The following is a 144,179-nucleotide window of genomic DNA, read 5'->3' on the forward strand; positions in this document are numbered from 1 at the left end:
TATGTATAGAATGATTTCACTAAGTTAAGCTAAGCAGATACATAAGGCTGAATGTTTCATAATTAAGATACAAAAATACAATCTCAAAAATAAAGTTATAAAATAATAAGAAGGAAGTCATGCACAGGTGGAGGGAAGACACAGGGCAAGAAATAAGAAATGGATAAATGTTGGTACATAATGTGAAAATGTGAATTTGCACATATAATGTATATGTATCATTAAGTAAAGATTTCATATATGTATTGCAACATTAATAATAAATAAATAATAATAATATCATTTGCTTTAAAAATAAAGCCCACCGTAATTAGAAGGCATCGCATGGTGCAAGAATAATCGATCGGAATGGATTCCGCGGTCATCTAGAGACCAACCCCCTGCAATGCAGGAATATCATCAAATGCATACATGACTGATGTCCATGCAACCTCTGCTTAAAATTATTATTGTTTATTAAATCTGTATACCACCCTTCATCCAAAGATCTCTGGGTGGTTCACAGCATAAAGAATACAAATCAAAAACAGAAAATGCATAACGAGACCAAGAACAAACCAAACCGATAATCCTCCCACCAAGCAAGGAGAGTCCACCATCTCACTTGGAAGTCTGTTCATGCGCCTTTAAAAATAAATGCATTGTGGTAGATAGACATTCAAGAGTGGCCCATTACCCACGCAGAGGTAGAGATTTGCTAGGCTTGCCACACGTCACTAAAAATACTGGCATGTCCTGGCTTTTGGGTGTAAAAATGGGGTTGGGGAAATGTTGCAGAATCGGAAAAATGTCAAGGAAAACCCAGATGTATTACAATGTGGTGGAAAAAGCGGCGGAAACAGCTCCAGAAGCTTAAAACCACTATTTGTAGCTGAGGTTTCTCCCAAAAAGCTCAACAACGCTGGTGGTTTGCTTAAAAAAGGTCAACTCTGCAGGTGTCACAAATTACACTCTTTGAAATATGGCAACCCTACATTTGTGGTTAAGTGTCATGTAAGCTCTCGACGTGGGTGGCGCTGTGGGTTAAACCACTGAGCCTAGGACTTGCCGATCAGAAGGTCGGCAGTTCGAATCCCTGCGACGGGGTGAGCTCCCGTTGCTCAGTCCCTGCTCCTGCCAACCTAGCAGTTTAAAAGCACATCAAAGTGCAAGTAGATAAATAGGTACCACTCCGGCTGGAAGGTAAATGGCATTTCCGTGCGCTGCTCTGGTTCACCAGAAGCGGCTTAGTCATGCTGGCCACATGACTGTATGCAGGCTCCCTTGGCCAATAAAGCGAGATGAGCGTCGCAACTCCAGAGTCGGCCACGACTGGACCTAATGGTCAGGGGTCCCTTTACCTTTACCTAAGCTCTGGATAATCTACACACACACACATACACCCCCCCTCAAAATGTTTTAAATATTTATATTCATCCAGATTGGCTTAGAGAAAGAAAAACTAATGCACTACAACTAAAGTGTCACGCACTCCTCTGATACTAGTTACAGGTAGGTAGCCATGTTGCTCTGTTGTAGTTGAAACAAAATAAATAAAATTCCAGTAGCATGCACACGAAAGCTCATACCAATAGCTAACTTAGTTGGTCTCTAGGTGCTACTGGAAGGAATTTTTTTATTTTTTTTATTTTGTTCCTTCTGATACTAGTAAGCCAGCCTGGGATATTATATGCATGAAATTGGCATTTAAATAAAGCGCACTTATTGAACATTCGTGCCGCGGCTTGCAGCAAACAGGGATGAGTTGGGATCAGGATAAACAGTTAAAAAAATAAAATTCAAGACTCTGTATGTTTACTTCCGCGTTTCTCTGTTTCCCCCCGACACGCTCCCACGTGTATGGGTAAACGGGTGAAAAACGGCGCCCGCTGTCCCTTTAAGAGCGGGAACTGACGCTCCTTCCGCCCCGCCCCTCAGAGAGAGAAAAAAGGCGGAAACCGGAAGCGGCCGTTGCTCGGCCGAATTCGGCGCGGCCACGTCGGAGGAAGGCGGGCCCCTCCCACCGCCCCACCTCCCGCGGCTTCGCTGTCATAGGAGCGGCTCCGGCGAGCGCGTCCCAGGCCTCGCAGCGGCTAGACCGGCGGCGGAGGGGAGATGTCGGACCTCGGGGAGTGGTTCCGGAGCATCCCGCTCATCACCCGCTACTGGTTCGCCGGCGCCATCGCGGTCCCTCTGGTCGGCAAGCTAGGCCTCGTCAGCCCTTTCTACCTCTTCCTGTGGCCCGAGGCCTTCATCAACCGCTTCCAGGTAAGCGAGTGGGCGGACTGCAACTCCCGGCATGCTCGGCGCGAGCCTGGCGCTTCAGAATCACCCGCGGCGCGGCGCTGTGCATGCCGGGAGTTGTAGTTGTTGGGAGACGGCGTGGGGCTCGGCAGCGCTGGTTGTCAATGGATCGCAGGGAGTTGGAAGGGACCCCCAGGGTTCATCTAGCCCAGCCCCATCCCCGCGATGCAGGACAGCTGCCTACCGCCGTCCCTGGGTGGGCTCGAACCAGCGACTTTCTGGTTGACAGCCAGGCGCACTGACCCGTTGTGCCACCCGAGAAGTGTCAGTGCTGTGTCATGGCCACCTGTTGGGGGGGACGGGACACCCCTTGTAAAGGTGCCTTGTTTTGAGCCCAGGAGTTCCTACCTCTTTCCTGAAAGCAAAGCACAGTACCACAGTTTAGTGGGGAATGTTTAGGCCTTTACCATCGTGGGTTCAAAATCCCACAGTAAGTCCTGAAACTCATTCACCGCATCTGGAAGCTTGAACATCATCATCATCGATATCTCAAAATCAAACATTGTTACTTTGTGTGCAGCCACTTTATCCCCCCCTTTTGTGCAGATGAGTGAATGATACAGTACAGTGGTACCTTAGGATGCGAACGGGATCCGTTCCGGAGCCCCGTTTGCATCCTGAATAGAACATAAGATGCGTGTGCGTGGGTCGCGTTTCGCCGCTTTCGCGCATGCACGTGATGTCATTTTGACCGTCTGCGCATGCGCGAGCGGCGAAACCCAGAAGTAACGCGCTCCGTTACTTCCGGATTGCCGCGGAGCGCAACCCGAAAATACTTATCCTGAAGCATAAATATCCCGAGGTATGACTGTATATGAAGCCAAGTGCTTTGTGTCAGCATCTTGGTTTGTTGGGAAACCATTATGCTTAATCATTTTCTGGTTTGGATATAATAAGGAACTATGACGGAAGGCTTTCTGGTTTGTTTGTTAGGTTGTTGTTTTTTCCTTCCAAGATGGTAGGAGTAAAGCAGGCATGTGATGCTTATTCATGTGCGCAGCGCTTGCTCTACAAGTGAGGAGGAGCCTGGGCTAACAAAATGCCTTTACCCTAGTATTGAAATGTCAAGGTAACAGTTCCATTAATAGGGTGAAGAGGCCAGGGCAGAATAGGTTTCCTTCTGGACCTTGCTAGGCCTACAGGACCTTCAGAAAGCAGTAAAGCAGCCATAAATAGAACACCTTCAAGGTTGTGTTCTCTGAAATGCTACATGCATAGCCAGCTAAACATTCTCAGTGTGTTTGTGAGACAAGAATCTGGATTTGTTAGGCACTGAGGAAACATTATAGAACTATCTAGGCTTCTATGAAAGGGACAGGCTTCATTGAACCAGGGAAGAACTTGGTTCTTAAAATTAGCGTTGTAACAGAGCAGCTTTTAAGTTGGTCACTGGAGGAACAGCTGGTTTGGAATATGCAAGGATGAACATGCTGTATCGTGCAAGGGGGACGTTAGAGGACTTCAAAGAGGCCAAAGTAAAGTAGGATAAAATGCATGTGCCAGATATGTTTGGAAACAGAGATCATGAATAGACGTTCATTTGTTAATTATAGAAGCCTCCAAGCCAGAATGGATGAGTTGGAATGCTTGGTTTTAAAAGAGAGAATAGATGTATTGGGCATAGTGGGCAATGGTAGCACACAGTTGTCTCCGCATCTGGACTCTATAGGAAGGACAGAGAAGGGTGTTCTGGAGGTGGTGTCGCTCTGCATGTCAAAGAGGACACAGAGTCCCGTGAGATTGAAATCCCAAAAGGGGCAGACTCCACCACAGAATTGTTAGGTGGTGATATTGGACCCCAAGAATAATTTAGTACTGGGGACCTGCTATCATCCCCCTGATCAAAATGCTCAGGAATATCTTGAGAAGAGAAGGAGCTCAAGGAGGCATCCAAAAGAAGGAATGTCATAGACAGGATAACAACAGGAAAACCCCCAGAAACCCAGAAGACAAAAGTCAGAGATTGATGTGCATTATAATGAGTGAAATAAGTACCAATCGCTGCGCAGTGAAAGCAGCGATCCCTCTTGCTGTTCTGGCTTCTGGGATAGCTGCGCAGCCTTCATTCACTCCATAAGATGCACACACATTTCCCCTTACTTTTTAGGAGGGAAAAAGTGAGTCTTATAGAGCAAAAAATACGGTATTTGATCCCCTATCAACCAGCCAGATGTCAGGCTACCTGGTATCTTCACTGGATGTAACGAGCTGAGATTAGAAGTACCAGCTGTAAGGGAGAGGTCTTACCTGTAATGCCAGCTCGTTACAGTACCTGTACAAAAGACACCTGTCGACAGAAGCAATCAATCCAGCAGATTTCAAAGTAGCCACCATGACCAAAGAGCTGTCCAAGGGGGAACTTGTCAGTGATCTCAAGGCAGCTGGGACCATACTCACCATGAAAACAGTTGGTAACACTCTAAGCCGTGAAGGACTGAGATCTTGCAGAGCCCGCAAGGTCCCCTTGCTCAAGACAGCACATGTACAGGCCCGTCTGCAGTTTGCCAATGCACATCTGAATTACCCAGAGAAGAACTGGGTGAAAGTGTTGTGGTCAGATCAAAATCAAGCTCTTTGGCATCAGCTCAACTCGCTGTGTTTGGAGGAGGAGGAATGCTGCCTATGAACTCAAGAACACCACCCCCACCGTCAAACATGGAGGGGCATACATTATGCTTTGGGGGTGTTTTTCTGTTAAGGGGACAGGACACCTTCACTGCATCAAAGGGACAATGGACAGAACCATGTATCGTCAAATTTTGGGTGAGCATCTCCTTCCTTCAGCCAGGGCATTGAAAATGGGTCAAGGATGGGTATTCCAGCATGACAATGACCCAAAACACACAACCAAGGCAACAAAGGAGTGGCTCAAGAAGAAGCACATTAAGGTCCTGGAGTGGCCTAGCCAGTCTCCAGATCTTAATCCCATCGAAAATCTGTGGAGGGAGCTGAATGTTTGAGTAGCTACACATCAGCCTCAAAATCTTACTGACTTGGAGAGGATCTGCAAAGAGGAGTGGGACAAAATACCTCCTAAGATGTGTGCAAACCTGGTGGCCACCTACAAGTAACGTCTGACTTCTGTAATTGCCAACAAGGGCTTTGCCACCAAGTACTAAGTCATCTTTTGCAAAGGGATCAAATACTTATTTCACTCATTATAATGCACATCAATCTCTTGACTTTTGTCTCCTGGGTTTCTGGGGGGTTTTCTGCTGTTATTCTGTCTCTCACAGCTACAAGAAACCTACCATTAAAATTATGGACTGGTCATTTCTTCGTCCGAGGGCAAACGGGGAAATTTAGCAGGAGATCAAATATTCCCCCCCCCCCCCCACTGTAAGTGGATGACTTCTTTCTGTGTCAGAATTGCAAGCATGGTCAGCCCCTTGTGGCAAGGCTATTTTTTGTGGCGGCTGCTGCTACTCAGAGTTAGCAGGGGTGGAAATGTCATAGGCAGGGAATTCGCTAGAACAGGTGGAATGTGCTCTATTTTTTGTGTAAAGACAGGCGATGCTTGTGCAAATCCTACAATATAGCATTGGGGACGTAGCCACCTACTGCTTGGAGATTTTTGAAATATTAAGTGTTATTTAAATGCCGTTATATATATGAAATAAACCACCCTCATAGAAATACATTACAGTGGTACCTCGGGTTAAAAACTTAATTCGTTCCGGAGGTCTGTACTTAACCTGAAACTGTTCTTAACCTGAAGCACCACTTTAGCTAATGGGGCCTCCTGCTGCTGCTGCGCCACCAGAACATGATTTCTGTTCTCATCCTGAAGCAAAGTTCTTAACCCGAGGTAATATTTCTGGGTTAGCGGAGAAGTGTACTGCCATGCTCTTGGATCAGAACTTTCCAAACTTTTCATCTCGCTGACATACGTTTTCGACGTGCATCATTTTGCGACACAGTAATTCAGTTTTACAAGCAAGCTGGAGGTTTAACTAACCCTTTTCCAGCTCCAGGAGGAGCATGGGGAGCATTCGCACAACACATGTACAAACTGCAGCCGACATACTAACATGTTGCAGCACACAGTTTGGAAAGCTCTTGTCTTAAATGATTGTCACTCTGACTTCACCCCCCTACATTTCTCTCCCATCTGCTAGTCAAGTGAGGCTTACATACCATGCATCATGTGTAGTTGCTAAGCTTATGCCATAACAAATTTGTCAGTAGTTAAGGTGCCACAAGACTCTCGGTTGTTTCGCTGCAATAAACCTCTGAATTCATACTCTCTCTTTAAAATCTTTGAACAGATCTGGAGGCCAATCACAGCAACCTTCTATTTTCCGGTCGGCCCAGGAACGGGGTTTCTTTACCTGGTGAACTTATATTTTTTGTATCAGTATTCATCACGATTAGAAACAGGTAATGTAACATCAAATATATAACATGCTATTTAGTTTTTGCATTCAGTGGCACTAGTTACCTCCATTTTCTTTTATAATCTTCTGGGTCCATCTTGTGGAGATAGATGCTAATTCGGATGCATATAGAAGAACATAAGAAGCTGCCCTATACTGAGTCAAGGCATTGGTCCATCAAGCTCAGTACTGTCTGCACTGACTGGCAGTGGCTGTCCAGGATTTAAAACAGAGGGACTCTCTCTCCTAGCCCTACCTGGAGATACTGGCATTGGGTCTGTGACCCTATGCATGCAAGGCAGGGGCTCTGTCAATGGAGCTGTGAGAATCTCATCTTGCTAAGATGCAGAATTCGCAGGGTTCCATCCAAACTTCCACCAATTCTTTGTGCAGCCCTTAGCGCTGCCTCCTAGCTGTCACCTTCTGGGACAGCTTTCTGAGGGGCGTGAGGCTGCAGGGAGAATTTGTGAAAACAGCCTCTCCCCTGTAGTGGGAGAGGTCCCTGGGCAGAGTACCCATGATAGTGTGGACCCATGGGAGGTTAATGAAAATTCAAGTGTGTGTGTGTGCAATGCTAGTCTTTGGGGCATGCTCAGACACTTGCCCTGTGAGGGTTTTGGGAATGAGAGGAAAATGGAGGCTGGTTATTTTGAATCAAGGTCCTGTTTTGACGCTGCTGTCCTATTCCTGTGTGGTCTGAATTCACTGGTACAGTCAGACCTTGGATTCCGAACGCCCTGGAACTTTGGCTCCTGAACGCCGCAAACCCGGAAGTGAACATTTTTTAGTGTTCTTTTGGAAGCCGAATGTCCAATAGGGCGTCTTGCAGCCAACCGGAAGCCTCGATTTGGTTTTTGAACATTTTGGAAGTCAAATGGATTCCGTTTGACTTCCAAGGTATGACTGTACCTCAAAGATGCACTACAGCGTTGTTTCCTGTATTTTTTGCAGAAAAATAGTGCTAGATACAAAGCTGGTACCCATATTGAATAAAGAGGCTTTCCTCTCCCCAAATGTGGAGATGGTATATTTCGCGTCTATTAAAACAGCCAGTTTCTCCCCCAAGCATTTCTTAACTGGAAGAAAAACCTTCCCTGACTCTTCCTGCAGGCTCCTAAAACGGATCAGCCTCTCATTTCTTCCTCTGAATGAAAGCCGCAGTTGTGTCGTGCAATATAATCATAGCCCTTAAGATCCACCCAGTGTCTCTGGGGGGAACAATGCAAAACAACTGCCAAGGTTTCAGCTCGCTCTAACGCCACTCTCTTGTTTACAGGCGCTTTCGATGGAAGACCCGCCGACTATATGTTCATGCTTCTCTTTAATTGGATCTGCATAGTTGTATCCTTTTTTATTTGCTACAGCAACGTTTTGGCATGTTTGAGCTCTGCAGAGGGGTGGGAGTGGGTTGTGTGGTCCTCATCTGTGTTCAGGCACACATCCGCTGAATAGCCTTAGTAGTCGTAGTAGTATTTATTAAATTTGTATACCGCCCTTCATCTGAGGATCACAGGGCGGTTCATAACGTAAAAATACAAACGAGAACACAAAATATATAATCAAAAGCAGAACCTAAAACCCACCCTCCCACAAACACATAGATCAAAAGGCCATAGATTGTTTAATCAGCCGAAGAGTAATCTTTTTGCCTGGCAGCGCCAAATGAGCCTCCCTTGGGAGAGCATTCCACAAATGGGCAGCCACCACAGAAAAGGCCCATTCTCGTGTAGTGGACCTCTTGCGGAGAGGGCACACGAAGAAGGGCCTCAGGTGATGGTCACAGGGTACGAGTTGGTTCATATGGAGAGAGGCGGTTCTTTAGATATTGTGGTCCTGTTTAAGGCTTTACAGGTCAAAGCCAGCATTTAGTCAAGATAATATCTGTTTCACTCCTTTCTCCCCCTTTTGTACTATGATGTGTTGTTAATAATTATTAATAATAATGTTGTTATTTATACCCTGGCCACTTGGCTGGGTTTCCCTGGCCATTCTGGGCAGTTTCCATCACATATAAAAACATAATAAAACGTCAAGCATTTATAAAAGCTCCTGATACAGGGCTGCCTTCAGATGTCTTCTAAATGTTGTGTAGTTCTTTATCTCCTTGATATCTGGTGGCTTTGTGTTTGTCTGTAATTGTAGGAATAGCTGTAAGAATTGCAGGTTAAAAAAACCTCAGAAAGATGCTGTATAAATAGTTTTATAATATGGCATCACTGGCCCTGTACTAAACCCTGATTGAGTGGCTGAGCCTTAATGAGCTCAGAGTGAAGTCTTGGGCCTGTGCCTATCCGCTTCTTGTGTAGCTAGGGGAAGGACTTCTGCCAAGTTGAGTTTAGCTTTCGAGGAATCTTGGCTTCGCATTCTGTAAAAGAACAGTACTCCTGGCTTAAAATGACTAATGGTTTAACAGTGGCAGCTTCAGATTTGGCAACTGTGTTACACCAGGATACCTCATTTGTACCAGATGCTAAGATGAGATTCTTTGAAAGCAGAACTAAACTTTGCAGAAGTCTTCCTCCTGGTCCTGCCGGAGGAGAGGTGAGAGGGGAAAAGGCACACCCTTGGTTGCACTTGAGTCCATTGAAGCTTGCCTGCAGAACAGTAATGGCAGTGTCTATTATGGCCGGCTAACAAAACCTTTTCTTCTGCACTGTACTGTGTTAAATCTGATTCACTTGCTCTTTCACCAGCAATATTTCCACAGGCTGTTTCAAAGCCATGCTGGGGGTTTCCAGACAGATTCTGTCCAGCTCTTTTAGTCCCTTGAGTTAAATGTGCCTCATCACAAGGTTGCGCTTCTTGTCTTCTGTTTTAGTTTGGTTTTCCTTAGTGAAACAATGAAAGATTACTGGTTTGGCAATGAATATGCAGGTAAGCATGTCTGTTTTCAAAGCGACCTGGCTTCTAAAGTGCCAGGTCTTTCATCTACTTGTACAGAATTTATGTGGGCCAGATTAGATCAGAGTGGATTATGTATACTGTGTATTCAATACTCTCCCATCTAAACCAGTGTGCTGGCAGGGAGAAAAAGGGTCATTTTGTGTTTCTGAACACCTGAAAGAGCACCAAGCAAAACACTCCGCATTCCTGTCCAGCAAGTTTGGTGTGAATTTTCTGCTGATACCCAAGTTGAAAACTGTAGGAGAAATAACCCTGAGAGAAAATGGCTGCATTCAGGTTTTAACAATACCTTGCTGCAACCCTCCATGTCTCTCTGTCTCTCAGAACATTCCCCAACCACACCCTCCCCAAGTCTGTCTGTCTGTCTCTCACACGATTGGCCTTGCTTTGCATTGAAAGGTGCCCTTGAACACTGATGATGTTTCATGTTTGCCTGGAGGACAGAGAAAAGGGTGTGGGTGGGTGTTTTGTCTGCTGTGCAAAGGTAAATTTTACATTAGTCGATACTGTTTTGTGGGTGTGTCTCTTCGGCTCCCCCGCTCCTCTCATGCAGCTGCAAGGAGAGATTGGAAGCTTTCCCTTCTGTTCTTATCTAACTGCAATTTTGCATCGTGTCCACACAGGATGTATTATGCTTGTCTGTGATGTGGCCGAAAGAAGCATGTTTAGGAAGCTGACCGCAGATTAGGCATTGGACGTTGAAAATAGGGGCCAGGGCTTCTGATCTTCTCACAGGCATGCTTTGGAAGGAGAAATTAGACAGGCTTAAGGCTTATTCACGTAACGTAGGGTTGGGAACCTCTGACCACCCAGATGACTACAACCCACATTGTCCCTGATCATTGCCTGTGCTGACTGTGACCGATGGGAGTTGGGGAGTCCAGCAAGATGTGGAAACTGCCAGTTTTCCATCGCTGGTGTAATGATGATAAACCACATCATACCCCTTGAATGCATTCTATGCAGGTGATAAGCAGTCTTACCAATGTCAACAGTGAGTGTGCCGTAGGTGCATTCCTTTTCAGCTGAAGCTGCCATAAAGCCTTTGCCCTTTGTAGGAAGGAGAACTTCCGAGACGCGCCTAGAGCTTCAGGCAGAGTTTCCAACTGCACCCTGTTCTTCTCAAACTCAGAATCCCATATTTGGGCTCTAGGAGCTATAAGACCTTTTGATTTCCAGAAAGAGGGAGAGGTGTGCATTCCTTCTTTTGATTACATCTCCACTGTGAGACTTTGAGGCTGAAACGTTTCCTGGGAGTTTCATAAGAGCACTTATTGGGATCGTATCCGTGAACTCCTCGCCAGCTGCATTGGGCCCAACCTCTCCCTACTCTCTCTGAGGGTTTCCATCTCAGGCCCTTCTAAGCCACTAGTGCCCAGTTCTCCCAAATGCATGCATCATTTTGCACCGCAGAGAAGAATCGTATTTAACTTTGCATCTAAAATAGCCAGTCAGCCCCAATTGTTTAAGGTTTGTGTGTGTGTGTGTGTGTGTGTGTGTGTGTAAGTGTGTAATCTAACTTTCAGGTAATTACGCAACCCTGGTGCTGACACCTCTGTCAAACTGTCCTTGCCAATCGCACAATCACATCTCTCGGTCACATTATCTTTTTAACAAAGATCTTGTTGAAAGTAAATCAACACCATTTTTTCTTGCGATGGAAGTCATTACGTAAGAACCAACACGGATGTTGGTTATTTGGGGATAAAAACCTGCAAGCCCCCTGTTAATGCTCGGTTCTGTCAGCTCAGAAAAAGGAGGGGATAGCTGGACTTAATTTTAAAGTCTATTTTTATTTCTATAATTTGAGCAGAATCCTGTAATCTCGAGGGCTGCAATCCGAGGAAAATACACTTGGTGAGATGGTGGCAAAATCAGTGGGACTTAATTCTAGGAATAAACAAGGCTAGGAACCAAGTGTTTCTCTGTGCACCAGTCCTTCATCACTTGTGATCCACTAAGCTGAAGGCAGCCCACAAGCTACATATTGTGGTTGGACCGATCTTGACAACAGGCCTTTGTATTTGCTATCTGGGACAGGCAGCAAAACCAGATTTCTCACGCCCCGACTTGCTGTCCTGTCTGGGGATAGGCTGTTTTCTGCTTGGCGGATCTCAAATTAGGGACCCTGAGGCAAAGAGGGAAAACGCCTTTCTAAAACATTTTCTCAATGACGATGTGCTGTCAGGTGCGTAGAGACCTCTCTGTGACAAACATCCATGAAAGAGCCACAGCAAGTTTTGGGCTTCTGTGCTCTCTCTCCTGCTTGCTCTGGCACAGCTGTTAGAAGACCAGAAACTTTTTCATCTGTTTTATATGAACCACAGCTTAGTGTGTTGGCTGAACTCTAAGCTATGGATAATTGTAACTATAGTTAGTGATAACAACTCAAGGTTATAACCAGTTCTCAGATTCAAGTGACGTGCCGCAGTTAATCAAAAACAGAAGGTAAAGATTTCAAACTCCCCTGCGCAACCATGTCAGGAGTGGGGAGGAGACACGTGCCAGAGTCTTGTTTCCATAATACTAAATCCAGGTTTGAAGTTATGTGCAAATTCGAGAGAGCACTAAACAGGCCTTTTTATTGTGAGCCTTCTGTAGTTGCTTAGGTCTCCTGTACTGAATCTCAATCTTTCTGTCTCTTCATTCTCTTGCTTCCCTTGTAGCTGCTGATGATTCCCTTGATCATGTCCGTACTTTACGTTTGGGCCCAGCTGAACAGAGACATGATTGTGACATTTTGGTTTGGGACACGGTTTAAGGTAAGGCCAAAGGGCTTTCCCCTTTCCTCAAGCCTTTTGCCCATATCAAAGGAACTTTGCTCACTCATTGGGGAAGGGAGGCAGTTCCCCCCCTGTGACTACTTGTCCCTTCCAGATTCTTAAAGGGATACTGGCATCAGAGGAGCACTTTTGCTGCCACTAAAGGTGTTTCACTTCCAAGCCTTTCTGCAGGGTAGCCTCGGAGTTGATATCATGTGCCTTGGCCACAAGAGACATAGACCCATGTGTGAGATGGCAATGCCTTTATACCACATTGTATGCACTAGAAACACCTTGAGATGCTGCAGCCAGGCAGGGGCCTGTAGCAGAGCTCCTTGACCTTTACCCACCTCCCTGATGCTACTAGCTACCTCATGTCAGATCGCCATGCTTTCTCTTGGCTGCCAGATATGTAGTTGTGGGGGCTATGCTATCATGGAATGTTAGGATTGGAGAAGGAGATTTGTCATCCTTGTCCGGTATGCAATAAGGAGGTGTACAGACAAGGGAAATATTGGCAAAGGCAATGCAGGATGGGAGGGAAAGGCAGAGTCGGGAGAGAGATTTTGTGCCAGCGGAGGCAAGGAATAGAGGAAAAAAGCTGAAGGACATTTAACTGCAATTTGGGTGTCCTGATAGCATGTTGCAAGCCAGGGAGAGGTACTGTACTTCTGAAATGTGAATTACATGTCGCCGACTAGGTAGAGCAAAACCTCCATAGTTGAGGGGGAAAACATCTATATCATGACATGAAATGACCATGGGGCAGAGCTCTGTTTGATCAAACTGGAGTCCACTGGGTCAGCCTAATAGCCCACCTAGTCCAGCAGCTTGCTGTCTCAGGGGCCAGCCAGCCACTGACTTTGCCTTTCTCTGCTCCTCAAATATGCTCCAAAATGGACTCCAACCCTCTGGAGCAGATTTTCAGGGTGTGCAGTGGGCCTCAGAGATGAGCAGAGCAGCGGTATGCTCTGTTGTGCAAGTGGAAGTCTTGCCCGAGTAGAACATCATCATTGGATGCAACCCCTGTACATTAAATGCTCAATAATGTACTTAGCTACCTATATTCTGTCGGGGAAAAGCAGGTGGAGACTAAATTGCGCTCTTCAGTTTCCTTGTTCACAGCAAGTTTGCATGTGCTCTTGTTGTCCTAGGCATGCTATCTACCGTGGGTTATCCTGGGATTCAACTATATCATTGGAGGCTCGTAAGTATTGCCAAATACCCGTTTTGTATTACAGTAAATACAGTCCTTACGGTAACATGTGGCCTACTTCCATACCCCAAAGGATATCTGAAACATCTGGATAATTAAGAGGAATGTGTGTGAATGCAGCAGCCTTTTTTTTTTGCAGTGGCAAGGAGACGCTCTTTCCCTTGCATTGCCCAGCTCTTCCACTGACCCAACCACCAGATCTTCACTGGTGGGTTTCTCAGTGAGCAATTTCCATGGTGAAAGGTCCCAGCCATAGTACCAGCCCTGCTCAAGCTGCAGTTGCTCCTGCATGAGCAGCAGGCTCCTGTGTCCTCCCCTCTCCAAAAGAAAAGGTGAATGCGGGAAGGAAAGGAACTTCCTGTGCCTGTTTGACTCTTCCGTCTGCCTTATTTTTTAGCCTGTCCTTTGAGCATGGTAACTGCTAGGAGTTGTGGCTTTGGGCATGTATGGCACATTTTTTTGCTGCTATACAGGAATATAGCAATATAGGAGTATTTTTGCTGCTATACAGGAGAGTCAGTGTGGTGTAGTGGTTAAGAGCGGTGGACTCGTAATCTGGTGAACCGGGTTCGCTTCTCGCTCCTCCACATGCAGCTGCTGGGTGACCTTGGGCTAGTCACACTTCTCTGAAGTCTCTCAGCCCCACTCACCTCACAGTGTTTGTTGTGGGGGAGGAAGGGAAAGGAGATTGTTAGCTGCTTTGAGACTCCTTAGGGTAGTGATGAAGCGGGATATCAAATCCAAACTCCTCCTCCTCCTAGGGATAGGAGCCCAAAGCTGCCCTTTCCTCCAGCCCCAGCTTAGTCTCCTTGGCTGTATGTTGGGGAAACCAAGGTTCAATGTGTATAGATTGCCTTCAGGAAATGCTTTACTACAGAGTTGATAAACGTTGATCCCATTCTCTTCTCCTGCAGTATCATCAATGAGCTGATTGGCAACCTGGTTGGCCACCTGTACTTTTTCTTAATGTTTAAATATCCAATAGACTTGGGAGGAAGAAATTTCCTATCAACGCCTCAGTTCCTGTAAGTTGTTTTAAAAGGTTTTCTCCTTTTTTAAAAGGAAAATCAGGTTGCTTATTAGGAAATGGAATTATCCTATTTGGAAAAAAAAAAGGTTTATAACAGCGATAACTAGAGAATTTAGGTGACCCAAGCAAGCTTTTCCAGTTTGGTGGGTCTTCCACATTTATCAGAGCATGCATTTCTGACAGCGAAACCAATAAGGGGAGCTTTTCACCTGAAACTTTTAGAAGCCATGAATCGAAGAGGAGGAAGGGGGAAGATGACAACAGACTTGTAAAATGAAGTTTGAAAACAAGTAATTCAACTTAAACTGGCTTACGCATGCTTACTCAAAAACATCTTTCTGAATTAACGTGGGGAGGAGGAAGAAGCAGAGATACATTTCAGACATCGTGATATATCAGCATATACCAATATTTAGCTGTTGATATACCACAATGCTGAAAACCAGATATTGTCCAGTCCTTGATGCAAGCACACATACTCACAATCTCTCAGAAAACATACTGGTTCTATCCCAGTTCAAAGCCAAAGAGTGAGATACACCCACACCGTTTTGAGGAGAGAAATAATTGCTGTATCTCTTAAGAGAGCTGCCTAGCACTTCCTGGAACCCATAGGTGACACATTTGCAGTTGCTGCCAAATGTGACAGATCGTCGGTTTTAAACGGGGGCATTTAACACTTCTTAATGTATTAATTAATGTAAGGGACGCGGGTTAAACCACAGAGCCTAGGACTTGCCGATCAGAAGGTTGGCGGTTCGAATCCCTGAGATGGGGTGATATCCCGTTGCTTGGTCCCTGCTCCTGCCAACCTAGCAGTTCGAAAGCACGTCAGAGTGCAAGTAGATAAATGGGTAACGCTCCGGCGGGAAAGTAAACGGCATTTCTGTGCACTGCTCTGGTTTGCCAGAAGCGGCTCAGTCATGCTGGCCACATGACCCAGAGGTTGTACCCGGAGGCTCCCTTGGCCAATAAAGCGAGATGAGCGCCGCAACCCCAGAGTCGGCCACAACTGGACCTAAAGGTCAGGGGTCCCTTTACCTTTAATGTATTAATATGCAATGCTTTCCCTCCCACTAAGCTAGGAAGGGCAATGCTTTTGAGATCTCCCCGAGTGTTTGATAAAAGAATGTAAACTGACAAAAGAACTTCAGACTCGTTAGGGTGTCTGCCAAAACAGTCCCAATTAGGTTAAAACTGCACTCCAAAGGGCAGGGTGGGATTGAACAGTATCTTAGCCATATGTCATCCAATCATTTTGCTGCTTGGCCAGCTTATAGCTCTTACTGTGTAGATTCTACACGCACAATGCCACAATGCTGGAACCAGTCCCGATTTCAGAAAGACCAGGCATTTCTGAACGGCTCTTTTGCTTGGCCCCCAGGTACCACTGGCTGCCGAACAGGAGAGGAGGAGTCTCTGGATTTGGGGTGCCCCCCGCCAGCATGCGCAGGCCTGCAGAGAACCGCCAGGGCGAAGGGAGACACAACTGGGGCCAGGGTTTCCGGCTGGGCGATCAGTGAACGAACTTCCTGCTTTTTGTCTTCTTCTTTTTTTCCTTTTTGTGTGTGCGGGACATCTTCAACCATTCATGGAAATGGCTCCTACTGAGGAGTGTACTCAAGAACTGGGTTTGCTCGAGGGCAATTGGGTCTGGCCCATTAAGAAATCTTAACTTTTTCTTTTCGTTCCTGGTGGAAGATGACACAACGGAAGGCACAAGATAGATTTTACTCCAGGCTGTTGAATAGTGCTCAACTCAGTGCTGCCATTAAAACAAACAAAAAAAAGAACACACATTTTTAATATTGTCTAGCACAGTGTATTTTCTTTCACCATCCTCTCCTCAGGTGAATTTATGTTGTTGCATCTGAATTTCAGGCCCGTAAGAGCCCTACAGAGTCCAGTAAGAATCTACTCCTTGGGTCAGAGAATTGTCCAGCACAGTAACTGGTAAAAAACAAAGGGTTACTTCAGAGTTTGCTGTAATACTAACTAGCAGGAGCTCTTCAGGTACTGATAACTATGTTGGTATTTATTTAGCAGGAACAGAGCCTAAAATTTCCTGCGTAAGGCATCAGATATCTGTTTTGACTGGAGGAGATGTGAACCTAGGCCACTGAAGCAGAGTGCTAGCTCTCTTTTGGGAAATTTTTGCTGCGGCCATCTAAATGCCTCTGCCTCTTCAGCTGTAGATTGGGTGCGCTTTAATGCCAGTCCTGTGCACACACTCACTTGGTGGGGCTTACCTCCGAGTAAATAACACACATAGGACCGAGACAAAACTCAGTTCTTTGGAATCTGTAAGGTAATCACGCTTGGGTTTGTATCTTGTAAAGGGGAAGGCAAGCTGTGAAAAACAAAGTTGGAGGGTTAGCAAAAATTATTTTGTGTTTTCAAACAAGACTCCCAACCAACCGGTGCTTCAACATTTCTCATCCTGGAAGAAAATTTGGGTACCTGCGAATGTTCAGTAGTAACCTTCATTGCAAGTTAAGCTGCTCGATTATAATACGAGTAATGGGTATCAAATGACTGATGACTGTTTTATGTGGGGTGACACTGGTGATATTTGGATAGAGGGAGGAGAAAGCAGACCTAACCTTGTCCTCCCAATCTTCTGGTTTCTTCTTCCTTCTCCTCTCTCCCCCATCCCCAAGCAAACCACACCAGGTTGTGCTTACCTGTGTTCCCACCTGCAAAATGGGACTGCAAAACATTTCACCCAGCTGCACAAAGTAGGCCCTCTTTCCATAGCACTGCAAACATGGAAAGTGCTGTAGAAGTGATTATGAATGCTTTGGGTTGCAATTGCTACTGATATTTCTCCATGCATCAAAGGTGTAGCCAATGGGGCACCCTAGAGATGTTGTCGGACCCTCACCAGGGCCAACTGCATTTGGAGGGAACTATGTTGTCTAGCCTTGCTCTGCGTATATTTGTATACTCAACTGGGGTGGGGTGGGGTTGGCGAGAGTGCGGTATTTTCACCAGGTTTTGCTTTCCCAGAGGTGTGAACCCACTGCGGCAGTCTTCGTTGAGGAAAACGGAAACCTTGCAATTATGTGTCTTGATAGTGGGAAATTAAGATTAAGAAATCATTTAGAAGTGTCCTCATGGTAATAAACCTTCCAGTGGCTCTTGCTTGATTTAAAAATACATATATTTGTAATAAAAAAAGATGGCATTTCCCCAAGGCCAGAATTTGTCATTAATTCTGGCTTGTAGCATGTGGGAACCCAACGTCCTATAGCATATTGTCATGAATTAATCCTGGTGGTTTTGTGAATTGGCTGTCCCCAAGTGCACGGAGACAGCACAGCTTTGCTTGCTGTTCCTTCACATAATAGGTTCCACTGGCAAAGAGTCAAGCAACTTCTTAACATTGCACTCTAGACTTGCCTCTTCAGCAGTGGGAACAGTTGTACCAAAACCAGAACGCAAGAGTTTCAGCTGTGGATGCAGTTCTTTGCCCAAGGCTGCTTGTTCTCTTTTCATACACTGCCTAAGCTGTGTAAATTTTGAATGTTGCCCCAACCCAGGTTCTAAAAACAGGATCTCATTGTGAACACTTTTAAGGATTGGGATTTTGTCTTCTCTGCATTCTGGGAGAAATTGGTCTCTGTATTGCTTGAGGTATTGTGGTTGGCCTGTACAAAAAACTGAGTTTCTCCCAAAGACCATTCTGTAGAATGGAACACTGGATTACAACCAAAGTGAAATCCATGAACAGACATGACTAATTCTGATGAGTCTACTCTGAGTCAAATCTAATTGGCTACAACCCCATAGCTATACTGATCATAGAGCTAATCAACGCATCCATTTTAAGCCCAAGGTGCAGCCAACTTCATAATGTAGGTGGGAAATCGCAGCTCTGAATATGTTCTTATGTAGGAAGTACTCCATGAAGGGGAAGAGGGAGTAAGAATAGCTTTCCATAGCTTTAATAATTGCTCCTTGGCAAGCTAGCATTCCAAAGCCAGGGATATTTGGGGATCTTTGTGAAGGTGGAAGAATCCACTCATTCAGTTCTCCGCCTCTGTAGGAAATACTACTACTTCTGAATGGTGTAGCTTGGCTCTAACTTAAGAGATCTCTTATACTGTTTTAGCAGATTCATTCCCCCGGTGCTGAATGGCAGCAGCCCTGCTGCAGCTGAAGAGACCTGGCAATCTTGTCTAGCCAACAAGGACCATTATTAAGCCTGCATTGCACAGCTTCTCACTTGAACCCTGGTAGCAGAAAGGGGAAAGCAACACCCCTCATTTGCTGATGCTGAAAGAACCAAGCATGATTTTAAAGGGAACCTGTAGCTTGGGCTCTAAGCCATGAGGATTGCTGTCCTACCAAGCCAAGCTCCTACTTCTGCAGGAAGCTGCTAGGTCATCCTGAACGGAGCAATGATTTCCACCCCTTTTACAAGTAGAAAACACACCAGAGGAGCAGAGAAGGGGGCAGGTTTGGTGTCTGAAATTTCTGTCTGCACCATAATCTTAAAGCAAAAGTCAAATATTCAGGAAGGGCATATGGTACAGCAATTGGACCATGTTGCAGTGCATGTGAGGGGTGGCTTGGTTAGTGAACACCTAAGCCATTGACATGCTCCTTTCCCCCCCTGACCCCATGTTGATTTTTGCAGTGATCTAGTCTCGTGGAAGACCAGTTCTTCTCAAAGCTGGATTTGGCTATCAGAATGTGTCCCTGCATCTCTGCACATGGGGAGCACAGCAGGAAGACTTCTAGCCTGCCTTCTCACTAGCATGTTAGCCATCCACATGCAACTGGTGCATATCCAAGCCTGGTGACCATCCTAGATCAATACCATGTGCCTTTCCTGGATGTTAAAAGCTCACTTTTGGGCACTTCGCACTACTTGGGTTTTTGTTCACCCGAAGCACTTTCCCCTCCCCCCTCTCAAACTGCCACCGGCAGCTTCTGTTATGAAATGAGTACTTCTTTTTGTAGATAATTTCTCTTTTTGTAACCATTTTTTTTTTTGGTTCTTGGCAAAGTTTTAAATTAAAGATGTAAAACTCTAGAAACCTGTCTGACACTGAATTTGTTTCCGCTTTGCATGCCTTTGACCTCACTGTGCAACCACAAGAGAGCTTTGTAGGTGTTCCCCCAGCCATAAATTGAATACCGCTGTTCTCACAAAGCAGTAAAAATTCCTACAGGGCAGTAGATTATTGTTGCCGACATCTCAGGAAGCTCTTCCTATATTGTGTCTTGGTCAACCTTGCAAAATGTCCTATGTAGCCAAGTAGTAATATCGGGTCATTGAAAGATGCATTGTGTAAGGCCATCTATGAGCAATTCCGGCATTGCTCCATCTGTAAAGGTAAAGGGACCCCTGACCATTAGGTCCAGTCATGACCGACTATAGGGTTGCGGCACTCATCTTGTTTTATTGGCCAAGGGAGCTGGCGTACAGCTTCCGGGTCATGTGGCCAGCATAACTAAGCCGCTTCTGGCCAACCAGAGCAGCGCATGGAAACGCCGTTTACCTTCCCGTCAGAGCGGTACCTATTTATCTACTTGCATGTGCTTTCGAACTGCTAGGTTGGCAGGAGCAGGGACCGAACAACGGGAGCTCACCCCGTCGCGGGGATTCAAACCGTTGACCTCCTGATCGGCAAGTCCTAGGCTCTGTGGTTTAACCCACAGCGCCACCCGTGTCCCATCTGTATTCCACCTGTAGGCTGTGAGAAAAACCCTCGTGCCAAGCCTATGGATGAGATGGCATGTGGCAGTCTCCATAGAATTCCTCCCACTAGGACTTCCACAGGTGCAATGCAGCACCCTTTTCTGTGCCTGCTCCTAATCCTGGGCATGTGATAAAGAAGGATATACCTTCGTATAGTAGGCTAGTTTCTTCACATACTCCTCTACCTTCCATTAAGGAAAGCAAGAAGCACCAGTGTTTAAGGAAATATTCTAACCAGGCAGAGACTGTCAAGAGGGTGCAAAGCAGGGCAAGGGGACAATACATGACCCAGAGATAGGGCCAGACAGGAGTGGAAGGCTCCATTTGGCCCTTTTGCCTGAGGTTCCCCATCCACGATGCCAGGCCTCATCACCTGTCCAAGCGCCAGTCCTCACCCTAAATTTCACCCTGCTTGCTGCAGGCTGGGTGATGAAGTTGAGACCTCCCTGCATGCTAGACTGAGGGTGAAAATTGGTCCTTCCTCATTCACCATCCGATTGGAAACTTGGTGTTTGTGCGGTTAAGGGGTGTGTGGGTGTGTTTGTCTATTTTAAGGGTGTGCGCACATCCATTTTTCATCCCTGCCCATTTCCCCCCAAGGCAATGTAAGCCCGAGAGAGGGAGAAAAGGTTCTTCCCTCTGAGTATAGAGAAGGATAGCAGTGGGATTTCAATGTCTCTGAATCCGGCTGGCAAAATAATGGCTGTGAATGACAGTAGGCCTTGCTTCTTCCCGGGTAACTTTCTTTAAGCTGCCACTCAGCATTCAAGAGCAGGCACACTATGCTGTATTTAAAGCTACTTAGCAGCGTGAGGAAGATGTTGCATTTTAAAAAAAGAGAGACAAGAGGAAAAGCTTACCAAAAACATTAAAGCCTTTGTTTTACTGAGTTACAACAAACAAGCAAAAAGTTAGAAAAAAGTGTTTTGTTTTAATTCAAACTCCCTAGCAATTAGATTTGTGCAGTGTATGTTGGGATAGGAAATGGATCCGTCTCTCCAAACCAAAGCAACTTCACCATTTTGACCTGTACCCAATATGACAGTTCGTCCCCTCTCTCAGCAGTTATTTGGAGAACAAAAGTGCATTCTGAGGACCTAGAAACAAAGGAAAGCTGTAGTGGCTGAGGGTTCAAGAAACCACGTTGTGCACTAGAGCACCTAAGGCTGACAAAAATAAGTCTCTGTATTTGCACCAAACAAAGAATTGTGAGCAAGTTCGGTTATTAAGAAGCTTAAGCCCTCCATTGTAAAGTCTTTTTTTTTTTAAAAGGATTGTACTACATGTAGTAGAAAAAGGTGCTTAGAACAAGCAAAGGCGTACTGTCAACAACTCTGGAGCTCCATAATCCAGATGTTTTGGCAAACGGTGAAATGCAGGATGCGTTAAAGAGATCGGCTGTCTCTCCCAGACAAATGTTTTTTGCTGCTTTTCCTGCATGCAGAGGAACAAAAGGGAGCCAATTGCAAATAAAAGGCTCTTGAGAAAGTCACAACGAGCAGCTAGCCCTAGACTGAACAGGTAAAAATGTGTTGAGATGGGTAAACTCTCTCTGCGAAAATAGAAACACATCTTTAGAAACATGTGCGGGAAGCCAAAACGGTTTCCAAGTCATCATGGATGTAGACGCAGCAGTAACTAATTTTCAAGAAAACCGATAAGCCAAATCGCGACCTCGAGATGGCAATGGGAATCCACAGCGTACGCACCAGCCAGGAAAGGCAGTGAGACGTCTCCACGTTGTGAATGGGAAGTTACAATGGGAGGCAAGCAAGTTGCGGGGAATAACCTATGTACAAGGGCCCTTGTTGGAAAAGCCCCCTGGTGGAAGTTTGGCACCGTGAGATCTGCAGTGATGCTCCACAGGACTGTCCTTTCTCCACCGCAACTGTACCCACGTGCCTTGAACCGGGAGGCAAAACCTGTTGGATTTCCCTGCTTCCGAAGATCCTGCTTGCTCCCAGGGTCAGTGACGGCGTACTCCCAAAGAGTGGAAAGATAGGTCTAGAAAGCTGAGTGATATGCCTATGACAGATAAACAAATGAGCGCACAGAATACGGTTATTATTTTGCAAAACGGAACACAGCTTGCACACCAGCAACAACCCTTCTTTGTGCCTTTTGGCTGTGGGGCACTAACTCAGGTGCATGAAATTCAATGGGTCTTCTTACCTGGATTGAAACAAATACACAGCTGTGTGTGTAGGGGAAGGCTTTGGAGTGGCTGGATTCATTTATGCCCATAATTTTATTTATTTTTGCAGGGGAGGGTGTATGCCAGCCCTGGAAGCGACATACTTTATTTCCCCTTGCACCAACACCAGTGGTAAGGATTTAAAAACAAACAAACAAGGGCTGCAGCCCATAAAAAGCTTCCGTAAAAAGAAGTCGCCCCAGCTCATCTTCATTCTCACATACTGGGTCGCTCTGCCTGGCTGCAAACCTACACACACTTACCTGGGAATTAAATCCCTGTTGGACTCAGCGAGGCTTATTTCTGAGCAAGCTTGCAGAGGAGAGTACAGTGGACGCTCGGGTTGCGAACGTGATCCGTGCGGGAGGCACGTTTGCAACCCGCAGTCTGTTGCAATTTGGCACATCTGCAAAGCACAATTTAGCGCTTCTGCGCATATGCGACTGCCGAAACCCAGAAGTAACCCGTTCAAGTACTTCTGGGTTTCAGCACGTCCGTAACCTGAAAAAGCACAACCTGAAGTGTCTGTAACCCGAGGTATGACTGTATTTGTAAGAGACAGCATCTCTTCTCGCTCCCAGTAAGTTACCTGGATGCCAAATGCTTGCCAAAGGATAGGCCTGTGCAACACACCTGGTGTATTGCATGTGATCCGCATCTGTCACCTCTCATTCCCTGCTTTCTGTGCTTGCCTTATTAAACCATACTGTGCCCACCTGGGCACAGAAAACTCCCGATTTTACGAAAGGAAAAAGTAAGGAGAATGCTGAAGCTAACCAAATTAATTTTTCAGATTTCTGTCTGGTACTAAGCAGCCCTTTACAGTTCCTGTGGCAACTGCATTAAGATACCCTACAATCAAAAAGAAATCTTTAGTACCTTACCCCAGCTTACAAACAATACAATACAATATCTTCAATAGCAAACCCGCTGACTTTAAGTGTTACCAATTCTTTGCTGGATGGTATCCCGAAAGCATGATGAGACCATGTTAATAAGCATGTCAGAGTTTGTATGTTTTCCCCACTAGAGGGCCTAAGCTTGCGTTTTCAGCAATGAGGAGTGTTTAAAAAGACACTAAGCCGGGGCAGATAAATGAAATCAAAATACAGAGAGAATTGGGAGACTTCTTGGATTACGATTAATCAGTTAAGGTGGATCTGAAAAGCATGCAGAGGCTGCTGTTTCCTAAGCATATAAAACAGGTCAGTATTTTTCTCGATTCCAATCTACAGCCAAATGCATGCGGTGTTTGAAATTTGCCAGGCGTGTTGATGTCGCGTGTGTGAGCATCACTTCTCCCTAAGTTGGGCAGAAGCTTCCTGGGCTTTGGGAAAGAGGTGCCAGGCCTCCTGCCTCCTTCCCAAAGCAGAACAGGCTTTGGGTAGGTGGTGGAAGGGCTCTTGGACCCCGTTGAAGCATCACACAGAAGCTTCCCAGGCTTTGGGAAGGAGGTGTCAGGCTTTAATATTTTAATACAGTGGTACCCTCTGGTTGCGAACGGGATCCATTCCGGAGGCCCGTTCACAACATGAAAGGAACGCAACCTGCAGCGGTGCGTTTGCACACGTGCGGGTTGCGAACCGCTGCTTCTGCGCATGACGTCATTTTGTGCGTCTGCGTGAGTGGCGAAACCCGGAAGTAACCCTTTCCAGTATTTGCGGGTCACTGCGGGACGCAACCTGAAAAAACATAACATGAAGCAAAAGTAACAAGAGGTATGACTGTACAGTGGTACCTCGGGTTAAGTACTTAATTCGTTCTGGAGGTCTGTACTTAACCTGAAACTGTTCTTAACCTGAAGCACCACTTTATTTAATGGGGCCTCCCACTGCTGCTGCGCCCCTGGAGCACAATTTCTGTTCTCATCCTGAAGCAAAGTTCTTAACCTGAAGCACTATTTCTGGGTTAGCGGAGTCTGTAACCTGAAGTGTATGTAACCTGAGGTACCACTGTACTCTAATTTACCAGGAACATTTTGGGGAGAAGCCTAGTTCCCCTGCCCACTGTCTGCACACCACTGTCTGCAAGTGTGTTGATGTTCCTTCAAAAACTTCAGAGCAGATTTTGGGAACTGCGGGGGACGAGGAGGAGGAAGTCCCGCTGCACAAGTGGAAGTTGCTATAGCTGGATGCAACCCTCGAATTAGAACGCTGAGCCAAGGAGGACCATGGCCAGTGTTAGGTCAACAAACAATCCCCATCATTACCTGTCTTAGGTGTGAGAGGTATCGCCAGGTATACTTTCAGAATCAAAACCTGCTTTGCTTCCCGGCGCTGCTTGACCCCAGCTGTCCATACAGTCTGAAGCATCCTCGTCATCGTCAATGGTGACTTCCACCCAACTCACATTTCCCTTGTTCTCGTTATTGCCTTGACTACCTCGGTTACTGCATTCAGATTTCTCCATGCCCTCTATGTCCTGCTTCTCCGGCTTCTGGTGCTCTTTACTGGGTTGCTGAACCCCCTCGCTACTGCTACTCGCCGCCTCGGTGGCTGCTGGTCCTTTTGCCTCGTCATATCCGTCGACGGCATACTGCTGCTGGTATTGGTCCAGCCATTTTAGCGTCCCAGTTCGTAGGCAGCTCCTGTTCTCTTTGAACCAACGCACTATTTCAGTCCTCGTGAGCCCCGTCTGAGCTGCCAACTCGTCATATTCCTGTGGAGTCGGCCACTGCGTCCTCGCAAACATGGTCTTCAACAGGTGCGCCTGCTCTTGGCTACTTGGTGCAAATGCCGTCGAGCACCTGGACAAAGAGGTCGCTGCCTGGGAGACGTCAAACTGTTCTGTCGGACCGATGGCACCGTTGGAAACCCCTTCCTCCTTATTCTTTACGCTCGGCCCCATCGAGTCCAAGACAGCTTGTTCCATATTATCCCTGAGCTTTCTGCGCTCGGAGAACCAGGCCTCAACCTCTCGACTAGTCATGCAGGCTTCGTTCCGGAGCCTTTCCAACTCGCTTTGGGTTGGAAAAGAACTCTTGATAAAGCTTTCTTCAAGGACCGCCAGCTGTTCTCTGGATTTTCCTTTAAACTTCTGGAAAGTGAAGTCAGGGTATGGAGTATAGTTCCGCGCCTGCCTTGCTGCCACAAGAGCAACCTGGTCCTTGGCTAGCGACTCGCTCGTGATGTGGACAATCCCTCGCTGGCTCCGGTATCGGTGGTCGCTGAACCACTTTTTGATCTCGCTTCGGGAGAGGCCCGTGACTTCTATCAGCCTGTACACTTCCGCGTTATCGGGAAACTGGCTGACAATAAAACTCGCCTTCAGGGCTGCTATTTGCTCCTTGGTCTTCTTGCGGTCATTTGCCAGCAGCGCAGGAGACAAGGGCACTGCGGTCGTGCTCGTCGGAGCAGCGGGGGCGATCTGTTTGGACAAGACCTCTGCGGCGACAACGTGCGGGCGCTTGACTTCCGGGACAGCCTTCTGGGCCTGCATGCTCCGTTTCTGCCCTTGATTGGCCGCCACGGCAAGGGCAATGGGGGAAACATTGGACCCGTTTGAGACTTGCGTCAAAACCAGGCCGGTCTGGCTAAGTATCTGGCAAGGCACAGCCGTCTGGATCATCTGCTGTGGCATTTTTGCAGCGGCAACGTGAGCGGGCAGAACGGCAATCGTCTGGGCCGCTGGTTGGATAGTGCCGTTGAACATCTTCTTCCTTGCCTCCTCCACCTCTTCCGGAGACCAGCTGATGCCGTGCTTCAGACGCTGGGTGGCAAACCAAATCCGGATCTGTTCCTCGGGGTGCTTGGATGCGGCCGTCAACCACGACAACTCCGCCTGCGTCGGGTACGGAAACTTGTTGAAGGAGCTGATCATGGTTGTGTTGGTGTCCAGTGCGGAATTGTATTTGGTACTGTTCAACGGCACAGGGACTTTGGGAACCAGGCTGATGTTTGGCGGGAGCTGCACAGAGGGCATCACATGGGCCAGGATATCGTGGAGGAGCTCTGCTCCGTTAATGCATGTGATAGGCTCTGTGGCCTCCGTAATCAGGTGAGGGATCCCATCCAGGTGGTTCTCTAAAGAAACTTTCCTGCCTTCGACTTTAGGCTTCCCAACGTTAATCACTGGGGTGGTCTTGCTTGTACCGCTAGGCCCGACAGGAACCACCTCGATTTCAGGGGTTTCAACGGCAACTGAGCTGCTCGCCGCCTCAATGGACTGCTCTAGGACGGTCTGGTTGTTGAGCTTGATCAACTTGAGCTTGAAGTTGTTCTCTCCTGGGTGGAGTTTGGCGTTGTGTTCGGATAAGGAATCATACTTTTTGGTTGTGAAGTTGCACTCGGCGCACACGTACAGGGGGTTGAGGATGACGTTGGGGTGCTGGGTGTCTATGTGTTCCGTGAACTCGTTGAGATTCTGTGTGGAGTAGGGGCAGTACTTACATTCGTAGCCTCCGAGGGGTTTCCTGGCCGGGTTGGCAGGGGAGGATTTCCCTTCAATCACCTCACAGTCATTTTCGCAGCTCTCCTTACCGGCCACCAAACCATTACTCGCATCCTGCTCTGGAGTGCCGGTTGCTTCCCTTCCCATACTACAGTCCTTGAGAGCTTCCTCAGACTCAGATGCTCGAACCATACATGGAGTGGTCGATTTCCTTTTGCTAGCCATGGCAGCTGGGCAACTGTCCTTGGCAAGAGCAGCTTCTTCTCCCAGGCAAGGTGCTCTCCAAGATGGCTTATTGTGTGATGTTATCCAGGGTGCGTGTCCTAAAGAATTCTAGCCATGGCCTTCAGCTCTGGCCACCACAGCAATTGTGCTTCATGGCACCTGCAAGACAAGACATGCACTGTTAATAATAAATAATAATAATAATAATAATTTGTTATTTATACCCCGCTCTTCCCAGTTCAGAAAATTGGGCTCAGGGCAGCTAACAACAAATTTAAAACAATTGATGCAACAAAAACCAGCATAAAATACAGTATAAAACAAACCATATTAAATACACGCCCCCCATGACTGCTTTTAGTGTCGTGGAATTCTACTCTATATTGATCCAGAGTAGATTCCAACGTATAGTTAGCAGAGTAAAAACTTAAACCATGTTGCAGGATTCCCAAAAAATAGACCAGAGGCAATTAATATTTCATCCAGCAAAGCTTTACTGCTACTTGAAGGCAAATGAGCATAATGGTCACAAACCCAATACATTCAGGATTGGCACGGTCCATAATAAATCCAGTTGTAGCAGACTTAACTTAAACTTACCATAACTTATAGTAAGTCTAAACCTTAACAGTAAGCATAATATATACAGAACACCATAGAGATAGAGAAAGTGAAACCCAGACTCCTTCTAGGCCTTCTTTTATAGACAACATGACTGTGACAGACTGTGTACTCAGCTTCTCTGAAGGAATAACCCAAACATCATGAACCTTCTGCTTGTTTCTTTCACACAGTGAAGCTTCCAGAAACTTCCAGAACCCTCTTGAATTAATTAGAATAGGAAAGATCTCTACACATCAGATCAAGAGTTTGGATTTGATATCCCGCCTTTCACTCCCTTTAAGGAGTCTCAAAGCGGCTAACATTCTCCTTTCCCTTCCTTCCCCACAACAAACACTCTGTGAGGTGAGTGGGGCTGAGAGACTTCAGAGAAGTGTGACTGGCCCAAGGTCACCCAGCAGCTGCATGTGGAGGAGCGGCGACGCAAAGATCAATACTTTCTGCACCAATAAATGCAAACTGACATTTAGTTCCTATGCAAGTGCATATAAATTTAATAAACTGGATTAACTCGATTATTTGCCAGCTAAAATTTTGTTGGAATGGATGTCAGTAACCTTAAGAAATATACTCTAGTTTGGATACAATCTAGAAATGGTGATTTGTTCAAAACTCTTTCCCAAGGAAAGCTGGCCCCGAATCCCGTGTCATTAAAAACTTTTATTACTGAGGATCAACCATTCATTGCTTAAACATTGGCTATTTACTGGAAACATTTCTCATTTTAGGACACAAAAATGCAAGTGAAGTGCCCACTAAACATTATGTCAGCACAAGTATTTCAACTTGCACATGAGAATCTTTGCTCTCTCTTCTTCCCATGCATACCCCTGGGTCCTGCCCAAATCTTCTCCAATCTACAATCCCAAGCATGGTAAGAAAGGAATAAATTACCTCCTTGCATGTTAAAATGAAGTTAAGCAAACCTACTTTGCACCTGTTACCATTCTTAAAATTATTTTTCTTACAAAATTCCTACCATTATGTGTTAAATTGTGGGTGAACATATCAGACGACATAGCGATTCTTCAAACAGCTCTTGCTTATTCACAGGCCAGAACAGAACTGAACTGTTTATATAGAGCTCAACTACAACGCAACAGTAACAACTTTCTGTAACTATCCAATCACTGAACGTCACTTTCAATCCCTTATTTGCATATGTGGACCTGAGTGTAAACTATCTACAGTATCCCCCTGCTGGCCCAGGGTGAGAACTTCAGTACATAACAGGTTGCTAGCATATTCAAATCTAATTAATGAAAAAGGGGGCATTTCCCTTCTCTTGGCTCAGACTGTGTTAAATAAGCTTATTTAGTTAAATGTATTTTATGCTAGTTAAGTAAATAGACTTAAAGTGGTTTTGAATGCTGCTCTTCTGGATCATAGATCCTGCCAAACTGGCTTACAGTAAAAGGACTGCAATAGAACAACAAAAACAAGAGTTAAAACTCTATACATAATTTAGCCGATTAACTAGACAAGTCAAGCAGATAAGAAAACCATATAAAAGCACCAACAGAGCCATTGCCCTCATTTCTGGCACAGAATGCCAGCCACTCTAGCTTATCTCAGCCAAGCACAATTGGAAAGGAAAATTATTTCAGGCTTGTCTTAAAGGAAGCAAGGAGTCAAACACAGCTTTGGGGGGAAAGGAATTCTACTCTTTGCCCCTACTGAAAATGTCTGCCTGGACATATTATATCTCATATTATAATCATCAATCTGACAAACTTTCACAAGTGCCACATTGTGTTTGTTCTGTACCTTCAAGTAATCATTGACCCTTCCGTGTGGCAGCAACTAAACTGCCTGTTTTTGCTGCACAATAAAACCATTTTGTGTTTTTATATTATGTTGGAAGCTGCACAGAGTGACTGGGTCAACCCAGTTGAATGTGTGGTGTATAATGAATAAACTATTATTATTATTATTATTATTATTATTATTATTATTATTATTATTATTACCCAGACAGGTATTTTAAATATGTCATATTATAGTACGTATTTTTAAATCTGCTGATTTTATTTCCAAAATGAAGCAGGGTGACTTGTTTGGGTTTCAATTCTTTCTGTTAGTAGGCTAAGTCGTTTTAAACATCTGGTTTTGTTGGTACTTTTAATGTATATTTTATATCAAACGCTAAGATGTTTTGTTGTTTTGTTTTTTCATGGTAAATCTTTATTAGTTTTAAAATACAAATGTACAATGAAGGTAAGTATAGAAAAGTTAAATACTGAAAAAGAAACCATAAGACATAAAAGTAAAAAAAAAAATTGATAAAGGAAAGGAAAAATAAAAAAATAAAAGATTTATACAAAATCAATAAAAATTTCTGCATAAAACTTCCAATCGTTCTCATTATACTGTTTCTATTGTCATGGTTTTGTCGCACAGCTTTACTCTATATCCTATTTCATTCATTCCACTAAAGTATTTGTTTCATTCCTTTTTGTTTCATTCAAGTTAAGGGACGTGGGTGGCGCTGTGGGTTAAACCACAGAGCCTAGGACTTGCTGATCAGAAGGTCGGCAGTTCGAATCCCTGCAACGGGGTGAGCTCCTGTTGCTCGGTCCCTGCTCCTGCCAATCTAACAGTTCAAAAGCACGTCAAAGTGCAAGTAGATAAATAGGTACCGCTCCAGCGGGAAGGTAAATGGCATTTCCGTGCGCTGCTCTGGTTCACCAGAAGCGGCTTAGTCATGTTGGCCACATGACCCGGAAGCTGTACGCCAGCTCCTTTGGCCAATAAAGCGAGAAGAGCGCCGCAACCCCAGAGTCGGTCACGACTGGACCTAATGGTCAGGGGTCCTTTACCTTTTTATCATTCAAGTTCTGCTAAGATGGTATTATTAATACAATATAATCTTATATATTCCTTAAACATTTTCCATTCTCCACAAGTTTTCTGATTTAAAGCTTCCCTGACTAAGATGTTTTGATGGTTAACTGGTATACAAAGCCTGTTAAATAAATATAAACGAGTAAAACCAACATTTCCCATACTCTGGCCACCCATCCTCCTCCCAATTTGTAACTGAGGGATGTGTGAGCAGCAGTCAATCAATGTACCACCATTTTGACACTTTCTGATAAAACCATATTCTTAGCTTAATGCATTGGATCTAAACGGTGATTTGCTTCTTGTGGTATTCCTTACTTTCATTTATCATAGGGATCTAAAAAATATATATATTTTCTTAGGAGGCCACCAAAACAAATCAAACAGTATCTGCCTGGCTGAGCTTCACTTTTATAGTGAGCTGTCTCCAAGGACAGTCCATTAAGAGTTTAGCACAGTTGGAAGGTGATTTTATTTATTTCAATTGTGCTAGGTGGTTAATGGTTTTAACAACACAGCACGATCAGCTACTACTTTGAAGTGAGCCGTCAAAAACCAATTCAGCAAAGATGATGATCAGATGATGTTTTAAGTCGTTTTCCTCAACGTACTAATCAGCGAGACAGAAATTGCTGCTTAAGAGAGAACAAGTCCTCGAGGAAAACTCCCCAACTCCCAGGAAGAATTCTTTAAGGACGGTCCAGTGATTTCTTTACTTGTTTTTTCAGTTTTGTGGAAATGTATTGAGAACTGTAATTGGTCAAAAAGTTTTGCACAGAAGCAGTTTTGGATTAATTAACTTTGCATATTAAAGAAACAAGATGTTTGCTACCTCCCTGGAGGAGCCTGGAGAGCTCAAAATAATTGGGCCACCTACGGAGTTCTCTCTCTTGTGCTGAGGGCTCCTGAGGAAATCCCCAAAAGGCTTTCTGCTGATGAGCGAAGCAATTCCCTGGAACTGCGTTCGGAAGACTCTTGTGGAAATGCATAAAAAGGAAAAGGGACCCCTGACCATTAGGTCCAGTCATGACCGACTCTGGGGTTGCGGCACTCATCTCGCTTTATTGGCTGAGGGTGCCAGTGTACAGCTTCTGGGTCATGTGGCCAGCATGACTAAGCTGCTTTTGGCAAACCAGAGCAGCGTACGGAAACACCGTTTACCTTCCTGCCGGAGGGGTACCTATTTATCTACTTGCACTCTGACGTGTTTTTGAACTGCTAGGTTGGCAGGAGCAGGGACCCAGCAATGGGAGCTCACCCCATCGCGGGGATTCGAACCGCCGACCTTCTGATCGGCAAGTCTTAGGCTCTGTGGTTTAACCCACAGCGCTACCCGCGTCCCACTGTGGAAACGCATAAAGCTGTAGATATCCCAGGATCCGTTTCCACGACCGAATCCCCAAGGGTGCTGGCTTCAGGAACCCGTTGGCGGGCCAACTCTGCGCTACAAAGATGTCTGTAAATGTCACATGAAGCCTGGCAACCTCAGCCCTGCTGTGTGGGAATCCCTTGCAGATGATCACAGTGCCTGGAAACAGACATTCGTGATGGAGAACCCTGACCACTGGCCATGCCACCTACAGCTGATGGGAGCCGAGCCCAGCAACATCTTGGAGGCTGCCTCTTCATACATTGAGACACAAATACTTTTCTCTACAGCTGCCAAGGAACTTGCCTTAGTAGCGCTGCAGAACAAAGGGATTTCCCTCTTTGCATCCTTTCAGGCCTGGCTGAACTCCTGCTGGCAAGAGGAAGGGATAAATAGCGCACAAGGTCTATGGCCTCCAGAGATGTCCATTTCAAAGCATCACTAATCTGTCAGTGGATGTACAACCAAACTAGTGCTTCTGACCTCACCACCACAAACATCTGCCTGCAAGGCCTACAGAAGTCCCAGTGCCTAGAACATCAAGGTGTCAAGCTTTGGGATACTGCAGTTCACATCTTATCAGGGCAAACGTTTATCAAGATGGTAAAAATATGGCTCTTGTGAGCTGCCCTGAAGGTGCCAGTCAGTGCTGGTGGCAAGGATAAAGGGGCCGTATGCCAAATCTCCAGAAAACCACCTTACAGCTCGGGAGTGGCTGCCACATTTAATCCCAGAGTTCTTTGCAGGGGTGCCAGCGGATATCAGAATATCAGCGTTATCTCTCTCTCTCTTTGAGCTGGAAGCATCCTGTCAAGGCATCAAAGCCTGAGAAGGGCAGCTTCATCGGGAGAAAAAGAGCCTTTGCCACAGGAGAGGGCTGCACTTCCCAGGTTTCAAAGGGGCAAAGAAGGATGCCAGCTTATTAGCATGAGGCACCACACACCGCCTGCTGCTTGGCTTAACGATTTGTGAAAAAAAGACAAATGGAGGATCTGAGCTCCACCTGACTTTGAGAAGCAGGGCTTTTGTTTTTGGAGGGCATTAACAAGAGCCTGGAGATGAAGCCACCCCATTTGAAATAAGTAGAACCTGAAGATGATGATGAAGGGGAAGAAGACTAAGAAGAGGAGGAAGATGAAGAGTGAAGTTATAAAGCTGCTGTAAAGATTTTGTACCCAAAAGTCAATGATTTAGCTAAGAATGTGAAGTCGAGTGCAGCTCACTGTTAGCTTCAGTAGAAAAACTACAGAATTGTGTATAGGTAATGTGATTGTAGGGAGACAGGCCTTAGGTTGCCCACCCGTGGATTAAACGTTCAACAGAACTCTCACCCAACCTCTCACATCAAAGACGGTGCTTCCCAAAGGAGCTGGTTCAGACATTCAGTGCCGAGTCATCAGCTGATGAGTCACCAACCTTTGAAAATCATATCCAGCCGTACTTCAAAAAGGAATCCAAGGTGGCTTTCTGAGTCACCAAGTGAAGAGCCATCAAGTGATCACGACGACTCACGATGCCTATATTACCTGCCGTATCTGAATTCCACTTGGCAGGAGACGACAAGTGGGAGAGGGCTGGATATCTGGTTACCCACATAGTTACCCACTATGGGAAACAGGACATTGGATTAGACAGGTCTTTGGTTCAGTCCAGTAGGGCTTTTCTGAAATGGCAAGAAAAGCCACAGCACTCTCGGTTTCCTCCGTTGCCATTTCCCACTCTGCTCCCACTATTTCACTACTTAACTTCCTTTACAGCGTTACACAGCAAGGGGCAGGGACCTTGGGGCTCTGTAGACATTGCTGAACTACAGCTCCCATCATTCCTGACCACTAGCCATGCTGGTTGGGGCTGATGGAACCTGGCGTCCAACAGCATTTAGAGGATCACCCCTGCTTTAGGATGAGCCAGTCCTCAGGTTGTTGCTCACAGCTCTTCAGCTACTCAAGAGTGACTGCCCCATTCAAATCCATCCCCTATGTAAGGCAATGGCCATGTGCACACTATGCATCTAAAGCATTCTCCCCTCCAAATAATCACAGTTTACCCTTCACAAAGCTCCATTTCCCAGCACCCTTAACAAACTACAGTTCCCCGGAATTTTATTTTTGGGGAGGAGGGGAAATGTGCTTGAAATATATGGTGTGTATGCAGCCGATGTTGACTCCTTAAAGCAGGGGTCAGCAAACTTTTTCAGCAGGGGGCCGGTCCACTGCCCCTCAGACCTTGTGGGGGGCCGGACTATATTTTGAAAAATAATAATGAATAAATTCCTATTCCCCACAAATAACCCAGAGATGCATATTTAAATAAAAGCACACATTCTACACATGTAAAAACACGCTGATTCCCAGACCGTCTGTGGGCCGGATTTAGAAGGTGATTGGGTTGGATCCGGCCCCTGGGCCTTAGTTTGCCTAGGTAAAGGTAAAGGGACCCCTGACCATTAGGTCCAGTCGTGACCGATACTGGGGTTGCGGCGCTCATCTCGCTTTATTGGCCGAGGGAGCCGGCATACAACTTCCGGGTCATGTGGCCAGCATGACTAAGCCGCTTCTGGCGAACCAGAGCAGTGCATGGAAATGCCGTTTACCTTCCTGCCAGAGCAGTACCTATTTATCTACTTGCACTTTTGACGTGCTTTCAAACTGCTAGGTTGGCAGAAACAGGGACCGAGCAACGGGAGCTCACCCCGTTGCGGGAATTCGAACCGCCGACCTTCTGATCGGCAAGTCCTAGGCTCTGTGGTTTAACCCACAGCGCCACCCGCGTCCCTTTAGTTTAGTCTCTTTAGTTTGCCTACCCATGCCTTAAAGCTGCACATACTTTGGGTTGTGGCGCAAACAGAGAGGGGCAGATATACCACCCACATTGTTGTAATGAAATATGACAGATATTCTAACCAGAAGTTGATTATCAAGTTTCCAGCTCCTTGTCACTGTAGATTAGTCGTAAGAAAAACTGGTACACTATTTCCTGAGTTCACTACAAACTTAGTGACACAGTTGTACAATGCATTACACACACAAAAACAACATTAAACTTGTACACTAAGCTCACGAAGAAAGAACAGAGTTCATTGATTCGACTTGCCTTTTTTTTAAAGCTCTTGTCATTAAAGAGCAATAAATTATTTTGGTGCCCAATTCCCTGAACCTTTGCATTCAGATATAATGTCGTTTAGAGCACTTAATGAAAAGAGACAAAATAACTGTAAGACTAAAAGCATTAAAAAAAAACGACTAAAAATTTCATTCACTTAATGTATCATCTTTAAGAGAGTCTGTAATAACACTTCAACATTTGTCAGCTGTTTACAAAGCAGTAAGAATCTCATTTCTCCCTGTGCTACACCCACATTATTTCAGATGTACATCTGAACATCTTTGTTCCTTGTTGTATGTCCCAGTATATGTCTGAATTGCCAGAAAGCTTTCATGTAAGCACGTTTTTCTCCCTGGCATCCAGCAGAATGAAAAAGCAAGTGTTAGATTTCAGAACACTTCCTTAAATCATACCCGTTGGAACAGCTTCAGTCCTTAGACAAAGGGGCTTAATGCAGACCCTAATCTCAGAGGTAGGGAATGTTTTTCAGCACTAAGGGCCACATTCGCTTCTGGGCCACATTTTGAGGGCCATATACCAGTGGTGGCTGGGGCCGTGGCAAAATTAAGACCCAGTAAGACCTGAATGAAAAGGGGTGTTAAGTTGTGGGTGGACATATCAGACGACACAGCGATTCTTCAAACAGCTCTTGTTTATTCACAGGCCAGAACAGAACTGAACTGAAGGGTTCAGCCAGCCTGCTTATACAGAGCTCCACTAGAACGCAACAGTAACCATTTTCTGTAACTATCCAATCACTGAACGTCACTTTCAATTCCTTATTTGCATATGTGGACCTGAGTGAAAACTATCTACAGTATCCCCCTGCTGGCCCAGGGTGAGAACTTCAGTACATAACACGGGGCCTGAATGAACAGGCAAATTCAACTGAAATTCTGAAGGCCTGACTATGATGTTAGAATCTCAGGTATATAAGCTAGGTGCCGAACGGCTCCTTCAACCAAGGTTACAGTCGCCAAAACAAAATATCTAGTTGCCATTTTGGGGCAAGACGGCTCTAAAGTCTTATTTTTCAAATGATGGGCTGACTGTGGTTGATTCTCAGTTAAACATCTGGCCAGTTCAGATGACAACCTTGAGCTCGGTTAAGAACTTTGAGAACTTAAAGAAGGAAAGTCACTTGGCCCAGGGACAGTCGTCACAGATACTGGCCTATTCCAACCTCTTTTTCCTTAATGGTTACAGCTCCGGCTCAGGCTGCACAGAAAAAAGCATTTTGGTTCCAGAAATTCATTCTGATTCTGCAGATAAAATATAGCTGACAGAATTCTACAGGATGGTGCATTCGTGTGTGAAAACAGTCCAAATGCAACGCTCCCTGTTTAGGGAAGCTTTTAATGTTTAATAGACTATTGTATTTTAATTTTCTGTTGGAAACTGCCCAGAGTGGCAGTTTATACCCAGCCAGATGGGCAGGGTATAAATAATAATAATAATAATAATAATAATAATAATAATAATAATAATAATAATAATAATAATTATTATTATTATTATTATTATTATTATTATTATTATTATTTCAAGCACCATCCTGGCAGCCAGACAGCTTTACTTGGATCACATGTAGGGTCACACTTGAAGGAGTGTCTCCACCCCCATCATTCTGCCCAGACACTAAGGTCCAGCGCCGAGGGCCTTCTGGCAGTTCCCTCACTGCGAGAAGCAAAGCTACAGGGAACCGGGCAGAGGGCCTTCTCGGTAGTGGCGCCCGCCCTGTGGAATGCCCTCCCACCACATGTCAAAGAGAAAAACAATGCAACCTGGAGAAATATGAGAAACCAGAAGTAGAACACTATATTGCTACAGATCTACTTACAGTAGTACCTCGGGTTACAGACACTTCAGCTTACAGATGCTGCTAACCCAGAAATAGTACCTCGGGTTAAGAACTTTACCTCAGGATGAGAACAGAAATCGTGCTCTGGTGGTGCAGCGGCAGCAGGAGGCCCCATTAGCTAAAGTGGTGCTTCAGGTTAAGAACAGTTTCAGGTTAAGAACGGACCTCCAGAAGAAATTAAGTTCTTAACCCGAGGTACCACTGTACCAGACTTTTAGAAGACATCTGAAGGCAGCCCTGTTTAGGGAAGCTTTTAATGTTTAACAGACTATTGTATTTTAATATTTTGTTGAAAGCCACCCTGAGTGGCTGGGGAAACCCAGCCAGATGGGTGGGGTATAACAACAACAACAACAACAACAACAACAACAACAACATTGCACCTGGTGCTCAGCTAATTTCGAACATTGCCCATGTATACTCATATGGGCTGTCACATGAAGATGAAGCAAACTTGTTTTCTCCTGCTATGGATTCAAGTTACAAGAAAGGAGATTCCGATTAAACTTTCTGAGAGTCAGAGCTGTTTGACGGTGGAGGTTGTGAACCCCTTTAGAGGTTGTGGACTCTCCTTCTTTGGAGATTCTTAACCAGAGGTTGGATGGCCACCTGTCATGGATGCTTTAGTTGAGATTCCTGCATTGCAGGGGTGATGGACTAGGTGACCCAACTCTATGATCATGAAGCACTTTACAGCAAATAGATAGCAGCAGTGACCCATAACTTCAATTTCAAAGCCCCCATTTGGGCCTCGAAAGAACTTCTAAGTCATATAAATAAGGTCAATATCCAACCAAGAACAATCTCAGACCATAACCCGGTATGGGCATGGCTGAAAGGAGATGAGAAGAAAATGGTGACTAAATGAAAGTCTGTTAAATGATGAAACTGTCCTGCAAAAAGTGGAGTTAACACTAAGAAGAGGAGTTTGGATTTGATATCCCGCCTTTCACTCCCTTTAAGGAGTCTCAAAGCGGCTAACATTCTCCTTTCCCTTCCTCCCCCACAACAAAGGCACTGTGAGGTGAGTGGGGCTGAGAGACTTCAGAGAAGTGTGACTGGCCCAAGGTCACCCAGCAGCTGCAGGTGGAGGAGCGGAGACGCGAACCCGGTTCCCCAGATTAGGAGTCTACCGCTCTTAACCACTACACCACACTGGCTCTCACTAAAAGAATTCTTTGAACTTAACCTGAACCAAGGGATTGACATTAAAACCGCATGGGATGCGAGTAAAGCTGTTATAAGAGGGTTCTTTATACAACAAAATGCATACCCAAAGAAAATCTGAGAGAAGAAAAAAAATGGAGATATGGGAAGAAATGGGAAGAAATGAAAAAAGAATTATTTAATAATCTGGATAGCGAACTAAATAAACAGAACATAAAAATGTTACAGACACAATTCTCGATGATTATAAATCAAGAGATTGAATGGAAAATCAAGTGGTTAAAACACAGGAGCTTCGAGTTTGCAAACAAGCCGGCAAACTGCTAGCCTAGCAACTTAAGAGGAAAGAAAACGAAAGAATCATAAACAAACTTAAATTTCAATGCTGTACAGAAGTCACCATCTCCACCCAAGCAGGTGTAAAAATTGTGCTAAAAATAAAAATCGCATCATTGAGTTCAAAGCCTCTGCATGGTACAATGTAATGTTCTAAATCCCTTTTTAAAAAATCACCTTATTTCTGACCGGCACTATTGGGGTAGGGGAAAGGGTGAGATGGAGGTCACATAAAATATAATTGGAAAGACCTCTCCTGTTGCTAGTTTTACATATTAAAAGTTACATCTTGGCCTCATGTTAGCGATTTTGAATCATTAATCACTTTGGTAAAAGTTGCTTTATAGGACAGGCTGGCTTTCACATTCTGAAACATTAACAATACAAGACTTGTGGCAGCTGCTGTTTTTTTTACCTCGCACCATAAAATTGCACCTAACATGGACTCCCTGAGGTGAGCTGAATTGTGCCACTAAACCACTCAACTTCCTGGGCGCAAACAGCATGAGAGAGGCAGCATGGAATAGTGGTTAGTGTTGCAGTAGGACCTGGGAGATCAGGGTTCAAATCCCCACTCTCAGCCTGCCCTACCTCACAGGGTTGTTGTGAGAATGAAATGGGGAGGTGGAAATTTGTGTACTCCACCTTGCCTTCCTTGGAGGAAAAGTGGGATATAAATCATGAGCAAATAAACTGTTACGGAAGGGGGGGGGCATGTCTTCTTCACTACAATATATTTGCTCAATTTCTCTAGGATTCCATCACCCCTCCCCTGTCCTCCCTAATTCCTCAAGTAAGGTGTCAAGACCCTAATCCTGTCAAATCACTCTGCCAAACCTTTCCTCCGGGCAATGCCAGGTGACAGACTAGGCATACACTCAGGAAGCGCTTATCTGCGCATATCTCCAGCTCTGCATATTCCCCCCTCCCTCCTCCTTATGTTAATCCGGTGTAGCTCTGCATATTCCCCCCTCCCTCCTCCTTATGTTAATCCGGTGTAACCCAACCTCTCCTTAATGTATTCATGATGTGTAACCCAACCTTTCCTTAATGCATTCATGATGTAACTGGGATGTATTTTGCACTGTATTCTGGGACATGGAGGGAGTTTCAAAAGTTCATGTCACCCCTTTCTCGCTGTTCAATCTCATCTTGAACCTGTTGCGCAATAAACCTTGGATCTCCGCATTTTGCTCCTATCCGGCTGAGCTCATTTTCCTCCGCAGGGACCCGCGGGCTGGGTGGCAGTGTAGCCCCGCACCCAGATTTTAACCGTAACAAAACAAACAGTTTGAAATCCAACAAGATAAACCGCTAGCTCTCAAAAACCAACGGCCGAGAGAGTCTGCAACGCAACTCAAGCACAATGATTCTGTTGACATTTTCACTCCAACAGCCCCCCTGTTCCAGACAAGATGGGATACATTTTTAATTCCCCCATGTTGAAAATACAGCGGAGGGTGGACTGTGAAGGGGTGTAGCCTGGTGTGAAAATATAAACAAAAGGATTTCCCCCCTGCATTTCAAGATCTTCCTCAATGCAGCATACTAGGAATTCTGGGTTTTTTTTTAAATGACAAGCCTGCATTGGGCCAGCTAAATAGAGTTTTGGAAGGGAAAACCACAGGGGATATGCCTGCAAAAAAACAACTACTCACTTTTGCAGAGTGTGCTGAAAGGGCATCTCTCTTTGAAGAGAATGAGAAATTAATGATCTGCCAAAGAGCCCTGGTGGGAATGATAAAATCCGAAAGTAAAGCGCCAGAGAGTTGGCACTAATGAAGAAAAAGATGCCTGCAAGCCTGACCGAATATGCTCAGGTTTTGCCTCAGAACGAGCACCTGTCTGTTCTGCTCCAAGGTTTTTTCCTTATCTCAGTGGTTCTTCAACTTTTTTTCTCTGGGCCACAGTTTCAGAATAAAAAATTTGCTCATGCCACACCAAATCGTTTTATTCATATGAAATAGATGGGGGAACAAAAAGAAACAACTCCCACATCAGGGTGGATTTGATTTAAATCACGATTTAAATCACTAGTAAGACTTGATTGAAATCAATTTTTTTTACAGAAAGACTCATTCTTGCTGGTATAATCTTAATATTTACAAGCAGGTGAAGGTTTCATTTTTGGAATAATAAATTTTCAGAGTAGTTTTTACAGTTATATCAAAAATTACTGATTTGGTTATACTATTAGAAATACACACAAATAATTATGAAATTGTTGTGAGGTTGAAGAAGTTAACTGTTTTTATTGGGCAACTTTTTTGCTGTACTTTGTTGGAAGGAGAAAAACAATGTTTTCCTTAATAACAATTTAAACAATTTATTTAAGTATCCATGTTTGTTAACTTGATGTGGCTAAACACTTTTTTTAACGGAAACAAAAACATTATAGCATATATATCCATGTTTGTTAACTAATGTGGTTAAACATTTTTAAAAATAAAACAAAAATCCTTAAGACTGAATTTTAGCACACATGAAGAACTTAAAACAAATCTTTATTTACTGATGAACAGTCTTTGGACTAGAATGCACCGTATTTTTCGCTCTATAAGACGCACCAGACCACAAGATGCACCTAGTTTTTGGAGAAGGAAAACAAGAAAAAAAATATTCTGAATCTCAGAAGCCAGAACAGCAAGAGGGATTGCTGTGCAGTGAAAGCAGCAATCCCTCTTGCTGTTCTGGCTTCTGTGATAGCTGCGCAGCCTGCATTCGCTCCATAAGACGCACACACATTTCCCCTTACTTTTTAGGAAGGAAAAAGTAAGTCTTATAGAGCAAAAAATACGGTAATTTAAATAGAAAACGATCTTTAGAAAGATTTTCCTCCAAAGGCATTCTATTTTAAAAATCTGATTAAAAAAAAGAAAATCCTTAAAAAAAATATTGATTTTTATCCGCCCAGTCCCAGATGCTGCCTTATCCCAAGTCAAACCATTGGCTCATCTAACACAGTTTTTTTAAAAATGGAAAGAGCTCTCCAGGATTTCAGACTGAGGTTTCTTCAAGCCCTACCTGAAGATGCTGACATTCGAATCTGGGACCTTCTGCATGCAGGGCAGAGGCTTTAGCCCTGAGCAACAACCCTTCCCTGACTCCTCCAACCCAAACACAGCATCATTCATGGGCAGCTCTTTGATAGCAATACCTTGAGGACCACCGCAAGACATGAAAACTCGCCTAAAAGACCTGTGATTTTGGCCCCATCACAGGAAACTGAGAAAAGGATGGTGGAGGCGAACAGGAGGACACAGTGGATTTTAAACCAAAGAAAGGTGAATGAGGAGGACATGCTTTCCTCTAGGCCCAAAGAGAGGAATCGTAAAGGCTTCTCGCAAAAGGAATCTTGCTGCCCCCTTGGCTCCTCAAGGTTGTTAAAAAGAAACGTTGAAATGAAGGTGTCTAATAATAGTGCCTCTGATCGTCGTTTCCAAAAGGCACAGCCCCCAAGCAGGAGGGAAGTGAAGGACGATGAGGTACGTGAAGAAAAAGAAGAAGAGACTATCTTTTAACTTGGCCTCCTGCTTTAGCTGCTAACCTCAGAGCAGCTCAAAGAGGGCTGCTCTCTGAAGACGCGCCGCAGCAGGTCAATCTTTCTCAGTGGGCAAGCCGGATGAAAATTAATGGCTTGTAATTGGGGCTTGCTAAAAAGAAGAAGGTAAAGGTGGGGAGAATTTGGGGATGAAAGACTCTTGGATCTGTATGCACCGCAGCGGCAAGCGCTTGAAAAAAATAAAATAGAGAGGAACAAAGAGCTGTTATTTAAACAGAAGGGAGAGAGAGCGAAACCTTGCCCCCTTTTCCTTTTCAGAAAAAAAGATTGATGCAATTTCTGCACTTTTATCTACAGACTTTCATCAGACCTCAGTATTGTTGCAGACCAGAAGATACTTTTCCAATTTTCCTAATAAAATTATCCTAGCAGGGACCTTCAGTCTGTCTCCATCGCGTGACACCTGTATTTCTCTTCCTGCAAGGCCTACCCTCGGGTGTCCACGTGTCTTAATTTAAAGGAGACCGTTTTCAGTTTGCAAGGGTTGAAGACAAATGAGAATGAACTGTGGAACTGGCCACAGTTTAGGATGTGCAAATCTGTGCGCTCTTTTTTTACCGATACAAAACATTTCCTCCTTCATGTAAATGGCAGTCTCAGGCCTACTGACCAAATCCTTGAGACACTGTATTTAGTATAAAACCTAACCAGGCGGCCATGGGAAGCACAAATTTTGGCTGGCTACCGAGGCCAGCAAAAAATCCATATACAGTGGTACCACAGGTTACATACGCTTCAGGTTACATACGCTTCAGGTTACAGACTACGCTAACCCAGAAATAGTACCTCGGGTTAAGAACTTTGCTTCAGGATGAGAACAGAAATCGCGCAGCAGCGGAGCAACAGCAGCGGGAGGCCCCATTAGCTAAAGTGGTGCTTCAGGTTAAGAACAGTTTCAGGTTAAGAACGGACCTCCGGAACGAGTTAAGTACGTAACCAGAGGTACCACTGTACCCCAATTGCAGGTTATGGGGGAAAAAAGATTTGTCAAAGACTCCCTGGCTGGACTCTGGTAGAACTAATATGGTGATGTCATTGAGATGCGACCACATTGTACCAACGAACATATGACTAGCCTCAATAATTCCTACCCCTAAATGGAGCTTTATGATTACAGTGGTACCTCAGGTTACATACGCTTCAGGTTACATACGCTTCAGCTTACAGACTCCGCTAACCCAGAAATAGTGCTTCAGGTTAAGAACTTTGCTTCAGGATGAGAACAGAAATTGCGCGGCAGCAGGAGGCCCCATTAGCTAAAGTGGTGCTTCAGGTTAAGAACAGTTTCAGGTTAAGAACGGACCTCCAGAACGAATTAAGTACTTAACCTGAGGTACCACTGTATCTGTTCTCACAGCAATGTCAAAAGCTTCATTTGTTATAAGTTGCCATGAAGGCAGAAGTGCCAACGAGTCATTCAAGAGTCAGCAGATTCTCAATATGCCCCATTCATCTTGAGGAGAAGACTCTGGTGATGGTGGGTCTTTGGGAGCGAGTCATTAGAGTCAGAAAACCCTTTTCTGGATGTATCCAGCTATGCTTTACTCACAGTAAAGCCACTGAAATTAATGGATCTTAGGTAGTCATGCTCATTAATTTCAATGAGTCTACTCTGAGGACGACGAGTGTTAGATGCAACCCTATGATCTATAAAGTTTTGGAGTCTGCTGTTGGAAACAGAACCTAGGGCCAAATGGACCTTGATTTAATGTGGCAAAACTGTTCTTATGATTCAGCACAGCTTGATGCCCGATTACCCTTAAGACAAGAGATGAAGATCTTGTAGCCTTCCTGGTGTTGGTGGGTTGTATTTCCTGACCACTGGCCACGCTGGCTGGGTTTGGGAACCGACAGTCAAACTACATCTTGAAGGTCACAAGTTCTCCATCTCTGCTTTGTAACAGAACCATCATGGTCTCATACAACATAAACAGACATCCTTTAGACTTTACTTGGATGTCAGCCAAATCACAAAAGCTTCCGACTGTGTTTTCATTTGTTTTATGGCAAGAAGAAGGGAGCCTTTCTCAGTCTGAGAGCTGCATTCCCTTTCCTCTTGGCACAATAACAACATCATCGCACGTGCAGGTTTTGCAAACAGACCTGGAAGAGATTTCAGGGATCCAACCCCTCGCATTGCATTGCAATGCACAAATTGTTCAGTCTGTTAAGTGGTCTGATCAGGGATGAGAAATTCTTGGTGCTATAAAAGATTGCTGTACTGTAATTTTACTGGAGGTTAGGACCATGTAGGGACACAGGTGGTGCTGTGGGTTAAACCACAGAGCCTAGGACTTGCTGATCAGAAGGTTGGTGGTTCGAATGTCCGCGATGGGGTGAGCTCCCGTTGCTCGGCCCCTGCTCCTGCCAACCTAGCAGTTCGAAAGCACATCAAAGTGCAAGTAGATAAATAGGTACTACTCCGGCGGGAAGGTAAACGGCGTTTCCGTGCACTGCTCTTGTTCGCCAGAAGCGGCTTAGTCATGCTGGCCACATGACCCGGAAGCTGTACGCCGGCTCCCTCGGCCAATAAAGCGAGATGAGCGCCGCAACCCCAGAGTTGGTCACGATTGGACCTAATGGTCAGGGGTCCCTTTACCTTTAGGACCATGTATGCCAACTTAGGCTCTTGGAAGACAGGAGATAAATAAATAATTGACTAATTTAAAAGATGCCCCTGGGCAGCAGACTTTTAAAGACCTTCAAAACTATTTCAATACAAGAAATTACAAAAAGCCTGAATACCCTTCTAGCTTATAAACTACGCTACCCAATCCTCTGCATGTTTTCTGACAAACAAGTGTCACTGGGATCAGTAGCACGTGCTCCCAAAATAAGAGTGTTCAAGATTGCAACTGTAATTTAGTTCCGTTTACAAGCTTCCTTTTGCAGCTACAATATATATAAAAAAATCAATTTCTTTCCACTTTCACAACATGTTATCGCTTGGGCATTCGTATCAGATTCAAAATTAATTTCACTACATGTATCTCAGCTGAACTAGAAACAATAACTAATAAAAGAGATTTACAAATGCACACACTGCTGTGATGCCTTCTAGTAAGGGCATCATCAAGGCAAGACTTGGCAAGGGAACAATATCAAGGCCTTGCATAGGAAGATGAGCAGGAGCGCCCCCCCCAAAAAAAACCAAGATCATGGGCCTCTGAAGAGATTTTTCCAGCAAGGGGGGGGGGGGATTAAAACACAGCAATGGGTGGCTGCAGCACACAAGCTAGTTTATCTCTCACACATAATTTTGCCTGTGCCTTTTGCATCATATTTCAGGTTCTACAAAAGATAGAAACTTAGGTCTTATTTTTAAAATGAAAACTGGGAATCTGGGGGTTATGGTTCATCCTAGGCAAGAGACTTATCCCCTACTGCTGCGAATACCCATGGCTACCATTTTGAAGTTAACTTGAGTAATATACGTTGCCATCTAAAAAGGAACGGAAACGCAATACTATTAATTCCATAGTCTTCCAATGCAGATGTCTGAGCATCCTGGAGAAATATGAGAAACCAGAACATTATATTGCTACTGATCTACTTACAGTGGTACCTCAGGTTACAGACGTTTTAGGTTACAGACTCCGCTAACCCAGAAATAGTACCTCGGGTTAAGAACTTTGCTTCAGGATGAGAACAGAAGGGACATTCTACCATATGTGGTGGGAGTGTAAGAAAGTCAAAAGCTTTTGGGAAATGATATATAATGAATTGAATAACATGTTGAAATATACATTTGTTAAGAAACCAGAAGCATTTTTACTAGAAATTATAGGTAATGAGATAAATAAGAAAGAAAAGAAGCTATTTTTATATGCAGTGACAGCAGCAAGAATATTGATAGCCCATAAATGGAAACAAGAGGAGCTACCTACGAAAGAAGAATGGAGAATGAAAATGATGGACTATGCAGAACTCGATAGACTGACCGGAAGGATCCGAAATCAACAAGATCAGAGATTTACAGAAGATTGGAAGAAATTTACAGAGTATATGCAAAAGTTAAGTGATAATCAGCTAATGTTTGTAAGTTTTAATGAAGCTCTGTGAAAAGAAATGTTATAATATTATTAAAAATAAGGTTAAGTATATAATAACAATATAAGTACAGTGTTAGAAATGTGGAAGAAGTAAAGTTATGAAGGAATCTCAGACAGATTGAGGGAAGTCAAAAAAGAGAAATGGGATGTAATTAAGATGTATGAATTGTATAATTTTGTATTGGATTCCAACTCCCATAAGCCTCAGCCAGTATAGCCAACAGCCAGGGATGATAGGAATTACAGTCCAGCAACATTGGGGAGGGGGCACGTGTCTCCCCACCCTTGCGCTGAACCCATGAAACAATGAAACCTTTGAAAGACACGCATGAAGGAAATGTTCCAGGAAAAAGTGTCCCCTCTTGCTACGGCAGCGACAGTTAGTGAGGCAGAATGAAATCACCAAATTAGGCCACGGTCTGAACTGGCGGAGTTGAAGTGCGGCTTATATGACAGGGCGAGAGTTTCTCTCCTTCCAGTTCAGTCTCTGTGAAAATCACCACCACCACCACCCGCTTCCCAGGAGATCAGAAGTGCACTGAACCTCATTTCTGGAACTGGGTCACATCCAGGTCCTGCAGGATATCTCCAGGCTTAAACAGCCCCAAGAAACATGGAGGATGACAGTCTCCTTGGCTAGGCACAGAGATGCACAGTCCAAAGTCAGAACGTGTGCAGAGAATGCTAGGTCTAATAGCTATCATACAAAGGTCCACAACAGACTCCAGGGCACATATAGGAGGGGGGGGGAACAGTAAAGAAAGTAACCCCCCAGTTTTCCCAATAGGTTATTTTTTTAGTTTTTTATTTGCAAATCCAACAAGGTAAGGAAAAAATAAAACAAAAACACCCAATAATAAATAAATAAAACAAAAACACCCAATAATAAATAATTTAAATAATAATTATTATTATTATTTGGATATTATTATTATAACTATGGTTATTCATATTATTTGGATTTTATATATATATATATATATATATATATATATATATATATATATATATAATCCAAATAATATGAATAACCATAGTTATAATAATAATATCCAAATAATAATAATATCTGAATAATACGAATAACCATAGACCACCACCAGTGCACATTGTGGATACAGTAACAATCAGTACACAAATCTTAAAAGTAAACATAAGCCCCCTAGATTCCACATGAGATGGATGCTTATATGAAATATGTTGCCAGGGTTGTCAGGTGCTCGACTGTTGTATAACAGACGGTAGGTATTTATTTTTCCAGGCTCAAAATTGAAGTCTCTTATTCACCATAAGGGCTCACAAACCCCACTTTTGTTGTCTGTCTGATAGTTCCCATCCCACAGGGATATAGTTTAAAAGCACACGAGCTCCTGCAAATATCAAGAAGTTTTTCAGTACAAAATTGATGTAAATAACCACAAAAGAAATGTATCACTGGACAAACCCGCATCTTATACCTCAAAGGCGCATTCCTCAGCATTACACCTTCCAACATTTATCTGCATTAGACAAAGCGTTCCTATACAAACGCCGTAAAGTCCAATGTACTAGAAATATCAATTTGTGCTGTATCAATCTCAATTTCAGGTCCCAGGAAACCATTCTGTATGGATTCTAAAGCAATTTCCCATTGCTTATCTTCCAATTCCCTTTTCCATGCTTCTCTAAGTTCCGGAACGTCTACCTTATACCAAAATCCATTAAGAGTTCATAAACAGTGGTTATAGGTTTGGTTTTCTGTAAGTAGTCAATAATTCCCTCTAACAGTTTAGGAAATGCCAAAGTACTCAAAGCAGATGGGCCATAAATAGATACCAGCAGATGTTGTAATTGAAAATATTGCCACTCTCGCACTCATTGATAATTGACACGTAAGCTGTAAAACAAGAAATGATAAACACCCTGCATCTGAGTCTATCAGCTGGTCTAATATATGTATCCCACATGCCACCCATTCCTTTCACAAAAAAAGACTGCCTGCCTATCTTCAGAACTAGATTACCACATAAAGTTTATTTAGCGTGAGCGTGTGGATCATATTGTAGTTGACAGGCCAACATACGCCATCTCCCTCCCTCTCTCTCAAAGGTGCTACAGGTCCTTTTCCCATATTTAGACACTATTATTAGCCATCCAAGAGCAAGCACGAAATAAACCATCTCACTCAAGCTGAGGCACTGATAGGAGGAGAAACTTGTCAATCATTTGTACACGCTGACACACCTTAAGATGAATACTAATATCTGAAAAATTAAAACCACCTTCAGATACTGGTGGTTGCATTATCTTAAAGTATGGTCTTGAATTAACTTCTCAAATAACCAATTCCTTTTTTTGGAGGGGGGAAATATATTTGGGGAATAGATAACAAAATACCACTAAGTACATATATTACCTGTGGCAATATTAATCTGTAGTATGTTAACCTTACCCCAAATGCTAAATTTAAGTAATGTGCATTGTTCTAAATTGCTAGAAACCTCCTTTATCAACTTGTTCAAGTTCAGGTTAATCCTTTGAGAAATATCTCTTGGAATCAAAGCACCTAAGTTTGTTAAGGCCTCTGGGCACCAACAAAACCACCATTTGTATACAAATAATCTACTGCCCACTGGCATTATTACCCATTTTGACCAATTAATTGTATACCACAAAATTCTACCCAAACTATTATTTTTTTTATTAACTCTGGTACAAATGCCTCGGGTCTACTAAGCACCAATAGTAAATCATCCACATACAAGGCTTGTTTAAATTCTACTTGCTCGTGAACAAAACCACTAATTCACCTATTCTGTCACACTGTGCATGCCAGTGGTTCAAAACATAAATCAAATACCAATGCAGACAGAGGGCAGCTTTGTCTTGAAACTCTCCAAACCAACTGTCTGGAAGAAGTCTTTGTCCTTGTGATTTAGGAGAGAGGTTTAGATTTGCAAATTCTTGAGGAAATCCACATTTTTCCAAAGGAGTAATCACAAAATGCCAACATGCTTTCCCAAATGTTTTTTCCCCAGCACGAAAATAAACAAATCCATTCCATGACAGTTTAAGGCCACCAAATTGGTTACCAGGCTTTGATGGCCAGCTCCCTGCCTATGCCGAATGAAATCCACTTGATCTGAACATCCTACTGCATGAAGTGTCTTAGCCAAAAATCGCTGTTCATATTTTGACATCTAAATTTTAGACGACTATAATTAATACTATTAAGATTCTTTTAATCCTGTTGCTGTGATTTGTCGTAATTACACCGTGTAGTTTCTAAAATGTTGTTAGTTAATGTGAGCAACACATTTCGGAACTACAAGACTTCCTCTCTGTGGATAGGGGCTCTGCAGTACATTTCATTGACTCCAGGTATGCGTTAATTATTTTCATGTATTCATTCAATTTACATCTCGTCCTATCTCCTGAAGGAGCCTAACTAACTGCAGTGGTTCTCAACCTGTGGGTCCCCAGATGTTGATGGACTACAACTCCCATCATCCCTGAGCTCTGGCCCTGCTAGCTAGCGGTGATGGGAGTTGTAATTCAACAACATCTAGGGACCCACAGGTTGAGAAAGGCTGAACTAGAGCCTATGCCGCCATTATTATCAGATTCCCTGCTCTCAATGGAGGAGGGAACTCCTGGGAGCCAGGAGAGAACTCAAGAATTCTCCTAAGAATCATGTGGCCACAAAGAACAGTGGCATATTCCTGCATTGCAGGGGGTTGGAATAGATCAGTGGTGGCGAACCTATGGCACACGTGCCAGAGGGGGCACTCAGAGCTCTCTCTGTGGGCATGCAAGCCATCGCCCCAACACAGAGTTCGTAGGGGCTGCAGCTGAAACGTGAATGTTCCATGTATATATATATATATATATATGCTTTCGTAGATTTTCACGGGTACAGGAATGCAGGTTTTGGTGTCCTCGGGTGTCTTCCCGTGTAAAAGTTGGGGTGTCTAGGCGACGTTTCGACGAGGTCTCACTCGTCATCTTCAGGCTGGTGCTTTCGGCTTCTTGTTACTGGAACAGAGCAGGATCTCAGTGTTTGAGTTCCTATAAATACTGTTGAGGGGGTGTGGTGTATAGCCTCCAATGTTCTGGGCAGAGAGGAAGTTCCCAGGCTAGTGTGCCTTTTCTTCTTTTGTTCCTTAATTACTTGAGGGATATCTTGAGTGATTTCTTGAGTGATATCCTGAGTACCACTTAGGTGGGTCATTAGGTGTGGATTAGTTGCTAAAGTCTTTGTGTCTTGACCTCTTGAACTTTGTGAAGAGTTTTTCTGAGAAGATGGCTGTACTGCACTTAGTTGTGCTCTGGCTTGGCTTCGTGTATAGGGGCGAGCTGTGGTTTTGTGGCCTGTGTCAGCCAGATCTGTGTAGGGATTGCAGGGGGGTGCAGCATCCGGAGGTGCCACCATGGTTTGGCTACTGGATGGTGTCTGTAATTTATCTGTGGAGAGGGTCTGGGTTTGGGTCTGGTGTGGTTGATTGGTGATAGCGTTCTGTGTGCCTCTGGATCTGGTGTCAGTTTTTGTGGGGAGGGCTAATTTCCAGATGTCTGGCAAGCGGGATGTGTCGTCACGCTTGTTCATGTTGTGAGGGTGTTTCTCTATCTCGATGGCTTCCATGATTATTCTCTTGTGGTGATGTTCCATGTTAAAGAGCAATTTGGAATCTGCAAAATTAATTTCGTGTCCTGTTTCTTTCATGTGTTGGAAAAGAGAGGAAGTTTTTTCTTCTTTTTTTGACGGCATTCTTGTGTTCTGCGATACGTGCATTTATTCGTCTGTTTGTTTGTCCAATGTACGTGGCTGGGCAGACTTTGCAGGGTATTTCATAGACCCCTTGGTTTTCCAACTGGATTTTATCCTTGGGGTTTCTGAGGATATTGGCTATTTTTTGGTTGGTGCAAAAGGCTGTTTTGATATTGTGTTTATGGAGGATTTTGCTAATTTTATCTGTAGTGCCCTTGATATAAGGAAGGAGGGCCATGCCATTGTTTTCTTCTGTGTCTTGGTTTTTGGGGGGTGTTTCTTTTTGGATTAGCTTCGTAACCCTGTTTTGCTGGTATCCATTGGCAATTAACACATTTGAGAGATTCTGTAACTCAGTTGTCAAGTGGTCTTTGTCAGCCAGGCGTTTGGTTCTGGAGATGAGAGTCTTGGCTACGGAGTTTATTTGTGCAGGGTGGTGGTGTGATTGTGCATGTAAGTAGCGGTTGGTGTGTGTTTTTTTCCGGTAGATAGTGTGTCCTAGGGAGCCATCAGGTTTTTTGTAGATTAGGACGTCAAGGAAGGGAAGTTGGTTGTTGGCTTCTATTTCCATAGTGAATTGTATTTTGGGGTGTAGGCTGTTGAGATGTGTGAGGAAGCTATCCAGTTTTTCCTTCCCGTGTGGCCAAATTACAAAGGTGTCGTCAACATATCTGAGCCAAAGTTTGGGTTTGTGTTCTGACTTGTCTAAAGCATTGGTTTCAAAGTGTTCCATGTACAGGTTTGCGATGACCGGTGAGAGGGGTGATCCCATAGGTGCTCCTTCTATCTGTTTGTATCTTTGTCCATTGTGGATGAAGTACGTGTTGGTTAGGCAGTGGTTGGTCAGGTCCAAGATGTATTCGGGGGGATTGTATTTGTTTTGAATGGCTGTCAAGGCTTCATTAATGGGCACTTGTGTGAAGAGAGATACAACATCGAAGCTCACATGTTCTTTAACATGGAACATCACCACAAGAGAATAATCATGGAAGCCATCAAGATAGAGAAACACCCTCACAACATGAACAAGCGTGACGACACATCCCGCTTGCCAGACATCTGGAAATTAGCCCTCCCCACAAAAACTGACACCAGATCCAGAGGCACACAGAACGCTATCACCAATCAACCACACCAGACCCAAACCCAGACCCTCTCCACAGATAAATTACAGACACCATCCAGTAGCCAAACCATGGTGGCACCTCCGGATGCTGCACCCCCCTGCAATCCCTACACAGATCTGGCTGACACAGGCCACAAAACCACAGCTCGCCCCTATACACGAAGCCAAGCCAGAGCACAACTAAGTGCAGTACAGCCATCTTCTCAGAAAAACTCTTCACAAAGTTCAAGAGGTCAGGACACAAAGACTTTAGCAACTAATCCACACCTAATGACCCACCTAAGTGGTACTCAGGATATCACTCAAGAAATCACTCAAGATATCCCTCAAGTAATTAAGGAACAAAAGAAGAAAAGGCACACTAGCCTGGGAACTTCCTCTCTGCCCAGAACATTGGAGGCTATACACCACACCCCCTCAACAGTATTTATAGGAACTCAAACACTGAGATCCTGCTCTGTTCCAGTAACAAGAAGCCGAAAGCACCAGCCTGAAGATGACGAGTGAGACCTCGTCGAAACGTCGCCTAGACACCCCAACTTTTACACGGGAAGACACCCGAGGACACCAAAACCTGCATATATATATATATATATATGCTTTTTAACATATCATTTTCAACAGTAATTATACATACTTTTACATCTTACTCAATTTTTCGAATTCCATCAATCCTGTCTGAAAATTTCCCAATCTAATCTCTTAGTATGCATTTCTTATTTTCCCTATTACATTTCAAACGCATAACCAATATCTCTACCTTTTTCCTACTTTGTAACACTTCGTATATTTCTCCTTACAAAACTTCTTGTAGTCCCACTAGCGTAATCTGTTGATTACAGTTGCTCTTCAAATAATTCATATACAGTGGTACCTCGGGATGCGAACGGGATCTGTTCCAGAGCCCCGTTCGCATCCTGAACAGAACGTAAGATGCCAAAGCGCGTTGTGTTTCGCCGCTTCCACGCATGACATAATTTTGACCATCTGCGCATGCGCGAGTGGCGAAACCCGGAAGTAATGCACTCTGTGCTGACCTTTAAAGCCCTAAATGGCCTTGGTCCAGTATACCTGAAGGAGCATCTCCACCCCCTTCGTTCTGCCCGGACACTGAGGTCCAGCACCGAGGGGCTTCTAGTGGTTCCCTTGCTGCGAGAAGCCAAGTTACAGGGAACCAGGCAGAGGGCCTTCTCGGTAGTGGCACCCACTCTGTGACATCACCAGATGTCAAAGAGAAAAACAACTACCAGACTTTTAGAAGACATCTGAAGGGAGCCCTGTTTAGGGAAGCTTTTAATGTTTAATAGCTTTATATTCTGTTGGGAGCCACCCAGAGTGGCTGGGGAAGCCCAGCCAGATGGGCGGGGTATAAATAATAAATTATTATTATTATTATTATTATTATTATTATTATTATTATTATTATTATTATTATTATTATTATTATAACAGGCCTACCTGCCTGTTCCAGTACTTGCCTGCCCAACTATTTGGACCTGAGTATCAAGCACCTTGGGTCCAAACAAGCTTAGGCTTTAGCGGTTTGCTCCCCACCCCCTGCCCCCAAAGCAACAACTGCAGAGTCCATCGCAAGCTGGACTTCCCCCAGCCAAAGCTCGTTGCTCTTCACCTCCGTTACTCAGCGACCGCAACAAAAGTCACGACTCTCAGAGGAGAGGAAAAGGAGCCGGCGGCCTTTGAGCCCATTGTCTGAGACACAATGTTCCGAAGCAAAAGTTCCTGCATAAAATATGAAAGCTGAGTGAATTATTCAGGCTCCGCGAATATCTGCAAGAACTAGCCCAAAGTCCTCTTTCTGTTGTTTTTATGTCTCCTGCAAAAGATTTGTTTCCCTAAATATCACACCTGCCGATTGAGGCTCTCCCCCTTGCCCTCCACTGCCTCTGTTTCCAACTGCACAGCAACCCACACTTTATGTTCAAGCAGAAAAATCTATGCGGCAAACGAAGAAAATCAAGCCTGAAATAAACCCAGCTCTGAGTTTAGAAAACAGGAAGTGGCAGGATGGGAATTTCAGCTGTTCTCAGTAAATACTATCAGAGAATTCATGCATTAGGTTTTTTGGGGTTTTTTAAAGTAACTACCGTCGACTGAGGAGTACTTGTGTTTTCCTTTAAATTGCATTTGGTCTCTGGCTACGGGACAGGCATACATTTTCAGACAGCTAATGAATTGCAGCGTCCGTCAGGGGAGCAGAGGGTTTGATGCCAAAAAATTTGGCTCCCGAACCTCTCTTTGCCACTAGCGCTTATGCAGCAGCAACACAGCGCCTATGCACAGCCTTGCCAGAGGCAGGGCTTCCGTTAAATATTAAGAGGCTGTTTGTTAAAATAGCATTGCCATGGCAACCAGGGAAAGCTCAAATAGCGCCAGGTGGCTGTGCTGGAACTGCTGACTCATGACAGCGTGTTAAAACTGCCAATCAACTCCTATCTGGATGATCTTGTTCCCTCTCTCGGACTTTCTGCATCCAAAGGAAGGGAGCTGGGAATGCAGGTAGTTGCTGAGAAAGCAACAGAAATGCAGGGAATCTATGAACGTCTGGGTGTGATGCACTGCAAACACCCATCAGCCCCGAACCAGACAGCCAATGGTCCAGGGTGATGGGAGATCACATCCCAGATGGCTCTCCCATCCCAGCTGTAATGCAAGACTCTTGGGGTTACTCCAGCAATAGGGGGGCAGGGTTTCTCCTCTCCCACAGCTCCCCAATCCCCTACACAACAGTCTTCCCCAACCTGGTGCCCTCCAGATGCTGCTGGAATTCAGGGGGCCACTAGGGGGCGCATTGGAAGATGGCCGACAATACCATCTCTCCGACCCACACGGGGTAATTAAGAGGCTGTTATGGGAGTAGGCAACCTCCCTTGTTGCCCCAAGGAAATGGGGAACACTGCCCTTGCCTGCTGTGCCCATAAATCACCCCCTAATTTGAAAGAAGGGGGTGAGGGCCCTAGGCAGAATGCCCCCGTGTGGACCTTGGCTCTCCTGGACGCTGTCTCTGATCGCGCACTAGTTGCAGCAATTTGGAATAATTAATTACAAAAGAAGCAAATGCACATATTTCAAGTGAAGAAGGGGAGTGAAGTCTGCTAATTTAAGTGACCTCTGCGAAAGAAGATGACGGGCTGGAGAAACAGGAATATTTTACGATGAAGATACACCAAAGGCTGGGTATGTTTGACAACGGGACTGAATGGGGGGGGGACCTTTTTTACTTTCCTTCTATGTGATTTACAAGAACCCCTCCTCATTAGAATCGTCGGTTGAACTGACCCAAGCAGGATGATTAAGGTCTGTGTGGAGATAAACTTTAACCAAAAGTATGCTTTATGGAGACCGAGAAGCAATAAGAGCTTTTGGGAATGGCAAGGCAATTAATTCGGAGTCGCCATCTTGCTAAAGGATTTATAGCCGGGATGAAGAACGGATTTGTTTTCAGACTGCATTCCTGGTGAATCTCCTCAGAGGTTTTGAGAAAGGAGGCAGATTGGTGAAGATTAATGACGCTAAGACTGTTTTGATGTATGGAAGTGATGTTATATGGAAAACGTCTGGATATGGCTACTGCATAAAAAAAATAATATCCACGCAGGATTACAAACTGTTTTAACCAGCTTGCGGAGACTATCAGAGGTCACAAAGAGAAAGGAAAAATATATGAAAATAACAACAAGATGTGGAAAAATAATAAGAAAGGACTGGATAGTACTGTAAACACCATAAGGTTAGATTTGTGGACATTAAAACAGCAGTAAGAAGCAAGAAGTTGATTGGATCCCTTCGGAACTTGAAATATGGGTACCCCCAACAAAAATTTAAAATTTGGCTGTGTAATTTGGAATTTATGTAATTTGGTTTGATTTGATGTGATTGGTTGGTTAATAAAAAATTATTCCTAACAAATGCCGCTGGAATTGCAAGACTTATCAGCTGCATGGCCAATGGTCATTTATGATCTAGGCTCCCATCACGCTCAAAACGGTATCCTTGGCAACAGTTATGGCTTCACCAAAGAATCCTGGGAACTGTAGTTTGTTAAGGGTGCTGAGAGTCGTTAGGAGGAGCCTAGTCTCCTCACAGAGCTACAAATCAACCCCTCTTCTCAAGGAACTCTGGGAATTGTAGTTTTCAGAGGGGGCACAGGGTTCCTCCGACAACCCTCACCCAGCTTTGCAGAGAAAGACGTATAAGCACTTGTGTACTGTTTCTGAATTTCAGATATCCTGCTGCTGATTTCCCCCTCATTTTTCAAGAGGCCTTTGCTATTACATGTGCATTATGTTTAATAGTTGCATCCAATTTAAGTGGGTAATAACATGTTACGAGACTCTATTTCACGGGGTTGTAAAATTTACTGCTGGGATGATACTGTGCATAATTTGTCATTGCTGCTTCGTATTTAGTTATTAGGTTCGATATATATATTATGCACTATTGTGTATTATTTATTGGGCTGTACGGTTCAGATTATTGAATTGTATTTGTATAACTGTTTTAATTTGCATCCTGTGGATGTTATGTTATGTACTGACATATCAAGTTTATTATGTTGTAAACGCAGAACCTAGAATTGGTGGTCTTTTGACAAAGTTCGTGATTTAAAGGTTAAAATAAATGATGAGAGTGTTAGCCACACTCCAGATATTGTGAGAAGATATTGTTTACTTTTAGATGGCATATGATGTCCTGGTTGCTATGCTCTAATTACCGCATAATTGTGCTGTTGGTAGTGTTTTGGGCAACGTTAAAATGTCATTTTATATTAGTTGCCTTAAGATTTTTGCATGTTTCTAAATTGTTGTGAGTTGCCTGGAGACCACTCGGTGTTAGGCAACTCACCAACAGAATAAACAATAACGTTGCATTTAAAACATCAATGTATCGCCCTTCACCAAAACTGGTTCCAAGGCAATTTGCAGAATTAATATATCAAATCCATAAAAACAATACGGCAACATCAGCCGTCTAGAGAGCTAAAGCTCCCTTAATCCTGGGCTAAAGCGCCCAGGTACGAACCCCAACTTAACAAAAGGAATTCTACCTCTTGTTGCCTAAAAAAGTAATCTCTACTTCTTATACCCTTAATGAGATTATAACTCTCTATTATGACAGTTGAGCCCCTTATTTATGATAGTCAAAACATTTTCAGCGCAAGGTAATTATGCTTTGCAATTAAAATCCACATCAGGCCTATGAAATCAAAGAAGCGGTATGTTGTAAGTCTTTTGAAAAAACAACAACAAATAAATATATGCCAGTGAGTCAGCTAGTCAGTGGCAGAATGAGAATTTAGTGTTCACAGTATTCAGCTGTGCTGTCTGGGGAGGAGAAAAGTTGTAGTTCGAAACAGCTGGATGACAGGCACCCAGTTGGGGAAAAACCGAGCTATGGCTCCTTGTTGCTGTATTTGGGTGCTTCAACTCATGGAGCTATGACAACCGCAAACGCCTGCCCTGATGCAATGCAATGGTGTTTGGTTCAGGGAACAAAAACCTTTAATAAACCTGGTTTGGGGCTGAAGAACACTTTTTTCTAAAAAAAGATTTTTTAAAAAGAGTCTTCTCAAAGTTCACTCCAATTGACTTGTCAGTTATTATTCAAGCAATAATCAGAATTGCAGAGGCAAAAGCAACTCTCGGTGGAGCGATAACAAAATAGAGACAGACTGCCCAGCATTTTGTTTTAGACTGCAGAAACAGAATTGGGATTTGCAAAGGGTTTGAAAAGACTGAACCCTGTTAACTTTACCTTGACTGATGTGGAAACTCAGTCCTTGTGGAGAGAAGTGAGGCCTTCTGGATACAAAGGTTAAAAAGCCCATCCCAATCAACGAAAAGTTGGGACTCCCTCCCTAGAGAAGCTAGACTGGCTCCCTCCTTGCTGTCCCTTCGACTACAGTCGTACCTTGGAAGTTGAATGGAATCTGTTCCGGAAGTCCATTCAACTTTCAAAACCAAAGCACAGCTTCTGATTGGCTGCAGGAAGCTCCTGCAGCCAATCGGAAGCCGTGCTGGACGTTCGGCTTCCAAAAATCAGAACACTCACTTCCGGATTTTGATTGTTCGGGAGCTGATTTATTTGGGAGCCAAGGTGTTTGAGATCCAAGGTACGACTGTATCTTGCTCCATCAGGCTTTTGGGAACTGACTGCTCTTAATGAAAAGGCTGGTGCCATGCTGTTTGGATTGTAATTACATGTATGTTTTTAATAGACATTTAATATTTATATAGTTTTGGTTTTATTGATTTTTTAATTTTATAGATAGTTTTAGTTTCAGTTTTATTAAAGCAGAGACATCACCTTGCCAACAAAGGTCCATATAGTTAAAGCTATGGTTTTCCCAGTAGTGATGTATGGAAATGAGAGGTGGACCATAAAGAAGGCTGATCGCCGAAGAATTGATGCTTTTGAATTCTGGTGCTGGAGGCGACCCTTGAGAGTCCCATGGACTGCACGAAGATCAAACCTATCCATTCTGAAGGAAATCAGCCCTGAGTGCTCACTGGAAGGACAGATCCCGAAGCGGAGGCTCCAATACTTTGGCCACCTCATGAGAAGAGAAGACTCCTTGGAAAAGACCCTGATTTTGGGAAAGATGGAGGGCACAAGGAGAAGGGGATGAGATGGTTGGTTGGTGTTCAAACATGAGTCTGACCAAACTGCGGGAGGCAGCGGAAGACAGGAGTGCCTGGCGTACTGTGGTCCATGGGGTCACAAAGAGTCGGACACGACTAAACAATGAAGTTTTATTGATGTTTAATGGTTTCTTAATTATTGTGTTGTTGTCCCCCCCCCAATGTTTTTAGTTGTTCCTGTTTTATCTGTAAGCCACCTGAGTTTCTGCCCGGGGGGGGGGCAGAATACAAATAAAGAATAATTTATCTCCCCAAATTAGACTGGGTGTGTGGTGGGGGAACCTGGAAGTGGATGAAGCTAATTGTTTATATAGAAGGAACAAATCAATCCTGGGTTGAGCATGTGTCGAGGCACCTCGACCCATAATTCTATGTCTGCCCTTCTGAGCCTATATTTGGCATCTGGCTCCGATTGATAGCTGCCAAAGTTTGCCTTTACTAAGCAAACAGCAGACTTTGGCAGGTCACTGGCATGCATCAACAGTGTGGCAGTGGCTGCCAGTCACTCATCTCCCCAGCTGTAGCACTACTTGGTTCTGTGGTGGGAAGACTATAGCTCTGTGGCAGATTTCCCAAGATGCAATGCCTAACATTGACACTGGTGGGTGTTGCATCTTGGGGACTTTTCAGCTACCCACAAAGGAGCAGCTCTGTATCCAGAAGGAGCACTGCAGCCTGGATAAATGCATCAAGGTAGAAGAGGTGGTAAGCGACTGGTGGCAGAAAACAGGAGGATCCATGTCATGTGAGGTACCTGATGGTGCCAAGGGAGGCCAGGGTTTGGTGGCAGAGGCAGCAGGAGCAGCAGGCCTCTCCAAGGCCCAACATCCCTGCCAACTCCAGATGCTGGCCCTGAACAAAGAAGGCCATGCAAACCTGGTACCTGCACCTAGGAGAAGCCACCCAACATTATCCAGAGCTGCACATAGCAGAGGAAGAACAGGAAGAATGTTGCTCAATGGCCAATGCCTTGAGTGATCTGATTCACAAATAAAGCAGGTACCCAGTAGTAGTTGTTGGGAAACTGTGTACGTGCAGCTACTCACACAGAGTCAATCAAGGTTTGGCAGACAGCCAGAAGGCAATCTGAAGGAGTAACTCTGCCTGGTGATAACAAAGGCATAGAGACAGCTCCCTGACTGGTCAAGCTCTCTCAAGGGAGTGATAATTAATGGCCTACTAACTGGTAGTTCATTGGTTCAGTGTGTCAGTGTAGGAGTTGTGAGTCGTGTCAGAGAGAGCTAGCTAAAGATCCGTGTTCTGTTCCTGTAAATAGTCCACTGTATATAATGAACACCTAACTACAAGTTCCTGGTTCCTGCTTCGTCTATCCTGTCTGCAGCCAAGTCACCAGTTGCTTCCGTGGATTCTGCGTGTACTCTGCTAGATCTGGCTAAGGTCCTGCAACTAGTCAGAAAGTTGCGAAACACCAACTAGGCTCTGCCAATAGTAGTGACTGTTTTGTCAGGGAAGCATCTCTGCAGTCAATCATCTTCTCACTGAGAAAACCCAGGGGTCTCTGGAATGCAGTTTGAAAAACAACTCCGGTGCATTAAATATCACAATAAAATAATCAGCATGGGGGGAAGGAATGCATGCCACAGGCACCCCTCTGTACACACCACCTTGCAATACATCAGCATGATTTTTCATCTGATGGCAGTTCACATTAGAACTATAATACATGATCCAATTTCCTTATCGATTTATGTATCAACGAAAGGCCTGGGTTGCCAAAGTGGATGTGAATGATTGGTCCATCCGTTTCGGAGCAGAAGCAACCCCACCTCTCCAGCACCAATGAAAGTAAAAAATGGCACCTGTTGCAAGGAGGTTGGCAACAAGAACGCCTTTGAGATGCTACCTTGCCGTACCTCCTGTTGTTATGAAAGGAAAGGGAAATGTTAGAAGGAAGGGAAATGATAAAAGTGAAACAGAATAGGGAAACCTACAAACACACTGCGTCCATTTTAAACACTGAAACAATTACGGTAGAACTCTTCTTGAGGAAGGCTGTTTTTCCTCCAGAAACATGCCCCCAATGAGAAACTGGGGAGCAGCATGGGAGAAATACTCATTATCCGTGATGGCACAGACACTATCCAATTGGTGCCCATGACAGATCCACAAGCAGAAATATTATTATTATTATTATTATTATTATTATTATTATTATTATTATACCCCACCCATCTGGCTACGTTTCCCCAGCCAGTCTGGGCGGCTTCCAGCACATATATAAACATAATAAAATGTGAAACATTAAAAACTTCCCGATACAGGGCTGCCTTCAGATGTCTTCTAAAAGTTGTGTACCTTGGTTCACAAATGCCTTGGTACTTGTATGTTTTGGCTCCCGAACGCCAAAAACCCGCAAGTGTTTCGGTTTTCAAATGTTCTTTGGAAGCCAAACATCCGACGCGGCTTCCAATTGAGTACAGGAAACTCCTGCAGCCAATCGGAAGCTGCACCTTGGTTTTCGAACGGTTCCAGTAGTTGAACGGACTCCCGGAACAGATTAAGTTCGACAACCAATGTACCACTGTAGTTCTTTATACGACACCTGATGGGAAGGCATTCCACAGGGAGGGTGCCACTGCCAAGAAGGCCCTCTGCCTGGTTCCCTGTAGATTCACTTCTCGCAGTGAGGGAATGATGGGGGTGGAGACACTCCTTCAGGTACACAGGGCTGAGGCTATTTAGGGCTTTAAAAGTCAGCACCAACACTTTGAATTGTGCTCGGGATGGTACAGGGAGCCAATGCAAATCTGCAAGGCTGATGCCAAGTCTAGAATGTGCTGTGGTATACCTTGTTATTTTTCACATGCTCCTCCTGCAGCGCTGGACCTCAGTGGTTGGGCTGAGGGATGGGGGCGGAGGTAGAGGCATGAGGGGGGGCCCTAGGGGGTTAATATGGGGGAGTGGCAGTGGGGTTCAGGAGAGGAGTGAGCAGGGGCATAGCCCCAAGTTAATCACATTCACATATTTGTGAAAAGAGAGACAAAAACGGGTAAGCCATTGCAACAGTGAGAAAGTGACTCTTGGGAAAAGCATGGGTGGGGAAATTGTGGGTCTTCAACTCCCACATCAAGGGACACGGGTGGCGCTGTGGGTTAAACCACAGAGCCTAGGACTTGCCAATCAGAAGGTTGGCGGTTCAAATCCCCGTGACGGGTTGAGCTCCCGTTGCTCGGTCCCTGCTCCTGCCAACCTAGCAGTTTGAAAGCACAAAGCGCAAGTAGATAAATAGGTACCGCTTCAGCGGGAAGGTAAACGGCGTTTCCGTGCGCTGCTCTGGTTTGCCAAAAGTGGCTTAGTCATGCTGGCCACATGACCCGGAAGCTGTACACCGGCTCCCTCAGCCAATAAAGCAAGATGAGCGTCGTAACTCCAGAGTTGGCCACGACTGGACCTAACGGTCAGGGGTCCCTTTACCTTTAACTCCCACATCATGCAGCCCAACATCAAGAGGGCCACAGACCCAGGTTCCTGGTACAAAGCAAGCTATGGTTGGATATAAACAACTATAATGAATTAAGATGTGTTAACGAGGCTGCTGCTGCTGTTGCTACTAAAGGCAATATGAATTTCCAAAGTAAAATTAATCAAAAATTGAAGCTGGCAGCTTTGAGGATGGGGAGGCGAGGAAAGAGAGAGGGCGGGCGGGGGGAGATTTTAGGGAAAAGAAGCAATCTAATTAATTCGCCACAGCAAGCAAAGAAGTAATGAACTAGCTCTCAAGTGCTTTTCCAATCTACAGTTCCTTTAGCTGAAAGAGATGTGCTTGCATATTTCTGCCAACAGCAGAGCACCGAGAGAATTTAAATGCCGGCCAGGAATCTAATTAAGAGCTGTCTTTCCCCTTTAAAAACAAGATTTGCAGTTTGGGGAGAAGTTGCTTGCTGGAAGAGGGGTGAGGGGCAACTGTAGCCCACCCTAGTCTCCCATCCCCTCCTGAAAAACTGTCGGAAAACACATGAAGCTGCCTGAAGCTAGACTATCGGTTCATCAAGGCCAGCAATGTCTACTTTGAGAAGCAGCACCTTTTCAGGGTTTTAAGCAGATGTCTTGCTTTTTCCGTGTGCTGCGCTGGTGCCGGCTTGCCAGAGCAGCTTCGTCACGCTGGCCACGTGACCCGGAAGTGTCTCCAGACGGCGCTGGCCCCCGGCCTCTAGAGTGAGATGGGCGCACAACCTTAGAGTGGGACACGACTGGCCTGTACGGGCAGGGGTACCTTTACCTTTACTTGCTTTCTGAGGGTTTTGAACTGGAGATATTATTTACTGAAGCAGGATCTTCTGCATGCAAAATAACTCAAACACCAAGCTAAACTGCAGCCCAGAAGAAGCAGTAATGCTCCAACACTCCTGAATTGCCACCTTTTTCAAAGCTGCATCTTAGGGAAAAACCTCACCCTTCAAACATCCTGGTTGTCAGGGAGCAATTATATCTGCTTCCCCTCTCTGTTCCTTTATTATCAGTGTTAGAAACTGGGACAGAAAAAGTAGGAGCCAAATAGCTTCTGTGACCTGGGTTGTGGGTACCAAAAAAGACTGTCTAGTCGTCACTGAGGTGTGTGTGTCGACAACACTTTTTATTTCTTATTTTGATAAGCATGAACTAATACGCAATTCACGTAAGTGACATGTTCTTAATATCACACTCTTAGCAGAAATTGTTAATACGTGTTTAATTGGGCGCTTACAATAAAAACTATTGGTACCATACTTCAGTTTTCCAAACACTATACTCTTTATTGTTAAACTCCTTAACGTATTGTCTATCCTTAACATATACTTCGAGGCTTCAAAGCACATACCGTATTTTTTCCTCTATAAGACTCACTTTTTCCCTCCTAAAAAGTAAGGGGAAATGTGTGTGCGTCTTATGGAGCGAATGCAGGCTGCGCAGCTATCTCAGAAGCCAGAACAGCAAGAGGGATTGCTGCTTTCACTGCACAGCGATCCCTCTTGCTGTTCCGGCTTCTGAGATTCAGAATATTTTTTTTCTTGTTTTCCTCCTCCAAAAACTAGGTGCATCTTGTGGTCTGGTGCGTCTTATAGAGCGAAAAATACGGTACATTTCAGTAATTCTTGCGTGTCAGCCAGGCGCAAAAATAAATTAAAATAAAATAAAAAGTGGCACCCAGGCTTTTTGAGGTGCTCGCAAACGGAGAATCCTGGCGCCCTGCTAATTTCAAACCATGATTATTACGCATGCCTATGGCATCGCCATGATCTGCCCGACACAGCCCTGCTCACTTCAAGAGGCTTCTTTGAACTCTTGAACAAAAATTCACTCCCCTTTTCCTTTAACTTGGGCAGGGGGAAGTGAGTAGTTACTTCCTGGATGGAGAAACCTGGATGGCTTCTCCACCAAATAATAATAATATATTTTATTTATTTATTTATACCCAGCCCTCCCCAGGCTCAGGGCGGCTAACAACAGGTATAAAAACAAGATTAAAATACAACTTAAAAACAAGATTAAAATACAACATTAAAATGCAGCCTCATTTCAGTAGAAACTCAAATCAAAAACTTTTGGGGGATGAAAATGTCAAATCTTCACCAAGGCCAACTATCCAGACTGGTCCTACATGGGCCAGAAAAAAGCCAGGGAAGTCCCCAAAGAGGAGTTCCATCACAGAAGGAGAAAGGAAAGAGGGGGAGGGGATCAAGTTGATTCCAGGCCAAAGGCCAGGCCCTGCGGAAAGAAATCAGATCCTGCAGGGCCCTGGTCTCATGAGACAGAGCGTTCCACCAGGCCGGAGCCAGAGTTGAAAAGACCCTGGCTCTGGTTGAGGCTAATCTGACTTTCTTAGGACCTGGGACCTCTAAGGTGTTGCTATGGGTGTTGTTAAGGTCCTCCATGGGGCATACTGGGAGAGGCGGTCCTGTAGGTACGAGAAATCTGAGGCTATTTCTTTTTCACCATGCCAAAGCAATCAAACGCAGTCAGACTTTAGCTCAAACACCAGTTTATTGGCCTTCCAAGCAAGTCTACAAAAGTGGCCAGTGATCATTGTAAAGGTAAAGGGACCCCTGACCATTAGGTCCAGTCGTGACCGACTCTGGGGTTGCAGCGCTCATCTCGCTTTATTGGCCGAGGGAGCCGGCGTACAGCTTCCGGGTCATGTGGCCAGCATGACTAAGCCGCTTCTGGCAAACCAGAGCAGCGCATGGAAACGCCGTTTACCTTCCCGCCGGAGTGGTACCTATTTATCTACTTGCACTTTGACGTGCTTTCGAACTGCTAGGTTGGCAGGAGCAAGGACCGAGCAACGGGAGCTCACCCCATCGCGGGGATTCGAACCGCCGACCTTCCGATTAGTAAGTCCTAGGCTCTGTGGTTTAACCCACAGCGCCACCTGTGTCCCTAGTGACCAAGTTCTCTCCAAGTGACAAGACAGGGAAGCTCTACAGAAGTCTGGCTTTTTCACCTATTAAATTGCACTTGAATAGCCTTGGTATATATGGGCAGTGACCATTGTACCTGCCCATATATACCAAGGGTATTCAAGTACAATTTAATAGGTGAAAAAGCCAGACTTCTGTAGAGCTTCCCTGTCTTGTCACCTAGACTAGAGAGAACTTCTGTTTGCCACAGATTACCATGTAAGTGGCTATTTAAGTCTGCATTAAATGCTGAACAACAATTTCTCCAGCACTCCCTAGGCTGCAGCTAAGTGGCAGAAGATAGAAGTTTCCAGATTCAGTTCCTGGCACCTTCAATTAAAGTGATAGTGGGTAACAGGTGGTAGGAAAGACCCTCCCTCTGAGACATAGAAGAGCCACTGTCAATCAGAGGAGACTGGACTGGACTGGACAGGCCAACGGACAGACTCAGAACGTGTTCACAGAATGCCATCATATCTCTCTTTTCCCTACTGGCTGCAGATGACCTAAATTGCATTTCGCCTTGGCTGTCTGCTGTTAATTGATTTCTTGGAGCTTTGTGGTTTTTGCAGAAAGGGCTCCTGAAAAGCGAGGGCTGGGTAAAATAACTTGGGACAAAGGAAAGAGGCTAACCGATTGCTAACTAGGCATGAATAAAGCAGCAGTAAACCTATCTAGGCCAGAGCTCTGTTTACAAAGTATCACACAGTAAAAGGATACTGTAGACCTTGATAAAACGCACACACTGTGACAATGCCTGCAGCCTAATGAGAGCTTCCTCTGCTTAAGAAATGTGCAACAGACTTGACTTGGAAGGAAGTCCAGTCAATCTCAAAAGTTATTTGCTTCCAATTAAGTAACCTTTTCTCTGTTACAGTGGTGCCCCGCAAGACGAACGCCTCGCAAGACGAAAAACCCGCTAGACGAAAGGGTTTTCCGTTTTGGAGGCGCTTCGCAAAACGAATTCCCCTATGGGGTTGCTTCGCAAGACGAAAAAAATCTTGCATCCCCCCCGCGGGTTTTTTTCGCTTTTTTCGCCCTTTTCTTAAGCCGCTAAGCCGCTTATCAGCTGTTCCGCTGATAAGCCGCTTAACAGCTGATCGCTGGAAGCCGTTTGACAGCTGTAGCACTAATCCGCTAAGCTGTCAATGGGCTTGCTTCGCAAGACGAAAAAACCGCTATACGAAGAGCCTCACGGAACGGATTAATTTCGTCTTGCGAGGCACCACTGTACTTGGGAGGAAGCCCCAGTGAACTCAGTAAAACTTTCAGGCTTAGGACTGGTCTGTAGAGGCATTAGCCCTGCATTTTGAAACCACAGAATATTTAGGCTAAACACAGTTTAGTGTGTTGTTCCCACTCTAAACTGTGGTTAGTTTTAACTACAATTGGTTAAAATAAACCAGGTACAGAAACCAGTTTGAAGCTGCCCCACTTCCATTGACTTCAGTTAAAATTATCCATAATTTGTCAGGTTCGGATGATCAAAAACAGAAACAAATGCTTTTGAGCAACGCCTCTCAGCCACACTATAGGAAGGTGTGGGTGGCATGAGTCTAAGGCTCCCCTACACTAACTGTCATCACAGTAAACTATGGTTTAGCGTAACACCCAAGTCAGGCTAACTGTTTAGCTGAATAACAGCCAATCTTCTAAAAGATTGGGATAAAACTGGTCCCCAATGGTATTGCTTAAGACTGAAGGTCAGGAATGCATATTTGAATGTTTCCCCATGTTACAAAGACAGCCTACTAGGACAGCCCAATTTTATACTTCCAGTTATAAACAAAAACAAGAGTTTTATAAGTTACATTATAGCTGTTCTCAAAAACAAGCCAACAGGAATAACAATTATGACCCCAATTACAACATAAATAAACATATAATATTCCAGTCTTTTGCACTGGGGGAAAATCAATTCAGAGCAAACAGTAATTGAAGTCTGTAACTGGAAACATTCCAAAAAAGGGGAGACTAAATTGGTTAGAAAAGTATCATGTCACATAAAGAAAGTTCTGAGCCTAACCTCTGTAATATTGTTTTCTACATGTCGTGTTTCATATAAATATGTATGTATAACAGACAGAGCTGATTTTTGTCAACTCGCTCTGTCTTGTGAGGTGAGACCCTGTTTATCCTTACCAATTTCCACTTTTCCAACACCTTGTCCTGCCATTTCACATCTCTGAATAAAACCACCACCCAGAATGACACAAAATATTCCAACTGGACCAAATGCCAGGGAGCAACTAGGGCAAGCGCTAATTAAATCACCTCAATCCTTGAAAACAGATGGGAAAGGTGCAAACCTTCATGGCCTACATATCACCAGTTCTAGGCAGTGTTAATTTCTATGTCAACAAGGACACGGTTATATATTGATAGCTCAGAAGCTGGGGGCGGAATCAGAGAGACAACTCTGGAACAGTATACAAAAAACTGCTTTACAAAGTTAGGCAAATCACTGATTGCAGCTCCCCCCTGCCCTTGTCAGCATCGCCCTTGAGCCAGTGCCACCAAATGGACTCATCCACTTCAGCCCCGACTGGGCTAGGCGAGCTGGGTAGCACTTCCAGAGACCACCTTCTGCCCAGGAACAGGTCAAAGTGCTGTGGACTCACAGCTTAGAGTTGTGAGCACCGGATTCACTCCAACAAGAAGACAGTCGTCGCACAGCAGAGTACAGCAGAGCATAAACGACTCGGAGAGCAGCTCTGTAGAATATCTTCTTTATTCTATCTACAACTATAATACACAACTATATACAGAGCTATACGAGGTCTAAGCAAAATGAATGCTGAACTGCACTGAGTGCCTGCAGCTGCTCTTAGCAGCAACCATGATCTCTAACACTCAGTCTCTCTTTCTCCGACACACTGACTGACTGACTGATGTTAGGCTGGAGCGGAATAAGTAGAGAGCAGAACACCGCCCCTCCTCTCTGGAAAATCACCAGACTCATCAGCAGATTCTTGGATATGGGAGGGGTGAAATCTCCTCAGCCCTCACACATTTATAAGTTTCTTTGTTTTTAAACCTTCTTGGTATATGGACCCAAGTCAGACACACAACAAATTGCCTGGTATGGAGAGCCCTTGTTTAGGGTTCCAGCAACCCAGCTAAGACGCTCTGTTCCAAGAGTAGCCAATGTGGTTGCCTCCAGATGTTTTGGTCTATAACCTCCATCAGATGGAAGCTGCAGTCCACATCTGGAGAGTTTTCCAGCTCTATTCCACCTCCCTCCTGGTTTTCCGGGGTTGTCCTTCCCACATCTCTCCATAGCACTGTCTATACTATAAGAGGCCACAAGACTTTTGCCGCGACCTATAGCTTTATTTGAAAGCTGCCTTGAGTTTGATTTTGATCACAGAAAGGCAGGGCATAAACGTTGAAACATATCCATTTACAGAAATAATATTTGGTCAAACTTATTCATGTTGTTTCCTCATTTCATCACTTTAGCTTTGGGTACAGAATCTGTTGCCTTCTAGATGTTCTGGGGAGCTCCTACTTCGATCAGGTCCAACCAGCATGGCCAATAGTCAGGGATGATGGGAGTTGTAGTCCATCAATATATGGAAGGCCACAGATTCACCACCCCTACTTTAGCTACATAGAATGACACGGAGAAAGAACAAGGGGAAGCAAAGTGTGAAGCCACTTGCTATTATATACGGACGCTTCTTCACTTATTTCTACAGTGGTACCTTGGTTCTCAAACTTAATCCGTTCCAGAAGTCCGTTCCAAAACCAAAGCGTTCCAAAACCAAGGTGCGCTTTCCCATAGAAAGTAACGCAAAACGGATTAATCTGTTCCAGACTTTCAAAAACAACGCCTAAAACAGCCATTTAACATGAATTTTACAACCTAACGAGACCATCGACCCACAAAGCGAAAGTGATAAACAATGTACTGCAGTCACACAATAAATCCATCAGCAGCTGAACTGGGATCCACGCAGTCACAAAAACAAAAAGAGCCACAAAAACAAAAAAAGCAAAATAAATAGCAAAAACAGACAGACCTCAGCATAACACTCAAAACGGAAGTGTGGCACTCAAAACGAAGCACGTTTGACTTCCGAAAAAAGTTCGCAAACTGGAACACTTACTTCCGGGTTTGCAGTGTTTGGGTTCTAAGTTGTTTGAGGACCAAGGCGTTTGAGAAACAAGGTACCACTGTAATTCTCCCCCCCCCCCAGCGTTTGATGTGAGTAAATGCTTCTTGAAGCACTTCAGGCAAAGTTCACTTTTTAATTTTTTAAAGAATTGCTTGGAACAGTAAAAGCGTATTGTAATCCCTGATTTTACACAGCTGTTGGCAGAAATTAAAATGGGGGAGGGAATGGTTTCTTCTCTACTTTTATACAGAATGGCAGAAAACTTGAGTACTATGTTGGAAAGCTATTTCTGGTCAGGAAATGGAAAATTCCAGAATATGATAGCAATTTCCAGAATGACTGAAAAAACCTCAATTCTATTAAATATAAGCTATAATTGCCGAACCCTCTTAGACATGTTCCAGTCCTGCTGGAACCAGAGGGGTTTAAGACAACCCAAAGTGGGTGGTGTCCTCTTCTTTTATGGCTATGGGCTTTTTAAAGGGTCAAGAAAACCCTCTGGCTTCTGACACCTCACTCTCGCATCAGCTATGGCTTCCATGCTTCATAAATCTCAGTTCCTCTGTTCCCATTTTTTAAAATTATTGTTGTTGTTCTTATTGCCAGAGCAACAATGAATTTAAGCACACTGTATTAAAAATAGCTCAGTAATAGGAAACTTGGAACTTAGGACTATATAGAAGCATTTGAAGCTGTGCTACACGGACAGAAACCAGACAATGATGCTGATGATCAGATTTCCTGTATCTTTGCTTTTCTCTATAGCCTAGCTATCTTGTTTGTGTATGTGGGGTGGTCCCACTTGGGACCACAACTTATTTTGCTGTCCTTTCCTTTCAGCCATTTCCCCCCTAGAAAATTGCTCCCTCTCCTTTCTATTTTGTCCTGTTAAAGGTAAAGAGACCCCTGACCGTTAGGTCCAGTCGCGGACGACTCTGGGGTTGCGGCGCTCATCTCACTTTATTGGCCGAGGGAGCCGGCGTACAGCTTCTGGGTCATGTGGCCAGCATGACTAAGCTGCTTCTGGCGAACCAGAGCAGCGCACGGAAATGCCATTTACCTTCCCGCCGGAGTGGTACCTATTTATCTACTTGCACTTGATGTGCTTTAGAACTGCTAGGTTGGCAGGAGCAGGGACCGAACAACGGGAGCTCACGCCGTCGCGGGGATTCGAACCGCCGACCTTCCGATCGGCAAGTCCTAGGCTCTGTGGTTTAACCCACAGAACCATCCACATCCCACATTCCCTGTTAGGGAACGAATATAGGTACCCACATGTTTCTCTTAATGGAAAAAATGACAACTTTGGAGCGTGTAGTGAGAAACCGCAAGCGTAGGATTAACTACTCCAGTGCTGATGTGATTCCGGGACCTCTTCTGACCACCCCTTGGCATTTAAAGAAACTAAGCATGGATCCCCACTGTCTTGTGAACCACTGGTCCTCTCGCTCAGCTCTGTCAACTTCGACAAGCAATGCACCTCCATAGACTCAGGCGGAGATGGTTCTGAGCTCTCTACTTGAGATTCCCTTTCACACAAGATGACAGAAACTGAACTTGGGGCGTGCAAAGCATATGCCCTGCTCGGGACCCAATGCGTACCTGCCCACAAAATCTCTACAGTGGTATCTTGGTTCTCAAATTTAATCTGTTCCGGAAGTCCGTTCCAAAACCAAAACGTTCCAAAACCAAGGCACGCTTTCCCATAGAAAGTAATGCAAAATGGATTAATCCGTTCCAGACTTTTCCAAACAACCCCCAAAACAGCAATTTAACATGGATTTTCTTATCTAACGTGACCATTGATCCAATAAGCAATGTACTGCAGCTAAACAATCAATCAGTAGCTGAACTGGGTTCCACACAGTCACACACACACACAAAAAGAGCCACAAAAATGCAAAATAAATAGCAAAACCAGACAGACCTCAGCGTAACACTCAAAACGGAAGTGTGGCACTCAAATCGGAAGCGTAAGCCTCAAAACGGAGCATGTTCAACTTCCGAAAAAAGTTCACAAACTGGAACACTTACTTCTGGGTTTGCAGTGTTTGGGCTCCAAGTTGTTTGAGAACCAGGTTGTTTGAGAACCAAGGTCCCACTGTACTACAGATCTGCACAATTCGTGCTCCATCAAGGCGTAAAAATCACAAGAGCAGCTGTGCTGGATCAAACCAAAAGCCCATCTTGTCCAGCACTCTAGGGTCACAGTGGCCAACCAGATGACCACAAGAAGCCTCCAAGCATGATCCTGAACACAGTAACACTCACTCTACCTGAGATTGCCAGCAGCTGGCATTTACAGGCTTTCTGCCTCTGACGCTGAAGGTAGAAGACTGTGTTTAGTAGACATAAATGGGACAGTGCTAAAGCTCCTAGGTTTGTTGCCTGTTAGGAATGGCAGAAGTGTGCTGGGGTCTAAATCAATCACCTGCCATGTATGGCTGGCATACAGCACAGTGGGTCAATAGCTGCAGAGTCCTGCTTTACTGAGGCTTTGACCCTAGACACCTAAGTTAGCCTTTTAATAAACATGCCCAGGATTGAGCTGTGAATACCAAATCCAGCAAAGTTCCCGATTCGGCTTTCCGGATGTAAGAAAAGACCTGCTGGATCAGGCCAAAGGTCCAGCATCTTGATCTCACCTTCCCCAACAAGAAGCCTGTGGGAAGCTTGCAAGCTGGACCTGGATGCAGTTTTCAACTGGGCAAAGTGGATTTGCTAGCTGCAAACTGTACAGAGCTGTTCACGTAGAAAAGACAGGTCCTGTGCAACTCAAAAGCTAGCTTGATTGCATTTAATCCAAATGCTCCCCCTCATTTTCCCCATCACACATTTTTATTCTCCTTTTTTTGTTGCGGGGCTGGAAACTGCCCCCATCTAGCTACAAGGGTTAATTAACATAGCAAAACTGGGGTGATTGATTGTATTAGCACCAATTACCACTACTGTGCATGGTCACAGAGTTTATTTTACACAAATTTAAGCTTTAACTGAATCGTCACAGACCATATTTTTTTGCAGGTCACTCATCACTATTTAGTAGGGACGCGGGTGGTGCTGCGGGTTAAACCACAGAGCCTAGGACTTGCTGATCAGAAGATCGGTGGTTCGAATCCCCGCGACGGGGTGAGCTCCCATTGCTCGGTCCATGCTCCTGCCAACCTAGCAGTTCGAAAGCACATCAAAGTGCAAGTAGATAAATAGGTACCACTGGAGTGGGTAGGTAAACAGCGTTTCCATGCGCTGTATGCCGGCTCCCTTGGCCAATAAAGTGAGATGAGCGCTGCAACCCCAGAGTCCGCCACGACTGGACCTCATGGTCAGGGGTCCCTTTACCTTACCACAGTGGCGTAGCGTGGGTTGTCAGCACCCGGGGCAAGGCAAGTAATTTGTGCCCCCTAACCCGTGGATTTGCGCCCCCTAATCATAACCCCCAGATGTTGCGCCCAGTGCGGCCGGCCTCCCCTGCACCCCCCACGCTACGCCACTGCCTTACCATCACTATTTTACTCCACTGTTTACATCCCTCCCTTTATGCCCATACATATATCAATCAACTGAGGACAACACATACATTTGGAGTCTAGGCCATGAAAGCTGTTTGACAGTGGAACGATCTCCCTCGAAAGGCTGTCGACTCTCCTAACTTTGAGGTTTTTAAGCAGAGGCTGGATGGCCATCTGCCACGGATGCTTTATTTGAGATTCCTGCATTGCAGCGGGTTGGACTAGATGACCCTTGGGGTCCCTTCCAACTCTACAATTCTATGATTCTATGAGAGCACATGCCGTAATAACTGTAGATTCCTTTAGGGTGCAAAAAGATTGTTTGCTGTTGTTCCAATAGGCTCACACCTGCTCTGAAAGCTGCCTGCTTCTTATTGCTCTTAACTGACAAGTGCATTAGGATCAGCACAATTTAGGGTTCAAAACCTTTAGCTGCCAAAAGTGCCCTTTGAAAGGAAAGAGAAGACAACCAACTAATATGCCCAGCTTGGCACTGAATTCCTCCAGCAGGCAAACAAAAGGCCATCGGGAAACAAGTCTAGGGCTCCGAACCCGTCTCACATGGCTTTGAAGTCAATCAACCAGGTGGAACTTCTCAGCAAATCAAAACTTCACTTCCTCAAAAACCAAGCCTCTCCCACAGCACTTTATCTCAGGGGTTGGGGCAGCCTTTGTTGTTGTCTTTGCTCTCTGGCTCTCCCCAGTGAGACAGGAAAGGAGCAAGTCCAATTCAAATCCTATGAAAATAAAAACTGATGGGGGGAGGGGAAGGGTTTTTTTTGGTGGGGGAAAGGACAGACCTGGAAGTCTCTCCAAAGGAAATGTGGAATGATGACCAGAACACCTTAACATTTCCCAGGATTGTGGAGATCTTTGGAACAGGATCAAATCAGAAGTAAAACCAACAACGGTTAGGAGTAACCTTTTTTTCCATTTCGGGTTTTGTTTCGGTTTTTCAACAGGGCGTTGGAATACACCAGGCGTTTGGCAAGATTTATATTTTTCATTTCTTAGCAAAAAAAAAAAAAGAGGTGATGCGCCAAGAAGATGATCGCCCCTCCCCACCCGCTATCAGAAGATGGGGTAGTGGTGGGAAAATTTGGGGGTGGGGAGGAGAGTTAGCCCGATGCGTTATGCTATGCAAGCGTGGCTTCTACAGAGCCATTATTTCCTATTAATATGGGGGGGGAAATACAACGTCTCCTGTCAATTTACAGATTTTTTCCGGGGTTTCAGCGGGGACAGAGAAAGAGACTGCAGCCCAAACGCGTCATGGTGCCTGCATGAAAGACAAATCTGGTGTGTGCGTGGAATTGCAGCCCAAATCTGTGCTTGTTCGGAGCCTGGAGGGGCTACCCCTCCCCATTCCCACCCCCTCCCCACCTTAAAACTCTGACCCCGTCTTCCAGGAGGCGCGCGGGGAACACGAGGGCAAAGGCGTCCGCCCCCCCCCCGCTCCACCAACGTCGCAGTTATGGGGGAAAGGAGGGGGCGGGGGTGTCCCTCAATCTCCAAGCCTGGATTTCCAAGATCGCCTTCCTCGCCTCTACGTAACGCCTTCTCGAAAGCGGACGCCATATTTTGTGTGGCTGATGTCGACATAGGGAAACGTAGACATATTTTTAATGCATTTCTTTTTTTTTAAGAAAAAAACACCCTTCGCCTTCTCTCCTTTTTGCTCCCCCCCCCACGCCCGGCATGCAGCCCCCTCCTCCCTTAAAACAACAACAACAACAACTTGAGATCGGCTTGAAGAGAGGGCGAAGGGCCTCCTTTCCAATACTCGTGTATGTTTTCCCCTTTAATCCGATCTTTTGCCACCTTCCTCGCAATCTTTCCTCTCTTCAACGCCCCTCCCTCCCTGCCTTCCTCCCCTCCCCACCCGCTCTCAAGTCCTCTTAACAAACGGGAGCTTTTTTTTTCCCTCCCCCGGAGGAAGAAGCAAAAGTTAGGTCCGAGTGGCTTGCCCGATCGGTCGGGTTTACAGGGCAAAAGCAAAGAGCATCTTTAAGTCCATGTGGCAAAAAGATTTAGCAGCGGGGTGGCTTTTTTTTTTTTTGGTTTTTTTTTTTTGCAAAGAACCGCACTTCCTTGTTCCTTCTTAAAAACAAACAAACCAAAAGCCTAATAATAATAATAGGGGCGGAGGAAGGGAGGGCGAACGTTGTTTTTCTTTTGCATTCTTTCTTCCTTCCCCTTCCTTACCTGCGATCAAAGCTTTGGAACGCCGAGACACGAACTTTCCCCGGGAATGGAACTCTCGGTGCGCGTTCTAGAACGCGGGGGAGACAGTCCGGGACTCTCGGTTTTAACACTCGGCCCACCGCGCACCCCCCCACCCCACCCCCGCCGCGAAAAAAAAAGCCACCACCACCACACTCACGCGCACACACAAACACTCACGCACACACCAAAAAAAACCCCACAACCCAGTAGCAATTTGGGGGAAAAAAATAAATTAAATTAAAAAAAAAACCCTCTCCGATCGGTGGTGGTGATCTACGCCAAAACCCACATGATCTCTTACGTCAGCTTGCGTATTTGCATACGATACAACCCGCGGCTCTTCTAGCAGGGTCCCTCGATTTTGGACAAAGTTTTCATTCTCTTTCTTGTTTTTTTCCCCCAACGTGAAAAACCTGCAGCTACTTTCTCTACCCGCCTTCCAAAGGTCCTGCCACGCTTTAAAAGCATGCCTTCACCTTCTGTTAATTAATCAAATCATATCTTCATTCTGTTCACATGCGGGATGTTTTTGGTTTTTTTTGTCTCCGCGTTCTTTGTTACGTGCATTTTGCTCTTAACTTTAATACAGTGTTAAAAAAAAGGCGTTTAAATTTGCTGGCGGGGGAGGGGCGGTCGGAAGAGAAGGTTGCCTCTAATAATATCAAGGATGCATTATATTTATATATATAAAATCAATGCTGCAGTCTTTCTTTGGTTATTAGTGCATGGTCCGAGGCTGCACTAAGCGCTTACTCGGGAGCAACTTCCATTCTGGGGTCGAGCTGCAGCCTCACGCGCGATGCTTGGGGAGCAACCCCACTCGAGCTCCGTGGGACTCCACGTGCATGCTGAACTCGGGAGAAAGTCCTCGCTTCGTTCCATGGGTTTTGCTCCCTCGTAAGCGAGCGTGGGGCTGGAGCCTTCGGACCTCGATCTTGTGCACGTTTGCAGAAAGGAACCAGACTGCTTATGTAGAAATACAGTATGTGGAACACACTTGTTCGCTTAAATGACCTCAATGTAGCTGTGCGCTTTATCTCCTCCGAAAAGTCTCTCCGTCCTCCCCTGCTGTTTTGCCAAAGTACAGCAACCGCGCAAGTTGTCATAAAGGACCCGGACCACTTTCTCATCCGCGCCCCCTAACTTTTCATTGCAACACCGGCGCAAAATGTTTCTGAATTACGCACGCGCGCACAGGTCCCCAAACCCGGACGCTGGGTCCCTAGAGAAATCAGAGGGTGCAGAACTTCCTATGGAAGAAACCATTGCTCCTTTTCCACCCCCCCCCCCAGTAAAAATCAATCGGAGCCTTCGATCCTATAATCAGAAGTCCGGGGCATTCAGGGGCACAGCCCAGAAGTTTAGCTGAAATCAACAGAATTTGGGGCTGGTTATACGGTTGGATATCTCGCTCATTGCTATCCCTGGCGCCGGTTATGCTGTCGGATATTCCTTTTAAATGGGGGGGGGGGTGGAGAGGAGGAGGAGTCTTTCTTACGCTCTGGAAGACTCCGAAACAGCTGCACCCTGTCCTATAATGTGAACCCAGTTAAATTTAAGCCCTGGCCATTATGGTTAAGACCCTCTGCCCTGTGATTAATGGACACATTAACGCGCGCGCCCCACCGCACCAAATAATTAAATAAAAAATCAAAATCCCTTTGCAAAGGCTCTGGTGGGTGAGATGTGGATTATTTTGGGGGGGATGCACTGAGATGGCAAAACCTGAGAGTCCAAGAAAAGCGTAAAAGCTGCTTGCGCGCACAGCCTCAGGCCATGTAACGGGGCGGCGCGTAATTGTGTGTGCCGTCACTTGTTCCCTCCCCTCTGATCTAATTTTAATTGTTAAAAAAATAATAATCCCAAATCATTGGAAGAAATAGGCAGAGAGTAAGCCCCAGCCCCAACCCAGTTGCTGTTCCACGTTCATTGTTTCATTGCCATGCTTCAAAGGGAAATGTGCGGGGAGAGGGAGACTAGGCGCATCTGACTGGCGTCCCCCGTCTATCTTCTGCAAAAGGGGAAAGTTCGAAGCGCGGCTGGGGACTTCGACAAACTCTTGATCGCGGCCACGCGGGAGCTGCGAGAAGAAGCCGTCCTGAATGGATCTGATGGTTGAGGAAAGAGCAAACGCTGGGCTGAGCCTCTCTCCCGCGTTGCTCCTTTAGGTGGCGTTTTGTTAGCTTTCCCTTACCTCCTTTTCATTTGCTTGGAAGGAAAGAATGGGGAAAAGCTCCCGACTGCCTTGGGGAAAGGAGGAAATCGCTCCGGAGGAAAGTCAAATCCATGCGGTGACTCTTAACAATCGCTGGCTGCTCATGTCTTGAAGTGCAGCAAAAGTAGATTGACAGATCCGCCTGATTTACATCCCTGTAAAACAGCGGCCATTTTATATTAATAGAGTAATATACTTTATGTGGTGCCAGACCATTTATCCATCAGGGGCAGTTGTTGTTCTCCTCCTCCTCCTCTCCTTGTGTCTCCACTCCCCCCGCCAAAAAAACCCCACCCAGGCTCCTATAACAGCTGCCCAAGAAGCCAGCTGGTGTTGTTTATCCCAGAATAGAAAGTGATGGGAGACACTTCTTCACCTGCTGCATTTCTGCCTGTCCTGCACAGCTTTTACACTGTTCTATGCATTACGTTCTAGGGACGCGGGTGGCGCTGTGGGTTAAACCACAGAGCCTAGGACTTGCCGATCAGAAGGTTGGCGGTTCAAATCCCTGCAATGGGGTGAGCTCCCATTGCTCAGTCCCTGCTCCTGCCAACCTAGCAGTTCGAAAGCACGTCAAAGTGCAAGTAGATAAATAGGTACCGCTCCGGCGGGAAGGTAAACAGTGTTTCTGTGCGCTGCTCTGGTTTGCCAGAAGCGGCTTAGTCATGCTGGCCACATGACCCGGAAGCTGTACGCCGGCTCCCTTGGCCAATAAAGTGAGATGAGCGCCGCAACCCCAGAGTCGGTCACGACTGGACCTAATGGTCAGGGGTCCCTTTACCTTTACCTTATTTGCTGGGGTAATTCCACCTGCAATTTGGCATAGGAATCTGTCTCGTTTAAAAATGCAAGGATATTAACAGCTGAGATCACAGAATTGTAGAGTTGGAAGGGACACCGAGGATCATTGTAGTCCATGGGTAGGCAAACAAAGGCCTGGGGGCAGGATCCAGCCCAATCGCCTTCTCAATCCAGCCCACAGACGGTCCGGGAATCAGTGTGTTTTTACATGAGTAGAATGTGTGCTTTTATTTAAAATGCATCTCTGGGTTATTTGTGGGGCATAGGAATTTGTTCATTTTTTTTCTTTCCAAAATATAGTCCAGCCCTCCACAAGGTCTGAGGGACACTGGACCGGCCCCCAGCTGAAAAAGTTTGCTGACCCCTGAATTCTACTCCAACCCCCTGCAATGTAGGAATATGGAACTGTCCCATATGGGATGAAACCATTGACCTTGGTGCTATCAGCACCTTGCTCTAACCGAGTAAACTAGACCATTCTCATAATATTTTCTCACGATTTTGGAAAGGTTTTTTTTTTTAAATGTAGAACTAACTCATTTACTGCCTTGCTTGTCCTAGAGAGCAAGGTTCAGTCTACTAGACAAGCAGTTGGGTTTTTACTGGTAACAAGTAGTGTTTTTAAGTTCCTTGGCTGGCTGGCTTTTCGGAGATTCTCTAGAGAATCTGAAAAACGGCCCACCTATCAGAGTTGTTGTGAGGGTGTGTTAAATATTTTGCAGATTTAAAAAGTGAGTAGGTTGCAACAGGTCTATTGTTGATGTTTAGTTGTTTAGTCGTGTCTGACTCTTCGTGACCCCCATGGACCAGAGCACGCCAGGCACTCCTGTCTTCCACTGCCTTCCGCAGTTTGGTCAGACTCATGTTTGTAGCTTCGAGAACACTGTGCATCCATCTCGTCCTCTGTCGTCCCCTTCTCCTTGTGCCCTCCATCTTTCCCATCATCAGGGTCTTTTCCAGGGAGTCTTCTCATGAGGTGGCCAAAGTATTGGAGCCTCAGCTTCAGGATCTGTCCTTCCAGTGAGCACTCAGGGCTGATTTCCTTCAGAATGGATGCATTTGATTTTCTTGCAGTCCATGGGACTCTCAAGAGTCTCCTCCAGCACCATAATTCAAAAGCATCCATTCTTCGGCGATCAGCCTTCTTTATGGTCCAGCTCTCACTTCCATATATCACTACTGGACTCCATGGACAGGCATATAACAGGTCTATTACTGATCTGCATAAAATGTTACCTTTGCGTGCATATGGCCAGGTTTGTGCTGCAAAATGCCCACCTTTTTAATTGGCGATGAATGAACTTGGTGATTATTGCGCTTGGCTCTCATTCTCCCTTCCTCAATAATGCTTTAATTATATTTCAACTGTGCAGAGCGTGGTGCTTTCACTGTTTCAAATTGCTGCTATGGGCACATGCCCTTTTGACTTTAAACAAGAAGAATACCTTTCAGCCGAGTTTATTTCACACTTGCTTACGTTCATTGAGCTTTAAAATCACCCTGCTTACTGTTTTGCATTTAATTTTTCCTAAATACCAGGCTCCATGTTGTTATGGCCTCTGAGAAACACAGCAACAGTTTAACATTGGGTAAAAAGTAATTATATAGGGCACCCCTCGGCAGAGGATAATTAATAGCTTTGTTGCTCCATCTTTGTAAATCACAGGAGGACTGGAGTTTAGGCTTGGAATCCAACAACACACTTTACAGTGATACCTCGGGTTAAGAACTTAATTCATTCTGGAGGTCCGTTCTTAACCTGAAACTGTTCTTATCCTGAGGGTACCACTTTAGCTACTGGGGCCTCCCGCTGCCGCCGCGTGATTTCTGTTCTCATCCTGAAGCAACGTTCTTAACCCGAGGTACTATTTCTGGGTTAGCGGAGTCTGTAACCTGAAGCGTCTGTAACTCGAGGTACCACAGTATACTTATAAGATTGGTTTGTGAGACGGTGTAGTCTGTTTTCTCATGTGCCTTCCTCCCCAACCATAACAATACAATCTGTAGAATCTGTAGAATAGGGATGCGGGTGGCGCTGTGGGTTAAACCACAGAGCCTAGGACTTGCTGATCAGAAGGTCAGTGGTTCGAATCCCCGACTGGGGTTGCGGCGCTCATCTTGCTTTATTGGCTGAGGGAGCTGGCGTACAGCTTCCGGGTCATGTGGCCAGCATGAGTAAACCGCTTCTGGCGAACCAGAGCAGCGCATGGAAACACCGTTTACCTTCCCGCCGGAGTGGTACCTATTTACTTGCACTTTGACGTGTTTTCGAACTGCTAGGTTGGCAGGAGCTGGGACCGAGCAACGGGAGCTCACCCTGTTGCGGGGATTCAAACTGCCGACCTTCTGATCGGCAAGTCCTGGGCTCTGTGGTTTAACACAGTTAAATCAGCTGCGTGGCCAAGTTCCCCATGGGAAATAAAAAAGGAATTGATTGTGCTGCAGAAAGCAGGCCTGAAATCACCACCCTTCAGCTGACAGCCAATAACTTCAAGGTTACTAACTCACCAATCCCGGTGTGGTGCTTTGAAGTCCCAAAGATCATATTCCTAACCCACTTGTTAAATTTGGCCCATGAGGATGAGTAGGGGAGATAAGGATCTGGTCCTTCGTAATCCCTTTAACTGCAGATTCTAAGGGCAGAAGATAGGACCATTTTGCCAGCCTTGCAGCTCAGCAATGTTGCATGAAAAGTAGAATACAAATATTAAATCAAATGTGGCTCTCAAGTGTCAAATCAATGGAATCCTGCAATGGAAACCTGCAAAAGGGGCTGGCTGGCTGGCAAACACCCTGTACAGAAGAATTCCATACTGCAACATTTTGTTGCAGGTTTCACTTGTTTGTTCATAAACTCAATTTGTACATAATTCTTCCACCAAAGAGCTCAAGTATAGCTGGCGAACTGGAACCCTGTGCAACAGCAAAGGCTCTATCAGTTTTTGAGCCCCCTTGCCATAATAATAATAATAATAATAATAAAGTCAGCACTTAAAAACTAAATAAGGCGCTGAAAAAAAAGAAAAGAGTAAGATGTGCTTTGTTTTTTTGATTTAACAAACGAATTTCTACCCCTTTTCTGTGCAAATGCACTAATTATTGAGGGAAAAATCTCACTTTCATGCAATGTCACAGTTGGTATTAAGGATATGACAAAATCTATATCATTTAACCAAAAGAAAGAAAAAGAGATTGTCTGTTAACAAGTCACACCTCTTATCTGCTTTAATTTGCAGCGTTAAGCTTAGGAAGTATGTCATGTTTTAATCTGATGCACATAAAAGCAAGTTGTGAAGCTTATTAAGCACCAAAAAATTAACAGGTGTCTGAATCCGAGGTCCCATTGGAGCCTGAGGCTGCCCCGGCCAGATTGCCCACCTGACCCCCACTCTGATTGGCACTGCAAAAGCATTCTACATAGCAACACTTTTTTGTGGATTAAATTTGTCTGTTAAAAAAATTTGATATAATCCTTCCTTTGAGGAGTTCATGGTGGCAAGGAAAGGGGTTCTCTTGTTGCATTTGAGCCTCACAACCATCTCTTGAGACAACATCTGTCCTGCGAGCATGCAGTTTAACAGAGGTGTGGATGTTTGAACATGGTTAACCCGTATCTGAAGCCTATATTATAATGTTGCTATAAAAAGGTAAAGGTAAAGGGCCCCTGGATGGTTAAGTCCAGTCAAAGGTGACTATGGAGTTGTGGTGTTCATCTTGCTTTCAGGCCAAGGGAGCTGGTGTTTGTCCACGGACAGCTTTCCAGGTCATGTGGCCAACATGACTAAACTGCTTCTGGTTCAAGGGACACTGTGATGGGAGCCAGAGCCCATGGAAACACCATTTACCTTCCCGCCGCAACTGTACCTATTTATCTACTTGCACTGGCGTGCTTTCAAACTGCTAGGTTGGCAGGAGCAGGGACAGAGCAATAAGGATTCAAACTGCTGATTGGCAAGCCCAAGAGGCTCAGTGGTTTAGACCACAGCACCACCTACATCCCTGCTTTCAAATACCAGTTGCTGGAAACCACAGATGGTCAGGGTGTTGTGCTCAAATCCTGCTTCTTGCAGGCTTCTCCAATGCATCTTGCTGACCTCTGTAAGAACAACCACCACCACCACCACCACCATCCCACAACACTTTATTTGAGGGACTTAAAAAATTTTCAGAGTGGGCAGAAGACAATATTTGCTACAATAACATCGACTTTCTTTTCTTTCTCTCTTCTTTCCACCCATCAAATACTTCTCATGATGTGGAGACCTGTGTGACTCAAAAGCTTGCCCGCAGCATTCCAAACCCTAGTTCGTCCAAATAAAGATGCTATTCCACCAATTTGGTGTGTGTGTTTGCATTGTGTATTCTTCTTGTACTCTAGAGCAGTGTTTCCCAACCTTGGGCCTCCAGCTGTTTTTGAACTACAATTCCCATCATCCCTGATCACTGGTCTTGCTAGCTAAGGATGATGGGAGTTGTAGTCCAAAAACAGCTGGAGGCCCAAGGTTGGGAAACACTGCTCTAGAGGCAGTACCCAACCAAGAACCAAATTACTGTATTTCAAGTATTTGGAGTCCAAATGCATGATCACATTTAATGGATTTGTTCAATAAAAAAACATCAGCTGCAGGGAGAGAAAACGAGACCAGGACTCTAGCACATGGGCCGGGCCAGGAGGATTAACCCTTTATGTCTTCAGTGTTTTAGTCCTCAGTTGATGAAATTCACCCCAGAAAGCTGTTATTTGTCCCAGGACAGAAGTGGTTCCAAGTTGCATGTGTAATGGATGTTGGAGGAGGTGAGTTGTCCTTGCATGGACCGCACAATGCCCATTGACCCTGCTGTTCTCCACGAGGGGCTTACCAGCAACGATGCACCGTAGAGAGCTAAAACTATTGACTCCAGGTTGCTGTTTGCTGCTTGAGGATTGTTCGGCTGGGATTTGTTCAAGCAGAGCAGGCTTGGGGAGGCGAGAGAGAAAGAGGTCTCCGGCAAAAATGCTCTGGATTTTTATGGACCATTAAGCACTTTGCAAGGGCTGCCTCATTAAAATGACAAAGGTGGTGAGCCTGCAGTTAACTGTATCCCATATGGGAAAGCCAGTTCATGAATAGCACACACATGCACATACATACATACATACCCCAAAGACCAATAGTCCGTTTTTGATCCAAGCGCAAAAATAAAATAAAAATCCTGAATAAGACTCCAAGCATTAGCATGTTTCAGGGGCATCCTTTTACAGCAGGAGTATACAAAATGGTATACATTTTGTTTTTTTTTAAAGTAATTTGTAAAAAGTTTCCATTCTTCTTTAAAGCCACAGGTGTCCTTGTCTCGCAGTTTGTATGACAATTTTGCCAGTTCCTCATAATCCATCAATTTCCCTTGCCACGGTTCTTTAAATGTATAGTATGGCTCTGCCCCAACCTTCCCACAAAGAAATCAGATAAACACATTGCCTGGAGACACCATAAGTCACAAGATACACCCACACACCCACAAACCCATAGCTTTAAAGCAGACTTAAATTACAAGGCTTCCCCCAAATAATATCGCCAACTCTAGTTTGTTAAGCGTCCTGGGATTTGTAGGTCTCTGAGTTCCCAGTTTGTGGGAAGCAACCCACTTTGAATGTATGGTTTGCATGCAGCCTTAATTTACCGTAACTGTTTGTAATTCGTTGTGAGCTCCCTGTTGAGGAACAAGCTGTTCCTGCTTTGCTGACATGGTATATAGCATCTTGGGGGAGCAGGATCCTGCCTTTAACATATAATTCAGTCCAACACTATTGCTAGAGATATAACGTGCACCATTCTGTTTCATTACCCATAACAAGAAACCCAATGCAACAATAATTTTACCCCTAATAATAAAGAAATAAATCCCCATATGAAACAAAGTCTAAATGCATGCAGCTGCATTTACTCAAAACCACTCTTGGCTATTCATGATATTTATTGTTAAAATTGCTTTGAGATGTTTCATGAGAAGCAACTCGTAAACGAAATGAATATCCTTCTCTCTCTGGCCCATTCAACTTTATTTATTTCCTGCTTCTCCTCCAAGGAACAAAAACGTGTTTTTTTCCCACCCATCGCCCCACCATTCTATCCTCTGTTGTTGTTGTTTAGTTGTTTAGTCGTGTCCGACTCTTTGTGACCCCATGGACCAGAGCACACCAGGCACTCATGTTTGTAGCTTCAAGAACATTGTCCAGCCATCGCGTTATCCTCTGTCGTCCCCTTCTCCTTGTGCCCTCCATCTTTCCCAGCATCAGGGTCTTTTCCAGGGAGTCTTCTCTTCTCATGAGGTGGCCAAAGTATTGGAGCCTCAGCTTCACGATCTGTCCTTCCAGTGAGCACTCAGGGCTGATTTCCTTCAGAATGGATAGGTTTGATCTTCTTGCAGTCCATGGGACTCTCAAGAGTCTCCTCCAGCACCATAATTCAAAAGCATCTGGACAGAAAAGGTTCACTCAGGCAACCCAGCCAGGTGTTTGCACTGGCTTACGCACGAGCAACCCCTAGAACCATTACACCCACCCTTTTGTCTTCATCTGGGTTTGTTATTTCTGGAATGGCTACCTGTCTGACACTCAGGTATCAAGATGCCAGGAATGATCACTCAGGCTGAGGGGCTGCTGAGTAGCTGGGCTCACATGTCTATATGAATTTCTGAAGTTTTCCCGGTGAGCCAGTACATAGATACATTTATCAGTGAATTGTTACATTTGGTATTCTGCAGCAGAGGCCCTTTGAATAGATAGGAAGAAACTGTGATGAAGTGTTTTGTGGGGACAAATCACAAAAGTCACAAAAGTGATTGTGCTGATTTTGGTAGTGGGCTGCATGTACATGATATCTACTGGGGGGCAACCCCCCCAACCCATACATAAATTCCTGCAACAACCTTCAGCGGATGCATGATGATGTGTGTTGCACTATTATGGAATAGGGTGAGACTATGATCTAATATAGGATCCCTATTGAAGGAATGACGAAAATATGCACACAAACGAACAAGAATGATGGTCAAATAATGAACTATGGAAAGGAATACTTACTAGGCTTCTGATCTGAGGTGGGGTGCGAATGAGGCAACTTACATTTTCTCTTTGTAAGGATTTTTGGAGTGGGTGGGGGGAGCAGACTCCCCTGACACTAAAACCCCCAGATTTGCTTTTAATTTTGCTTCTTGTTTCTAACAGCAAAATGTATGTTTCTTGATTACCTGTTATCTGGGCTTGATTGAGTTTTCCTGCTGAAGCAGTCCTCGCTCAAAGGCCAAATGCAGAAGAGTTCATTAGCAAAGGATAAGCTTATTATTTCCCCCAATTAATGAAAAGTTGCCATAATTGATTCTAAGAGTGCGTGGGGATTTTAAATTTGATACCGTTTGTCGAAATGAGCCACTGTTTGGGCAATCGAGAGGTTTGGATGGGAGAGATATGTGTTCCTTCCTCTTGGATTAAATTAATATTTACAGAGCAATCTTGTGAAGCAGACAGATGCTACAAGAGAGTAGGACATGGAGGGATGGAGAATGTCTCCCCATCACTTTTCTGCAGAATGCATTCTGTTTCTGTTCCTCATGGGAGCAGTAAAGAGCAGTCAGGGACACATGGACCACTGGAAATAGCACTCAGTTACCCCTTCGCCGGGAAGTGGGTGGCACTGTGGGTTAAAACACTGAGCCTAGGACTTGCTGATCAGAAGGTCGTGGTTCGAATCCCTGCGGCGGGGTGAGCTCCCGTTGCTTGGTCCCAGCTCCTGCCAACCTAGCAGTTCGAAAGCACCTCAAAGTGCAAGTAGATAAATAGGTACCGCTCTGGCAGGAAGGTAAACGGCGTTTCCATGTGCTGCTTTGGTTTGACAGAAGCAGCTTACTTATGCTGGCCACATGACCCAGAAGCTGTACGCTGGCTCCCTTGGCCAATAAAGCAAGATGAGCATCGCAACACCAGAGTCGGCCACGACGGAACCTAATGGTCAGGGGTCCCTTTACCTTTACCTTACCCCTTCGCCTTCTGAGATTCACCAGGTATTGCCCCCTTACTTTCAATATTAGATTTGCAATCATAAGGACTGGAAACTTCTTCTTCTTTTTTTTTAAAAAATGAAAGCTGAGCCTCTTTAGAGGCCAAATTCTGCAGGCAAGGCATCTTCTCCCTGTTTCCTCATGTTCCTGTGGAATTATGGCATCCATGCAGGTGACTGATATCTCTTCTTCCTAGTTTCCAGTACAACTGAAGCTCAGAGCTGCAAATTCTCGTTCTTCTCTGGCAGCGTTCAATGCTCAGTGGGGCTTGCACCAAAAATTCACAGGAATGGTTTCCATTCTTGAGTATACTACATTGGAAGAGACAGCTATTTCCATAGCAACCACATATGGGAGGTCACATGGTGACTCTTCAGGGTCTCTCCTCCCCAAAAGCAATGGTGTTGATGCTGAACCAATTAATTAATTATATATTGAACTTATTTTCTCCTGTATTTAGTCTGCTGTTTTTGCTGGTTGAGGAATACTGGGGGTTGGGCAGTATGCAATGGGTGACATTCAGCTTCTGGGACATGTTCAAAGACTTGTTAACATAGGGCTGCCATCGAAAATGGTGTCTGGGAGGGATTTTCAAAAACCCGTTAAAATGTCTGTAGTCGCAGACTTAACAGGCACCTCATATCATATGTGGTGGACCTGTAAAAGGGTTAAAGAGTATTGGGAAATAATTCATAATGAATTGGAAAAAAAAAAATTTAAAAGTACTTTAACAAAAAAACCCCCAGAGTCCTTTTCATTCAGGATAATTCAGATGGAAATTCCCTGGTGTCAAAAAATGTGATTTATGTATGCTTTTACTGTGGCCCGTGTTTTGTTAGCTCAAAAAATGGAAAACAGGTGAGGTTCCAATTAAAGAAGAATGGCAACTTAAACCGATGGAATATGCACAGCTTGCGGACCTGACATATAGAATAAGAGAACAACAAGAAGAACAAGAAGTTCTTTACACTGGAACATTTATTGATTATGTGCATGGAATGTTTATGGAATATGTTTATTGATTATATGGGGGGAAATTGTGTACACTTGAAAACGTTGGCAGCATTAAGATAAATTCAACCGTGTAAATAAGTTTTGATGGATGTAATAATGGAATACTGAATTGTTTAGTTTATGTAAAATATGCAGGGATTTATGTTATGCAAAATGAACTATGGAAAGAGAAGAAGGGAAGCCATTGATACTTTAAGGTTGTTTAAATGAATATTCTAAAATGTAAAACAGGAAATTTAATAAAAATTATAGAAGAAAAGAAGAACCTCTGTTGGAGACACTGGGCTATACTGGGCTAGATGGACAAAGGCTAGATACACATCAGAGACTTGAAATATAGAGAGATGGTCCTGCAGCATTTCAAGTCACATTCCTACGTCACTACCCATCAGGGAAGTGGTGGGGATGTCTTCACTAATGCACACTACCTGATTTGTTTCCCCATGCTGAACTCCAATAAGGCTTTCATCTGCACATGTGCAGTGGCTGTCTGAAATGTACACACCTCACCTGAACCCCGGTTGGCACTTTCAAAACAAATGCCTCAAATCAGGATATTTCAATCCTTCCATCTAGGTGCAGGCTGTATATATGTGCAAGAAGTTAAAATACTAGAACAGATTAAAAAGTCTTTACTGGCCGAGGGAGCTGGCGTACAGCTTCTGGGTCATGTGGCCAGGATGACCAAACCGCTTCTGGCGAACCAGAGCAGCTCACAGAAACATCGTTTACCTTCCCGCCGGGGGGGGGGGTACCTATTTATCTACTTGCACTTTTGTGCTTTCGAACTGCTAGGTTGGCAGGAGCAGGGACTGAGCAATGGGAGCTCACCCCGTTGCGGGGATTCAAAGCTCCGATCTTCTGATCGGCAAGTCCTAGGCTCTGTGGTTTAACCCACAGCACCATCTGCGTCCCCATATTGATTGTAGCAGCTGCCAAAAAGAATACAATGAAGGCATGTGCTTGAACTCAATAGGCGAGGAGTTCCACAAATGCAGAAGGGTTTTCACAAATACTGAAGGGGTATTATGTGACGCCTGTAGTAGTGTGAATTCTGCCCTTTGAAGCGGTCAAGTAGGCACATTTAGCATAAGGTGATCTTGTAGGTAAACTGGTCCCAAGTTATTAAGGACTTTGTGTACCTTGAACCTGGCCTAATAGCAGATGGGCAACTGGTGCCGTTCTTTGAGCACAGGTGTTACATGCTGACAATTCGTTGCATTTTTAAAATATAAAAATTCTCCCAACAGCAAAAAAGTCAAGTTTGTGCAGGTGATTGTGAGGACACGTATTATGAATGGCATGGATTATAAAGTTCCTAAGCTTTTCTCTTTCTCTCCCCTAGATGGCACCAAACTCATTTAAAAAACAAGGACACAAAAAGCCTTCTACGCTCTGTAGCCTCCATTCATTTCCTTCTTTGCTTCTGCTCACTGATAGTTCTATTACCCACCCCAATTTATTCACCAGGAAAGCCCCCCAACCCCCCTTCGTTTCCACTATGACTGTGTTCGAATTTTATATCCCAGTAAGGATGGCATAGGGACGCTGGTGGTGCTGTAGTCTAAACCATTGAGCCACTTGCGCTTGCCGATTGTAAGGTTGGCGGTTTGAATCCCCACTACAGGGTGAGCTCCCGTTGCTCGGTCCCTGCTCCTGCCAACCTAGCAGTTCGAAAGGACATCAAAGTACAAGTAGATAAATAGGCACCACTCTGGTGGGAAGGTAAACGCCAATCCGTGCGCTGCTCTGGTTTCAATGTTCTGTTGTGCCAGAAGCGGCTTAGTCATGCTGGCCACATGACCCGGAAAAACTGTCTGTGGACAAACGCCGGCTCCCTCGGCCAGTAAAGCGAGATGAGCGCTGTGGCGATCACACAGGGTCCCCCGATATTTCACCGACTATTGATCCCTGTGCCACCACTTTATTTCTCGCTGCCACCACCGAGGCCCTACCTGGTAAAATACTGAGTCCAGTCAGGGTTAAATTGGAACATAAACTTCTGTTTATTTATTGCGGTTTAACAAGCGTGTGGTTTCATAAATGGTATCAGTCAATTATAATCATGGGGTGTCTATCCAGACCTATAACTTCCGCTACCTGCTCTCACTCACTAAACCACCTCTCAGATATTTATTTGTATTGCTAGCTCCTAACTGTTCCTGACTCAGCCTATTTCGCTATACTAACTCAACCTACCCACAGACTCTATCCCAATCCACTCCCACTCCCACCAACCACCCAACTCCCAACGAACTCCTCCCTTCACCCCTCCCAGAGCTGGTTTTATAGTCCCTCTGACTCCACCCCCTGGGTTCTGATTGGGTAACCTGTTTAACTATTTCACCTCCAGCACTCTCTCATATGTTAACGTCACAAGTGCCGCAATCCCAGTCTGCGACTGGACTTAACAGTCAGGGGTCCTTTACCTTTTAAGGATGGCATAGCTGTACCCCCACCTCTGTGGGTCTCCTGTGCTTTTAACATTAGAATAAATCCAACAGGTGAACTCCCCCAGGTGAACACTTGGATAAATTCAATGGGCACACATAACCCTGCATGAATTTTAGAGTGCAGATCTAGGACCTGAGAGACCTGGGTTCTGATCCCTACATAGACTGAAGCTCGCTCAGTGGCTTTGGGGCAGTCACTGCCTCTCAGCCTCACCTGCTTTGCAGGGCTGTTGTGAGGAGGAGAGGAGAACCATGTAAATGACCTTGTAAGCAGAGTTGTAAGCGGAGTTCTGACACTCAGCATAAGATATATTGGGTGGTAGTCAATGTTAGACATATTCAGAGTAGAGCAGAGGATTGGAAATAATGGGTACAGCTCCAAATGGAACTGTCCATGGTGCTGCCTTCAGCTCAAACTTTGCCTTGCTGGGAATGGAACATTGCCTTGCAAACGGAACTTTGCCTGGCTTGGCTTGCTAGGACCTGAGTGCCTGCCTTGAATGCCACACACATACCTCATCTGAGTTAGAACCTCATCTGACTGTTATAAGAAAAAACCCCTGCTCCTTTTCCCTTATGGGGTATCCAAGAGCCCATATACAGTCCTTCAGTGGGTTACCTATCAGTACGAGACAATAACAGGGGCCAACCAGAGTATATTGAGGAGCAAAGCAGCTAGTAAGCCTGATCTTTATTAAACTGTTGCAACAGGATCCCCACTCACCACATGCAGGAGGGAGGAGAATAATGGTGTGCAAGCCATTATACTGTATAGACTCTTGAAACTGCCCACCCTGTAGCCCAAGACCACCCTCCAAAATATCATGCATACATCACAGTAGGAGGCGGTCTACAGCAGAAATCCTGTCTGCCAGAATACCTGACAATGGTCACTGATTGCATTACCTGGGCAGCCTGGGCATTCTTTTGTGATGGTTAATACTTTAGTCCCCGAATCCAGGTCACAGGCTCACCCTGTTCAAACACAAATACGCCCTTAAAGACAGGATTTGCAAGCAAAAAGACAATGGGAAGGCTTTCCCCATTTGCCTCCCTTACTGCAGAGGAATATTTGAGGTCAATGGGTGAGTCAAAATGGCTTCAGGATTGCTCTCCCATACCATCTCAGACACATGGTTTATACACTTATGTATGGGATGTGGGTGGCATTCTGGGTTAAACCACAGAGCCTAGGACTTGCCCATCAGAAGGTCGGCGGTTTGAATCCCCGCGACGGGGTGAGCTCTCGTTCAGTCCCTGCTCCTGCCAACCTAGCATTTCAAAAGCACCTCAAGGTGCAAGTAGATAAATAGGTACCACTCCAGTGGGAAGGAAAACGGTGTTTCCATGCACTGCTCTGGTTCGCCAGAAGCAGCTTAGTCATGCTGGCCACATGACCCGGAAGCTGTATGCTGGCTCCATCAGCCAAAAAAGCGAGATGAGCGCTGCAACCCCAGAGTTGGCCACGACTGGACCTAATGGTCAGGGGTCCCCTTACCTTTACGTGTTTGCCTTGTACATTTATGAACATTTAATTTATATATTTGAGACCTTAGAATTCTTATAACATGACCGAGACCATCACTCAGGAGAGAACAGCTGCAAGGGATCTGGTGTGTGTTCCAGGTTCCACTCTGGATCCCCTGGACCCAAATGCTTCAGGGGGAGGTTAGTAAAGGCTGGCAAACCATCTTCCAGGGATCTCCACACTGAGGAATCTCAGGACTCCCTGGAACACAGTCTGAAAGCCAGAGATGTAGTTGAAACAAATCTCGGAGTCACTCACATCGGGAAAGCTAAAGCAGCAGCTGATTTGACCAGTGCACTGTGGGCTTTTTCTTGGGGCTTGACCTACTGCAGCTGAGCAGATTGCAGATCACAAACGTTTCATTCATAAGTGCAGAAAAGGCTCCCGGCCGCCATTGTCATTGTCAGCGGCCCATGCTGAGCAACGCTTTAAGCGCCTTTCTCGGAATGACTTAGCAATTGTCTCATGGCCAGATGACTCATTCCCTCCCTGCAGTTTCTCTTTTAAAGTGTCTCAAGAGAATGGTTCAGACAATGCCATGTGAATCTCTAGGAAAGTCCCCCAGTTCATATGCAAGGGAGCCAGGAAGTTAGGCATCAAAGGAAAACAGCCAGGGAAACATGCAAGGCAGACATGCTGCTGTTCTAGCGGAGGAAAAGCTTTCCTAGGAAAAGAGGGAGAAATTTTGAGGTTTATCGTGGAACTGCACAATCTACTTACGTGTGCAGCTAACAGAATGAATTTCAATAGGGACAAATGTCAGGTTCTGCACGTAGGCTGGAAGAACCAGATGCACAAATATAGAATGGGGGTCACTTGGCTTACTAGCAGTGCATGTGCAAAGGATCTAGGGGTCTTGGTGGACCACAAGCTGAACATGAGTCAACAGCGTGATGCAGCAGCAAAAAGAGCTACTGCTATTCTAGGTTGCACCAACAGAAGTACAGTGTGCAGATCAAGGAAAGTAATAGTACTACTCTGTTCAGCCTTAGTCAGACCACACTTGGAATACTGTGTCCAGTTCTGGGAATGTCCAATTCCAAGCTGGAATGTGTGCACAGGAGGGCAACTAATATGATAAAAGGTCTGGGAAGCAAGCCTGATGAGGAATGGTTGAAGGAGCTGGGTATGTTTAGCCTGGAAAAGAGAAGACTGAGAGGAGATCTCAATGTTGTTGTTTAGTCGTTTAGTCATGTCCAACTCTTTGTGACCCCATGGACCAGAGCACGCCAGGCACTCCTGTCTTCCACGGCCTCCCGCAGTTTGGTCAAACTCATGTTTGTAGCTTCGAGAACACTGTCCAACCATCTCGTCCTCTGTCATCCCCTTCTCCTTGTGCCCTCCATCTTTCCCAACATCAGGGTCTTTTCCAGGGAGTCTTCTCTTCTCATAAGGTGGCCAAAGTATTGGAGCCTCAGCTTCAGGATCTGTCCTTCCAGTGAGCACTCAGGGCTGATTTCCTTCAGAATGGATAGGTTTGATCTTCTTGCAGTCCGTGGGACTCTCAAGAGTCTCTTCCATCACCATAATTCAAAAGCAACAATTTTTCAACGATCTGCCTTCTTTATGGTCCAGCTCTCACTTCCATACATCACTACTGGGAAAACCGTAGCTTTAGCCACCTTCAAATATATCAAGGGGTATCGTATGGAAGAGGGAACAAGTTTGTTCTCTCCTGCTCTGGAAGGTAAGACCCAAACCAATGGCTTCATGTTACAAGAAAGGAAATTCTACCAGCTAAACACCAGGAAGAGCTTTCTGACTGTATGAGCTGCTTAACAGGGGAACGGACTCCTTCGGGAGGTTGTGGACTCTCCTTCCTTGGAGGATTTAAAGCAGAGGTTGGATGGCCATCTGTCATGGATGCTTTAGCTGAGATTCCTGCATTGCAGGGGGTTGGACTAGATGACCCGTGGGGTCCCTTCCAAGTCTACAATTCTGAGTCTAAGACCTAGTCACACAGGGTGGCAGGCAATGCTAGTTAATGGATGCAACTAACTTAGGTTTGTTAATTTCAGTGGACCTGCTCTGAGTCACTACTACTACTACTACTATTTATTGAATTTATATACCACCCTATACCCGGAGGTCTCAGGGTGGTTCACAGAAGAAAATCAACATATAAAACCGCAAAATATATAATCAAAATGAAAACAACCACCCAATAACTCACCCCCCTTGTAATGAAGCTCCAGTAAATCTCTCATCATACGTAGCACCTGAGCTACAATAAAGGTAAAGGTAAAGGGACCCCTGACCATTAGGTCCAGTCGTGGCGACTCTGGGATTGCGGCGCTCATCTCGCTTTATTGGCCGAGGGAGCCAGTGTACAGCTTCCAGGTCATGTTGCCAGCATGACTAAGCCGCTTCTGGCGAACCAGAGCAGCGCACGGAAACGCCGTTTACCTTCCCGCTGGAGCGGTACCTATTTATCTACTTGCACTTTGACGTGCTTTTGAACTGCTAGGTTGGCAGGAGATGGGACCGAGCAACAGGAGCTCACCCCATCGCAGGGATTTGAACCGCCGACCTTCTGATGGGCAAGTCCTAGGCTCTGTGGTTTAACCCACAGCACCACCCGCGTCCCATGAGCTATAATACTGATGTTTACATTTTGTTGGGTGGCTTCATAGGGAAGCAAAATTGGTTGGTGAAATCAACCTGAGGCATTTTACTCCCTCTGCCTACAAAGGAAAAGAAAAAAGGGGGTTGGAAAATACACAGTCAGGTTGGGTCTAGAGAGAGTTTATAGAAGACACAACTGCAACACATGAAAAAAGACTCTACAGGACAAAGTGTACCTGCAGCCTTCTGTAATATATGGTCAAGTTAACATCTTCCTTTATTTTGACGTTAGCAATTTTCACACTCTGTCTTCACTTCAGTGCTTTGATGACCTTTACTGTTATTATTGAGATCTAAACTATGATTTTAGGTTGGGTAAAAGTGGGGTGGGAGGTTCAGCTTGTCCATTTCTTTTCACTATGTAACAATATTTAATAAATATATATATATTTATTTTTTAAAAAAGAGAACAGCAAAAGACACAGCTGAGAATGTGCTGACAATTTCTCCTAGACATCACCTTCAGGAGCTATTTCTGCCAGCCATGTCCTTCTTCCTTAGCTGGAATTGATAAGGGTCATTGTGAAGTGGGTGAGTTAAGCTGCTCTTCTGACTGATCCCAGGAATTACTATTTATCAGCCACTGAAGGGGGGGGGATACAATCTATTGCCTAGTGTTACCAGTAAGTGAGGGCAGTAAAAGAAAGGCAAACTGCCTTCCTATACACTTTTCTCTCCATAGTCCTTCTAGGAACAGCATGTTCTAAGACCTGGGTTCAAATTCCCCTTCAGCTCTGGACTGATTTGGGGCTCACAGCCTTAGTAATAATTCATTTGTAAAAAGAGAACATTTCAAAATATGCCTTTATATCATTAGTGAGATGGGGAAGCAGTGAACTCTAAGCAAACATGCTAAGCCAAAGTGTGGGGAACCGGCTTTAGCAATGGCAATGCACTGTTTTAGATGCCATGTGGTTTTTAAAATTGCATTTGAATTGCTTCTTTTATTGCCCATTTTGTTATATTACAATCTGAATACAGAGAATTATTTTCATGGCGATGAAATGCAAAAAGTACAGTGTGTGATGAGATAAGCAAAGTGTCGTTGGCAAGGCTGGTAATTGGTGATAAAGTGCAACCATCACAGCTTTGCTGTCCTAATTAACACCTACAGCAGGACAGGATAGCAATGCTAGCAACTCACTTGTAGCAATGTTTAACAAGGCAAAACTTAAGGCAAGAATCAGGACAGATATTTATTAGGGGAAAATAGGGACTATTCCTGGCAAATAAGAGGCAGTAGGAACATGTATGATTGTTTTATGTTTGTTTAAAAAAACAACTTTTATTGTCATTTTGTTATGAGAGAAGACGCACAAGTTACATAGCGAATTTTCACAATTAAGGAAATGTAATCATGGAGAACCGCTGCCAGCCCGTGTAGGCAATATTGAGTTATACAGACTGATAGTACAAGACAGCTTTCTATGTTTCTATGCAGAGGAGGGTGGGAAATATCTGGTTGTGCTCAGGGTTGAATTGTTATGACTACTCTCCACCAAAGTGTAATCTGAGTGCAAATTTGAGCCAAGAAATTGACTGATGTTCAGCTCAAATTGATAAAGCCGTTGCAATTGTCTCTTTTTGCATCGTGGATGAATGAAGTTTAAGCAGTCAAAAATGTTAATGGGAAACACATCACATGGAGCATTCGCTTTGACTACAAACGCCCGGGCCTTAAGCCAAACAAAATACTCTTTGGGATTTTCTCAGCTTTCTCAGCGAGATAGATAGATATATATATCCCTCATATATATATATATATATATATATATATATATATATATATATATATATATATCCCTCCTAGAATGCTAGTCTGGGGGCATAATTCTGCTTCTCAGTGGGAGGGGGAAGAGTTTAAATGAAATATTATATTTGGATCACCTTTAAGTGACAGCCAAGTTAAGTACATAGGCTACAGAAGTGCTTTTCAAACTGTGTTTCACCAAACTCTGGGATTCCTCAATGGGATGATCGGTCAAGGCAGATAAACATCCCTGAAAGAAAGATTGCTCACTAGAACCAGACTTCTACAATGTGCTGCCACAGAGGGACTTGCTCTGTGCACTCTCGTGGCATGTGGAGAGGGTCTGAGCACTGCCCAGCATGAGGGTAGGACTAGAACGAAAGGGCAGATATGAGAAGGCAGATATTGGCAAAATCTCAGGAGACGCTTAATAAGGACATAAGAAGACCACAATTCTGGAAGGATGTTGACAAGCTGGAACATTTGCAGAGGAGGGCAACCAAGATGTTCAAGGGTCTAGAAGCCAAGCCTTACGGGGACGGTTGAAGGAGCTGGGTAGGTTTAGCCTGGAAAAGAGGAGACTCAGAGGAGATATGATGTTGTTGTTGTTGTTTAGTTGTTTAGTCATGTCTGACTCTTCATGACCCCATGGACTAGAGCACGCCAGGCCCTCCTATCTTCCACTACCTCCCGCAGCTTGGTCAAATTCATGCTGGTAGCTTCAAGAACCATCTCGTCCTCTGTCCCCTTCTCCTTGTGCCCTCCATCTTTCCCAACATCAAGGTCTTTCCCAGGGAGTCTTCTCTCCTCATGAGGTGGCCAAAGTATTGGAGCCTCAGCTTCAGGATCTGTCCTTCCAGTGAGCACTCAGGGCTGATTTCCTTCAGAATGGATAGGTTTGATCTTCTTGCAGTCCATGGGACTCTCAAGAGTCTCCTCCAGCACCATAATTCAAAAGCAACAATTCTTCGGCGATCAGCCTTCTTTATGGTCCAGCTCTCACTTCCATACATCACTACTGGGAAAACCATAGCTTTTACTATACGGACCTTTGTTGGCAAGGTGATTTCTCTGCTTTTTAAGATGCTGTCTAGGTTTGTCATTGCTTTTCTCCCAAGAAGCAGGCGTCTTTTAATTTCGTGGCTGCTGTCACCAGGAGATATGATAACCATCTTCAAATATTTCAAGGGATGTCACATAGAAGAGGGAACAAGCTTGTTTTCTCCTGCTCCAAAGGATAGTATCCTAACCAGTGGCTTCAATTTACAAGAAAGGAGATGGGGGCCACCTAAATTATATAATTTGGAATTTGAATGATTGGTGTTAGTAATTGTACTATAATTTGGCATTGTTACAATGAGGTTATTTTTGGAATGTAATTGAAAACTACTCAAAAATTATTATCAAAGGTGCTTCGCAGCCAAAGGAATGAACATGGCTCATAGTTAAGTATTTATTGCCAGAGATAACAATGTCATTTCTACAGCTCTGGATATTTACAGACACCAATCTAACTGCTAGGCAGCTATTCCCAGGTTTGTTCTCTATGTATCTTCCCCCCTACAGGCCACATGCATGCAGCTGGAGACTGCGCCTGCGTGGAAACTTCCTTTGCTCATCCCTTTTCAATCCTCTACTGGTTCTGGGAGACAGTGGGGAAGCACCTGGCCCTTCATTTGCCTGACCTGCCTCTTCCTCCTCTTCCTCCGTCCCTTCCTGTGCTCCACCCTCCAGCTGTGAAGCTCCCCCTGCCTCTGAGTCTTGTCTCCTGGCTGGCCCAGGTCCCCACAAATCACCGCCCCATTATTCCAAGTCAGACTCCAGCCCCCTTCCCCAGTGCACACTTGTCAGAGTCCTGCCAGACCCCGACATCTGGAGATAGCAAGAGGCTGAAATAAACAAGGAGATATCTGCATTTGGAGATTCAACATTCAGCCTAGATGAATGGTGCTCTCCAGATATTGGAAGCTCTGAGGGCCTTCTGAGGTTCCCTCACTGCGAGAAGTGAGGTTACAGGGAACTAGGCAGAGGGCCTTCTTGGTAGTGGCGCCCTCCTTGTGAAATGCCCTCCCACCAGATGTCAAGGAAATAAACAACTATCTCGCTTTTAGAAGACACCTGAAAGCGTCCCTGTTTAGGGAAGTTTTTAATGTTTGAAGCTTATTGTGTTTTTAATATTCTGTTGGAAGACGCCCAGAGTGGCTGGGGAAACCCAGAGAAATGGGCAGGATATAAGTAATAATATTATTATTATTATTTTGTGAAGACAGCTCAGCCAGCATGGGCAATGGTTGGGAATTATGGGAGCTGAAGTTCAAATAATCTTCCTTCCTTCCTTCCTTCCTTCCTTCCTTCCTTCCTTCCTTCCTTCCTTCCTCTTCCTCTTCCTCTTCCTCTTTCTCTTTCTCTTTCTCTTTCTCTCTTTCTCTCCCTTCTTTTTCAGCCTATCATGGAAATAAACTGAAGCAGCAGAGGGAGCTCTCATCTCAAAAACCAAAATCACAGAAGTTTGGGATGCAGTTTTTATTTATTTATTTAAAGAACAAGGGCCATTTCCACAAGTGAGGCTGAAAATGAATGTACTGTAGTGGCTGACAAAAGGTTGCATTGCACGTGTGGTGGACTTGAGGGGAAAAGAGCTCGCTGAGGCTTTTAGTTGAGGCTGCATTCAGAATTGGTTTTATTGGTTATTGGTGACTGGTTTTATTGGCTATTGAATTGGTTTTACTGGTTATAATGCTAGCACTTCTGTCTCAGTTTCTACCCATTGCACCATGGAACTGTGGCACTGCATTTTTAAAGGGTGGGGGGGAAAGAACTGTAATTTCATTCCTAATTTCATCACGTGAAATTACAACACAAAACTTCTGCTATTTTAGAGATGGAACAACTAAAGAGTAAGGAAGTTACAGCACATTTGTTGGCAGCTGCCAGGACAGCAAAGGTTGGAACCTGGAAATGTTTACAATTATCAAACATAGAAAATCAGCACAAAAATTAAAATTGGCAAGGCGGCCAAAAAAACCACAATAATTTTGATGCAGTTTGGTACAGCTTAATTAATTATACAAATAATACAACACACGGAAGAGAAGTGTCTGCAGTTTATACTACAGTTTGGCATTTATAGACAGCCCATCTCTATTTTCCATTTCTCTTTTCTTCTTTTGATGTATATTTGTTGTATCTTGAAAAATAAAAGTAGGGGGTTGATTTTAAGTGTACAAATGTACTTAAGTTATTAGTGAAATTCACAGTTATTTCTCTGGCCCAACCTGTCTATCCTAACATTTTGGACTGATAAAACATGTTATTTTTTATCATACCTTCTTGAGATCCAGTTTCAAAATTTTTGCATTTTGTTCACAGATAACAAAATGATTTGCAATTGCCTTTGAAATAATAAATAAATAATATTAAAAACCTCCATTGATTTTCCAAATAAATGGGGTTGCAAATAGATCCCCTTTGTCCCCAGAAACAATAAACGAAGAAATGAGCGCTTAGACTGGCACTAGAGTTTCAGAAGTGGCTTTTAAGTCCTGTGAGTGTCCACAGAAAGTGCAGAAATTATCAGGAAAGAAATGGCTGGCTCAGCTGGTTAGAGTGTAGTGCTGATAATGCCAAGGTCACAGGTTTGTTCCCCGGAAGGGACAGCTGTATATTCCTGCATTGCAGGGGTTTGGACTAGAATCAGCGGTTCTCAACCTGTGGGTCCCCAGATGTTGTTGGACTACAACTCCCATCATCCCTGAGCTCTGGCCTTGCTAGCTAGGGGTGATGGGAGTTCAATAACATTTGGGGACCCACAGGTTGAGAAAGGCTGGACGAGATGATCCTCAGGGTGCTTCCAACTCTACGATTCTATGAAATATCAGGAAAAGACACACAAAAATGTGGTCTGAATGCAGAGTGAGCAGCAGCTACACAACTGAGGCAAAGGTAAAAGGTAAAGGGACATGGGTGGCGCTATGATCTAAGCCACTGAGCTTCTTGGGCTTGCTGATTGTAAGGTTAGCGGTTCGAATCCCCGCGACGGGGTGAGCTCCCGTTGCTTTGTCCCAGCTCCTGCCGACCTAGCAGTTCAAAAGCACACCAGTGCGAGTAGATAAATAGGTACCTCTGTGGCGGGAAGGTAAACGGTGTTTCCATGCGCTCTGGCTTCCATCACGGTGTTCCGTTGCACCAGAAGTAGTTCAGTCATGCTGGCACATGACCTGGAAATCATCATCATCATCAAACCTTTATTGGCATCACATAGAAACATTCAGAATACATTCAGAATAAATAGGCCAGTGCGATCTCCTCACCATTTCAACAGTGCAGTCATTTGCCAAAGGGAAGAAGAGGCGAGCAATCTATTTCATCTCTGTGGGTCTCCAGCAAGGGCAGGATCCTGTAGCATACTTTGGCAACAAGAAATCAAATAGAGGAACTTAGCTACTGTCTTGATGAGCTCCTGGTCTCTCCCCTGTAATAAGAAACGTATGACCTCTGTCTCTGGTTTCCATGTTGGAATACATAGATGGTCTAGAAATTGTTGTCTGAGATCATACCTGGAAAGCTGTCTGTGGACAAACCCTGGCTCCCTCGGCCTGAAAGCGAGATGAGCATTGTACCCCATAGTCGCCTTTGACTGGACTTAACCGTCCAGGGGTCCTTTAACTTTTTACCTACACAACTGAGGATTGGGAAATTAGGACTTCTTGTATTTGCTCCTTATATGAATGTCCTTGGCACACACAGAGCCTTTTGAGAGCCAGTGTGGTGCAGTGGTTAAGAGCAGTAGTCTCCTAATCTGGGGAATTGGGTTCGCGTCTCCGCTCCTCCACATGCAGCTGCTGGGTGACCTTGGACCAGTCACACTTCTTTGAAGTCTCTCAGCCCCACTCACCTCACAGAGTGTTTGTTGTGGGGGAGGAAGGGAAAGAAGAAGGTTAGCCGCTTTGAGGCTCCTTAAAGGGAGTGAAAGGTGGGATATCAAATCCAAACTACTACTACTACTACTACTACTACTACTACTACTACTACTACTACTACTACTATTCTTCTTCTTCTTCTTCTTCTTCTTCTTCTTCTTCTTCTTCTTCTTCTTCTTCTTCTTCTTCTTCCCTGTGATGGCCTGGGAATCCGATTCAGAAGCTGAACCGGAGGAATCCCAGCCTGCACAGGAGTCCCTGCCTCCAGGGCCATTTGAACTGGGGCAGGGCCTTGATTTTGAAGCGCCTGCACCTGTGCCGGATCCTCAGGAGCAGGCACCAGGTGAATCCACTCTGGCTCCGGAGGTGGTTGAGGACTCAGTGCCTACAGGTGAGTCTCCCCCTGGGTCCAATAACCCATCAGCCTCTCCTGAACTGCAGAGGCGAAGGGCAGAGAGGCGAAGGGAACTGGTTTCTCCCAGGAGGAGTGCTCGCCTTAAGGCCAGGAGAGGCGGGTCTCCTGGGGGCCGGGACCGCCCCTGGCCTCAGAGAAGATAAAGGCCAGTCAGCCCGGTCCCAGGTTGCGGGAGCAACGTCGTTGAAGAGCCGTTTCGGCCAGCATCCAGTCCTGTTCCCCCAGAGTTCCTTGTCCTTGCCCGGCTTCTCGCTGTGGACCCCACTTCGCCCGAGGAGGACTGTCTGCCGACCCTAACTCAGGTCCTGGACCTCGCCCCACGGTAACCTCCCCCCTGGACCAGCACAAACCCAAAGCAATGGAGAAATAAGCAATTGAGACTGGGAGGGTTCTCCAACCTATTTATCAGCGAACCTATTTATTTCTTGCGACCAGAGCCAGGAGGATACAGTGAAGCAACTGTTTTCACCCATCCAAATGATTGATGGTAATTGGGAACAAAGTTAAGTGCCCCCCTGTCTCCAAATTCTTAATTTAAAGAAAACTCCCCTCAGGTTCTTCAAAAAAAAATATATATATCCCGTGTTCTGCTGACTTTCCTGTGCAGAGATGGCTGAGGATACTCCACATTGGGCCTGTGATTCAAGCTTTCAAACATCTGTTCCTGCTTTGGAATGCTTGAGCACAGCTGACCGGCTTGCCAGAAAATATTAACCATAATCCAAAACACTAGATCAGACTGAAAGAAAAGTTGTCTTTCCTTTCCTTCATTATAAATCTATAGAGCGGCAAACTGGGACACGGGGCTAGTAGTTTGCCAGTAGGGGGTTGTCTTAGCCTTCCACATTTGGTGTTTATTAGGAGAGGCGTTTGGAGGACGCGCCTGTAAATCTTGCTTTTATTTTATAGGGCAAGTTTATGTGCTGCAGAAGAGGGAGGCAAGCCCATCACTTAGCCTGCTTCTATCGAAAGCCGCTGAGAGCCAGTTTGGTACAGTGGTTAGAGTGTCAGACTAGGACCTGGGAGACCAGGGGTTCCAATCCCCAGTCAGCCAGGAAGCTCCCTGGGTGACCTTGGGTCAGTCACTATCCCCCAGCGATAACCTAACCAACAACAAAGGGTTGTTGTGGGGATTAAATGAGGAGAGGGTGGACCAGGTGCATCGCCTTGAGCTCCTTTGGAGAAGAAGATGGGATAGAAATGCAATTTTTAAAATAATAATAAAAAAATGGAATACTGATTCGGACACCCATGGGAAGAACAGGGTGAGGGATGGAAACTTAGGGGGTTCCTGGTGGTAACGTTAGTCAAGACATGGTTAGATATAAAATTCTATTAGTGAACTTCAGTTACCTGGAATTGCCCAGTTTCCAGAATGAATTACCGTATTTTTATGTGTATAAGACTAGGTTTCCCCCCTTAAAAATAATGTCAAAAATTAGGGGGCATCTTATACACAAATACATCTTCTTTCATTTTCTTAAATCTGAGTCCCCTAAAACAGGGGGTGTCTTATACATGGGGGTGTCTTATAGATGGAAAAATATGGTAAGTAGTGGGGAGCACTAAAAAGCCTCTAAATCACTATTTTTTCCTGCTCTCCAGCTCCCTCCCTCCCTCTCCAAGCAACTCTGTCCTCAAGTAAAGTTAAATCTCTGGCGCTGACTGGAGGCTGGACCATGTGCAGAAATGTGGCGCTACCCCGCAAACCAGCTGTTAGGCGGGGAGGCTGAGCAGCCTAAACGTCCCACTGCACCTCTAGTCTCTTCTCTGCCCTCGCTGATGTCAGATTTCAGGGAATCCGATCTCCCTCCCTCATGGCTGGCAGCCAGAAATGGGAAAACAAATTCTTAGCATGGTATTTTATTCAATATTCACAGAGAGATATGGATGATACTGCCTCTCAGATAATGGCATTGCTCTGAGTAAAGTCTCACACCCTCCGTCCAGTGGCAATGCTGCATGCTCTGCTACTGGGAGTGGAGAGCAGGCGGGGGCATGGCTGGCGCCCTGGGGGTGTGGCACACATGCCGGGGGCATGGCATGCTGCCCGTAGGGGTGTGGCATGTTCTGGGGTTGTGACGTGCCACCTGTGGGGGCGTGGCATCTGGCTCAGGGGGGTGCGCGGGGGGGGGGCAGCCACAATGGCACCCTACCAGAATAATGGTGCCGGGGTGGTTTGGTCCCTCCGCACTCCTGTTCCTCCGTCTCTCGACTGTCTCGCCAGGGTGGTGCATGCTCTAGTTATCTCCCGCTTGGACTACTGCAATGCGCTCTATGTGGGGCTACCTTTGAAGGTGACCTGGAAAATACAACTAATCCAGAATGCGGCAGCTAGACTGGTGATGAGGGCGGCCGCCAAGATCACATAACACTGGTCTTGAAAGACCTACATTGGCTCCCAGTACATTTCCAAGCACAATTCAAAGTGTTGGTGCTGACCTTTAAAGCCCTAAATGACCTCAGTCCAGTATATCTGAAGGAGCGTCTTCATCCCCATCGTTTTACCCGGATGCTGAGGTCCAGCGCCATGGGCCTTCTGGCAGTTCCCTGATTGCGAGAAGCAAAGCTACAGGGAACAAGGCAAAGGGCCTTCTCGGTAGCGGCACCCACCCTGTGGAATGCCTTCCCATCAGATGTCAAAGAGATAAACAACTATCTGACATTTAGAAGACATCTGAAGGCTTCAGGGAAGTTTTTAATGTGTGACCTTTTAATGTATTTTTAATCTTTGTTGGAAGCCGCCCAGAGTGGCTGAGGAAACCCAGCCAGATGGGCAGGGTACAAAGAATAAATTATTATTATTATTATCATCTCTTATCATACGTCATCCCTGCACCATCTGAACTGTGCTTACTGCCTCTGAGCCTTCTGTTCTACTACTCTCAATGCTCGCTGGGACCTGGGTGTGTGTGTCTGGCATGCTTTCCAAAGACACTGGGTCTGTTGGCTGTCTCTCCCCTGCTGCTGCTTCTTCGTCTTCCTGTTGTTACTCTCCCAATATCTCCCAGCTTCTCCCCTCCGCAGCCTCTGAGCAATGGCCTTCTGCAAACGACTGTTCTAAATCTATACTGTCCTCCTGTTCTCAGGAAGGTTCAGGAAGGGGGGGGCAGTCTCCACCATTTCTCCTCAGTCCAGTCCCTGACATCTGAAGTCTTCCAGGAAAGGGTCTCCTCGTGAGCCATGAGGACTCTGAAGCTCTCTCCTGCCATTTCCGGGTATAATTATTTATTTCCCAGTGCCGTGCGTAAACATGGCCCTGTGCGAGTTGAACGCTCATAAACAGGGCTGTGTGTGCCAGACCCTCTGTGGCAGAGCACCAATGGAAGCAGGTAGAATTGTGGCAAAGGAATATTGACATTTGAAGACTGTTCTAAGTCCAGGAGGACCATCTGAAGATAGGCATCACTTGGTAACCGTTTAGCAAATGAACCCTGATAAGTCCCTCTAGGCTGGACCACCACCAGAAGACCCCAAGGTGTCATTTCTTATATATTGGTTTTGACTGCACGACTGTTCCATCTGTTCTGTGAAGCCTTTTATTATTTTTTTGAAGAGAATGGCAAATAAATCACGGTAGCCAAGAATTTCCTAGACATTTATTCCCACTTCGGATGTCTCCATTTTATGGAGGCATTTCCCCGCGTGCCTCCCAGTCAGAAAGATTTAGTTGCAACGCAGCCGTCAGGTCCAAACACATCACGGTCTTTCTTCTAAACGCATCCTTGACTGTGATGAAGAGCCGTGTGAAAAGTCATATTCCATATCATGGCATATTTTCTTATAATTTGCATAGGATTTTTACACTTTGGGTTGCATCTAACTAAGGCTGCAGTCACACTGCAGTTTGTTTCAGTTCATTGATGTTTCCCTTAACTGTTATTTCCTACATTACGTTTGAGGCTTCACATGACATACTGTAAATGCCTCTTCTGGAAATCTAGCAAAATAAAAACAAAAGTTTAGCACTGATTTTTATGTTAATTGCTTCCAGAAATATTGATTTGCAACCCCATTAACCCAGAAAATTGTGAGAGTAATATGACAAAAATTGGGGTGGTAAGACATTCTACCATTTTTTGTGGGTCAGCCATAGGGGAACAGAAGCATGAATGTGTGGAAAGAGTGGGCGATTGGCGACATTGTCCAATGATGTATGTTACCATTCAATTATGAAACAGGAACATGTTAGAGGAATATTAGAAAACACGACGGAAGGTGCTATCATGATAATCAGGAAAACTTAACACAATATTTGCATGTCTGAATGAACACAAAGTTCTACTCAGAGTAGACCCGTTGAAATTAATAGATCTAAGTTAGCCACATCCATCAATGGATCTACTCTGAGTATAAGTAACAGTGGACACCACTCCCTAATTCTAAATGTGTTTGATTTCCTTACATGGAAATTCATTGGAATTCTCAGAGTCCCCTGAAATGAAGGACTGATTGTTAAACCTCTCTGGGAATTGTAGCTCTGTGAGGGGGAATAGGGGGTCTCTTAACAACTCTCAGCACCCTTAACAACAGGGCCAGCGCATCCTGTTTTGCCACCCAAGGCAAAATGGGAAAGTCCCATTGCTCTCCACTGCAACCTCCCTTAGCTGAGTTGTGTGGTGGCACCCATGAATGGTGACGGTAGAGATATTGCAAGATCTTAAAGGTAAAGGTAAAGGGACCCCTGACCATTAGTTCCAGTTGCGACCTACTCTGGGGTTGCGGCACTCATCTCACTTTACTGGCCGAGGGAGCCGGCATACAGCTTCTGGGTCATGTGGCCAGCATGACTAAACTGCTTCTGGAGAACCAGAGCAGCGCACGGAAACGCGGTACCTATTTATCTACTTGCATTGTGACGTGCTTTTGACCTGCTAGGTTGGCAGGAGCAGGAACTGAGCAATGGGAGCTCACCCCATTGCGGGGTTTGAACCACCGATCTTCTGATCGGTAAGTCCTAGGCTCTGTGGTTTAATCCACAGCGCCACCCGCATCCCTTTTGCAAGATCTTACAGAGCACATAAAATCTCATGAGATTTTGGTGATGGTTCACAAAAAATGGATGCCACTGCCAGTACCACTTCTCCAGCGATAGCAGAGGTAGTGTGGTGGGCAGGGGGTCCATGAGGTTGCCACCTCTTCGGCTTATGCCCAAGGCTGCTGCCTCAGCCTGCCTCATGGGTGGGCCCAGAACCATCTTTCCTATTGGGCTTACTGGTGCATTGCGCCAGGGCGCTGGCCTCTCAGGGACGCCCCAGCGAGTGGGGGAGCTGTGTGGCTTTGCTGGTGGCCTCCCCTTTCCCTACACACACGCCAGCTGTGCCCTGTCAACCATATGGCTGGCGGGCATGCAGCTTCCTTCCCAAGTCTCTGTGGGAGGAGAGTGATTCCAGCAGAGGCTTGGGGAACGGTTGACAACTCTGGGAAACGGGGGGGCGCTGGAGGGATCTTTGTACAACGGCGCCTGATATGCTTAAGGTGGCCCTGGGTGGGCCAGCCATGCTTAACAAACTACAGTCCCCATAATTCTTTAGGGGGAAAGCCATGACTGTTTAATTGGGATCATACTGCTTTAAAAGCATAGGGCAGATGGGGACAGACATGAACTTGCCACGGCTGTTCCTAGTCCTTGCTATGCACGAGGAAATATATGGTGCTAAGGAGACTAGGGATGGGTGGAGCTGTCGTCTAAACCGCAGAGCCTAGGGCTTTGCGATTGGAAGGTCAGCGGTACGAATCCCCGCGACGGGGTGAGCTCCTATTGCTCGGTCCCAGCTCCTGCCAACCTAGCAGTTCGAAAGCATGTCAAAGTGCAAGTAGATAAATAGGTACCACTCTGGCAGGAAGGTAAACGGCATTTCCGTGTGCTGCTCTGGTTTGCCAGAAGCGGCTTAGTCATGCTGGCCACATGACCCGGAAGCTGTACGCCGGCTCCCTCGGCCAATAAAGGGAGATGAGCTCTGCAACCCCAGAGTTGGCCACGACTGGACCTAATGATCAGGGGTCCCTTTACCGTTACCTAAGGAGCTGTTAAATTTACAAATTTATTCTGATCAGGGGCAGGGCATTTCTTTCTTTTTTCAAAACAAAAATCTAGGGAGAGGGTGAGAAGGGAGCCTAATTAGCCCCCTAGAAATGGCCCGTGGACTGTTGAGAGTAAGAAGTGAAGCACACCGTTCTCAGGTTTTGCCCCCATCCTTTTACGTCCTCAGACTTCTGAAGGCAAAATCTGGCTGCAAATAAGAGCGACCAAATCAGAACCACGTTTGTGTACATTTAAAAAAACCTAAAAAATCACTCAAGCTGGGAGTTCACCAGCCGAGGTCCTCGCGGGAAGAATAACACAGGTCTTTTCAGTCATCTGGATGGCTTCCGTCTCGAACGGGTGCCCTTCCTTCCTTTCTTTCTTTCTTTCTTTCTTTCTTTCTTTCTTTCTTTCTTTCTTTCTTTCTTTCTTTCTTTCTTTCTTTCTTTCTTTCTTTCTTTCTTTGCAGTTCTGTTCTACAGAAATGTAACGTGTGTTCTTGGAACACATAAACCCTCCTTGACAAATGCAGGACGAGTTCGTGACGACTCCCTCTCTCCTTGGGTGCCACCAAGGAGCCAGGAAAAGAATGGGGGACAGCGGAGACATTTGAAAGGCCTCCTAGCCACGGAACACCCCAAATCAACTGTCATAGCCTATTTAGAAAATACTAAAGCACGTCTGAAGAATCATGCAGAGAGGTAAAGCCACAATGGATCCCCATGGGGGGGATTCGTCAGAAGCTACAAGCCCGAAAACAGATGTGTTTGGAGAGAGAAGAGGGATCCCCTCCTTTAGCAATTGCCTTTTGTGACTTAGCTGCCATCGCTGCTTGTTGGACTAACAGGCGCTCTCAGGAGTGGAGAACCTTTTTCTCACCTGAGGGCTACATTCATTCATGGGTGGGGACAGAGGCAGATTTAGGGGAGCACAACTGTTTCAATTACACCGGCTGCAGAGCCCTGGGAGGCGTCACAACGGTTATGTTAAATGGAAGGCAAGAGGTGAGGGGGGCAGATTTCGGCACTGCTGGAATTTGAGACTCCAAGATCTGCCCCTGGAAGAGCAACGGAGGAGACATTTGGTAAAGTAGGTTCACACACCTTTCAGGCATTGATGGTCTCCGTTTAAGGACATATTCCTGCCAGGCAAAAGCACATAAGGAGGGTGTGAAGCAGGGCTGGTGAGGGGTATGGCCTTGAAGAGGGAGAAAGGCTGAGGAGGGGTGTGGCCTAGGGTAGGGTTGCCATATGTCTGGAATTTCCCCAGGTTTCAAGCGTCCAGGGGGATTTTGAAAAATCGCCGAAATGCCTGGGTTTATGGCAACACAACCAGGAAGTGTGTGCTTGAGTAACCCTAGCCTAGAGAGAGTCCCAGGGACCAGCTCAAAAGGACTAGAGCAGGGGTCGGCAAACTACAGTCTCTGGGCTGGATCAGGCCCACCCGGGTCCTAAATCCAACCCACACCGCAAAGCTGAAACCCGCCGCAAAGCTGAGACTCCCAGCGATGGCAACGGGAGGAAGAGGCCAAGCAGCGGCGGCTCTGCCAATGAAACGCCGCACCTGGTTCACCTCAGCGGCGTGTGATTGGCAGAGCCGCCGCCGCCCGGCCTCCTCCTGCCGCTGCTGCCCTGGTGCTCCTGTGGGCCAGAGAGCGGAGTGGATGAGCTCGCTTTGCCTACTCGCTTCACGAAAAGCAGCAGCAGTGGTGGTGCTGGCAGCCCCTGGGAAGGTAAGCACAGCGCCTTCTCTCTCTCTCTCAATAAACACATCTTTATTGGTTTAAAATACAATCTTACAATAAAGGTAAGTACAGTGGTACCTCGGGTTAAGCACTTAATTCGTTCCTGAGGTCCGTTCTTAATCTGAAACTGTTCTTAACCTGAGGTACCACTTTAGCTAATGGGGCCTCCTGCTGCCACCGTGCCGCCAGAGCACGATTTCTGTTCTCATCCTTAAGCAAAGTTCTTAACCCAAGGTACTATTTCTAGGTTAGCGGAGTCTGTAACCTGAAGCGTATGTAACCTGAAGCTAATGTAACCCGAGGTACCACTGTAAAACAAAGTTAAGCACAGAAAAGGGAAAAAAGAAAAAAGATAAGAGAAAAAAAGAATTCTCTACATCAAAAAGTACAAATAGTTTAAAAGTAACAAGAAAAAAACAACAATTAAAAGTACCAGATATTTATACAACATCATGTCTTATCCAGTAAAGTCTTCTGTGAAAAGCTTCCAATCGTTCTCATTATACGTTTTCTATTGTCTTGATTTTATCACACAGTTTGTTTTATATCTTTTCCCATATATTCCTCTAAGATGTTTATTCCATTTATTTACTATACACAAATATCATTCAATTCTGCTAGGAAATAAGCGCCTTCTTTCTCTAGGGCTTTCTCTTGACGAAGCCCGTTTTGTGCCACTGCCGCCAGCCCTTCGGTGAATGAGGCAGGCGGCAAACCGAGAAGGTGGCTGGGGCTACTTGCCCCCCTCACAGTGTGCATAGGAATTTGTTGGTTTTTTAAAAAATAGTCCAGCCCTCCACAAGGTCTGAGGGACAGTGGACTGGCCCTCTGTGGAAAACATTTGCTGACCCCTGAACTAGAGGACCACATTTGGCTGCCAGCAAAGGAACATCATGATATACAAGACTTGTACAACCTCAGATGCAAATAGGGAAATATTCTACATCAGTGTTCCAGCCCTGCCTCTTCCTCAGAGGCTGGGGCTCAGAGGTTGGGACACAGTTGCAGTGCAGCGGCCAAACAAAACAAGCTGGATCCAAGCAACTGGAGCAACCGCTCTTCAGCACCCCTTGCGGACAGGCCCTGCTCCCTTCGCTCCCTGACACACGGCTTTCTTTATGGGAGACTGACCAACTGAGGAGCCGAAAAATGGTGAAAAAAAACTTCCCTAGCGGCGTTCAAGTGGCCCAGGTCTTGTTTTCATAAAAACAGGAAGTGGCGCCATATTGAGGGGCGGCGGCGGAAGGGAGCGGGAGGCATAGATCTAAGAAACGCATTAGAGGGACACACGGGTCTGAACTTCCAGTAACACGTTGAACCACCTAGGGGCATTCAAGTAACCCAGGTCTTGTTTTCATAAAAACAGGAAGTGGCGCCATATTGAGGGGCGGAGGCGGAATGGAGTGGGAGGCATAGATCTAAGAAATGCGTTAGAGGGACACACGGGTCTGAACTTCCAGTAACACGTTGAACCACTGTACTAAAGGCAAGGTCCCTTGGGGATTTGGGATTAGGCATGAAATAGTGAGAAGCCGTGAAGGCTTAAGGGTTTTTCTTTGACGATCCCGGTGTTTTGGGGGCAGCTGGAGGGTATGCAGCTTGCGATCTACAAAGCTAAAGACAGTGCACCAGACATGTACAATGAGCCCCCAGGGAGTCAGAGACCACCCTTTTACTACAGGGGAACGAACCTGCAATATGGATGCACAGGAGGCATTCTACAACCGTGATTCTCTAAACAGCCCCTTGGCATACTCCCTTGCATAACCTACTCCCATGCTTCATTCGCTCCAGCCCTTTTACGTGGGGAGCAAGGAATCCGCCCCCAGCCCCAGTTAGCTGTGCTGCAGTCTCTTTTCCTGGATGAAGCCTTTCAATTTCCTGCAGGCAGAGTAACGGCAGGTGCAACACCCCGCTCCGCCCCCCCCGGACTTCTCTTGCACACTTCCATATGGACATCTGGTAGGCAAGTAAAAGACCAAAGGAGTCATAACTACTCAATGCCGCTTTGTTACCAAGTCAGTTGTAATGTTCTATTATTATAACGTGGCTTTTGCTTTCACGGGCAGCAGGCACTGAACTCTTGCCAGATTTCCCCAAGAGCGGATGCCCTTGTAGTAGCGGCCGGATTCTGCATGGTTGTTTGCTGTGAGCCTTGGCTGGTGAAAGATGTCCTAAGCATTGCCCAATTTCCTTGTTTATATCCATGTAAACTCAGTAAGCCACATCTATTTTTTTCTGTTTGTTCCTGAATTCTGCTTTCTCCTTTCCTCATGAGACCTGCTGTTTACTCTCTGCAGTGCCCTTTGTTCCAAAGCGGTGTATTATTATTTTTAATTATTAAATTAGGATTAGATCTGAAATCTGAACTATTTAGGTGCCTCAGATTTAGCAAAGTTCATCTTAGTTTGCACAGTAGCTGACGGCTTGCAGAGAGATCGAGCACCTTGTAGGCCTATTAGATATGAAGGTCCTGGGGCTCAGCTTGCTAAATAAAAGTGGAAGCAACCTTTGCATGAGAGCCGAGGTATTGCACCTCATTTTTTGGCCTGATCTCAGAAGGGCTGAACACCTACATCTGTCATGGGCCAGGAGTCAGCTTGGCTGGCTGGACAGCAGCCCAAATGAGGAGAAGGCAGAGGGACCTTCTCCACCATCAGGCTGCTGTACTTTGCTGTGCAAATCAGAACCCTGCATAATCAGAGTTCTAAATCACATGGTCAAAACAAAAAAATTTTCTTCCAGTAGCACCTTAAAGACCAACTAAGTTAGTTCTTGGTATGAGCTTTCGTGCGCATGCACACTTCTTTCGTGTGCATGCACACTTCTTCTGTAACTAAATCACATGGTGAGTCTTCACTGGAACAGCCAGATCTCCACTGCAGACATTTGCCCTGATGTGATGGAGAGGGTGGGGGCAATGACCAAGACCTCAATCCCACCCCTTCATGAACTTCACATACAATCACTCAAGGACAGGGATGGGCAACCTTCGGAATCCTTCAGCCTTCCAGGTGTTGCTGGACTCCAACTCCTATCATCCCCAGACAGCAAGACCAAAGCTCAGGGATGCTGGGAGCTGTAGGAGCATCTTAAGGAGTGTCTCCACCCCCATCGTTCTCTGAGGTCCATCGTTCACTGAGGTCCAGCTCCGAGGGCCTTCTTGGTAGTGGCGCCCGCCTGTGGAATGCCCTCCCTTTAGATGTCAATGAAATAAACAACTACCTGACTTTTAGAAGACATCTGAAGGCAGCCCTGTATCGGGAAGTTTTAAATGTCTAATGTTTTACAATTTTTGTGTGCTGTAAGCTGCCCAGAGTGGCTGGGGAAACCAGCCAGATGGGCGGGGTATAAATAATTGATGATGATGATGATATCCAGCAAAATCTGGAGGGCGACTGGCTCCCCATCCTTGCTCAAGTAGAATCTACTTAAAGCCTAGGAGATTTATTCCGTCTGTTCTGTCAATAAATGATTGAGATAATACCACGAGTCTACAATTATGTAAAAAGCCTAACAAATGGTATTACAGTGGTACCTCGGGTTACATACGCTTCAGGTTACATATGCTTCAGGTTACAGACTCCACTAACCCAGAAATAGTACCTCGGGTTAAGAACTTTGCTTCAGGATGAGAACAGAAATCATGCTCTGGCGGCACGGCGGCAGCAGGAGGCCCCATTAGCTAAAGTGGTGCTTCAGGTTAAGAACAGTTTCCGGTTAAGAACTGACCTCTGGAACGAATTAAGTACTTAACCCGAGGTACCACTGTAGAGTGGAAGGACAAAGACAAAGACCCCCCTCAAATGCCTGGCTACTGTGTGAACCAAGTGACGGATGAGCTGGGCCTTTGGTTTGATCAAGTAGACAGGCCCTTCTTCTGTCCTAGGAATATGACCAGACAAAATTATATTCTGCATTCTTCCATCCCTCGTCCCCCCCAGACTCTACTTCATTGGTTGATGTTGCAAAGGGGTGTGGTCAGGAAACACTGAGCACCATGACTTCACATCACTTGTTTCTTTTGGTAAACGCCAATGAGGAGATGCTTTGGGGAGATGTGCTGCTTGACATAATGTCCCCTCCATAATTTCTCATTAGGATCATTCATGGGCTCCTTAGCATAATAATAATAATAATAATAATAATAATAATAATAATAATAATAATAATAATTAGCAGCCGTTGCTTGGCTTGGTAATGGGGCTCACTGTTCCCCACTCCCACCAACTTCCTGTGCCTTGTTAAGAGGTTGTCTGAAGGGCAATAAAATTGGAAGCATGGAAATTAAAAGTCAAATTCATATCAAGCGGCATTTATAAATCTGGCCTCCCCTTCCTCCTGTCCCAAAATATCCTATAAATAGAGCTCGCTTGCTGCATATATATCTCGTTGTGGGGGGGGGGGGAGGAATACAATTGGAGGCGATTTTACAGTAAGAGTTCCTCTTGATGTCGGGAGTGAGCCCCGGAGGTCAAAAGGCAGCTTTGCAAATTGACTGTTTCTAAAAGTGGTTCTCAAATGCCTCATTGTTGCTGTTTGAAGTGTGATTGCCCATGTGCGGTTGAAAAAAAAAAGGGAAGGCAAGAAAGGCACAATAACTGTGGATAATAAGAGGACAAGAAAGAAGCGTTTGTGAGTTTTCCTTGTGTGGAAACGTCCCCTTCCGAAAACCTTAACAGCTAATCTTTTTAGCCGGGGAAGCAATAGGCAGAACTGTAGCCTTAAATCAAGACCTGGGGGAGTTGATGACTAACAGATTTTGTGGGTCTCTCTCTCTCTCCCTTCCCCAACGCTCCCCCCTCCTTATTCAGAGGGGATACGTAAAGTTTTCAATTTGGTACCAGCTGTTCCTTTGAACAATGCCATACTTATGATTCAGATCATGGAAGCAGTGATTCTGATTATTTCCCTCCGTACTCTTACCGAAGGAACCATTAGGTGGGCTTGAAAGATAGGAGAGCCTCAAAAGCACTTGTGAATCAGTTTCCTGGTCTAACTGCGGCCACATGTGACTTTTATTGAAAACACATGCGACTTTGATAAAAGATTGCATTTGAAAGAAGGGGCTGGAGGAGGGCTACGGACAACGAGGCACTGTTCTCATCAAACGCTGCGCTCCACACTTGCGCATGTTTCATGTTAATGGGCTCGGGGCAGTTTTGAAGCAGCCTTTTCGCTCAGTGACTTGGGCTGGCTGAAGGATGCTGCAGACACCACAGTCTTGCTACACAGGGAAGAGCTTTCGTGTAGGACCGCTTTGGAGGGGGAGAGACTTTTTCAGACCCGGGGCCACATTTCCTTCTGGGAAAGCTTCTCGGGGCCGCATTCTAGAGGTGGGTTTCCCCGCTTTGTGCAGAAGGTTAGTCTGTACACACACTTGAAGAAGTAAACACATGTTCTCAGCATCAGCTCAGTATACAGGATGCATGGTTTAAAGGTTCATAAGCAGAGTTCTAGGATACATGGCTTGCTGACATTCATTTGTCTTGGGAGTCACTAAGAGTGCACCTCCAGGGGTGAAGTGAAACCACTGCATTAGCAGCACCAAAGTGACCTTCCTGGGACACAAGTCTGGGCAGTGTGTATGGAGGCCCTAGGTTGCTCAGATGAAGGTCCACCCCCCCCCCAATTTGGGTGTTAGAATTCCTGCTCCATGACTGCAGTCATGGGATTTTTGTCTATCACATGACAGTGTATGTTTTGACTCCACAGAGTGGGAAGTGACAAAGACAGGATGTTTGTGTCACTGTGTTCCGTGAAGTGGGACTGTTGTCCTTTGTTCTTTATCTCTTTGCTGTCTGATGCTAGAGGGAGAGGGAGCCATGTTGCAGTGCTCCGTGTGTGTTTATATGTAAATAAAGCAGATTAGCCAAAATGCTGAGTTGCTGAGGTCTGTCACGCATGAGGCGCAAACTCTGTGGATCCCTAAGTGTGCTGGTGTCGGTTGGCATCGGTTGCTGTGTTGTTCGGGCAGCAGAATGCCTTTGAAGCTCCTGAATGATTGACTAGGAGGAAGAGAACATGCCAGTCAGGCATGTGTCTCTGCCAGGGTCCTACTTGAGTGTAGGCTGACATTGGGCTCATTGATGTAGTCCAAAGGAAGGCAGAGCGATATGTTGGGCACCAGCTTGGCTGCATGAGTTGCCAAAAGGAGGTGTACAAGGCACCACCCAACCATCTTGGGGACTTCACTCTGGATTTGTGTTGGGTTTACCCCTTAGCCTTTGCTTCTCCTGAAGATATCCCACAAGGCAGCAGAAGTTTAGGATCAGTTTTCCTGCTCCTAGATGGGCTGCCTTTCCAGGCTGACACGTTCCATGTGTCTCTTCCTTCCCTCTACAGAATGTGCAGAAACCACCTTCTTGATCATTGGACCCACTATTGGTCTTGTCTGCTCAATCCGCCGGAGCATGCAGTGGAAGTCCCTGACTAAGCAAAGATTTGCGACCCACTGGTTTAGCTGACTAGTCGAAGCTATTCCCTGGGTGTAGCTGCTGACAGATTCTGGGAGCCACAGGTGAGGGCTGAGTGCAGGGAGAGGACCATAGGTACTAGGTAAAATGTAAAGGTAAAGGGACCCCTGGATGGTTAAGTCCAGTCAAAGGCGACTATGGGGTTGCGGTGCTCATCTTGCTTTCGGGCCGAGGGAGCCGGCGTTTGTCAATAGACAGTTTTCCGGGTCATGTGGGAACTAAGTTCTCCCAGGAGGAGTGCTTGCCTTAAGGCCAGGAGAGGTGGGTCACCTGTGGGCTGGGACCGCCCCTGGCCCCAGAGGAGATAAAGGCCAGTCAGCCCAGGCCCAGGTTGCGGGAGCAACGTCGTTGGAAACCTGTTTCTGCCAGCACCCAGACCTGTTCTTCCGGAGTTCCCGACCACGCCCAGCTTCTTGCTTTGGACCCCGCTTTGCCCTTGGTGGACAGTCTCCAGACCCTCGGCCCAGGACTGGACTCTCACCATGCCTCATGGTACCCCCCGGGTCCAGCCATACCCCATACATGGATAGGCATAAGCAAATATGTTGTCCTAACACCCGACATGCCCTTCCCGCTCCATTTTTAAAGAGCAGGACAGAGTCTACCATTTGTACTCTTCCCATCCTATGCAAGAAGACTTATGAACTTGCAAACAAGAGCTTCTATGGGGAAGGGGAGGCTACTGGGTTTGTTTGCACCCATGCAGATGATGGAGCACCCTTGGCAATGGGAGCCCACCCCACCAGTTCTCACTTGCCCTCAAATTCAGCTAGCTCCACTGATTGAGCTTTCCATGGTAGCTGATCCCATGGCCATTCTCTGGAGGTGGACCGACTCAGCCAACTCCTCCCTTGCCAAGACATTCAGCAATGGTGGGTTGGAACCCTCTTCCCTGTCACTGCCAGAACTCTCCCCAATTCCAGTCATGGGGTCCTCCTCCTGTTCTGACAGACCCTGCCACCCCAAACCCAGCTGGTGCCATAGGACCAATGTTCCCTCCATCTATCCGTCTGTCCATCCGTTCATCCACCCACTGCAATTTATAAAACTTACACTGGCAGCTTGTGGAAGACGGTACTTGCAACCCATTCACTACCAAAGCGGCCTATCTCTGGTGCCTTTTATTCATTGTGTAAAGGCTTCCCCACCATCTGGACCACCTATGAGGAAATGTTTTCTTTCAGGCGGCAAGATTAAGGAACAGGGATTTACACCTCAGCCCCAGAGGTAATTACCAGATGGCAAATGGCTTGTTTTCACTTAATGATTCAGAGCAACTGACTCAGGAATATAGACACGAAGGCTGGATCTAGTTTCCAGGCAACTTTCCCCCTTTTCAAACAGTCCCATCCATCCTTCCTCTAGAACACTAGGGCTGAAGGCCACAATTCCCACGTTAGAAGTTTTAGTGCTGCTGAACAATGCCCTTGTATGAAAGTCCTTGTGTGATTTTTCCTGATCTTTCCACCAGAACATTTTCTTCTTAAGAACATAAGAAGAGACTGCTGGATCAGGCCAATGAAGCATCTAATCCAGCACCCTTTTCTCACAGCGGCCAACCAGATGCTTGTGGAAAACCAGCAAGCAGGATTTGAGCACAAGGGCCCCTCTTCCCTTCTGCGATTTCCAGCAACTGGTATTCAGAACCACTGCTATCTCCAGTTGTGGAGGCAAAGCATTGTCATCATGGCTAGTAGCCAATGGCAACCCTCTCCTCCATGAATTTCTTTAATCCTGCTTTATAGCCATCCATAAACATCTATCATGCCACCTCTTTCTTGCCTTTTCTCTGAACTAAAAAGTTCCAAATGCCTCTGCCTTTCTTCATTGGGGAGTCACTCCATCTCCTTGGTCATTTTGGCTGTCCTTTTCTATACCTTTTCCAACTCTACAATATGATTTTTAAAGCAAGAGCCAGTGTGGTGCAGTGGTTAAGAGCGGTGGACTCGTAATCTGGTGAACTGGGTTCGCTTCCCTGCTCCTCCACATGCAGCTGCTGGGTGACCTTGGGCAAGTCACACTTCTCTGAAGTCTCTCAGCCCCACTCACCTCACAGAGTGTTTGTTGTGGGGGAGGAAGGGAAAGGGGAATGTTAGCCGCTTTGAGACTCCTTAGGGTAGTGATAAAGCAGGATATCAAATCCAAACTCATCTTCTTCTTCTTCTTAAAACTGTGTATAGTATTTCAAATGCCGTCACAACGTAGATTTGTACAATGGAAATTTGATTGGCAGTTTTATTTTCAATTCCTTCCCTCCCCCGCTTTTTTTTGGAAAAATGTCTATCACACCCTTCGATCCAGGAAGATGCCAATCAAACTTTTAGGTTTTTTTTTGGGTTTTTTGTTGTTGTTGTTTTTGGAATTTTATTTACAACATAACATAACCCCCCACCCCAATAAACAAATCCACCCTCATTAAACGTGAACATAACATACAGTGAGCATAACATACAACAATACAAACAACCAAATAAAAGACTTCCTTTATCCTGTATCTGGCCTCCTTATTTACTACTTATAAACTGTTTTCTTTATGAATAATTATTAAGATTTTTCTAATTATAACTTAAATATCAACAAAGTCTCCTGCAGACATTAATCGAAACAAGTCCAGGTATATATTTTAAGGCACTGTTTTGTGAAGTATTCCCTGCATTTCCCCCATGCTTTTTGAGACTCTTGTCTAGTGTGATCTCTAATTACCTCTTTTAATCTAGCCAATTTGATATACTCTAACAGTTTGTCTTCCAATTCCTTTTTTGTTGGCACAGCTTCTTTTTTCCAGTTTTTAGCAATTAGGATCCTTGCTGCTCCTGTGGCCAATCAAACTGTTGATACAGATTGGTGTTGACTTCCCGTATTTTTCGCCCTATAGGACGCACTTTTTCCCCTCCAAAAATGAAGGGGAAATGTGTGTGCGTCCTATGGGGCGAATGCAGGCTTTCGCTGAAGCCTGGAGAGCGAGAGGTGTCGGTGCGCACCGACTCCTCTCGCTCTCCATGCTCCAGGAAGCGATCCGCAAGCCTTGCACGCCCGGGGGGAGTTCCCTGAAGCAGAGCGCCCCTCACGCCAGGCAGACATCGGCCAGCCCCACAAGCTCGGGGGACAGCGGGGAGGCGCAGCACCGCCATCCCACTGTTCCCCGACCTGGTTTGGGGGGGAAATAAAGGGGGAAAAATTTCCTTTATTTCTCCCCCAAAAAAGTAGGTGCGTCCTATGGGACGGAGCGTCCTATGGGACGAAAAATACGGTATCTGTCGGTCCTAAAGTTACAGAGTTGGTGGCTTAAAATTGTGACTTTTTAAAGGGCGTAAAGGTAAAGGGACCCCTGACCATTAGGTCCAGTTGTGACTGACTCTGGGGTTGTGGTGCTCATCTCGCTTTATTGGCCGAGGGAGCCGGCGTACAGCTTCCGGGTCATGTGGCCAGCATGGCGAACCAGAGCAGCGCACAGAAATGCCGTTTACCTTCCCGCCAGAGCGGTACCTATTTATCTACTTGCACTTTGACGTGCTTTCGAAATGCTAGGTGGGCAGGACCTGGGACCAAGCAACGGGAGCTCACCCCGTCGCGGGGATTCAAACTGCCGGCTTTCTGATCAGCAAGTCCTAGGCTCTGTGGTTTATCCCACAGCGCCACCCGCGTCCCTTTAAAGGGTGTAGGTGGGACTTAAAATGTGACATCATAGAATCATACAGTTGGAATGTACACTGAGGGTCCAATGCAGGGATCTCACCTAAAGCGTCCAATGGAAATGAAAAGGGAATTCAGTAAACATGTTTCCCATGTTTTATGGGGGAGCATTCCGTCCCCTCCTTTTTACACTCCTGGCCATTTGCTACAAAAGAGTATATATATATATATATATATATATATATGCAGGTTTTGGTGTCCTCGGGTGTCTTCCCGTGTAAAAGTTGGGGTGTCTAGGCGACGTTTCGACGAGGTCTCACTCGTCATCTTCAGGCTGGTGCTTTCGGCTTCTTGTTACTGGAACAGAGCAGGATCTCAGTGTTTGAGTTCCTATAAATACTGTTGAGGGGGTGTGGTGTATAGCCTCCAATGTTCTGGGCAGAGAGGAAGTTCCCAGGCTAGTGTGCCTTTTCTTCTTTTGTTCCTTAATTACTTGAGGGATATCTTGAGTGATTTCTTGAGTGATATCCTGAGTACCACTTAGGTGGGTCATTAGGTGTGGATTAGTTGCTAAAGAAACACCCCCCAAAAACCAAAACACAGAAGAAAACAATGGCATGGCCCTCCTTCCTTATATCAAGGGCACTACAGATAAAATTAGCAAAATCCTCCATAAACACAATATCAAAACAGCCTTTTGCACCAACCAAAAAATAGCCAATATCCTCAGAAACCCCAAGGATAAAATCCAGTTGGAAAACCAAGGGGTCTATGAAATACCCTGCAAAGTCTGCCCAGCCACGTACATTGGACAAACAAACAGACGAATAAATGCACGTATCGCAGAACACAAGAATGCCGTCAAAAAAGAAGAAAAAACTTCCTCTCTTTTCCAACACATGAAAGAAACAGGACACGAAATTAATTTTGCAGATTCCAAATTGCTCTTTAACATGGAACATCACCACAAGAGAATAATCATGGAAGCCATCGAGATAGAAAAACACCCTCACAACATGAACAAGCGTGACGACACATCCCGCTTGCCAGACATCTGGAAATTAGCCCTCCCCACAAAAACTGACACCAGATCCAGAGGCACACAGAACGCCATCACCAATCAACCACACCAGACCCAAACCCAGACCCTCTCCACAGATAAATTACAGACACCATCCAGTAGCCAAACCATGGTGGCACCTCCGGATGCTGCACCCCCCTGCAATCCCTACACAGATCTGGCTGACACAGGCCACAAAACCACAGCTCGCCCCTATACACGAAGCCAAGCCAGAGCACAACTAAGTGCAGTACAGCCATCTTCTCAGAAAAACTCTTCACAAAGTTCAAGAGGTCAAGACACAAAGACTTTAGCAACTAATCCACACCTAATGACCCACCTAAGTGGTACTCAGGATATCACTCAAGAAATCACTCAAGATATCCCTCAAGTAATTAAGGAACAAAAGAAGAAAAGGCACACTAGCCTGGGAACTTCCTCTCTGCCCAGAACATTGGAGGCTATACACCACACCCCCTCAACAGTATTTATAGGAACTCAAACACTGAGATCCTGCTCTGTTCCAGTAACAAGAAGCCGAAAGCACCAGCCTGAAGATGACGAGTGAGACCTCGTCGAAACGTCGCCTAGACACCCCAACTTTTACACGGGAAGACACCCGAGGACACCAAAACCTGCATTCCTGTACCCGTGAAAATCTACGAAAGCATATATATATATATATATATATATATATATATATATATATATATATATGCCTTCCCACAGCCTCAATTGACATAGGCCATCCATATTGCTGTAGGAGAAAATGCTGAGTTTTCTTGGTATACAAACTAGCCTGTCCCTTTGGGAGCTGAAAGAGGATATGGAGTCACATTACACACAAGATGGGTTTCAGAGAATGAGCTGCCCTGTGTTTGTCATGTGGTTTGCAGGCAATATTTATTTTCCTTAAAAAATAGAACAGAATCTTACGCACATATATCCCCTTTTCAAAGAGATCAGCGAGTCTGAACCAACAGACGGGGAATATGATATTAACCTAAAGACTTGTTAAATTGCACTGCGGTTAGAAATTTGTTTTCCAGATCCTTTCCTCCCCTTTATCATAATTGACAAAGCAGATTTAATCCATTGAGATGCACATTTTTTTATTTGGTTAAGAGACCCTCTTCTCTGCCACATACTGGTGACGCCTTATAGTTTCCATCCAGACTGCTTAGGAAAAAGCAAACAGCAGAGCATGAGACTCTTCATCTCAAGGTTGTGGGTTTGAGCCCCATATTGGACAAAAGTTTCCTGCATTGCAGGGGGTTAGACTAGATGACCCTCAGGGTCCCTTCCAACTCTACAATACTATGATTCTATGTTTCGATCGTAGTGGGTATATGAGTATATACTAGGGGGACACACCAACCATAAAATTTGGTTTGGACCCCAATTTAGTGCAATAATAATAATAATAATAATAATAATAATAATAATAATAATAATAATTTATTATTTGTACCCTGCCCATCTGGCTGGGTTTCCCCAGCCACTCTGGGCGGCTTCCAAGAAAGATGAAAGATACACTAAAATATCACGTATTAAAAACTTCCCTGAACAGGGCTGCCTTCAGATGTCTTCTGAATGTCAGGTAGATGTTTATCGCTTTGACATCTGATGGGAGGGCGTTCCACAGGGCGGGCGCCACTACCGAGAAGGCCCTCTGCCTGGTTCCCTGTAACTTGGCCTCTCGTAGTGAGGGAACTGCCAGAAGGCCCTCAGGCTGGACCTCTGTGTCCGGGCAGAACGATGGGGGAGGAGACGCTCCTTCAGATATACTGGACCGAGGCCGTTTAGGGCTTTAAAGGTCAGCACCAATACTTTGAATTGTGCTCGGAAACGTACTGGGAGCCAATGTAGGTCTTTCAAGACCGGTGTTATATGGTCTCGGCGGCCGCTCCCAGTCACCAGTCTAGCTGCCGCATTCTGGATTAGTTGTAGTTTCCGGGTCACCTTCAAAGGTAGCCCCACGTAGAGCGCATTGCAGTAGTCCAAGCGGGAGATAACCAGAGCATGTACCACTCTGGCGAGACAGTCTGCAGGCAGATTGGATGAGTTCAGAGGCTGCCTGATTCTCTTGCAGGGTCAGAATCCAGTTTGTACTGTAATGTTCAATGCAAATTTACAGGTCAAGCGTAGGTGGAGGTACAGCTTAACCACTCCATCAGCCAGCCAATTCCTCTTTTCGCCTGCAGACACCTGGGTTACAACACCCTTAGCTGGGAGTAAGTGGGTAAAAGTCCGCCCCCTTCTTTGATCGCTTTGATCTGTCCAGAACATTCCAGAATGCTCCTGCACCGAGAAGCAATTGGCTCACAGTTAGTTCCCATGGAAACACATCACCTGTAGTTTCCCTCACAAAAGGAAGTGACCTGGCAACTGTGCCGTGAAATCACTACTAAAGAATACACTTGCCATCCTCCTGTTCCCATGAACCCAGCCATGTCCAAAGTCACAACACCATTTGGACTTTGAAAGTTTCTCCAATGTTCAGCCTTTGGAGGCACACATACACTGAAAATACATCACAGCAGATAGAATGTTATGGGGTTAGATGGGTCTGAGATGGATTAAATAATTGAAGCTGTATTTTTGGTTTTGGAATGAAGGACATTCCCATCAGATAGCTGCCAACTGCCTGTTTTTGAAGAGACGACTAATGCATCAAATATGCTGATTTCAAAAAAGGGAGCAAGATTAAGTCTGACATTTTCCCTGTCATGAGAACGATGCTCTCTAGCAAAAAAAAATAAAAATGAAATCCACAGCAATGATTTCCCCAAGGCTCAAAGTTCTTTCTTAGCTCCCAACCATGCCCCCTTCATAATTTTTGGTCCATATCCAGTGAATATGGGATGCATCAAGCCTGCTAAGAATTTGAATTAGACATTGTATTTGCTACTTACTTTCCTCTTCTCATCATTTGGGTGCTATTATTACTGCTTGATCTTAACTCAAGCACTGTTGGTTTGTATCCAACAAAGTTGCTACAGAACAGAGCTTCCCTACTGCTTGCCCTCTTCTCACAATCTGTTCTGGAGACTCACCCTACTTCCCAGAGTTGATTTTGGGGGGCATAGGGGCACACAGAGAGAGGAGTGATGGGGGAAAGTTCTGTTGCTCAAGTATTGAAGAAGTCTGTTGGTTGTGCTGGATACAATTCTGTGTGTTCCCAAAGAGGATGAATATCCTGAAATGGAGGGAGAAATGGAGACAACTAGGGATGTACCAGGGACGCGGGTGGTGCTGTGGGTTAAACCACAGAGCCTAGAACTTGCTGATCAGAAGGTCGGCGGTTCGAATCCCCGCGACAGGGTGAGCTCCCGTTGCTTGGTCCCTGCTCCTGCCAACCTAGCAGTTTGAAAGCACGTCAAAGTGCAAGTAGATAAATAGGGACCGCTCCCGCCGGAAGGTAAACGGTTTCCGTGTGCTGCTCTGGTTCGCCAGAAGTGGCTTAGTCATGCTGGACACATGGCCCTGAAGCTGTACGCCGGCTCCCTTGGCCTATAGAGTGAGATGAGCTCGCAACTCCAGAATCTGTCACGACTGGACCTAATGGTCAGGTTTCCCTTTACCTAGGGATGTATGAACACGTTGCTTTCTAGTCTGTATCAGTTTACCTGGGTTCATTCATAAGTCCATTCCATTATGTTTCCACATTCAAAACCCATATTTAATCTCAATATACATAGTTCTAAGCATGTTTTATCATGAGATACATATTTTTCTAATGCATTTTGGTAGGGTTTGTTGTTGCTGGCAGCTGAGAACAGTATTGCAACATTGAAAGAAGTAAGAAATTTGAAGGATAATTTTGTCCCAATCAGCACATTTTTCCAGAAGAGGTGGATCCGGTCACTTCACACTGGGATTCACAGAAAACAGATTCTTCAAGCATCCTTAATGCAGACTCCCTAGGTAAGGAACCTGCAATGAGCCTTGTGAGGGCACAGATTCCTCAAAGTGGCTCCTCCTGTCATTGTACCAGCCAGCTTCAGAGGACTGACCGGGTCTTGCTCCTGCCTCCAGCTTCACCCCAACAAAATGACTTCTTCACTGGCAAGATCACAAGGTTCATTGTTTAACTTTGCAGTGGTTGCCAGCATGCCACCCATGGGTGCCAATGTGCCATGATCTCTTGTGGTTGCTAGCAAAAGTTCTCAGAAATCACAGAGCCTAGGACTTGCTGATCAGAAGGTCGGCGGGTTGAATCCCCACGACAGGATGAGCTCCCGTTGCTCGGTCCCTGCTCTTGCCAACCTAGCAGTTCGAAAGCACGTCAAAGTACAAGTAGATAAATAGGTACTGCTCTGGCGGGAAGGTAAACAGCGTTTCCATGTGCTGCTCTGGTTCACCAGAAGCGGCTTAGTCATGCTGGCCACATGACCCGGAAGCTGTACGCCGGCTCTCTCAGCCAATAAAGTGAGAGCAACCCCAGAGTCGGCCACGACTGGACCTAATGGTTAGGGGTCCCTTTACCTTTACCTTTACCTATCGACTATATGGTCCTGTCTCCAATTCTGCTCTTTTAGAAGGGGTGGCCATTTTGTGCCATGCCACACCGCCACTGCAGCCATTTTGCGAGTGAAAATTATAAACAGTTGATGACCCCTGGTTTATTCAGGTGGATCACTGTTGATTACTCAGAGGAAGATGTGAGGAAGCAAGGAGGTTTTTGTGGTGTAGGTGCATTGGAGTTGGTACAATTGCCCTACACCAAGCCTTGCTGCTCCCCCTCCTGAAAAACAACAGTGACCCACCTGCTATCATAGTGGCTACACCCCAACCAGCCACTCCTGGCCAGGAGTGTTTCAGCAGTTGCTTCCAACACCAAGGCCACTGTTACTCAAGTTGTGGGCACCTCTTTGATATCCCCAACACTCTTGCCCTCAGTGTGAGTAAACACAGCCTGGGATTAGCAGTTTTCAGTGGGAAAACAACTTGTGGGAGTAGTTCAAAGAAGCTATTTAAATTCCCAGGTGTAAAAAAAAAAGGTTATTTATGTATGCCACTACTGTGGCCCGTGTTTTGTTAGCCCAAAAAGGGAAAACAAGCAAGGTCTCAAACAAAGAAGAATGGCAACCTAACTTGGCAGAATATGTGCACCGAAGAACATAGGTTTAGAGAAGATTGGAAAACGTTTATTGAATATATGGAAAATACAGCTGAAAATGCTGGCTGCATTAAGATAAATTCAACAGTGTAAAAAAGTTTTGATGGATGTAATAATGGAATATTGAATGGTACAATTTTTGTAAAATATGCAGGGGTTTATGATATGCAAAATGAACCATGGTAAGCGAGGAAGGGAAGTCATTGATATCTCAAGGATGTAAAAACGAGTACTTTAAATTGTAAAACAGAAATGTGTGTATGTGTGTGTGTGTGAATTTGGTTTGAGAGTAGATTGTACCTGTTGTGATCACACATATTCAGATGCTTATAGTGTAAGAAAATGATATTTTATTATAGGAAGCACAAGACTTCTAATTCAAACCTAACCAAGCGACATGGAGAAGAGAAAGGCAGCCATGCTTGCTCCTTTGTTCTCAGAGGATGGGTCCAGGGTGACCTCACATCTTGAGGTCCGAGAGGAAAGCGTGAGCAGAAGGAGGAAGTTGTAAACAGGATGCAACCTAAGACCTATCAGTCTAAACATCAAAGCGATAGGGAGGTCAGCAAAGAGGTCAAAGGTACAGGGATTGTCTGAGAATCTGGAGGTCCCTTAGCCTAGTAACCTCATGCAAAACCCTCTTCGCCAAGCTGAGTTGCACCCAAACATTCAATTGAAGCTCCTCTCCCCTCTGTACTGGTCCTCTTCTTTGAACCGAAGCATTAGTGACTGGGGAAATTATTAGCAACCAGGAGTAATAGTGGAACACCATGCAATGTTCAGTTAGGCCTTTAGCATCTTCTGAGAAAGTGTTGCAAGACTGGTCAGTTTGGGACAATGCTATAAGGCTGAAGGCTAAGTAGTTAGTGGGCTGGAGTTTTACGACCGTTTCATTTTTGGTGCTTTTAAGTGGGATCTTTACAAGGTATTTTATATGAATTTCAACTTGATTTTTTGTTAAAGCCCTGGGCCCTTAGTGTTTGTGTGTGTGCATGTGGGCAAAAATAAATACAGTTGGATTCCAAGTATGTGAAAACGACCAGGGGCCTTTCAGGGCCAGAGATGATAACTTGTTTGGCAGGAAGCACACTGTTGAGTTTATTGCTTTCTATCTGTCCAAGAGGGGTGATGACTGCTTTATCCTTACAACGTGTTCACTCAAATAATTAAGAAAAGGAACGCACTGTTCCCAGAGTACTTCAGACTGAGAAGCACGCCCATAGAAGATGGCATGTTGCTGCACTCCTTCTTGCAGTAGTCCAGTACAACTCGCATGCGGAAAGTGATTCTTGAAACATCTTTCTTGAGGGAATCGTACATGCCCTCAAAGATGCATATTGCAGGGAATCGTCCTGTCCAGTAAGACGTGCATAGCAATCCTGCTCTGGTATATTTTGAGAAAGGCATATGAGCAACAGCAAAACTGCTGCACAGCGGTAAATTAATCAACGCAGAGTCTTCTTCATACACAGAATAAAACTTTACTGAGGAAAACAAACTTGTTCAGAAACAGCATAGTTAAAGAGCATGCACAGAGTGCTCGTAGCAGCTATCTGACTCTTCACAGAGGCACAGTCTTAGTTAGTGATTTACGAGAGTCCTGGAGCCACTCTGTCTGCAACAACACAACACACACACACTGGCTGAGACACAGACAGACTGACACAGACTACTCCATACACAATCCATACAGCTCTCTGACTGAGGCCCATAGAGAGGCTGGCTACTTTTTGTAGGGATAATGAGTCATCACCCAAGATAAGTCATGAGTCACAGTGACTTACTTAGCAGTTTGCTGTTAGCAGTTAGCGGGCTTAGGCTTGAATGATTGTGTAGGCCTTGTAGACCTTACTGCGTCTTCTGCTCTCAAGAACCTTTGTCTCATGACAAAAACATGTCGTCTCATCTTCTCCAGCTCTATTAATTTTATGTAGAGCAGGAAGGGAGAGCACGTGGCTAGGTTACAACTCCCATCACCCTTGACCATTGGCCATGTTACCCGGGGCCAAGAGGAGTTGGAGTTTACCAACATCTGGAGGGTCACAGGTCCTCCACCCCTGGGAGAAAGGAATGCTTTCCCATTGAAATGGATGTGCTTTCTTTATAAAAGGGTCAGTTTTATATTCTGGGTGATTGGGTTCCATTGGCCATCTCACCATCCCAGTACTGTGCTTTTGAACTTGTGCTTATATTTCACAATCTTCAAGAATGGTCCCATGGTAATGTTTGTGGTCTATCAGTCTATGTGTGTGACACCCACCCACACCCACCCACCAATAAGAAAGCACCATATGAGTCATATTGTGGTCTGTGAAGAAAATGATATATGGTACTGTTATTGCATCATGTTGACCGTAAAGAATTTTTATAATATGTTCCTGGAATCAATGCTTTTTTGCATTATTCAGTTAAGTATAAGGCTGAGAGGGCTCTATCTCAATGATAGGTAAAGGATCCCTGGATGGTGAAGTCCAGTCAAAGGTGATTATGGGTTGCGGGGCTCATCTTGCTTCAGGCCGAGGGAGCTGGCGTTTGTCCACAGACAGCTATCTAGGTCATGTGGCCAGCATAACTAAACCGCTTCTGGTGCAATGGAACACCGTGACGGAAACAAGAGCGCATGGAAATGCCGTTTACCTTCCTGTCGCAGCGGTACCTATTTATCTACTTGCACTGGTATGCTTTCGAACTGCTAGGTTGGCAGGAGCTGGGACAGAGCAATGAAAGTTCACCCTATCACGGGGATTTGAACCGCTGACCTTCCGATGCAAGCCCAAGAGGCTCAGTGGTTTAGACCACAGCACCACCCACTCCCAGTGATAAAGCACATACACTACATAGAAAAGATTCCAGGTTCAATACCAGGCCTCTCCAGGTAGCGCCATGAAAAGTCTCCTTCCTAAAGTCTCCTTCCTGCTGGCAACCAGTGTGAACAATATTGAGCTAGGTGGACCAGTGCTCTGACCTTCATATGCGACAGTTTCCAAGTTAATGTTTGTACTTTGCAATGCAATCCAGATGTATGTCTCGCTGAGTTTAATGGGACCTACTCCTAGGCAAGCTGATCCAGAACTGCCATCTTGGAGTGCTCAAAACTTTCACATACGTCATCTCAGTAGTCATTACAACAGAAGGTTGGTATTACCTTCTCTACTGAGGCTCCACACATTTTCAAGGTTCAGTGGAGCCATCTCACAGTTGAACAGCATTTATTATGGAGGTGGGATTGAATGGAAATGACCTAAGCCAGCATGGCCAATGGTCAACAATGATGGAAGTTGCAGTACCAACATCTGGAGGGCAACATGTTGACTACCCCTCGCCTAAGTGACCTCAGATTGGACACTGTGGTGAGTTGATGAACTTGTGATGTGCTGGACCAGGCATAGGCAAACTTGGCCCTCCAGATGTTTTGAGACTACAATTCCCATCATCCCTGACCACTGGTCCTGTCAGCTAGGGATGATGGGAGTTGTAGTCCCAAAACATATGGAGGGCCGAGTTTGCCTATGCCTGTGTTGGACACACACTTCCACCCAGCTAGGGAATCTTCTGTGCACATAGCCAATACTAGGTACTGATGGGTGCACAGCATCTCTAAGAAGCTTACCTAAGACTGGAATCAACTTTTAATGCCAAGAGAAATGCAGATTCCCATTAGGGACCCATCATTGTTGGGCATGTTGCTTAATTGGGATCAAAACTACAGAAAGTGACTTACTTGCTCCCTAGGTATTCTTTGGTTCTGGCTCAATGGGTTAATGATGTGAGGAAAATACTTGGAGCTGTAAAGCCAAAGGTGTGTTGGGTTTCACTGAAGGCTCAGCATCACCTTGTCTTTGTTTCTTGTTTACATTAGGCTTGAGTTTGAGAAGATTGGATTGCCACTATTTGGAACTACAATAGGCTATTCTACTAATGCAGTGAAATGTCATCAATATCTCCACCGAAAAGTAAATATTTGACTTGTCCACTAGAAATGTCCTTTGATTTACTGTTCTTTTATCACAAGGCCCATACAATATGGGGATTTAGGAAAGGGCAAATCTTCCTGTTGAAGACTTCCAAGAGAGATCCCTTTTCACCTTTCAGTATTTTTTTCCTGACTAAAGTGATGTCTCTGATGACATGCTTTCAGGCCTGACATTTTTGGGACACAATGCAAGAGACAAACACACATTCTAATGAGGCTTGAAGCATACGTAGAGCTTTAATCTGCGGTTGTTCATCAAAATGGACCTATTTGCAGATCACTGGGCCTGAAAAAGGTCTCCAGGAATGAGGAAACACATCACTCTATATGATATATGTGGGAAATGTTTTCTGTTTAGCTAGATGATCTCTTTCGTAGGGTAGGTGACGTGGTCTCTCACATGACCATGTAGCGCAGCCTTCACCAGACTGGTGCCCTACACATGTTTTTGGACTATAACACCCATCAGGCCGAGCCAGAAAAATTCAGAGATGTGTGAATTAGTTGCATTTTAGTTTGCACAGTTTTGGGAGGTGTGAACTAGGTAGGTTCTCATTAAAATGTGAATCGAAGCTGGATTTCTCTCTCAGCATTAGCAATCACATAATTTGCTGTGACAAATTTTCCATGAGTACAAGTGAGTTTTCCAGAAGACAAGTGAGAAAAAGGCATGTTCTGCCTTTTCTTTTAATGGATACTTATACTATTGGTTTGACACGGGTGGCGTTGTGGGTTAAACCACAGAGCCTAGGACTTGCCGATCAGAAGGTCGGCGGTTCAAATCCCCGCGACGGGGTGAGCTCCCGTTGCTCGGTCCCTGCTCCTGCCAACCTAGCAGTTTGAAAGCACATCAAAGTGCAAGTAGATAAATAGGTACCACTCCGACGGGAAGGTAAACGGTGTTTCCGTGTGCTGCTCTGGCTCGCCAGAAGTGGCTTAGTCATGCTGGCTACATGACCCGGAAGCTTCCACGGCCAATAAAGCGAGATGAGTGCTGCAACCCCAGAGTCGGTCATGGCTGGACCTAATGTCAGGGATCCCTTTACCTTTACCTATACTAATGGTTGTTTTATACTAAACCTAATGGATGCCTTATACTAAACCAAACTAATGGATGTCTTGTACTAAACCAAACAATTGATTGGGTTGCACACATCTACAATGACTTGCAGACGTTCACCAGACATTCTCAGGCAGAGGGTTTTTCCTAGACCTGCTACTCAAGTCAAGGTTCTTAAATGGTGATGCCAGGGATCGACTCCACAGAAGATCAGGCTATCAGTGGCTACCAACCCTGATGTTCTACCTTCATTGTTGGAGAGAGTATGCTTCTAAATGCCCACTGCTGGAAACTGTAGGAGGGGAGTATGCTGTTGTGCTTGGGTCTTGATTTTTGGGCCTCTCGTGGATATCTGGTTGGCCACTGCGAGAACAGGGTTCTGGAGTTGATGGGTCATCCATCAACTCCAGATCCAGCCAGATCTACTTAATGCAAAATGTGATCTATATCTCTTTCCCAAACTGTTAATTTTTAGCATTGATTTGGGACCTGTGGACGTAAGAATTTCTCTCTTATCAGACATTGAACAGGCCAGTTTGCGCACAACCGGTGAACTTTGTATTTGCTAAGGTTTTGAAGAATAACCCATCAATTCAAAAGAAGCTGCGAAAGCAAAGGCCAAAACCACGTTATTCTGCCCTTTGAGATCTGGTGCTATAATAAGCAACTTCTGATGAAAGCAAACAAGGAAATGCAAATGTAAAGACCTCAATGTCAGAGTCTTGAAAGTTCTGCTCAATTATGGATCCAGGAAAGAAAAACAGATGTGGTAACAGATGATCTTTGGTTTTGGATTAAATAACTGCACACATTGTTAAGGCTTGGTTGTTCATATGAGAAAAAAAGCAGTGGCTAATTTGTCAGTCCCTCTTTCTCCATTGTCCTCAAATCTTGGGTGCCTCAGCACAAAATGCTGAAGGGTATGCATGTTTGCTTTGAAAGCAGATCTTCCATGAAATGCGATAACTTTCCTGCCTACACAAATGAAAGGGAGCCTCCCAAGTTGTGCAGTTCCTAATTTTGAAGGCAAACAGGCTTCTCCCTCTGAAGATGAATGAAGGACTCAGAAGTGCAGACCAAAGAGCACATCTGCAAAGCACTTAGTTTGGAGATCATGTGCAGGCATGGAGAGCCAAAGCCATCAACTCATGAATTAAGCTTTGGGAATGTCAGAGGCAGCTTATTTTCCTGACAAGACTCACTGTCTTCTTCCCCCCAGGTTCTGACATGTCTATAGTTGGGCACAGTGGTGGTTGGTACCCATTGGGAACTGGTATAGCAGAAAACAGAGAGGTCAACAATAAGCAGAGCAGGATCCAACGGTAGGCAGGGTAGAGCCACTACTTTTTCCTCTCTCCTACAAGGATAAAACTGAGATGGTGGAGGAATCCATTCTGACAAGCATGGTTACCTTCTGGATTGGTTGTAAGAAGGCCACCATGTAGGGTCTGGTTGAGGGCAATGTTCTGTCTGCCCTAATGGACCAGTCTCCACTTGAACCTCCAGAAGAGAAGATTTATGGGTCCAAATATCTGATGGGCTGTCACACAGAAGGTGGAGCAGGCATACTCGCTATTGCCTTAGAACCAGTGGGTGGAAGTTATTGGAAAGCAGATTTTGGCTACGCCTACCCTACTGGTAAACTGACTGAGGGGTCTTGGGAAGCAGCTTGGGCTGGGCCACCAGTGTGATGACACTTATGCTAACAGCAGTTCCCCGCTCATGTAAAGCTATGCTGGCATGAGTGTTCAGTTGGTGGAGTGGAAACCAGGGCATGCTAGGAGAGTGTTGGAGCCCTTTCATTTCCCCCAAATGCCCCAGAAACTCATTTCCCCAATATGCTCCACACTTTTACATTAGCTCTGGTGCTAGCATAGTTAATTCAAACCCTGTTGCAGTCAATGCAAGGGTAAAAGGAAAAAAAAATGACCCTGCCCTCTACCAGCGGTGCCAATGTGAATAAAATATTGGGGGTGGGGTGGGCAGGTAAGCCCTCCCTGCATAATCAATTACTTGATATGTTGCATGTACGCCATTTGAAAGGCAATGCCTATCAACTATGGGAGAGCTCACCCCCCTCAAATATTTTATTCGGGGTCTGCTGGGCCCAGGGGTAACCCGTGAAATGCAGTCCAGGTCTGGTCCAGAATCTGAAGGTTCCGCTGGGAAGCAGTCTGACAGGGCCAAGGCAGGACACGAGGCAGGAAACCAGGCAAGGACAGGTGCAGGATCTCAGGCAGGATCTAGCATACAGCAATGTTGCTCCCACAACCTGAGGCGGGGTCCAACAACCATTTATCTTTGTCAGGGCAGCGGACGGTCCTGATCCCCCGGCGACTCACCTCCCTGTTTCACCCAAAGGCGAGCACTCCTCCTTTGAGTACTCAGGTCTTTCCTCCTCTCAGACCTCAGTCTCTGCAGCTCGGGAGACGTCGGTGGGTTACTAGACCCAGGGGCCACCTCAGCCTCCCCTGACCAAACCGGTAGTGGAGCAGCTGTAAGTGATGGCCCAGCTGGAGGCAACAAGCTAATCCCCGCATCTGGAGCCAGGACAAGCTCAAGCCCCTGACTCGGCCCAGCTGGGGTTTGTTGCAGAGGAACTTGTGCAGACTGGGGCTCTTCAGAATCAGGCCCCAGACCTGGTTCAGATGCCACCTGAGGCAAAGGATCCAGTGTGGACTGAGACTCCTCTGGTCCTGAGTCCGAGCCCAAGTCTCAGACCATCACACAGGGGACCAAAGGGACCTTGGCTCCTAGGAGTTGTCTCCTGAGCCTCCTACTCTGATCATGATGATGTGATGGGGGCAGGGGACACGTTAGAAGTTTATTATGCCTGGCTTGGAGAAAGTGGACCGAGAAAAGATTTTTCTGCCTCTCTTATAATGCTAGAACACATGGGCATCCAATGAAGCTGAACGAAGATGGAAGAATCAGGACAAATAAAAAGAAGTAATTCTTCACCTAGCCCACAGTTAAACTATGGGGCCCAGTCCCACAGGAGGCAGTGGTGGCTACCAAGCTAGATAATAATTTATTATTTGTACCCCACCCATCTGACTGGGTCTCCTCAGCCACTCTGGGCGGCTTCCAACAAAGATTAAAAATACATTAAAATGTCACACAATAAAAACTTCCCTGAACAGGGCTGCATTCTGATGTCTTCTAAATGTCAGGTAGTTGTTTATCTCTTTGATATCTGATGGGAGTGCTCTCCACAGGGTGGGCGCCACTTCCGAGAAGGCCCTCTGCCTGGTTCCCTGTAGCTTTGCTTCTCGGAGTGAGGGAACTGCCAGAAGGCCCTCGGCGCTGTTCCTCAGCATCCAGGCAGAATGATGGGGGTGGAGACGCTCCTTCAGGTATACTGTATTTTTGGTTTTTATGGAAGCCGCCCAGAGTGGCTGGGGAGGCCCAGCCAGATGGGCGGGGTATAAATAATAAATTATTATTATTATTATTATTATTATTATTAGTAGTAGTAGTAGTAGTAGTAGTAGTATTGTTATTACTGGGCCGAGGTCATTGAGGGCTTTAAAGGTCAGCACCAACACTTTGAATTGTGCTCGGAAACGTACTGGGAGCCAATGTAGATCTTTCAAGACCAGTGTTATGTGGTCTCGGTGGCCGCTCCCAGTCACCAGTCCAGCTGCCACATTCTGGATTAATTGCAGTTTCCAAGTCACCTTCAAAGATAGCCCCACATAGAGTGCATTGCAGTAGTCCAAGCGGGAGATAACTAGAGCATGCACCACTCTGGTGAGACAGTCCGCGGACAGGTAGGGTCTCAGCCTGCGTACCAGATGGAGCTGGTAGATGGTTTTAAAAGAGGATTAGACAAATTCATGGAGGGGAGGGCTGTCAGTGGCTTCCACTGTTGGAGGCAGCTATGATTCTGAAGACCAGTTGCTGGAAACCACAGGAGGCAAGAGGGCTCTTGTGCTCAAATCTTGCTTGCTGGTTTCCCACAAACATCTGGTTGGCCACTGTGGGAAGAGAATGATGGATGTAGGTGAGCCATTGGCCTGATCCAGTAGGCTCTTCTCATGTCCTTATGTACTTTTCTTGTGGTTGCTCCATCAGTGGGTCCCCCCTCTCTGTTGTCAAGGTAAGATAGGACTGCTCTGTCAGACTAAGTCACCATGGCAGTCATGTTTAGAATTAAGAGGCCATTTTGCAGTGCATAGTTCTTTTGTTTTTAGAATCATGATTGGTTCTTTTCCCATCATGTCTTCAGGCAACCACATGGCTTCAATTACTCTAAAGTAAGGCTTATAAGGTGATAAATAGTTCCTAGATAAGGTTGACATCCTGCCTCTGACTTACCACTGGGCCTTCTTTTCTTCGTTGCTTGAGAGTCAAAGTTGAAGCCTTATCTCCTAATCCCCTGGCTTTTGTCTGAGTGCCTGTGTTGCAACCTCCGGCCGGCTTAAGCCATATTTCTTCTGCCCATCCTGCAAGTGGAAGAAGCTTTAAGGCTTATCCATGTGGCACTTCCCTCCACTTTGGCATGGCAGATAATGCTGAGTTAAATAGAACCATGTAGCTCCCATGTACCTGCTATCTCAAGTTCTTTCTGCCTTGCTTCTGCTCGATCTTGCGCTATAGATAAAAGGAACGTGATTATGATGCTACTGACAGAGACATGGACAGAGTCCATTAATAGACCGAAGGGAATCCCACTTGCCCTGCCTCATAACTGATGTGCAATTTCATCTCAAATTTCACCAGCAAAGGGGAGAAGGACAAGGAGCTGTGCTAGAGCTACCTTGGGCTAGTCACACTTCTCTGAAGTCTCTCAGCCCCACTCACCTCACAGAGTGTTTGTTGTGGGGGAGGAAGGGAAAGGAGAATGTTAGCCGCTTTGAGACTCCTTCGGGTAGTGATAAAGCGGGATATCAAATCCAAACTCTTCAAACTCTTCTAAATCCAGACCTTGAATGGCCTGGTGCACACGTAACACTCAGCCATGGTTATTAAACCATGGCTGAGTGTTACATGTAAATTGAGCCCAGCAACTTAACCAGAACTTGTTATTAACAACAGTTAAAGGTCACTCATTAACCAAGGTTTGTAGTAGATTTATAAATAATAGTTTATGTTAACCAGATCTTAGATTGGCTAGGGCAACCCAGCCAGATGGGCAGGGTAATAATAATAATAATAATAATAATAATAATAATAATAATAATAATAATATGCATGAACCTCTTTCTTAGCAATGGTGAATGAGCTGTCCCTGCTCAGCAGCTACAGAGTGAAGAGCATCAAGAAAACCTCTTACTCTGTTTCTGCAGGGCTGTTGATACTTCATTGCAGTTATTTCACGGTGATCATTGCAGCAGCAGCTGACTCTGAGCGGTCGTTACAGTTTAAAAGATATTGCAAGTGGGTTTTGTATCCGTCAGAAGCAAAGATGTCTAACTTAAAATCATTTAAGCACAAGGAGAAGTTCATAAGCAACAGAGAGTGCAACCAACAGATGTCAGAAGCTGCAGGAGATCAGCATGTTAATCGTTAGATGGCGCCATCACAGCACCATTCATATTTAAGAATCTGTTTGGTTATAGTGAGTTATTGCTTTTAGTTGTCAACCATACTATTAGCTACATTAATTAAGATTTGGATCTCTGATTATCAAGGTTTATAGACTGTTGTTATTGTTACTATTATTTACACCAGATGATACACTCACAACAGTGGAAAACACAAAATGCAGAATTGCTTCCCAACCTTTTTTCAGTATTTGTAGATTAGAAGTCCTCAGATGGGTTTGATGAGAAATGTGGGAACTCTTAAGAGCTTCTAAGAGCTTCCATTGCTATTAAAATGTCTATTATTGATGGGAATATTGAGGAATATACAGTTGAAGGGCGCAATCCTATAGTTCTGCGGCAGAGACAAAGATTTACATTATTTTACATATTTTACGTACATTTACTTATTTTGTTATTATTATTAATTAAATTTATATGTTTATTACACACGGGTGTGAAGATCACAGGGCAGCTTACAGTAAAAGAAAAAGGACCCCTGGGCAGTAAAGTCCAGTCAAAGGAGACCATGGGTTTGTGGCACTCATCTCACTTTCAGGCTGAGGTAGCTGGCATTTGTCCACAGACAGCTTTCCAGATCATGCAGCCAGCATGACTAAACCGCTTCTGGCACAAAGGAACACTGTGACGGAAACCAGAGTGCACGGAAACTCTGTTTACCTTCCTGCCACAGCGGTACCTATTTATCTACTTGCACTGGTATGCTTTTGAACTGCTAGGTTGGCAGGAGCTGGGACTGAGCAACAGGAGCTCACTCCATTGTGTGGATTCGAACCACCAACCTTCTGATCGGCAAGACCAAGGGGCTCAGTGGTTTAGACCACAGCGCCACCCGCATAACATAATAATAAAAAACAAAACAATACCCCCACAGAAACATTTTAAAGGTAATAGTTTGTTTAATCAGAGAAAGACCTGGGTGAAGAAGCCACCAGAACCTCAACCATGTATACATTGTAGAGAGGAATGCACATAAAATACATGAAACATATTAGAAAGGATTGACATGTACTGTCAGATGATGCTACTTGATTGGAGGGTGGGCGGTGTTTGCTAGAAATGGCCTCATTTGGAAGGGCATGGCGGGATGGATAAGGCCAACAGACTGGAGATTCCCCATCACTGATTTAAGGGCATGGGACATCTCCTTAGAGCAGGGATAAGCAAACTTTTTCAGCAGGGGTCCGGTCCACTGCGCCTCAGACCTTCTCCTGAAAGGACCCCCGCAGCCACTCATGCCACAACCACCTCAGCTGCCTTGTCTTTGGCAGCGCCGTCGTCGTCCTCTGTCTCGGCCAGGGGTCCATGGGGCGCAGAGCCCAAGCCTTTGGCCTGGGCTGCGGAGGCAGCCTCCCCGCTCTTGGCCATACGCGGCTGCCTCAGCGGGAAGGAAGGCGCATTGCTCAGAGGTGTCCACAGCTTCGGATTGGCAGCGGGAGCTTCCTGTGGCCAATCCAAAGTTGCGCCAGCATCGTGGAAGTTAGTCCCTGCTTGGCGAGGCCGCCGCACCGGTTTAGTGCGGGGACTGACCGAGCTGGCAGCAGGGTCTGCAAGGTTCGCGGGCTGGTGGGCCGCATCCAGCCCCCGGGCCTTAGTTTGCTGACCCCTGCCTTAGAGGGAGCAGAGCCTACAGCAGGACTAGTCTAGCCAGCCTTTATAAGACCCTGGAAGGCATTTGCAATTTGTTGAAACAACAATAACCTTTGCCAAGGCCCTTTCCTGGAGCAAGGCCTGATCCACTGCATCTGTTGCTGTGCCAGGACTTGTAGCCCACTTCCCTGGAGCTTTGGAGCCCATTCGGGTTGTAGTGATTGTTGTAATGTAGAGACATTTCCTTATGAGGGCCAAAGGGATGGGGATTTAGAAATAATTCATGGAAGAGGGAGATGGAGCCAAGAGCAAACTCAGTGAGCAGCTCCGACAGGAGATATTAGTACTTAATTCTGCTTGGCAACACAGAGCTTTGTTTTCCTCTTTACGGAGGCTGCTAAATTGTTCTACACAAGCTTCGATTTTGCTGCCGCTCAGTTGCATCCTTGAGCCAAGATCTGGCAAAGAAACTACAAACCACTACTATCGAAAGAAAGAAAGAATTATGACACCAATGTGCACCAAGTGTTAACTTACAACTTAGTGTGTTTGGCATCAGTTTACTTGGTTTTGGTGCCAGTTAAAACGACACCTTTTTGCGCAAACTTTTGGAGAAGATTAGGTTTTATGGCCAGTTGTTTGAAAATATCACATGCTGTATTATGTCTATTTTTTAGACTATTATAAAAATGGCGGCATCATCATCATCATTATAATAATCAAATGTATTACCTGCCCTTCACCAGCAGGTCCTAAGGTGGGTTAGTGGGTTACATAATATTTTTAATACAGATTTAAAATCCAGTTACAGGAATAGAGAGAATGGTCTAAAAGAAACATGAAAGTCTGTTCTGCATGTTTTAAAATCAAGCGAGGCAGACTGCCTGCCTGAAGCATAGAGGAGGAGCAAGACTAATAGTCAAGTTAGTCTTTGATTTGCTGGCAGGTGCATGTCTGTTATTTTGGAAGCTGGGAGGAAGTCAGGCTCATACCTCAGCTGAGGAATGCACAGCAAGATTAAATTACATCAATTGCTTACTTACTTTCGTATGTTTACATCACATATTTTTCCATCATGGAGCTCAAAGCAATGCACCATGGGTTCCCATGTGGAGACTCACATCTGTTCAGCTTCAACAGACTGTCTCGCCAGAGTGGTGCATGCTCTGGTTATCTCTCGCTTGGACTACTGCAATGCGCTCTATGTGGAGCTACCTTTGAAGTTGACTCGGAAACTACAACTAATCCAGAATGTGGCAGCTAGACTGGTGACTGGGAGTGGCCATCGGGACGACATAACACCGGTCTTGAAAGACCTACACTGGCTCCCAGTAAATTTCCGAGCACAATTCAAAGTGTTGGTGCTGACCTTTAAAGCACTAAACGGCCTTGGTCCAGTATAACTGAAGGAGCATCTCCACCCCCATCGTTCTACCTGGACACTGAGGTCCAGCGGAGAGGGCCTTCTGGCGGTTCCCCTGCTGTGCGAAGCCAAGTTACAGGGCACCAGGCAGAGTGCCTTCTCGGCAGTGGCACCTGCCCTGTGGAACGCCCTCCCACCAGATGTCAAAGAGAAAAATAACTACCAAACTTTTAGAAGACATCTGAAGGCAGCCCTGTTTAGGAAAGCCTTTAATGTTTAATAGGTTATTGTATTTTAGTGTTTTGTTGGAAGCAGCCCAGAGTGGCTGGGGAAACCCAGCCAGATGGGCGGGGTATAAATAATAAATTGTTGTTGTTGTTGTTATTCAACAAGGTAGAGGTTTTCAGACCATAACCTGAGATAATTGGCACTTTTCTCAGGTAGTTGGACCAGTGGCTTGACTTGCTATGAGCCAGCTTCCTCTGTTCCTCTTTGAAAACCAGAAAGCAGCAATGTCCCTACTGGTCTTTGCTCTAATCTTTGGCCATAACATGAAGCTGTGTTTACTGCTCCTGGAGGAGTGTGTGTGTGTGTGTGGGGGGGGTGACCTTTAGAAATATGTTATGAAAAGCGGATCTGGCTTTTAATGCACATGAAGTTTTATTGTTGACCCCTCCGGCATGTGGCCTTAGACCAGTGATCTTAATGGACTGGTCTCTCATTTCATCGTGAGACCACTTTGCCAGTGCTGCCCTCCCTTAGAACTTCGCAAGGGAGCCCATCTAAATATCCGGGAATCTTTCCATTATCTTCAATAAAGTCTGGAAGAGGTCCCTCCTGCAAGGCTATAAATCAGAAATCATTTGGCTCCCATCAGCCTGGTTTTATTCCTTCCTGTTTACACTTTCAAATATGTCTTTTGGGATGGGACATGTGGGGCAACATGTTCTTCTTTCTTTTATTCAGGTCTTGGCTTGCTTCGAGGAGAAAGGAATTCTGATCAGTGGTAGAGAGGCTATGTGAAAGTCTCAGGCTCGTTCCAAACAAGGAAGAGTTACAACTGTGATGTCAGGGCTCCAGGGAGAGTCTTTCTTTTGTCCCACCCCCAGAGTAATATGAAGAGGTGAGAGAGCTTACTTCAGCAGTTCTCAAACTGGTCTTTAGCTATGTAAGCAACTTACTGGATGCACCTGAGCCACCTGAAAGGATGCTCCTGCCATCAATGCTATTGAGAACTTGCATGGCTAGTACTTGTAATGGATCAGTGATTGTGAATGGGGCATCTCTGCCAAGTGTGATACTATGGACGTGAAAGTATATTATTCTTGTGGTGTCTCCCATTTCCTGTATAGTGTATTTCCTTTGCCCTTTAACTTAAACATCAGAAAGGCTAAACAGATGGCGAGCTTAGCTTTCAGAGGAGGTCTCGAGTGTCAGGAAAACATGAGAGATCCTTATCAACCTGCGTAAAATGTATTCAAAGAATATTGACAAGGTAATTGCAACTCTTAGAATGCAACTGTGGTCTGCAAGAAATGATTCTGTTCAGTGTGCCAGCCATCCATGCTTTCTTTCATATTACTCTATTTTGTTCTCCCCTCCTCCTAGTTTCCCACCCCTCTCTGTCATTTTGTGGCCATTGATTGGGCTCACTCCCTATTGAGCTGTTTTGAGGTTTCTTTGATTTTCACCCACTCCAGCCTTTTTTAAAAGGCTATTTTCTCATTTCACTGTTAGTATAGTGCAGATAGAAGGGACACGGGTGGCGCTGTGGGTTAAACCACAGAGCCTAGGACTTGCCGATCAGAAAGTCGGTGGTTTGAATCTCTGCGACGGGGTGAGCTCCCGTTGCTCGGTCCCTGCTCCTGCCAACCTAGCAGTTCGAAAGCATGTCAAAGTGCAAGTAGATAAATAGGTACCACTCTGGTGGGAAGGTAAACGGCGTTTCAGTGCGCTGCTCTGGTTCTCCAGAAGCGGCTTAGTCATCCTGGCCACATGACCCGGAAGCTGTACACCGGCTCCCTCGGCCAGTAAAGCGAGATGAGCGCCGCAACCCCAGAGTTGGGCACGACTGTACCTAATGGTCAGGGGTCCCTTTACCTTTTTTATAGTGCAGATGGAGCTTTAGATCAGATTTACTGTTTCCATATAAAATCTATGAAGTAATCCCCCCCCAGAAATGGTAAGTGAGTAGATGGGAGGGGGAATCAAGATGGCATTCTGATGAAGATGGTGCTGTATGGATGTTGTCCAAAACTTGCATCAGGAGCAGCAATAAATTGCCAACTGGGAGGGCCCTGACTTGCTATGAGACAATTTTTCATATTCTTACCCACTCACCATGTTCAGCACAATCCTTCTGATCAGGACTAAGGATGAGGGAGAAATTTGATTTCAGCCGCATTGAAAGGTAAAGGTAAAGGTAAAGGGACTCCTGACCATTAGATCTAGTTGTGACCGACTCTGAGGTTGCGGCGCTCATCTCGCTTTACTGGCCGAGGGAGCCGGCGTACAGCTTCCGGATCATGTTGCCAGCATGACTAAGCCACTTCTGGCGAACTAGAGCAGCGCACGGAAACGCCGTTTACCTTCCCGCTGGAGCAGTACCTATTTATCTAATTGCACTTTGACGTGCTTTTGAACTGCTAGGTTGGCAGGAGCAGGGACCGAGCAATGGGAGCTCACCCCGTCACGGGGATTCGAACCACCAACCTGATTGGCAAATCCTAGGCTCTGTGGTTTAACCCACAGCGCCACCCGCGTCCCGTGCATTGAAAGGCAAACCTACCTAATTTAAGGTTACCAGATGTCCCTGTTTCCCGGGGACAGTCCCTGGATTTACAAATTGGTCTCTTGGCAAATTTCATCTATTTAGTAGGAAGTTGAAAAGTGTCCCCGGATTCATTGAAAAAAATCTGGTAACCTTAACCTAATTTGCAATTCCTGAAACAATATGCGAACTGAGTCATCTCTCGAATTTTGCACTTCCCTGAATTTTGCAATACAGCTCTCCAACCAAATCACGGGTACAAAGGTGCATGTATTTTTGTGCATGTAAAATGGCATAATAAGAAAAAAAAAATCCTTCGGAGATGCATTCTATTAGGCAGAATTGCAAAAATGAGTAAATTAGGAAAACATTACAGATAAAAATGTGTACGTCAGGAGAAATTTGCACTAAAAAAGTTAGTAATTTTTTTCTTGAAGATTTTTTAAAAAAGGATTGCAGCCTGATGCAGAAATCTGGAGAACTGAACTTTAAAAGACAGAAAAAAATGAGAAACTGAAACAAGCCAAAAATGAAAGATTCACCCATCCCTAATCATTTAACAACAGCAAAACAACCAAAAATGCTACAATGGAAGCCTGCATTTTATGTATCATGCAGTTTGCCCCGAAGAAACCTGGAGATAATGGCTCAAATGGTTAACATACAATGCACTCATAAATTGTCCTTCCCCACTGTGAACATCAACAGTTGGCTGCTGAGTGCTCCATCTGAATTTACATCTGTCTTCTTGTGTCAAGACATATATATTTGTCCTCTGTGTCCCTAAATGCCCACAGATTTCATCAGGCTGTTTCACATCTTTTTTAATCTGCCCTGTTAGAGGATTCAGATATTTCTCACCTCCAGATATTTCCCTATAGACCTCTTTTATTGAACCAGTTGGCCACCTCTGGGACTTTGCTCATCTTGAGGTTTATGGGGGTGTGTTTTTAAAGAAATGATATAAATGTTTCTTTCACTACTGCAAGTGAGGCTTCCTTAGGGATTCTGGGAAAAGGATACTTTCCCGTACAGCATGGCTTGATCGTATCCTTAAGAAAACACAACCACACTCAAAGTTTCATGACTTACTATGCTCCCACCAGGAAGGCCTATCACAGTGGTTTGTTGTGGCAACTGGTAAATAATAACCAGACTGTGCGTGCACTGTAATTTTTTTATATGTGGTTTACTGGCAAGGCTACGAACAATAGATTTCTGTCTACTTTTTATTATTTTTTTAGGAAGCAGCAAATGGGTTCTTAAAACCAGGATGGTCTTCAAGTAAGTTAAGTTGATTAGATTTGCCCTGTAAAATACTCAAGGAAGAACAGTAAAACAAGAGAAAGCACAATATAATCTTATTTCTATGGCGTTTCTTAAAAGGGCTTAGACCACAGACCAGGTTTTCTCATAACAGGAAAGAGACTGGTGTTGTAAGGAGACTGGAGAAGAACAGGATTAAGGGTGATGATTTGGGGAGACTATGCGAAGCTTGTAGATTCTGGCAGGGTCATTTTTATGTGGCTTTTATTGTATACCTATCAACTGCATGCTGCTTTGACACGCTTTATGCAGTGGTGGGATATGAGTATTTTTATAATTAGCTAGCTAATTAACAAACAGTTGCCTGAGTGGACAAACACGAAGGTGAGGATCCAGAACATGCAACAAAGAATTGTAGAATTGGAATGGATACCTAGGGTCATCTAGTCCAACCCCCTGCAATTGAGGAATCTTTTGCCCAACGCAGGGTTCAAACCACCGACCTTGAGATCAAGAGGCTCATGCTCTACCAACTAAGCTATCCCAGAAATGGCACAAAGCCCACCAAGGAAGTCTATTAAAGAGCTAATCGGTGGTATGGATACATAAAACGACACACCTATCAATTTCATTGACTACTTCTTAATCATTTACAGGTTCAGTTGGCTGAGTAGGATAGGCCACAATGGTGGCAGATTCAAGACTGGCCTGATCAGCCAATGCTCTTCCTCCCTCCCCTTTCCCTTGCAAATATATAATGTTTTAATATAAAATGAAACCAGGGCAAGGGTGTGTTCTTGCATCTCCTCTGTTCTCAAAACGAAGACCCTTGTCTTGCCAGAGTGGTGCATGCTCTACTTATGTCTTGCTTGGACTACTGCAATGCACTCTATGTGGGGCTACCTTTGAAGGTGACCTGGAAACTACAACCAATCCAGAATGTGGCAGCTAGACTGGTGACTGGGAGCAGCCACCAAGACCATATAACACCGGTCTTGAAAGACCTACATTGGCTCCCAGCACTTTTCCGAGCACAATTCAAAGTGTTGGTGCTGACCTTTAAATCCCTAAACAGCCTCGGTCCAGTATATCTGAAGGAGCGTCTCCACCCCCATTGTTCTGCCCGGACACTGAGGTCCAGTGCCGAGGGCCTTCTGGTGGTTCCTTCGCTGTGAGAAGCCAAGTTGCAGGGAACCAGGCAGAGGGCCTTCTCGGTAGTGGCACCTGCCCTGTGGAACGCCCTCCCACCAGATGTCAAAGAGATAAACAACCACCTGATATTTAGAAGACATCTGAAGGCAGCCCTGTATTTTAATATTTTAATATTAAAATTATTGTATTTTAATATTTTGTTGGAAGCTGCACAGAGTGGCTGGGGAAACCCATCCTGATGGGCAGGGTATAAATAAATTGTTGTTGTTGTTATTTCCACCCTTCTTCCTCAAACTACACAGCAGTGAAGACAGTTCTCTGTCTGCAATCTCCAAGCACTCTCCAGTAACCTGTCATGTGCTTGTTTCAGTGGTGGGGTGATTAGCAGGCTGGTCCTACCCTTTACTTTTAAAAAGCACTTCCAAAGGTTGACTAGAAATCATGTTTGAATTCATATGCATCCTGAGAAGGGTTGCAGCCTTTGATAAAATGGCATTTTTAAAGTGCCATGACCTGTTCTGGGACCTTAGAGCAAAGGGTGGTCTATTATTATTATTATTATTATTATTATTATTATTATTATTATTATTATTTACCACCTCTTTTTCATCATGGCTGCAGTCTTATGCACACTTACTCCAGAGTATCCCCCCCTTTAGCTCGGTGGAGTTGCTTTCCCTCCAAATGACAATACAATGGTACCTCGGTTTTCGAACGTAATCCGTTCCGGAAGACCGGCCGGCTTCTAAGATGTTTGAAAACTGAGGCGCAAAGGGCAGTCTGCAATTACAATGGAGAAAATTGAAAAATGAAGGAAATGCAGCAGAAGTTGTTTGTCTTCTGAGGT

The 144,179-nt window shown here is 45.3% G+C and overlaps 2 protein-coding genes across 4 annotated transcripts; one reads left to right on the forward strand and one right to left on the reverse strand.

The window, feature by feature from the left end:
* Positions 1-2,058: 2,058 nt before the first annotated feature.
* DERL1 (derlin 1) lies at positions 2,059-19,616 on the forward strand. The gene is made up of 8 exons (XM_081919026.1): positions 2,059-2,247; positions 6,552-6,663; positions 7,936-8,000; positions 9,507-9,533; positions 12,230-12,325; positions 13,480-13,532; positions 14,456-14,566; positions 15,956-19,616. Exons 1-8 carry the CDS (start codon positions 2,095-2,097, stop codon positions 16,092-16,094), a joined length of 756 nt encoding a protein of 251 aa, XP_081775152.1. The 5' UTR covers positions 2,059-2,094; the 3' UTR covers positions 16,095-19,616.
* Positions 19,617-21,137: 1,521 nt separating this feature from the next.
* On the reverse strand, positions 21,138-75,437 carry ZHX2 (zinc fingers and homeoboxes 2). 3 transcript variants are annotated; one of them, XM_081918757.1, is made up of 4 exons: positions 74,772-75,083; positions 70,405-70,586; positions 24,685-27,248; positions 21,138-22,306 (listed from the first exon to the last, which is right to left on the reverse strand). In XM_081918757.1, exon 3 carries the CDS (start codon positions 27,087-27,089, stop codon positions 24,690-24,692), a length of 2,400 nt encoding a protein of 799 aa, XP_081774883.1. In that variant the 5' UTR covers positions 27,090-27,248; positions 70,405-70,586; positions 74,772-75,083; the 3' UTR covers positions 21,138-22,306; positions 24,685-24,689. The 3 variants fall into 3 exon arrangements, with proteins under 3 accessions (XP_081774883.1, XP_081774884.1, XP_081774882.1); XM_081918758.1 differs by lacking the exons at positions 70,405-70,586; positions 74,772-75,083 and adding an exon at positions 75,094-75,437; XM_081918756.1 differs by lacking the exon at positions 70,405-70,586.
* Between the last annotated feature and the right edge of the window lie 68,742 nt (positions 75,438-144,179).

This window comes from Podarcis melisellensis, assembly GCF_964234715.1.
Source record: "Podarcis melisellensis genome assembly, chromosome: 7".
NCBI classification, from domain to species: domain Eukaryota; kingdom Metazoa; phylum Chordata; class Lepidosauria; order Squamata; family Lacertidae; genus Podarcis; species Podarcis melisellensis.

Bases quoted from the DNA above. Each gene is read 5' to 3' on its own strand.
- DERL1 (XM_081919026.1), top strand. From the start codon at position 2,095: ATGTCGGACCTCGGGGAGTGGTTCCGGAGCATCCCGCTCATCACCCGC. The intron at 6,664-7,935 runs GTAATGTAACAT...TCTTGTTTACAG, and splicing joins TTCATCACGATTAGAAACAG to GCGCTTTCGATGGAAGACCC. The intron at 9,534-12,229 runs GTAAGCATGTCT...CTTCCCTTGTAG, and splicing joins GTTTGGCAATGAATATGCAG to CTGCTGATGATTCCCTTGAT.
- ZHX2 (XM_081918758.1), bottom strand. From the start codon at position 27,089: ATGGCTAGCAAAAGGAAATCGACCACTCCATGTATGGTTCGAGCATCT.